Source organism: Lithobates pipiens, unplaced genomic scaffold (genome assembly GCF_037356315.1).
Source record: "Lithobates pipiens isolate NorthernLeopardFrog02 unplaced genomic scaffold, aLitPip1_a1.2 Scaffold_22, whole genome shotgun sequence".
Classification (NCBI taxonomy): domain Eukaryota; kingdom Metazoa; phylum Chordata; class Amphibia; order Anura; family Ranidae; genus Lithobates; species Lithobates pipiens.
This window is the reverse complement of record NW_027507784.1, coordinates 13842246-13986424: the sequence shown is the minus strand read 5'-3', so window position 1 is coordinate 13986424 and position 144179 is coordinate 13842246. Positions and strand designations below refer to the sequence as shown.

Genomic DNA, 144179 nt, shown 5'->3' with positions numbered 1-144179 from the left:
CCCCTGTGGCTCAAGCGAACCCAGTGCTCCTGTGTTTCCAGTAACCTCCGTGCCTCCAGGGACCCCTGTGTCTCAAGTGAACCCAGTGCTCTTGTGTCTCCAGTAACCTCTGTATCTCCAGTGACCCCTGTGTCTCAGGTGAAACCATTACTCCTGTGTCTCCAGTAACCTTTGTACCTCCAGTGATCCCTGTGTCTCAAGTGAACCCAGTGCTTTTGTGTCTCCAGTAACCTCTGTATCTCCAGCAACCCCTGTGTCTCAACTGAACCCAGTTCTCCTGTGCCTCCAGTAACCTCTGTGCCTCCAGTGACCTCATGTTTCAAATGAAACCAGTGCTCTTGTGTCAACCAGTAACCTCTGTGCCTCCAGTGACCCCTGTGTCTCAAGCGAACCCAGTGCTCCTGTTTCTCCAGTATCCTCTGTGCCTCCAGTGACCCCTGTGTCTCCAGTGACCTTTGTACCTCCAGTGACCCCTGCGTCTCAAGTGAACCCAGTGCTCTTGTGTCTCCAGTAACCTCCGTGCCTCCAGTGACCCCTGTGTCTCAAATGAACCCAGTGCTCCTGTGTCTCCAGTACCCTCTGTGTCTCCAGCGACCCCTGTGACTCAAATTAACCCAGTGCTCCTGTGTCTCCAGTAACCTCCGTGCCTCCAGCGACCCCGGTATTTCAAGTGAACCCAGTGCTCTTGTGTCTCCAGTAACCTCCGTGCCTCCAGTGACCCCTGTGTCTCAAATGAACCCAGTGCTCCTGTGTCTCCAGTACCCACTGTGTCTCCAGCGACCCCTGTGACTCAAATTAATCCAGTGCTCCTGTGTCTCCAGTAACCTCTGTGCCTCCAGCAACCCCGGTATTTCAAGTGAACCCAGTGCTCTTGTGTCTTCAGTAACCTCCGTGCCTCCAGTGACCCTTGTGTCTCAAATGAACCCAGTGCTCCTGTGTCTCCAGTACCCTCTGTGTCTCCAGCGACCACTGTGTCTCAAATTAACCCAGTGCTCCTGTGTCTCCAGTAACCTCCGTGTCTCCAGCGACCCCTGTGTCTCAAATTAACCCAGTGCTCCTGTGTCTCCAGTAACCTCCGTGCCTCCAGTGACCCCTGTGTCTCAAATGAACCCAGTGCTCCTGTGTCTTCAGTACCCTCTGTGTCTCCAGCGACCCCTGTGTCTCAAATTAACCCAGTGCTCCTGTGTCTCCAGTAACCTCCATGCCTCCAGCGACCCCTGTGTCTCAAATGAACCCAGAGCTCCTGTTGGAAGTTTTATATAAAGGCAAGGATAGACATAGCCATTGTGAAACGTGTTAAGTATAGGAACAGTTCTGGGTAGGAAGGTGCCTTTTTCTATCTACCTTTTTCTATTGTACTAGCAATTTTTTTATGGAATTTGTGAGGATAAAGGTACGTTTTTCACTTTTATGGCATTAAGGTATTCAACCATTTTTAAGGGTAATAGGAAAAAAATCTTGTAATGTTTTTACTTGTTCACTACCGACAAAAAGTTGCATTTCACTTTAAAATTAGTACTTCATGTAAATACATTATATTGTCTTTTTTTAGCTCAATATAGCTCCTTTTTAGTTCTATTTTTGATACTCATGACACTTGTCTGTTGAAGTAATACTATGGCCTCTTATTAAAATATATGTGCTGCAGCACTTAATGATATGTCTATCTGCACTTAGAGTTTTCCTTTGGACCTCGCCAAGTCCCCCACATACCTGTTGATCCTCCAGTGAAGTCTGCCTAATGCATCTTTCTAATATGGGGGACAACAATGCTGCCTTGTCTCTGGATTGACAGTGGAGCTGACATGCTCATGAAGGCGGTACTTGCTCTACAGTGGGAGGAGAAAACATTGCAGGGGGTGTGGCTAATAATAGTGTTAGTGCTTATCCCCAAGCCTGTAGCTTGTCAATCAGAACCTGGCAACACCTAGCCCTGCCCACTGCTTTTTGGATTGTCAGCGCTGCCTCTGTTGATGGAACCCTCCCACTGTGTGCTGCAGTGTCTGGAAGGGGGAGAATGTGAGACACAAATAAAGGAGGATTTGGTTCCATCAGGGAAGGTAAGGGAAGTTTTTTTGTATAATTTATGAGGCTTGTATACCCCATAGTAACTGGATTTTGGACTTGATTAAAGTGATATTAAAGGCATTTTTTTTTGTGAAAATTAAAAAAGAGGCTATACTTACCTGCTCTGTGCAATGGTCTTATAGCCTCTTACCACCTCTTTGACAATCTCCTGTCTTCTCCTTCTTCCTCCCGGTGACCCATTAGCAGGTGCACTCCTGAGCCGGGCTGTATGCATCTATAGATGAACATAGGACCCGTAAGCCACGCCTCTGCTTCCTCCTCACAAGCGTTTGACTGACGGCAACAGGAGCCTATGGCTCTCGCTGCTCTCAGTATTTCCTGTGAGACCAGAAAGAGAGAGGAGAGTGGTAGGTGGGACAGTGCTGGAACGGTCAGAGGAGGCAGGTACGTGTTTAGGGAGGTGAGACAGTTAGTGGGGTTTTTTTTTACCTAACTGCAAGGAATTAAAGGAGAAGTATAACCAAAGCTTATTTGGCTGTATTTATCTTATGGATCACAGGAGGGTTGAAGTCCGCTCTCTGCTGACTTCACTGCTGTCAGTCCAGGTACCGTGTCATCACCACAATGGAAGTCGGGATCAGCCAGGTGCCTGGACCGAAACCCTGGCTCAGACACTCAGCGAGGCACTGAGAGCGGTGTTTTGCCGGTGGTATTACAGCGCTGCCCCATTGATTTCAATGGGGGAGCAGCGGTGGAGGAGCGGTAAACACACACCGCTCCTTCACCGCTCCAAAGAAGCTGCTGGCAGAACTTTTCCCTGACGTCCTGCCAGCACACCGCTGTAGTGTGAAAGCCCTCGGGGGATCACACTACAGACAATGGTGCAGCTTTTTAGGGCAGATTGCAGGCGCTATTTCTAACGTTATAGTGCCTGCAAAGCGCCCTGGTGTGAAAGGGGTCTTATTTACATATAAATGCCTTGGGCCGCAGCTATTTACTTAGTAATGCCGCTGCTATTTACATATGAATACCTTTTATTTGCATGTAAACACAGGGTCTGCAGGTGAGTCACCTGTACACAACAATAGGGCAGAGCTGGGCAGCATTAGTATCAGCACTTCACACTGAGATATCAGGACACAGCACAGGACTAAAACCTCAAGGGATGATGGAATTTAAACTGGGATAGTTGGCAAGTATGAGGCAGCTTCTTTGGGCAGCACAACAATGACAGGGTCCAGGGCAGCTGCCCCTTTTGCCCTGCCTTAAAGACGGCCCTGGTTGCTAGGACCTTCTAACAACCAATGGCGTGCTTGCCTCAACACTCATGCCGTGTACACATGCACGACGAGCCGAGAAAAATGAAGTTCAATAGGCAGTGCGGCTCTTCTGCTTGATTCCGAGCATGCGTGGACCTTTGTGCGTCGGAAATTGTCTACACACGCTCGGGATTTTCGCCAAAAAAATCTTGTCAAAAAATTTGAGATCCAGCTCTCAAACATTTGTTGTCGGAATTTCCGACAACAAATGTTCGATGGGAGCCTGTTGTCGGAAATTCTGACCGTGTGTAGGCTCCATTGGACATTTGCTGTCGGAATTTCCGACAACAAATGCTTGAGAGCGGGATCTCAAATTTCCCGACAACAAAATTTGTGGGAAATTCCGAGCGTGTGTAGACAATTCCGACGTACCAAGTTCCACGCATGCACGGAGTCAAGCAGAAGAGCTGCACTGGCTATTGAACTTCATTTTTCTAGTCCCGTTGTGCGTGTCGTACGTCACAGCGTTCTTGACGTTTGGATATTCCGACAACATTTGTGTGACCGTGTGTATGCAAGACAAGTTTGAGCCAACATCCGTCGGAAATAAATCCACGGTTTTGTTGTCGGAATGTCCGATCATGTGTACGCGGTATTAGAAGGGGAGGATGCAACTTTCTCCACCTAGTGCTCCCCTCTCAGCTTCCGCCTTGCTGAGAATGGGACTGAGAGTGAGTAATGGAGACACTGATGTAAGGGGGAGTGGGGAAACTGATTCAAGGGGGTCGGGGACACTAAATAGAGGGGGGTGCTCTAATTTAAGGGAGAACCCTGTTGACTCTGATGTAAAGAGGTATGTAAAGGGGAACTCTGATGTAAGAGAGGTGACACTGATGTAAGAGGGGGATCTGATGTGAGGGGGAACACTAGAAACTCTGATGCAAGGGGGGACAATGGGGACCCTGATGTAGGGGGAATGCTGGGGACTCTGATGTAAGTGGGACAATGGGGACCCTGATGTAATGGGGTACTCTGTGGACTCAACTGTAAGGGGGGATTCTTGTAACCCTGATCTAATGGGAAAGCTGGGAACTCTGGTGTAAGGGGTCTCTGGGGACTAACTGCCTGGATATCATGCTGTTCCAGTGGTTTAGGAATAGATCCTTAGGGTTTGTTCACATCTGATTACTGCAAACTGTGGGTGGGAAAGGTTGGACATGGCTTTCAAAGTGCGTGTTCATCGTAATGATAAGGTATGTTGCTGCAAGTAGCAAGTTTGTAGCCATAGTCAACTGCATACAACTGCAGATGATTTAAAGTAGATGTAAACCCAACCCCCCCCCCCCCCCGGCATGGTGGGAAGTGAGGGTAAATCTCATGAGGATAAAAGCCCCATGAAGATACTCAACAGAGTCTCTTTGATTTCCCAACTATATGCAAAATAAAATAGCTGGATTTTCAATCCAATTGTTATCTCACAATTTAGGCAAAACCTATTCTCACTAGTTAAATAGAAGTTTCACCCCCCCCCCAAATCATAAGTCAGCAGCTGCAAATATAGTAGACATTTACTATTAGGACACTTACCTGTCCAGGCACCCAGCGGTGTCCTCACCCAAGGCAATTCTTGAATTGGCTCTCGGGTGCTGGTGGTGCCGCCATCTTGGTGAAGGGACACCAGCAGTGAAGCATTGCCGGTTTCCTACTGTGCATGAGAAAATCGCACTGCACTTTGTTAACGGGCCGACAGCGTGGGGGGGGCAACTTCCGGCTCATTTTGGCACAGAAAACTGAGCAAAAGTAGGAGCGGGTACCTGTCAAAACCAGGTACCCAGCCCCCCACCCTCCCCCCAAAAGGTGAGGCAGCAGAGGGGAGAAGGAAGCAGACATGCAGAGCTTCCCCTTTTGGATGGAGCGCCACTTGAAGGAAACCAAATACTGCAAGCCTGAGCTGCCCCTAGACAAAAGTCTACTGTGACCCGCAGTAAGTGCAGCCTTGCTAAATAATTAACCAAACTCTACTTAAAACCAACCACAAATACTTACAATCTTCCTGGACTTGTCTTTACCTGTGAAGACAAAACACAGAAACATTGAACATTTATTCTTGATATGTGATTTACATACCTTGTCATGAAATCATTTCTCATGCTCGGTGTTCAGGTCTAAGGATCTCTCAGTCCCACACTGTAGTGAAGGGAACACCCATACCAAGTGGGCAACTATTAGATGTTTTTGTGTTTATAAAGTTGTGTCACACAAAGTGAAGTGTATTTTTAGGAATGGTGTCACTGGCAGTAAATCTTGGGTACGGAGTTAGGATTGCCTAGAAAAATTGGCCTTGTAGCTTGGTGATTAATATCAAATGGTTATTGATTAAGAATACCAAATACAGCGGGCGCATGCGCGGCGCGATGGAGAGCGGACATCCTTAGACAGAGCTCCAGAGGTACGGAGACATTTCGCCTTCCTGCAGGGCTATCAACCCACTGAACTTGGCTCTAGTTATCAGGCACCCCTGCGGGAGCTCCAGGTGTATGCCGTCCCGCAAAAAATCGAAAATTAACAAGCCGCAAGGGTCACTTACAACCTACCTCCTCCGCACAACTCCCAGAACAAGCATGGCTAAAGATGGCGCCCAGTCACAGCGGTACACCTCGTCCCCGGAGGTCTGCTCAGGAGTCTCCTTTCCAGCTCAGGACGATGGTGAGTGCCCCGCATATCTCACTAAAGCTGACTTGGAAGATAGCCTGACATCCATGTATGAGAAGCTAGCTGGGACTTTCCAATCAGAATTGCATAAAGCTACGAATACTTTGTCATTGGAAATCACTAATCTAGGCAACCGAACGGATATCCTAGAGACCAAACATGACGAACTAGCACTAGCGCACGCTGATCTTCGTAAGGATTACGAATCCTTGGCCGACAACTTCCAAATGGTTCAATCACAGGTCGAAGACCTTGACAATCGTAACCGCAGAAATAATCTTCGTTTGAGTGGCATTCCCGAATCTGTCACCGACCTCCCTGCGGCGGCCATCAAAATATTTCAAGCACTTCTCCCCACCACCCCCTCCTCATCATTTACTTGTGACAGGATACACAGGGCACTTCGCCCCAAGCCTCCGGCTGATAAACCCCCTCGTGACATCATATTGTGCCTTAAAGACTACTTGACTAAGGAAGAAATCCTGCGCTCAGCAAGAAACTCCGCCAACATTGAATTGGAGGGAGTTAAAATTCAAATCTATCCAGACATCTCCCAGGCTACATTAGACCGTAGACGAAAAATGAAAGAGGTCACTTCTGTGCTACAAGCTGCTCGGATCCGTTACAGATGGGGATTCCCGTTCAAACTCACGGTACCACATAACGGCTCAACTTATACAGCGTACAACGTATCAGAAGGAAAGGAGATACTGATCAAGTTGGGACTTTTGGAACCGGATATCCCGACCCGCCGCCCTTCTACACCGGCACCTAGTCCTATATGGAACACACCTTCTTCTCGCCGTGGTCAAAATAGTTGGCACCAATCTCTCCGTGACAAGCCAGCCTGAATCACCATTTTTTCTACGTTCTCAGTCATCACAGTCTCAAACTCAATTTTAATTTTTATTTTTTCCCCTTAGCTGTTGGCCTATTAGGCCCAATCATTCACTACTCCATCTCTCAACCCAACTTCTACGTCTTGTGCGATATGATGGATTCTCCCCCCTCCACCTTTTTTTTTTTTCTTCTTTTCTTTTCTCTCCACCCTTTGCTGTTTTTACATCCTGCAATATTGGGACGGCTCTCTTTCACCTATGCACTTATTTGTTATACACTTTAAATTCTTCGGGCGACAGGTCTCCCCTCGTCCGCAGTCATCCCCCCCTATCGGCCACTGGTCCCCTCTCTTTTTCTCGGGCCCACTGGTTGATATTGGACTCGTTGTCCATAGTTATTTTTTATTTTTTTTGGTCATTAAGATTTTCTCTCTTGTGACCCCATCGCTCTTAGGATGATGAGGAAAAAACCCGGCTCTTTTTCCCGCCTTTTACTGAGCCACCTCTTTATCCTAGGTTTTTCCTCTTTTCTGATTTTTTCAACGAAACTGTATATTTCTATTGTGTCATCATATAATTTGAACAAATTTTTAAGTTTTCTAAATGTTTTGGTTAGTCAGACAGTTATCTTTACAATACTAAGACATAGATTTCCTCATTGTGTATGTTACTATGCATGCTTTTTGTTTATGGTCTCTCCACGATACGCAAATCCACCCTATCCCTTTGGTAATCCCTCACTTAAAAAATTGATAACTTACCAATGGCTTTAAAAATTATTTCACATAACGTTCAAGGCTTTAATCTCCCGCAAAAAAGCAAAAAAGCCTTTTTTCAATACAAAAGCATTGGCGCAGATATCCTTCTGCTTCAAGAAACCCATTTTTCTACTGATAACCACCCACAATACTTTGACAAATCATATAAACAACTCTTCTTAACTACCTATGCTTCCAAATCCTGTGGAGTGGCCATATTCATTAAAAATTCATTATTTTTTTACCCCGAACATGTTTATAGAGACCCTAGTAGCAGATTTATAATCTTGCAAGGTAAACTTCAAGGCCGTACAACCACAATTGCCTCGGTTTACGCCCCAAATGCTGCACAAGCAACTTTTTTCCAACAATTTTTCACCATCCTAGATAGATATATTTCTCCCCATATGATAGTAGGCGGCGACTTTAATCTCACAGCACACCCAACCCTTGACAGAAGTAACATTACCCCCTCCTCCAAGGCCTTCCCTAAATCTCTCACACGCGTTTTGAACACTCATCAACTCTTAGACGTTTGGCAAGCACATAATATCGGCTGCAAATCATATACTTTTTATTCACACCCGCACAATACCTCAGTCCGTATAGACTACATTTTTTGCACCCTCACAGTGCTAGCGAACTCCTCCAACACAGTTATACACGTCTGCCCATGGTCAGATCACCAGATCGTGGCTTTTAGCATCTCTAGATTAGGCCTTAAACCCACCACTTACTCCTGGAGACTAAACGACTCTTTGTTAACTGACTCATCAACTATAGACTCTCTTACATCTCATCTTAACGACTAGTGATGGACGAACGTTTCGCCCGGCGGTCGTTTCGCGGCGAATTTCCGACTTTCGCCGTCCGCGGGTTCGAACGCCTTTTTCCGTCGTTCGCCCCGGCGGACTTACGTGTTTAATGTATACAAGAACTTTAACCTTTCGTGACACGTTTATCATGTGTTACAGGACAACCAATTGAGACATGACAGCTCATGGACACTTGGACATTCCCCCTAACCTATAAATACACCCGATCCGGTGGCCATTTTACATTCTTTCTTCTGTCACTGTAGGGAAAGGTTCCTGTGTGGAGTAGGGACAGAGAAAACGCTAGCTATTTGGTACACAAAAGTTCTTTTCAGGACTGGTATAGGTGTTAGGTCAGCAGCCTGAGTTTCTTTTGTCAGTTTAGATAAAGGGACAGAGCGCTGTATGCTGCTATTTTAGGGACAGCTCAGCCAGATTAGTCTTTCTTCATCATCATCATCATCATCATCATTAGCTGTTACTATCAGGTCCACAAAAGAGCTATTCCAGCTAATCGTTCCAGCCTACTCTTTTTTGCCAATTTGTATAGGGACAGGCAGGAAGCAGTGTGTCAGGCAGTGAGGATAATTTTAAAGACTTGCTGTTACTATTAGTTCCACAAAGGTTCTTTTCAGGACTGGTATCAGTGGTACGGTAATAGGCTTGTACACGTATAATATTCTTTCTTCCAAATATAGAAAGAATATTATACTTGACTGCTGCCCTTCTGCTGCAGTCTGCTAATCATTCACAACTCACTTGTTCCACAAAGCTCTTTATCAGGACTGGTAACTTGGTCTGTCTAGGGTGCTACGGTACATAGGCTTGGGTGCGGTACAGTCTGCTGTTCTGTAAGGACCGCTATCGGTCCACAATACATAGGGTTGCCGTGCACTACTGCTGACCGCTGCCCTATACTGCAGCAGTCCTTCATTGGTATAGGGACTGACGTACAGTCTGCTAATCACTAACACACAACCTGCTTGGTCCACAAAAGTTCTTATAAGGACTGGTAACTTGGTATAGGGTGCTACGGTACATAGGCCTGAGTGCAGTACAGTCTGCTGTTCTGTAAGGACCGCTATCGGTCCACAATACATAGGGTTGACGTGCACTACTGCTGACCGCTGCCCTATACTGCAGCAGTCCTTCATTGGTATAGGGACTGACGTACAGTCTGCTAATCACTAACACACAACCTGCTTGGTCCACAAAAGTTCTTATAAGGACTGGTAACTTGGTATAGGGTGCTACGGTACATAGGCCTGAGTGCAGTACAGTCTGCTGTTCTGTAAGGACCGCTATCGGTCCACAATACATAGGGTTGCCGTGCACTACTGCTGACCGCTGCCCTATACTGCAGCAGTCCTTCAGCGGTATAGGGACTGACGCACAGTCTGCTAAACACTAACACACAACCTGCTTGGTCCACAAAAGTTTTTATAAGGACTGGTAACTTGGTATAGGGTGCTACGGTACATAGGCCTGAGTGCAGTACAGTCTGCTGTTCTGTAAGGACCGCTATCGGTCCACAATACATAGGGTTGACGTGCACTACTGCTGACCGCTGCCCTATACTGCAGCAGTCCTTCAGCGGTATAGGGACTGACGCACAGTCTGCTAAACACTAATACACAACCTGCTTGGTCCACAAAAGTTTTTATAAGGACTGGTAACTTGGTATAGGGTGCTACGGTACATAGGCCTGAGTGCAGTACAGTCTGCTGTTCTGTAAGGACCGCTATCGGTCCACAATACATAGGGTTGCCGTGCACTACTGCTGACCGCTGCCCTATACTGCAGCAGTCCTTCATTGGTATAGGGACTGACGTACAGTCTGCTAATCACTAACACACAACCTGCTTGGTCCACAAAAGTTCTTATAAGGACTGGTAACTTGGTATAGGGTGCTACGGTACATAGGCCTGAGTGCGGTACAGTCTGCTGTTCTGTAAGGACCGCTATCGGTCCACAATACATAGGGTTGACGTGCACTACTGCTGACCGCTGCCCTATACTGCAGCAGTCCTTCATTGGTATAGGGACTGACGTACAGTCTGCTAATCACTAACACACAACCTGCTTGGTCCACAAAAGTTCTTATAAGGACTGGTAACTTGGTATAGGGTGCTACGGTACATAGGCCTGAGTGCAGTACAGTCTGCTGTTCTGTAAGGACCGCTATCGGTCCACAATACATAGGGTTGCCGTGCACTACTGCTGACCGCTGCCCTATACTGCAGCAGTCCTTCAGCGGTATAGGGACTGACGCACAGTCTGCTAAACACTAACACACAACCTGCTTGGTCCACAAAAGTTTTTATAAGGACTGGTAACTTGGTATAGGGTGCTACGGTACATAGGCCTGAGTGCAGTACAGTCTGCTGTTCTGTAAGGACCGCTATCGGTCCACAATACATAGGGTTGACGTGCACTACTGCTGACCGCTGCCCTATACTGCAGCAGTCCTTCAGCGGTATAGGGACTGACGCACAGTCTGCTAAACACTAATACACAGCCTGCTTGGTCCACAAAAGTTTTTATAAGGACTGGTAACTTGGTATAGGGTGCTACGGTACATAGGCCTGAGTGCAGTACAGTCTGCTGTTCTGTAAGGACCGCTATCGGTCCACAATACATAGGGTTGCCGTGCACTACTGCTGACCGCTGCCCTATACTGCAGCAGTCCTTCATTGGTATAGGGACTGACGTACAGTCTGCTAATCACTAACACACAACCTGCTTGGTCCACAAAAGTTCTTATAAGGACTGGTAACTTGGTATAGGGTGCTACGGTACATAGGCCTGAGTGCAGTACAGTCTGCTGTTCTGTAAGGACCGCTATCGGTCCACAATACATAGGGTTGCCGTGCACTACTGCTGACCGCTGCCCTATACTGCAGCAGTCCTTCATTGGTATAGGGACTGACGTACAGTCTGCTAATCACTAACACACAACCTGCTTGGTCCACAAAAGTTCTTATAAGGACTGGTAACTTGGTATAGGGTGCTACGGTACATAGGCCTGAGTGCAGTACAGTCTGCTGTTCTGTAAGGACCGCTATCGGTCCACAATACATAGGGTTGCCGTGCACTACTGCTGACCGCTGCCCTATACTGCAGCAGTCCTTCAGCGGTATAGGGACTGACGCACAGTCTGCTAAACACTAACACACAACCTGCTTGGTCCACAAAAGTTTTTATAAGGACTGGTAACTTGGTATAGGGTGCTACGGTACATAGGCCTGAGTGCAGTACAGTCTGCTGTTCTGTAAGGACCGCTATCGGTCCACAATACATAGGGTTGACGTGCACTACTGCTGACCGCTGCCCTATACTGCAGCAGTCCTTCAGCGGTATAGGGACTGACGCACAGTCTGCTAAACACTAATACACAGCCTGCTTGGTCCACAAAAGTTTTTATAAGGACTGGTAACTTGGTATAGGGTGCTACGGTACATAGGCCTGAGTGCAGTACAGTCTGCTGTTCTGTAAGGACCGCTATCGGTCCACAATACATAGGGTTGCCGTGCACTACTGCTGACCGCTGCCCTATACTGCAGCAGTCCTTCATTGGTATAGGGACTGACGTACAGTCTGCTAATCACTAACACACAACCTGCTTGGTCCACAAAAGTTCTTATAAGGACTGGTAACTTGGTATAGGGTGCTACGGTACATAGGCCTGAGTGCAGTACAGTCTGCTGTTCTGTAAGGACCGCTATCGGTCCACAATACATAGGGTTGACGTGCACTACTGCTGACCGCTGCCCTATACTGCAGCAGTCCTTCATTGGTATAGGGACTGACGTACAGTCTGCTAATCACTAACACACAACCTGCTTGGTCCACAAAAGTTCTTATAAGGACTGGTAACTTGGTATAGGGTGCTACGGTACATAGGCCTGAGTGCAGTACAGTCTGCTGTTCTGTAAGGACCGCTATCGGTCCACAATACATAGGGTTGACGTGCACTACTGCTGACCGCTGCCCTATACTGCAGCAGTCCTTCAGCGGTATAGGGACTGACGCACAGTCTGCTAAACACTAATACACAACCTGCTTGGTCCACAAAAGTTTTTATAAGGACTGGTAAGTTGGTATAGGGTGCTACGGTACATAGGCCTGAGTGCAGTACAGTCTGCTGTTCTGTAAGGACCGCTATCGGTCCACAATACATAGGGTTGCCGTGCACTACTGCTGACCGCTGCCCTATACTGCAGCAGTCCTTCATTGGTATAGGGACTGACGTACAGTCTGCTAATCACTAACACACAACCTGCTTGGTCCACAAAAGTTCTTATAAGGACTGGTAACTTGGTATAGGGTGCTACGGTACATAGGCCTGAGTGCAGTACAGTCTGCTGTTCTGTAAGGACCGCTATCGGTCCACAATACATAGGGTTGCCGTGCACTACTGCTGACCGCTGCCCTATACTGCAGCAGTCCTTCAGCGGTATAGGGACTGACGCACAGTCTGCTAAACACTAATACACAACCTGCTTGGTCCACAAAAGTTCTTATAAGGACTGGTAACTTGGTATAGGGTGCTACGGTACATAGGCCTGAGTGCGTTACAGTCTGCTGTTCTGTAAGGACCGCTATCGGTCCACAATACATAGGGTTGACGTGCACTACTGCTGACCGCTGCCCTATACTGCAGCAGTCCTTCAGCGGTATAGGGACTAAGAGTTTTGTCACAGGGTGATTTAAAAAATGACAGGCAGAGGAAGAGGCAGGCCCTTCCGCAGGGGTGGTAGGGGTAGGGCAGGAGCAACAGCCTTGAGCCAAAGTGGGAAGTTGCAGAAGGTGCGTTCAATTACTTTAAAGGACGCACCAGACTTGGTTGAGTGGCTCACTCTGCCTTATTCTTCTGCACCCTCCTCATCCTCTCGATCTGCACCCTCTTCTTCACTCTCTGCTATGTGCACCCCCAAAGACACTACCACCAACAACACCACCACCACCACATACCTTCCGCTTGAGTCACAGGAATTATTTTCCGATCCATATCAAGAGGACATTTCTGATGCGCAGCCACTCTTGGTATTGGATCAGGAAGAGGAGGTAGCAACAAGCGCTGCTCAGCAGTCTGACGACAGTACCCAGATCAGCCCAAGGAGGAGGTTGGTCCCCGGTGTTGCTGCCTACTCCGAGATCTCTACTTATAGCGGTGGGGAAGGTGACGTTGATGATGACGTGTCTAGTGATGTCACGTGGGTGCCCACAAGAGAGGAAGAGGAGGGGAGTTCAGAGGGAGATATGGACCAGCAGATAGGGAGGAGAAGCAGCAATGACTTACATTGCACAGCAGGGACAACGCAGACTGCAAATGTATCAGGAGCGAGTCATCGACCATGTACGGTCACATCTGGCGCTCCCAGGACACCGGCACATGGCTCCGCAGTGTGGGCTTTTTTTAACGTGTCCGCTGCTGACAATAGCGTTGCCATCTGCAATCTTTGCAGTCAACGCGTTAGTCGCGGTAAGCCCAATACTCACCTAGGGACGACCGCCTTAAGAAGACACATGAGCAGCCATCACCGAGCCGAGTGGGAGCAACGGAACGCACAAAGCCACACTGCAGGCTCTCACCGTCCAGCCTCGTCTTCTACTTCTCCTTCTCCTCTCTCCTCACAATTGTCCTCCACTCCACCTTCCATCACGCCAAGCTCACGTTTTTCTGCAAAAAGGCAGGCTTCCGTGGGCCTAATGTTTGAGCGTAAAAAAATGATGACGCCGGATAACCCTCTTGCCCAACGGTTGACGGCTGGCTTGTCAGAACTCATAGCCCGCCAACTACTGCCATATAAACTGGTGGACTCGGAGGCCTTTCGCAAATTTGTGGCCATTGGAACACCACAATGGAAGGTCCCAGGAAGGAAGTATTTCTCAGAGAAGGGCATCCCAGAGCTATATGGCCATGTTCAGCGGCAAGTGAATGTATCTCTGGCACACAGTGTCGGTGCCAAGATACATCTGACCACAGACACGTGGTCTAGCAAACACGGGCAGGGAAGGTATATCAGTTTTACTGCCCACTGGGTGAACCTTCTGACGGCCGTCAAGCATGTAACCCGTGGCACCCGTGTAGATTTGGTTTTACCGCCACGGATTGCATGCAGGCCTGACTCTTCTTCTCCTCCTCCTCCTACTCCATCCTCCTCCCTCTCCTCCTCAGCTGCCTCCTCCTTTTCCGCTGCTAGCGTCTCATCCGCTGCACCGCCCAAGCTCCCCAGAACCTATTCCACATGCCAGGTGAGACGTTGCCATGCCGTGCTGCGTCTGTTGTGCCTGGAAGCCAAGAGCCACACTGGCCCGGCACTCCTTTCAGCTTTGCGTTCACAGGCAGATGAGTGGCTAACACCGCTCAATTTGACAGTTGGTAAAGTGGTGTGTGACAACGGTGCCAATCTGCTTAGCGCATTGAAACAGGGCAAAATCACGCACGTGCCGTGCATGGCACACGTCTTAAACTTGGTCGTGCAGCGATTCCTTGTCAAATACCCTGGGGTCCAGGACATCTTGCGGCAGGCAAGGAAAATCTCGGCCCATTTCAGAAGATCTTACACGGCCATGGCTCGCCTTGCTGACATTCAGCGGCGACACCACCTGCCGGTCAGACGTCTTATTTGCGATTGCCCGACGCGATGGAACTCAACCTTCTATATGCTTGATAGGCTGCTCCAGCAGAAACGTGCAGTTAACGTCTACCTGTATGAACTCTGCGAAAGAAACGGTTCTGGGGAGCTGGGGTTTTTTTCACCGCGCCAGTGGCTGCTCATGCGCGACACATGCAGACTTCTGCGGCCATTTGAGGAGATCACCAAAATGGTCAGTCGCAGCCATGGCGCCATCAGTGACATGGTACCTTATGCCTTCTTTATGGAGCGTGCATTACGTCGTGTTATTGATCAAGCTGTGGAGGAGCAGGAGTGGGAAGATGAGGAAGTCGCAATGCTGGATGAATTCCCAGGGGGGGCTACTCTATCTGAGACAAGTCAACAACAGGAGTCTGATGAGGAGTCAGAGGATGATGGTGCCGGGGCGGATGAGGAGGAGCAAGAAGAGCATGCTTTAAACCTTTCTGGGATCCCTGTTGTGCGAGGATGGGGAGAGGAGAATGAAGAGGACGACATTATCCTGGATGATGAGCAGGAGCCAGGCCACCACACCACTTCCACTTTAGTGCAAATGGGGGCCTTCATGCTCCAGTGTTTTAATAGGGACCCCCGTATAAAAAGCATGAGGGTCAAGGACCAGTACTGGGTGGCAACGTACTTAGATCCCCGGTACAAACACAAAATGGCGGAAATGTTACCGCCGTCGCAGAGGGCTGTCAGAATGCAGCACTTCCAGGCCTTGCTTCGAGAAATGCTGCATTCTGCTTTTGCGTGCGCTGGCAGAGGAGCAATTCCCACTCCCAGAGAAGGATTTGCGGGTACCAATCCAACAGCGCCTGCAAGAAGAGGCCGCTCTGAGGAGTGATGAACCCCTAGACTACTGGGTGGGCAGGCTTGACCTCTGGCCAGAGCTTGCCCAATTTGCAATGGAACTGTTGGCTTGCCCCTCATCCAGTGTCCTGTCCGAAAGGACGTTCAGCGCAGCAGGGGGGATTGTGACCGATAAGCGTACTCGCCTAGCTCACGACAGTGTTAACTACCTCACATTTCTAAAAATGAATGAGGCATGGATCTCGGAGGAATTCAACACATGTGACCAGTAGACCATGTATATGTCTATAAACAATTTTTGGAATCAAGCACACAGACCTTCTTAATTCATTTGGCTCACTTCCCTGACCCAAAAAAGCACACCGTACTATATGCCCCTACCCTCCTCTTTGAAGAGGTTGAGCGGTGTCATATTTCTACTGGGGCTGCTTATTATGAGGGGTTCCCACCATCCCTGTGCTGTGCTGACTTCCTCCTGGGGGTTCTTATTATGAGGGGCTCCCACCATCCCTGTGCTGTGCTGACTTCCTCCTGGGGGTTCTTATTATGAGGGGATCACACCATCCCTGTGCTGTGCTGACTTCCTCCTGGGGCTGCTTACGGTGCTGCTGTCAGTGCTGTATGTCACGGTGCTGCTGTCAGCGCTGTATGTCACGGAGCTGCTGTCAGCGCTGTATGTCACGGAGCTGCTGTCAGCGCTGTATGTCACGGAGCTGCTGTCAGCGCTGTATGTCACGGTGCTGCTGTCAGCGCTGTATGTCACGGAGCTGCTGTCAGCGCTGTATGTCACGGAGCTGCTGTCAGCGCTGTATGTCACGGAGCTGCTGTCAGCGCTGTATGTCACGGAGCTGCTGTCAGCGCTGTATGTCACGGAGCTGCTGTCAGCGCTGTATGTCACGGAGCTGCTGTCAGCGCTGTATGTCACGGAGCTGCTGTCAGCGCTGTATGTCACGGTGCTGCTGTCAGCGCTGTATGTCACGGAGCTGCTGTCAGCGCTGTATGTCACGGAGCTGCTGTCAGCGCTGTATGTCACGGAGCTGCTGTCAGCGCTGTATGTCACGGAGCTGCTGTCAGCGCTGTATGTCACGGAGCTGCTGTCAGCGCTGTATGTCACGGAGCTGCTGTCAGCGCTGTATGTCACGGAGCTGCTGTCAGCGCTGTATGTCACGGAGCTGCTGTCAGCGCTGTATGTCACGGTGCTGCTGTCAGCGCTGTATGTCACGGAGCTGCTGTCAGCGCTGTATGTCACGGAGCTGCTGTCAGCGCTGTATGTCACGGTGCTGCTGTCAGCGCTGTATGTCACGGTGCTGCTGTCAGCGCTGTATGTCACGGAGCTGCTGTCAGCGCTGTATGTCACGGAGCTGCTGTCAGCGCTGTATGTCACGGAGCTGCTGTCAGCGCTGTATGTCACGGAGCTGCTGTCAGCGCTGTATGTCACGGAGCTGCTGTCAGCGCTGTATGTCACGGTGCTGCTGTCAGCGCTGTATGTCACGGAGCTGCTGTCAGCGCTGTATGTCACGGAGCTGCTGTCAGCGCTGTATGTCACGGAGCTGCTGTCAGCGCTGTATGTCACGGAGCTGCTGTCAGCGCTGTATGTCACGGAGCTGCTGTCAGCGCTGTATGTCACGGAGCTGCTGTCAGCGCTGTATGTCACGGAGCTGCTGTCAGCGCTGTATGTCACGGAGCTGCTGTCAGCGCTGTATGTCACGGAGCTGCTGTCAGCGCTGTATGTCACGGAGCTGCTGTCAGCGCTGTATGTCACGGTGCTGATGTCAGTGCTCTGTATTACGGTGCTGCTGTCAGTGCTCTGTATTACGGTGCTGCTGTCAGATGCCTCTATCACGGTGCAGGTGTCATTCCGGTATGTCACGCTGCTGGTGATCATCTCCTGCACCCTCTTGTTTGCCTACCCTGGTCCCTGACCTTCCCTCTCCTCCATTGCCTTCATTAGCTCCATAGTCCTGAATTGTCAGAACAATTTCCCAAATAAAAAAAAAATGCTTGTAGTTATCGATCCCAAATTCACCTCATACATGTATTATCCTATTGTCCAGGTGGTGGGACTACGTGCTACCCCCTAATAATTACCCCGTGGCCGCAAATTCGACCTAAAGGTTTGCGAAATTCGCCTCCCATTGAAGTCAATGGAGCCCGCGGCGAACGGTCGTTTTCGCGAACGTTTGGGTCCGTTCGCGTTTCGCGTTCGCGAAACGTCCCGTCGGAAGTTCGTCCATCACTATTAACGACTATTTCACTGAGAATCAGCTCCCAGACACCCAACCATGTACTCTATGGACTGCCCACAAAGCATTGATGCGTGGTCATCTCATCAACATAGCCTCCGGGAAGAATAAAGCAAAATTATTGGAACTTAGAACACTTACAAAAACACTTGATAAATTATACAATTGTTATAATCAATCTCCTACCCCCGAATTATTACAGCAGATAACTAACAAAAAACAAACCTTAGACCTGTTGCTATCTGATAAAACAGAAAAATCTCTGCGATGGGCAAAAGCTAAATTTCTCCTTTACAGTAACTCAGCCTCTACAATGTTTGCTCGCAAACTCAACCAAACTATTAAACCGACCCACAACTACAAACTCCGGAACTCGGCAGGTGCTTTGGTTTCACACCCAAGTGACATAGTGAAAATTTTTACAGAATACTATGAAAAGCTATATGCAGCTCCCCATCCCACCAAGGACCCTTCCTCCCAATCTTGGTTCTCAAACCTCTCATTACCATCTTTATCACCCCAACAGATGGAATTATTAAACGCCCCATGCTCAGAGTTAGAGATCTCGATGCTCATCAAGTCACTTAAAACCTCTACTGCTTCAGGTCCTGACGGATACTCAGCCTCCTACTATAAGAAATTCGCACACATTTTAACACCCAAACTGACTTCTCTTTACAACCACATATTGAAAGGCAATAACTTCCCCGCAGAAATGTTATTAGCCAACATGTCCCTCATCCCTAAACCTCACAAAGACCATTCTCTCCCCCAAAATTTTCGCCCTATCTCAGTTATAAATAATGATTTAAAAATCTTTGGCAAATTGTTAGCCAACAGGTTGGCCTCTGTTATATCCTCTTTAATCTCACCGGATCAAACTGGGTTCATCCCAAGCCGACAAATTACCGACAATATTTGCCTGGTCACCAACATAATTCAAGACGCCAATCTCCACTCTAGTCAAATGCTCTTGCTTAGCCTTGATGTTCACAAGGCGTTTGACAGCGTTAGCTGGTCTTACTTAGACCACCTATTACCTAAATTCGGAATCACTGGTGAATTCTTACACGGTTTTCACGCCTTATACAGAGACCCCCAAACCAGAATTAAATTACCAGGTAATAACTCCCAATTTTTCCCACTACAGAGAGGCATGAGGCAGGGGTGTCCTTTATCCCCCCTTCTATTTGCTCTTGCAATAGAGCCCCTTGCCCGCGCCATTAAAGAAAACACTAACATTCAAGGTTATCGCAAAGGCCCCGACGAATTTAAAATAAGCCTATATGCTGACGATGTACTTCTATTTATCACCAACCCCTTAATTGCGCTACCCAACTTAATCACATTATTAGACTCTTTTCACACTATCTCAGGCTTAGGAGTTAACTTGGCTAAATGCTCGGCTATGCCCATTAATATCGACGATTCCAATCAGAATTGCATAAAGCTACGACTTAGCTGTATCACTACAACGCCACTTCCCCTTTGCTTGGTGCACCCAAACATTCCGCTACTTAGGCATACAACTTACCCCTGAATTTAAAACTTTGTTCCAAACAAATTATCACCCTGTAGTTTCAAACATCCGATCTCTCCTACTTACTTGGGATAAATATCATATCTCATTCCTTGGCAGGGTTACGGCCATAAAGATGGCTATATTACCAAAACTACTATTTTTTTTCAGATCCCTACCTATTTATATCACAAAAATCTACATAGACTCCATTCAAAGAGATATTAACAAATTTATTTGGCACCATAAAAAACCCAGATTTCATAAATCCCTGTTATATAGACCTTTACCCTTGGGTGGTCTAGGCCTCCCAAATCTTTGGCTTTACTATTTATCCGCCAGACTAGCACAATCAGCTCAATGGCATAGTCCTCCAGCCAACATTCCATGGCTCAAATTCGAAAGCCACTCCATCTATCCCTTTCTACCCTCGGGATTACTATGGTCAAATTCATTTAAACCCAATTGGTTTTCCTCTCACAATACAATTGTATATCAATCTATGTATTTATGGTCACTCTATAGAAAGAAATTCCATCTAGCCTCCTCTATCTCTTCTCTACTCTCCTACTTAGGAGACCCCGAGTTTCCCCAAGCGACCCATGACTCCTCACAGTTCTCTCTATGGCACAAAGCCAACATAACCACATTCCGTGACTTTAAGTCAGGAACCGTCTTTAAGACTTTCCCTCAATTACAAACACAATACAAGCTCCCCTCCACAGAACTTCATAATTACACACTGATTAAACACTTTTTCCAGCTTAGAGGCTCCTTGGACACGCGTCTGCAAAGCACTCATTTTGAACGTATATGCTCTCATTCCCCTAGAGATAGAGGTATTATCTCTATCATTTATCGCTCACTTATGGAGACCACACTAGAGGATAAAACCAAACCAATGCTTAAATGGGAAACCGATATAGGCTTATCATTCGATCCAACTGAATGGCAGGAAATGCTGACTAACATGTTTAAAAGCACTAGATCATATTCAATACGTGAAACTGCTGTTAAACTGCATACGAGATGGTACATGACCCCTGCAAAAATCCACTCGATATATCCTGCAGTTTCCCCACTGCTTTCGTGGCTGCAATCAAACAGGCACGCTACCACATATCTTTTGGAGCTGTAGTCACCTTAACCCAATTTGGCAGAAGTCCTCCACCATAGTTGCCTCAATAGTAGGTCATCCTATCACTTTCACAATGCAAATCTGCCTATGTTTTTCTTCCATCCCCGATATACCGACACACTGTAGAAAGCTTATTTATACACTTTTTGTAGCGATCCACTGGGTCATTGCTCTTAACTGGCGTTCTTCATCTCTTCCTTGGGCTCAGGTCGTAGCTAGGATGGAAACTATTAAATTATCTGAACGTATCCACCACATTTTATTTGATACAATGCAAATATTTGAAGATAAATGGAAACACTGGAACACATCACTATTGGAATTATAGGATACTCTCATTAGACATCTGTATGTCTTTCTAACTTTCGCCCTCTATCATTTACTGTACTTTATATTCCCTCAGGTCGATTTTTGTACTTACTAATGCATTGTCTCCCACCTTGTATATGTATATCTTGTCTCGCTTTATACAGTTAATCTGGTCTGACACCATTGTTGTACTCTTTTTTGTATTCATCGAATAAAACTTTTTGTAAACAAAAAAGAATACCAAATACAGCCAACAGATTTTGGGACAAAAGCCTCTTTTCTTCAGGGATTAAGCATATGATTTGTAAGTAAAACTCATCATTTTATACTCAAGAACAGATTATCTGCTAAACAATTCATTTATTGTGATCACAGAGGAGCCAGCCTAAGACCACAACTAGAACACTGCGCTTTTACTACAGGTCAGACTCCAATGATAATTCTTGCTCTCTCTCTTCTCCCCCTCCCCCTCCCTCTCTCTCTTCTCCCCCTAACCCCCCTTCTCTCTCTTCTCCCCTCTTTCACTCCCCCCTCTCTCCCTCTACCCTCTCTCTATCTCTCCTACCTCCCCCCTCTCCCTCTCTGTCTCCCATTCTCACCCTCTCTCGCCCTCCCTCTATTTCCCCTCTCTCTCCCCCCTTTATCTCCCCCCCTCTCTCTCCCTCTCTTTCCCTCCCTCTCTCCCCCTTCACCTCCTCCCCTCCTCTCTCTCTCTCTTCCTCCCTCTCTCCCCCTTCCCACATCTCTCTCTCTCTCTCACCCCTCTCCACCATCTCTCTCTCTCTCCCCTCTCTCGTCCCCATTCTCACCCTCTCTCTCTCCCTTTCTCTCTCATCCCTCTCTCCCTCCCTCTCTTCACCTTCACCCCTCCCCTCCTCTTCCCTCCTCTCTCTCCCCTCCTCTCTCCCTCTTCTCCCCCTCTCTCACCCTCTCTCTCTTCCATTTTCATTCCCCCTCCCCTTCTCTCTTTCTCCTTCTCTCTCTCCCTTCCTCCCTCTCTCTACCTTCTCATACCTCTCTCTCTCTCCCCTCTCTCACCCCCGTTCTCACCCTCTCTCTCTTTCTCTCTCACCCTCCCCCTTCTCTCTCTCTCTCCTCCTCTCTCCCCATTCTCACACACCTCTCTCTCTACCCCCTCTCCGCCATCTCTCTCTTTCCCCTCTCTCACCCCCGTTCTCACCCTCTCTCTCTCCCCCTCCCCCTCCTCCTTACTCTATTCCCCTCTCTCCTTCTTCTCTCTCTCTCCCTCTCTCCCCCAACTCTCCCTCTCTCTCTCCCCTCTCTTCCCCCATCTCTCCCTCCCCCTTGCTTTCTCTCTCTCTCCCTTGTTCTCACCCCCCTCTCTCTCTCCCCTCCTCTCTCTCTCCCTCTCTCTTCTCTACTCCCCCCCCTTCTCTCTCTTCTCCCACTCTCTCGCTCTCTCTCTCTCCCCTCTCTCCCCCCCTCTCTCTGTCGCTATATATATATATATATATATATATATATATATATATATATATATTATGGTACCACAATGCATGCTGTATTCATAGGGAAGACTTTTTACAGCTTTGGAGAGTGGAGGAGGGGCATTAAAACCCCTTCCAAATAATTTTGAAGGAGTACCCAACTAAAGGGCATATCACTCCAACAATTCTGGTTAGGAAGCTCATAACACATCAAGGCTACCCTCCAGTGAGTAGCCAGCAAATCATCCAACACAAACATCAAACTGAAGGAGCGTAGGACAAAAGGGTTCACAGATAAAAAAAAAACACAACCAATACATTTGGGGTAAAGAATACGCAATTTTATCAGGGCTTGAGATACAAACAGGAACTTGAATGGATTGGACTCAAGGCAAAATGTTTCTTTTGTTAATCCTTATAGAAGAGGTGATAATGAACTAGGGGAATTAATAACCGATGGCGCCACCATTGCTGGCAACTGTAAAGCATTTGGTAATATCTTAGCTATTCGTCCCATTGTGCCAATAATGCTGACACCGCTGCTTACTGATTCCCCTAATTCATTAACACCTTTCATAGAAGCATTCAGTGGCGTAACTTGAACCTTCAGGGCCCCCGATGCAAGAAACCATGAAGGGCCCCCCTGAACCCCAGCCAGGGCCCTTCCCTCCGAGTCCGGCGGTGGAACTCCAGGGCGTGGTCACAGGTATGATCTTTGTGAGCCCTGTAGTTCCACCACTGGTATCAGTAGTATCAGTAGTTTTTTTTTATTATTGCAGGATGGGGCCCCCGTCCCCAGAAGAGATGAGGTCCTTTTCTCCAGGGCAAATGAAGTTACTGCCCCCAGGTGAGAAGGGGTCCCTGTCCCCAGGGGAGGTGGGGGTCCCTGTCCCCATGTGAGAAGGGGTCCCTGTTCCCAGGGGGAGATGGAGGGGGTATGTAATGGTGTGTGGGCGATGGGGTCCTCTCACTCACCATGACCAAGCTGTAGGCCGCGCACTCATCCATGTTGGCCTGGGCTCCATCCAGTGTGCTGGATGGGTGATCAGCATATCAGCATGGAGCTCTGCTAGTCACCCTCCACCTTCAGCCATCCGTGTGCATGGTGCACTGGTACCCCTAGCTGCCTATGCTGCTGCCGGCCATATGTAGAGGGGGCTGCATGGGCCCCCTGCATCACAGGGCCCGGTTGCGGTCGCGACTGCTGCACCCCCTATAGTTACGCCCCTGGAAGCATTAACATAAGAAAACTATTCCCTGCCCGTTTCGTTGGGAGGAAAGGGCGCTAAAATACCTAGGTGTGTGGGTGGCCCCGAACGTTGATACAATTTTTGACTTCAATTTCCCCCCATTGTTGAGAAGGATCGAAGAGGATTTGCGCAAGTGGGGTGCGGGATGGTTCTCCTGGTTTGGGCGCGCAGCAATTCTGAAAATGTCAATCTTACCTAGACTAATATACTTATTTAGGGCGCTACCAGTCAGGATCCCGAGAATTTTTTTCAATAAATTAAATTCGCTGGCGTTAAATTTCTTGTGGAACAAAAAAACGGCAAGGATTAAATTTGCACTATTAACGAAACCAAAAGATAAGGGAGGGATGGGTCTACCAAATTTCAAGAACTATCAGATAGCAGCGCACCTGACCAGAATAGTTGATTGGCACTGCCACAGGGATGACAAGGACTGGGTACGATTAGAAGAAAAGCTGACTGAGAATAGGTTACACTTCTCTCCATGGATCCCCTTGACCAAACTCAGAGAGGGGATTAGCTTAAACCCCCTAACTGAGACTACACTCGCATTACTTCATGCAACTACTAAACACTCAGCAGTGACGACCCTGTATAGCCCTCTGACTCCGTTAAGGGATAACCCTGACTTGCTACCAGGAATGGATAATGTTATTTTCACTGATAAGACATTGGACTCCCCGAGAGTAGTAAAGAATTGCTTCTTCAGGGGAAGACTAAAAGACCTATCTGTTCTTAGGAGGGATTGGGAAGTGCCCACCCTTCCTCTTTGGACATACTTCCAACTCAGGAGTTATGTTAATTCCTCACGTCATAGGGGAGAATTTACAAGACCTTTGACAGACCTTGAGACGGTGTGTGCGTCTGGCGAGAGACAGATTAAGACTACCTCGATGGCCTATTCCTGGTTGCAAAACTTAACCAAACACTCTGAGGACAACTTTAGGAGTAAGTGGTCTCGTGAGCTCGGCAGAAAGCTTACGGACTCACAATGGGGGAGCGCCTGCGCATTGGCACACCGATGCTCGATTAATACCAACACACAAGAGTTATGTTATAAATTATTGATTAAGTGGTACCACACACCAGACAGGCTTCATAGGTGGTTTCCTCAGGTGTCGGAGCTTTGCTGGAGGTGCCAAAGCGAGGTGGGGACACTTACGCATATTTGGTGGAGTTGCCCAAAACTGACACCTTTTTGGGATGCGGTAAGGGCCATAATCAAGCAAATCACACATACCTCTACCTCACTTGATGCAGCTTGCTGCCTCCTACATATTACTGACACACCACGGAAGAGCTATAAAAATTCTTTACTCAAGCATCTTTTGAATGCAGCAAAAGCACTAGTGCCTCTGCATTGGCGTTCTCCCAGAGTCCCCACAGTGACAGATTGGCTGAACAAAGTGGCAGATACCTATATAATGGAAGAAACGGTAGCACAGGCTCATGAGACAGTGGATCTATTTCATGTTACCTGGACACCTTGGATTGTGTTCAGACATTCCAGGAGGCATGCCGAGATTCTCCAGGTTAACTAAGATGTTCCTTTCTTAAGCAGACTACCCCTCCTTCTTTTCATTTCACTCTCCCTTTCTTTCTATACTGTTTTTTCTATCTCCTATTCATGCTATTCTCCTTTTGATCTTGCTACATTTCTTTCCTACAGAAGTTGCCAGATCTCTTCTGGCTATATAGTTTGTTTGACCGCATGGTACAATTGACTCGGATCTCTCCAAGGCAAGTTTTTGTTACTGGAGAGGGGTTTTGTTTGCACCGCACACTTCAATTATCAACGTAATAAATCTGAGGCGGACCGGTTGCTTTCCAACTGAGGGATCCCAGGCGAAGGTGGAATCTCATTGTTTATCATAAGTGCTGCTCTGTAGAGATGAAGTCAACCATGCTGTTGTAATTTTGATTTTTGTACCATTCATACTTTATTATCGCAATAAAAGCTATTGATGTGAAAAAAAAGAAAACTATTCCCTCAATCCATTCAAGCTTTTTTTTGTATCTCAAGCTCTGATGAACGGGGTATTCTTGACCCCAAATGTGTTGGCTGCTTTTTTTATCTGCAAACCATTGAAGAGATTTGTACCATTTTGTCCTATGCTCCTTCAATCTGACGTTCATGTTGGACGATTTGCTGGGTACTCACTAGAGGATATCCATGTTGTGTTATGAGCTTCCTAACCAAAATCAGTGGGCTGTTTGAATGACTGTTCTCATATAGTCCTATATGTATAAAACCTGGAGGGAAGGATGGTGTATAGTTCTACTTTAACCACTTCAATACCAGGCCGGCACTCCCGTCCCACCCCCTGTGCTGTCATAGTTTGAATGACAAATGCACAGCCTTGCAACACTGTACCTGTATGAAATTTCAGTGTGTTTTGTTGTGATTAGCGGTGATTGGCCACAACGAATCACGTGGTACAGTACCATGTACCATGTGATCACTGTAACCAATCACAGCTAGCAACACAATTGTACACAATAGATGGCATGAAAGGAAGCCATCCATTGTTTACAATTGTCATGTGACCTGCTGTGATTGGTCACAGTGATCACATGGTACTTGCAGAGGGCCGGTAAAGTGATCAGTCATCGGCGGACACAGCTGGTGATAGATCGCAACACAGATTGGCATGTGCTGGGAGGACATTATATGACATCCACCCAGAACTACGAAGGTCTGGCCTGGCCGTCATTTGACTATAGGCCAGGCAGGAACTGATTGAGACCTACTAATATCCATTGAAGTGCAACTTTTACAAATGTGGCCGTACTCTGCAAAAACGAGTATGTTTGTGAATTTGTGGTGCCTTGTTTAAATTCATGGCTGAAGTTAGACTTTTTCAGTGTGTTTTGAAGCCTTGCACCTACCCCCTTGGATCGCATCAATTATAGGCTGTATTTTTCCTCTTAATATTTGCACGTCTTGCTTCTCACGTTTGGTGAACAGGAAAATGTTGTGAACCTTGGTGCGAAGGGTGGGCTGACTGCTCAGGATTCTTTGCTTAGCCTCCTCACTGCTGTCCTCCAGATCATCAATGACTACTAGGACTTGACTTTTCCCTGTGATACAAAGGAGAGGGGTCAGATGCATCATTTATTTACTTCCATACTGCCCACAATACATATACAGCATGAAAGGACATTGATGTTTCTGCCATGATGTGGGTCAATGCCACTGCATTGAGCATTTCTGCATTTGTGGCTTATGATCACAGTGGAGAGTGTTTGGTCCACGTGGCCAGGACCAATGAGTGCACTTCCTGGCCATGTGACCATTGTGACATTCAGGGACCTTTTGCCTTATGGGCAAACACAAGCAAGTGGTGGAGGTCATGTTAAGTGTCCCAATAAACAAATGCTATATTTTTTTCCAAAGAATACTGCTTTAACCTTGTTTCCTCTTTTTTTATGTAGCACCCTCTACCAATAGGTAAGTGCTAGTAAGGGTTATTTTACTAGAATTTTCAGCACAGGAAAATTTAGGCAGGCATATGCTGCAAGCTAGGCCTGTCTGGTTTGATCTGGGGGCTGGGAGTGGTCAGAGTAGCAGTGGGTGTGACCACCTGTGCTCTAGTTCTGGGGCGCCTCCCCTGCTTCCAGGGAGAAGATTCTGGAAGAGGGGCTGGGCCTGTCTGTTGTGATCTGGGGGCTGGGAGTGGTCAGAGTAGCAGTGGGTGTGACCACCTGTGCACTAGTTCTGGGGCGCCTCCCCTTCTTCCAGGGAGAGGATTCTGGAAGAGGGGCTGGGCCTGGAACTGGAGTGGCAGGCAGCTCATGTGGGAGCCTTGACCAATCCTCAATCGGTATTGGCAGGGGGCGGACCTCCTAACTAAGCTGAGGTGATATGCCACTGGGGGGAGAAGTCGGCTGAGTGAAGCAAGGAATGGAATGCTAGACAGCAGCAGGAGGCCATCCCCATCTGGGGGAGGGGTGCGCCGATCACAGGAGAGGGCCGGGGAGAACTGTGAGGGAACATTGCCTCTACACGGTCATTGGCAATGTCTCTGTCACCACACGGTCACTGGCAGGGAACTCCTAGAGCAGAGGGGCAGGTGAAGCTGTCGGAACGCATGGTCCGGTCACGTTCCTCATCAAGGACTCAGGGCTGAGGAAAGTTGGTGAGTGTTACCACAGTGGGGGGCTGGAGGTGCCAAGGAGTCTGTGAGGGAACTCTTCTTTTACATGGTCATTAGCAGAGTCTTCATCAAACACACGGTGGATGACAGGGAGTCCTGGATCTTAGTTAAGAGACTGTGGGGATCTGTGTGAAGTCGATGTGGTCTGAGGGCACATGATTTGCAAGTTGGGCTGGCTGGGAACAGTAGTCCACCACCTAAATTAATGCTTTTAAACTACTAGGCCTCCGGGGAGAGGTTCTGCAGGCCTCAGGCCTAGTAGCAGAAAAGGTGCTTTTGGGTGTAGGGGGCATAGCCTACTTGCTTCAAAGCACCCACCTTCTCATGCTGAGGGCATGTAGCCTGATATGGTCGGGGGGAGGGCCGCTCGCTCGTCCCCCCTTTCCTGACCTGCCAGACTTCATGTTTGGATAAGGGTCTGGTATGAATGTTGGGGGGGACCAACACTGCTTATTTAATTTTGGCATCAGGCATTAAAATTAGACGAAATGGAAAATAGAAGTCGCAGAAATAACGTTCGCCTGATTGGTCTTCCAGAGGGGAGTGAGGGCCCCAACCCTATAATTTTTCTGGAAAAATGGTTCAAAGAACTTCTGGGTGATACCCCTTTTACTCCACTTTTTGCCATAGAAAGGGCTCATAGAGTCCCCTCAAGACCTCGGGCATCAGAGGAACGCATCAGGCCATTGATTTTGAAATTCGTGAACTATAATGATCGCACTATTTTGATGCGTAGGATTAGGGAATTGAGGGACATCTTTTATAAGGGGACCAGAGTGTCGTTTTACCCAGACTTTTCTCCAGACCTACAGAAGCAGAGAGCTGAGTTTATCCCTATTAAGCGAACTCTTCAAAAACATAAGCTAAGCTACGCATTGTTGTATCCTGCTCGGTTACGCATAACTGCTCTGGGTTCAACCTTTTTTTTTGGCACTCCACATGAGGTGGAAAAGTGGTTGGAGGAACATAAAAAAGAGCTTTAGCTCTTCCTAGGATTATCATGCTTGGAAAACTCGTTTTTGGAGAGGTCTCTCCTCTCCCCCTTGTTTCCCCCCCCCCCCCCCCCCCTTTAATTTCATATATTTTTTTTTTTTTTTTTTTTCCTCTATGGGGTCTTTGTCTTTCAAAATGAGAACTGCACAATATTCGCACGTGGAACATTTCATTAATTAGCAATATTGAATGTATAAATGGATGTAATAGTTTCAAGGAGTGTTGAGTCACTAAAGGGTCACTTATTAGCAGGGAGGGGGGTGGAAGGGTTACGGAATGAACAGAATTATATAGGATAAATTTCACCATAAATGTTCAATAGGAAGGTATTGGTGGAGTAGTACTGAGCAAAAAAGAAAAAAGAGAGAAATTTTTTTTTTTTTTTTTTTTTTTTTCTTTTTTCTTTTTTTTTTAAGGAAGAGAAGAGGGTAAAGGGATAAGGGGCGTAGGAGGAAGCAAGGGAAGGGAAGGGAAAAAGTAATAAGAAACTAAATAGCTGTGGGAGGGGAGGTATTTAGATTTCCTCTCCATGAGACTGGCACATGACTTGGGTATTCACTGGGGGGGGGGGGGGAGGGAGGCGAGGAAATACGGGCACTTATATTACACAAAGGATAATGTATAAGTTTATATAAGTTTATTGGTAAGGCACTCCCTTTTTTTTTGGGAAAGTAGTTAAGTAGCTTGTATATTTATTGAGAGGAGAGGCGTTTTGAATTCCTCTCTATGAGATTAAACAATATTTGAACACCCATTGGGGGAGGGGAGGTTATGAAATACGCGAACGGGCGCATTGCACAAAATACAATATATAAGTTCATTAGCAGAGCACTATCTGGGGGTTCTCCCCCCCCCTCCCCCCCTTTTTTTTTTTTTTTTTTCTTTCCCTCTTTTCCTCTCTTCTGGAAAAGTTGGTTGTAACGGAAGGGTAGGTTAAGTTTATGTTATTCAAATGTTACTTAAAGAGGAGGGAGAGAGTGAGGATGAGGGAGGGAAGGCTAAGGGGCTTTTGAGTTTCTAGGCAAATCGGGGGAGAGGGGGGGGCGGGGTTGGGCGCTTTGGGTTCTGAGTGTATGGAAAGTCGGGCCACAACAGTGACCCCTAGGGGATGCCCTGATGGGCATGGGGGGGTGGGGGGAAGGGAGGGGAGGGAGAGTGGGAGGGCGGGGGGCGAGTGGGAGGGAAGCGGGGACGGAGGGGTACTTCGAGCACACACTGAGGGTATGGGAGGTTCAGGTGGAGGTGGGTGGGGGGCAGGGACCCGTCGAGGGAGGACGGGTCCCCTTCCCCCCCTCCCCCCTTCCCTGGCCGATTTAGCAACTATCGACGATCATGGGTAGTGTACATATTACTTCATGGAATGTGAGGGGGCTGGGGGATTCAAAAAAGAGAGCAGCGGTCATGTTGGAAACAGAGAGGGGAGTTCCTGGTTTCCTCTTTCTCCAAGAGACGCATTTAACCCCCAGTACAGCCCCACTGTTAAATAACCGGAAATTTCTGACATACTATCATTCCTTCCATACATCATATTCTAGGGGTGTGAGCGTCTTGGTCAGAAGGGGTACACATTTCCTGTGTAAGGAGTCCTCTATTGACGAGGAGGGGAGATTTGTTTTCTTATATGGACTGTTGGGCGGGCAGCAATATGTCCTAGCCAATATTTACATACCTCCCCCCTTCAAGTTGGAGGTTATGTATAAATTATTGGGGTTTTGCTTAGACAAACCAGGCGTTCCGTGGATAGTTTTAGGGGACTTTAACGAAACGTTGGACGGGCGCTTGGATAGGTTTCCTAAACCAGATGGGGTCAGAATAGGGCGTCTACAAGGTTTCTTATCCGAAATAGGATTAAACGATCTGTGGCGAATACGACATCCTCAGGAAAGGCAGTATTCTTGTTTTTCTAGGACCTACCACACATTATCAAGAATCGATATGGTTTTTGGGAATAAAGAGGCGGCGGAGGTGGTACAGGACATAGAATACGGGGCAAGGGGGATTTCAGATCATTCCCCCCTGTCCATGATAGTGTCTTTGGGAGCTAGACCAGGCTTAGGGGAATGGAGGATAGTGATGGACGAACTTCCGACGGGACGTTTCGCGAACGCGAAACGCGAACGGACACAAACGTTCGCGAAAACGACCGTTCGCCGCGGGCTCCATTGACTTCAATGGGAGGCGAATTTCGCAAACCTTTAGGTCGAATTTGCGGCCACGGGGTAATTATTAGGGGGTAGCACGTAGTCCCACCACCTGGACAATAGCATAATACATGTATGAGGTGAATTTGGGATCGATAACTACAAGCATTTTTTTTTTATTTGGGAAATTGTTCTGACAATTCAGGACTATGGAGCTAATGAAGGCAATGGAGGAGAGGGAAGGTCAGGGACCAGGGTAGGCAAACAAGAGGGTGCAGGAGATACAGAGCACTGACAGCAGCACCGTAATACAGAGCACTGACATCAGCACCGTGACATACAGCGCTGACAGCAGCTCCGTGACATACAGCGCTGACAGCAGCTCCGTGACATACAGCGCTGACAGCAGCTCCGTGACATACAGCGCTGACAGCAGCTCCGTGACATACAGCGCTGACAGCAGCTCCGTGACATACAGCGCTGACAGCAGCACCGTGACATACAGCGCTGACAGCAGCACCGTGACATACAGCGCTGACAGCAGCTCCGTGACATACAGCGCTGACAGCAGCTCCGTGACATACAGCGCTGACAGCAGCTCCGTGACATACAGCACTGACAGCAGCTCCGTGACATACAGCGCTGACAGCAGCTCCGTGACATACAGCGCTGACAGCAGCACCGTGACATACAGCGCTGACAGCAGCTCCGTGACATACAGCGCTGACAGCAGCTCCGTGACATACAGCGCTGACAGCAGCTCCGTGACATACAGCGCTGACAGCAGCTCCGTGACATACAGCGCTGACAGCAGCTCCGTGACATACAGCGCTGACAGCAGCTCCGTGACATACAGCGCTGACAGCAGCTCCGTGACATACAGCGCTGACAGCAGCTCCGTGACATACAGCGCTGACAGCAGCTCCGTGACATACAGCGCTGACAGCAGCTCCGTGACATACAGCGCTGACAGCAGCTCCGTGACATACAGCGCTGACAGCAGCTCCGTGACATACAGCGCTGACAGCAGCACCGTGACATACAGCGCTGACAGCAGCTCCGTGACATACAGCGCTGACAGCAGCTCCGTGACATACAGCGCTGACAGCAGCTCCGTGACATACAGCACTGACAGCAGCTCCGTGACATACAGCGCTGACAGCAGCTCCGTGACATACAGCGCTGACAGCAGCACCGTGACATACAGCGCTGACAGCAGCTCCGTGACATACAGCGCTGACAGCAGCTCCGTGACATACAGCGCTGACAGCAGCTCCGTGACATACAGCGCTGACAGCAGCTCCGTGACATACAGCGCTGACAGCAGCTCCGTGACATACAGCGCTGACAGCAGCTCCGTGACATACAGCGCTGACAGCAGCTCCGTGACATACAGCGCTGACAGCAGCTCCGTGACATACAGCGCTGACAGCAGCTCCGTGACATACAGCGCTGACAGCAGCACCGTAAGCAGCCCCAGGAGGAAGTCAGCACAGCACAGGGATGGTGTGATCCCCTCATAATAAGAACCCCCAGGAGGAAGTCAGCACAGCACAGGGATGGTGGGAGCCCCTCATAATAAGAACACCCAGGAGGAAGTCAGCACAGCACAGGGATGGTGGGAACCCCTCATAATAAGCAGCCCCAGTAGAAATATGACACCGCTCAACCTCTTCAAAGAGGAGGGTAGGGGCATATAGTACGGTGTGCTTTTTTGGGTCAGGGAAGTGAGCCAAATGAATTAAGAAGGTCTGTGTGCTTGATTCCAAAAATTGTTTATAGACATATACATGGTCTACTGATCACATGTGTTGAATTCCTCCGAGATCCATGCCTCATTCATTTTTAGAAATGTGAGGTAGTTAACACTGTGGTGAGCTAGGCGAGTACGCTTATCGGTCACAATCCCCCCTGCTGCGCTGAACGTCCTTTCGGACAGGACACTGGATGAGGGGCAAGCCAACAGTTCGATTGCAAATTGGGCAAGCTCTGGCCAGAGGTCAAGCCTGCCCACCCAGTAGTCTAGGGGTTCATCACTCCTCAGAGCGTCCACATCGGCCGTTAACCCAATGTAGTCGGACACCTGACGGTCTAGGCGTTCCCTGATGCTGGATCCGGATGACACCTGTCGATGGGTCGGCTGAAAGAATGACCTCATATCCGAAGTCACCAACACATCTTCAAACCGGCCTCTTCTTGCAGGCGCTGTTGGATTGGTACCCGCAAATCCTTCTCTGGGAGTGGGAATTGCTCCTCTGCCAGCGCACGCAAAAGCAGAATGCAGCATTTCTCGAAGCAAGGCCTGGAAGTGCTGCATTCTGACAGCCCTCTGCGACGGCGGTAACATTTCCGCCATTTTGTGTTTGTACCGGGGGTCTAAGTACGTTGCCACCCAGTACTGGTCCTTGACCCTCATGCTTTTTATACGGGGGTCCCTATTAAAACACTGGAGCATGAAGGCCCCCATTTGCACTAAAGTGGAAGCGGTGTGGTGGCCTGGCTCCTGCTCATCATCCAGGATAATGTCGTCCTCTTCATTCTCCTCTCCCCATCCTCGCACAACAGGGATCCCAGAAAGGTTTAAAGCATGCTCTTCTTGCTCCTGCTCATCCGCCCCGGCACCATCCTCCTCTGACTCCTCATCAGACTCCTGTTGTTGACTTGTCTCAGATAGAGTAGCCCCCCCTGGGAATTCATCCAGCATTGCGACTTCCTCATCTTCCCGCTCCTGCTCCTCCACAGCCTGATCAATGACACGACGCAATGCACGCTCCAGAAAGAAGGCATAAGGTACCATGTCACTGATGGCGCCATGGCTGCGACTGACCAGTTTGGTGATCTCCTCAAATGGCCGCAGAAGTCTGCATGTGTCGCGCATGAGCAGCCACTGGCGCGGTGAAAAAAAACCCAGCTCCCCAGAACCGTTTCTTTCGCAGAGTTCATACAGGTAGACGTTAACTGCACGTTTCTGCTGGAGCAGCCTATCAAGCATATAGAAGGTTGAGTTCCATCGCGTCGGGCAATCGCAAATAAGACGTCTGACCGGCAGATGGTGTCGCCGCTGAATGTCAGCAAGGCGAGCCATGGCCGTGTAAGATCTTCTGAAATGGGCCGAGATTTTCCTTGCCTGCCGCAAGATGTCCTGGACCCCAGGGTATTTGACAAGGAATCGCTGCACGACCAAGTTTAAGACGTGTGCCATGCACGGCACGTGCGTGATTTTGCCCTGTTTCAATGCGCTAAGCAGATTGGCACCGTTGTCACACACCACTTTACCAACTGTCAAATTGAGCGGTGTTAGCCACTCATCTGCCTGTGAACGCAAAGCTGAAAGGAGTGCCGGGCCAGTGTGGCTCTTTGCTTCCAGGCACAACAGACGCAGCACGGCATGGCAACGTCTCACCTGGCATGTGGAATAGGTTCTGGGGAGCTTGGGCGGTGCAGTGGAAGAGACGCTAGCAGCGGAAAAGGAGGAGGCAGCTGAGGAGGAGAGGGAGGAGGATGGAGTAGGAGGAGGAGAAGAAGAGTCAGGCCTGCATGCAATCCGTGGCGGTAAAACCAAATCTACACGGGTGCCACGGGTTACATGCTTGACGGCCGTCAGAAGGTTCACCCAGTGGGCAGTAAAACTGATATACCTTCCCTGCCCGTGTTTGCTAGACCACGTGTCTGTGGTCAGATGTATCTTGGCACCGACACTGTGTGCCAGAGATACATTCACTTGCCGCTGAACATGGCCATATAGCTCTGGGATGCCCTTCTCTGAGAAATACTTCCTTCCTGGGACCTTCCATTGTGGTGTTCCAATGGCCACAAATTTGCGAAAGGCCTCCGAGTCCACCAGTTTATATGGCAGTAGTTGGCGGGCTATGAGTTCTGACAAGCCAGCCGCCAACCGTTGGGCAAGAGGGTTATCCGGCGTCATCATTTTTTTACGCTCAAACATTAGGCCCACGGAAGCCTGCCTTTTTGCAGAAAAATGTGAGCTTGGCGTGATGGAAGGTGGAGTGGAGGACAATTGTGAGGAGAGAGGAGAAGGAGAAGTAGAAGACGAGGCTGGACGGTGAGAGCCTGCAGTGTGGCTTTGTGTGTTCCGTTGCTCCCACTGGGCTCGGTGATGGCTGCTCATGTGCCTTCTTAAGGCGGTCGTCCCTAGGTGAGTATTGGGCTTACCGCGACTAACGCGTTGACTGCAAAGATTGCAGATGGCAACGCTATTGTCAGCAGCGGACACGTTAAAAAAAGCCCACACTGCGGAGCCATGTGCCGGTGTCCTGGGAGCGCCAGATGTGACCGTACATGGTCGATGACTCGCTCCTGATACATTTGCAGTCTGCTTTGTCCCTGCTGTGCAATGTAAGTCATTGCTGCTTCTCCTCCCTATCTGCTGGTCCATATCTCCCTCTGAACTCCCCTCCTCTTCCTCTCTTGTGGGCACCCACGTGACATCACTAGACACGTCATCATCAACGTCACCTTCCCCACCGCTATAAGTAGAGTAGGCAGCAACACCGGGGACCAACCTCCTCCTTGGGCTGATCTGGGTACTGGCGTCAGACTGCTGAGTAGCGCTTGTTGCTACCTCCTCTTCCTGATCCAATACCAAGAGTGGCTGCGCATCAGAAATGTCCTCTTGATATGGATCGGAAAATAATTCCAGTGACTCAAGCGGAAGGTATGTGGTGGTGGTGGTGGTGGTCGTGTTGTTGGTGGTAGTGTCTTTGGGGGTGCACATAGCAGAGAGTGAAGAAGAGGGTGCAGATCGAGAGGATGAGGAGGGTGCAGAAGAGTAAGGCTGAGCGAGCCACTCAACCAAGTCTGGTGCATCCTTTAAAGTAATTGAACGCACCTTCTGCAACTTCCCACTTTGGCTCAAGCCTGTTGCTCCTGCCCTACCCCTACCACCCCTGCGGAAGGGCCTGCCTCTTCCTCTGCATGTCATTTTTTAAATGACCCTGTGACAAAACTCTTAGTCCCTATACCGCTGAAGGACTGCTGCAGTATAGGTGAGCGGTCAGCAGTGGTGCACGTCAACCCTATCTATTGTGGACCTATAGCGGTCCTTACAGAACAGCAGACTGTACCGCACTCAAGCCTATGTACCGTAGCACCCTATACCAAGTTACCAGTCCTTATAAGAACTTTTGTGGACCAAGCAGGTTGTGTATTAGTGTTTAGCAGACTGTACGTCAGTCCCTATACCGCTGAAGGACTGCTGCAGTATAGGGCAGCGGTCAGCAGTGGTGCACGTCAACCCTATCTATTGTGGACCGATAGCGGTCCTTACAGAACAGCAGACTGTACCGCACTCAAGCCTATGTACCGTAGCACCCTATACCAAGTTACCAGTCCTTATAAGAACTTTTGTGGACCAAGCAGGTTGTGTATTAGTGTTTAGCAGACTGTACGTCAGTCCCTATACCGCTGAAGGACTGCTGCAGTATAGGGCAGCGGTCAGCAGTGGTGCACGTCAACCCTATCTATTGTGGACCGATAGCGGTCCTTACAGAACAGCAGACTGTACCGCACTCAAGCCTATGTACCGTAGCACCCTATACCAAGTTACCAGTCCTTATAAGAACTTTTGTGGAACAAGCAGGTTGTGTGTTAGTGATTAGCAGACTGTACGTCAGTCCCTATACCAATGAAGGACTGCTGCAGTATAGGGCAGCGGTCAGCAGTAGTGCACGGCAACCCTATGTATTGTGGACCGATAGCGGTCCTTACAGAACAGCAGACTGTACTGCACTCAGGCCTATGTACCGTAGCACCCTATACCAAGTTACCAGTCCTTATAAGAACTTTTGTGGACCAAGCAGGTTGTGTGTTAGTGTTTAGCAGACTGTGCGTCAGTCCCTATACCGCTGAAGGACTGCTGCAGTATAGGGCAGCGGTCAGCAGTAGTGCACGGCAACCCTATGTATTGTGGACCGATAGCGGTCCTTACAGAACAGCAGACTGTAACGCACTCAGGCCTATGTACCGTAGCACCCTATACCAAGTTACCAGTCCTTATAAGAACTTTTGTGGACCAAGCAGGTTGTGTGTTAGTGATTAGCAGACTGTACGTCAGTCCCTATACCAATGAAGGACTGCTGCAGTATAGGGCAGCGGTCAGCAGTAGTGCACGGCAACCCTATGTATTGTGGACCGATAGCGGTCCTTACAGAACAGCAGACTGTAACGCACTCAGGCCTATGTACCGTAGCACCCTATACCAAGTTACCAGTCCTTATAAAAACTTTTGTGGACCAAGCAGGTTGTGTGTTAGTGTTTAGCAGACTGTGCGTCAGTCCCTATACCGCTGAAGGACTGCTGCAGTATAGGGCAGCGGTCAGCAGTGGTGCACGTCAACCCTATCTATTGTGGACCGATAGCGGTCCTTACAGAACAGCAGACTGTACCGCACTCAAGCCTATGTACCGTAGCACCCTATACCAAGTTACCAGTCCTTATAAGAACTTTTGTGGACCAAGCAGGTTGTGTATTAGTGTTTAGCAGACTGTACGTCAGTCCCTATACCGCTGAAGGACTGCTGCAGTATAGGGCAGCGGTCAGCAGTGGTGCACGTCAACCCTATCTATTGTGGACCGATAGCGGTCCTTACAGAACAGCAGACTGTACCGCACTCAAGCCTATGTACCGTAGCACCCTATACCAAGTTACCAGTCCTTATAAGAACTTTTGTGGAACAAGCAGGTTGTGTGTTAGTGATTAGCAGACTGTACGTCAGTCCCTATACCAATGAAGGACTGCTGCAGTATAGGGCAGCGGTCAGCAGTAGTGCACGGCAACCCTATGTATTGTGGACCGATAGCGGTCCTTACAGAACAGCAGACTGTAACGCACTCAGGCCTATGTACCGTAGCACCCTATACCAAGTTACCAGTCCTTATAAGAACTTTTGTGGACCAAGCAGGTTGTGTGTTAGTGATTAGCAGACTGTACGTCAGTCCCTATACCAATGAAGGACTGCTGCAGTATAGGGCAGCGGTCAGCAGTAGTGCACGGCAACCCTATGTATTGTGGACCGATAGCGGTCCTTACAGAACAGCAGACTGTACTGCACTCAGGCCTATGTACCGTAGCACCCTATACCAAGTTACCAGTCCTTATAAAAACTTTTGTGGACCAAGCAGGTTGTGTGTTAGTGTTTAGCAGACTGTGCGTCAGTCCCTATACCGCTGAAGGACTGCTGCAGTATAGGGCAGCGGTCAGCAGTAGTGCACGGCAACCCTATGTATTGTGGACCGATAGCGGTCCTTACAGAACAGCAGACTGTAACGCACTCAGGCCTATGTACCGTAGCACCCTATACCAAGTTACCAGTCCTTATAAGAACTTTTGTGGACCAAGCAGGTTGTGTGTTAGTGATTAGCAGACTGTACGTCAGTCCCTATACCAATGAAGGACTGCTGCAGTATAGGGCAGCGGTCAGCAGTAGTGCACGGCAACCCTATGTATTGTGGACCGATAGCGGTCCTTACAGAACAGCAGACTGTACCGCACCCAAGCCTATGTACCGTAGCACCCTAGACAGACCAAGTTACCAGTCCTGATAAAGAGCTTTGTGGAACAAGTGAGTTGTGAATGATTAGCAGACTGCAGCAGAAGGGCAGCAGTCAAGTATAATATTCTTTCTATATTTGGAAGAAAGAATATTATACGTGTACAAGCCTATTACCGTACCACTGATACCAGTCCTGAAAAGAACCTTTGTGGAACTAATAGTAACAGCAAGTCTTTAAAATTATCCTCACTGCCTGACACACTGCTTCCTGCCTGTCCCTATACAAATTGGCAAAAAAGAGTAGGCTGGAACGATTAGCTGGAACAGCTCTTTTGTGGACCTGATAGTAACAGCTAATGATGATGATGATGATGATGATGAAGAAAGACTAATCTGGCTGAGCTGTCCCTAAAATAGCAGCATACAGCGCTCTGTCCCTTTATCTAAACTGACAAAAGAAACTCAGGCTGCTGACCTAACACCTATACCAGTCCTGAAAAGAACTTTTGTGTACCAAATAGCTAGCGTTTTCTCTGTCCCTACTCCACACAGGATCCTTTCCCTACAGTGACAGAAGAAAGAATGTAAAATGGCCACCGGATCGGGTGTATTTATAGGTTAGGGGGAATGTCCAAGTGTCCATGAGCTGTCATGTCTCAATTGGTTGTCCTGTAACACATGATAAACGTGTCACGAAAGGTTAAAGTTCTTGTATACATTAAACACGTAAGTCCGCCGGGGCGAACGACGGAAAAAGGCGTTCGAACCCGCGGACGGCGAAAGTCGGAAATTCGCCGCGAAACGACCGCCGGGCGAACCGTTCGGCCATCACTAATGGAGGATAAACCCAGGCTGGTTGGAATTAATGGGCAGCACAAGTCTCCTCCTGGATAAGATAAGGGAATTTCTCCAAATAAATAAGGGCACAGCTCCACCTGGTATAGTCTGGGATTCCCTAAAAGCTTACATCAGAGGCACACTAATACAGCAAGTAGCAATAATTAAGAGAAAAGACCGTGAACAGGAGCTAGTTATAAAAAATGAAGTCATTTTGGCGGAGAAATCATACATAGAAGCCCCATCGCCCGTTAGCCAGAAAGTATGGCTTGATAGCCAACAAGTGTACAAAATGGCTCTTTTAAAAAAGGCAGAGAACAGGCGTATATTTCAAAGCCAGCATTATTTTGGCGAAGGGGAGAGGGTGGGTAGAGCCCTCTCCCTTTTGGTCCAAACTAATGGCTCCCCAACAGTAGCTCAGGTGATTAAGTCGCCAAATGGCGATCTTGTTTCTAGTCCCCCTGCGATCATGAGGGTACTTCATGATTATTATAAAAACTTATACAAATCAGCTACGCAGGGTCAAGGCAGCCCCGTTCCTGATTTCTTACTCCAACCAGCAATTCCAACACTACCAGAACAGGACAAATTGTCCCTTGAATTACCTCTTACACTGGAGGAGTTAAAAAATGCAGTAGCTGAAATGTCCAACTACAAATCCCCAGGCCCAGACGGGTTACCATCAGAAATTTACAAGCGTTATGGGGAAGTGCTATTGCCGGAACTCCTGGAGACATTGAACCAGGCATTAGAGGTGGGTGAACTACCCGCCTCGATGCTAGAGGCCAATATTATCTTAACACTTAAGGAGGGGAAGGATCAACAGGAAGTCTCATCATACCGGCCAATATCTCTGTTGTGCTCGGATGTTAAAATACTAGCCAAGGCCCTAGCAATCCGCCTAAACAAATACATCCATAAACTAGTACATCCAGACCAGTCGGGCTTCATCCCGGGTAGGGCAACCAGCACTAACATCAGAAGAGTTTTCCTCAATGTTCAAATACCCAGGGATAATGCCGGGTTGGGAGCTATTCTAGCTCTGGATGCTACTAAGGCCTTTGACAGCCTGGAATGGGGTTATCTGTGGAGAGTGTTGGAGAGGTTTGGTTTTGGCCCCACATTTATCCAATGGATAAAATTGCTGTACAACAAACCTAGGGCCAAAATCAAGATGGCATCTGAATTTTCTGAAGCATTTCAGTTGGAGAGGGGAACAAGACAGGGGTGCCCGTTGTCCCCCCTTTTATTTGTATTAGCTATGGAGCCCCTGGCGGTCCTGGCAAGATCCCGCCCGGACATCCAGGGATTCCGACGTGGAACAGTAGAAGATAAAATTGCCCTATTTGTGGACGATGTCCTGTTTTTTATTGGAGATACAGACTCTACCCTGAATAGAGTTGTGCAGTTGATGAGGGAGTTTGGGCAACAATCCGGTCTAGAAATCAACTGGAGTAAATCAGCCCTCCTGCCATTGCCCAGACCCGGTGATCAAATGGTGTTGCCAACGATAGCGGGCCTGGAGACGGTGGCTAGGCTGAAGTACTTGGGCATTTGGATCTCTGGGGAAGTAGACCAATATGTTAACGAGAATCTAGCACCACTATTGGCGAAAATGAAGCTGAAACTTAACAGATGGTGTGGCCTCCCTCTCTCCGTGGCGGGCCGCTCCAACCTAGTAAAAATGCTTTGGCAGCCACAAATATTATATATTCTACATAATTCCCCAATTTGGATTAACCAGAAATGGTTCCAAAGAATGGATTCACTTATCCGTGATTTAATTTGGAAAAAGGGACATGCTCGGATAGGGTTACATACGTTGCAGCTCCCCGCCACGGAGGGAGGACTGGCCATACCTCATCTGGCTGCATATTTCTTGGCTGCCCAACTCCAGCATTTAGCAGGGGCGGGGCTCCAAGAGGGAGGGTCCCCAAACCATAAACTGATGATGGTGGGGGTACCCCATAAGTTACTACCTGAAGTTTTGGAGGCTAATTCATTCGCCCATAGATGCCCCACCAACGTTTTAATGAGGAAGGTATGGCAGAAAGCAAAGCAAAAGTTGGGTTATGTGGGAGTAACCGACTACACCCCCTTATGGCATAACCGCCATCTGAGTGAAGTAAACAAGATAGATAGATCTCTAGAATGGGACAGACAGGGGATCAATAGACTGGTGCACTTATATGAAGGTAATGAACTGAAATCTTTTGAAGATATTAGACAGGAATTTAATATTTCAAACAGGACGTTTTATAAATATCTACAGTTGAGACATGGAATTCAAGCCCAATATGGGTCACTCGCCATTGAGCGAACTGAAATTCCCCTGCTTCAGGGTCTTATGGTCCGAAGTCAAGCAAAAGGCCAGATTTCTCGGTTATATACGAAGATCAGAGGAAGGATCTTGAAAGGTGAGGGCCCAGCTAAGAGCAGACAGGGCTGGATAGGGAATGTAGGCCCGATAACCCAAGAACAATGGGGTGAGACGCTGGAGCAGGGGAACTTGGTCTCTATATCCCCATCCCAGCGTGTGTCCCATTTGTTCCTAATATATAGGGTATATTATACCCCCTATAAGCTGTGGAAAATGGGTAGGAAACCTAGGGATGAATGCCCCAGATGTGGGGCATCGGGAGATCTCTTCCATATGGTATGGAAATGTCCAAAATTGTATAGCTACTGGTTAGAAATAGTTCTTAAAATAAACAGGGCTTTTAAGACCACCCTGAAACCTGAGGCTAGGATTTGTCTATTGGGGATATTTGAGGAGGATAGAATTTCCCCTCTAACTAAACAGTCCGTCCTGAGGTGTTTGTACCAGGCCAGACGGCTGATAGCAATAAATTGGCAAGCCAAAAATCCCCCGTTATTTAGACAATGGGTCAACGCAATCAATTCTACAGTATGGTGTGAAAGAGCAATGTTTGTAAAACAAAACAACATAAAAAAATTTGAGATATTATGGAACCCCTGGCTGACCAGCATGGGCTACCCCCTGGATAGGTCTACTGAGAAGGCGGACTAGCACCTGCTTGGTGGGCAGGAGGCGGGGGGTCCTTTTTCCTCTCCCCCCGAACGGGCTCTCTTGTGGGAAGCCCTAGGGAGGGGGGGGGGGTCTCTTAGCCTGCTTGTTCTCTTTATATTTTTTATTTTTTTCCCCTCCATGTTGTTTGGTGCCCATCACTATCCAGTCGTGACCGGTATGACAGGTGCCAACAGTGTGTGCTCGAAGAGAGGTGGGGGGGTGGGTGGGTGGGACGGGGGGGGGGGGGTTGAAAAGGAGCATGGCGCGTTTATGGTAACGGGTGTGTTGGACGCAGCTTCGCCACTGTATTACCTTGTATGCAACGAAGTTCTTTTTGTATTGTATATAATAATAATAATATTGTTACATTGTTACTTTGTACCTGAAAAATCTTTAATAAAGTAGTACCAAGTTAAAAAAAAAAATTTTTGGCATGGGCTTCACCTTAATACACATACCAGACCCAGCCCCCACACCGTTCTTTTTATAAATTTTACAGGCAAATGTTTTTTTTTTTTCTTCAGCTGACAGTGGGGAAGTTGGAGACTTTAGTTGCTAATCAGCACCACCTGGATATGTGCTGGCTAGCGTTTGCTCAGTCTATGGAGCTGTGAATGAGAATTAAGTGAACTCTTATCGGTGAGAGAGCAGGGAGCCCGAGAGAGAGGAACCTATGGTGTTATGATAAGACGATTTTCCGGAGGGACACTAGTGGGACTACTTCTGCAGCCGTAGTGAAGTGCCTGTTAACCCTTTGGGTTCTGGTGAGTGAATTACCATAAGGGGTGTCACCGGCCGTCAGACCCTTCGCACACTGGTGTTCTCTTCTTCGGAGATGGATCTGCTTATCTGAACTTTTTTCCAAAGTGTGATAGCTCAATTGAATATTGAGTCATATATGTTTGGAGATATTATGGACACTTGCTAGTGACTTTTTTTAGACACTGAGTTATTATCCTCCATGTATTTATTATATTTTATCCTCTATATATTTATTATATTTTATTTTTTGATTATTTCCCCTTTTTTGTTTTAGCGCTGTCAATATAGTATATGCGGGGTAATTAGGGTACGGATACGGTATACTATATATTTTTGTGATTTTGTCCTTCTGTATGATAGCAGCTTGTTAGGGTGAGTTTTGACTTACTGCATAGGGCGCTGGGATCATTGGCTGTCACTTTCAATATTTTGTGTGCACATTCCAGTGATACTAGTACTAAGCCCATTGACAGCTGATGATTCATAATTTGTTAAGGACACCATGGCACGCCTTCCCGGCTCAGCTCCTTAACAACCAGCTTTTATTGTTCACTGATTGGGCAAAGCTTTGCCCAATCAGGGAGCAGAATGCACTGTGCATTGCAGTGCATTTGGCGGGGCAAACAACCAAAAAACACCCTGCAAATTCGGGTGTTCCCTTAATGGGGTGAACAGCCAATGTTCGGCCTGAACTCATGCTTAGGCTAAACTGTTCGCCCAGCACTAATTGTAAATCTTATATGAGATATAAGTGTTTGGGTTTAAAAGGAATTACAAGTGTGCTGGACAGTTGAGGTTGAAGACGGCCTTTTTACTCACCATGTCTTTCAAACAGCAGGTCTATCTCACCATCATAGAGGGAATCAGTAACATCAGTGATATTAATTCGGCCTCGATTTTTGGTGTGATGCACTATGGTGCTTTGGCATTGGTTGGAGCATTGTATCAGTTCATGGCGATTGTTGTTAGTGATGCAGAATGTAAGAACCTCACAGTATTCTCCTAGCTGATCCGTTAACCAGTCATAGTCAGTTTTATCAGACCTGGAGAATATTCCAACGATTAGTACCATCAATAGATCTTCTACCAAACACATCTGGATAAAAAAATAGAAAAGTACAAACTGATTAATTATATAAAATAAACCATTTGCAGACTTCCTGACCTCTACCTAAGGTGCCTTCTGAGGAACTCGAGCTTTTTTCTCAGCAGGATGTCATGAATTAAAATGGAACCCTGGGCAAAAGCAAAAATGAGATATATAACGCCGTCTACCACTTGTGAAAACATAACATTTTTTTGCTTTTCTAAGCCCCCACCCAGTAGTTTTGTTACTCATTGATCCTGCCAGTTTATTTTTTTTATTTTTTTTAGGTAATAGGGTGGTAGTGCTGTTTATTATGCCTATTACCCTTTGGACGGGGTGATCTTACAAGGATATGAAGTTTTAAAACCCAACTGAAAAAATACCTTGCAATACCTGTAGTGAGGCCTGCAAAGGCTATTCTATGCTCTAGCAGGCTTCCTCCATGCTGTGCTTCGGGTCCCTAGGTACCTCTTCTCGAAGTCCTGCATTGTAAGTGAGGACCCGCCCACAACCCAGAGCATTGAGGGAGGAGAAGAGTGATGATGGCCGGGATGATGAGGAATAAGATTAGTATTACATTATATGTATTTAAACCTTGCAGTACAAAAATGCCCAAATATATCAGTACAGAATTCCTTCATCAGATACAGATATGAATAATCCCCAGGAAAGCCCATTATCACTGGAATTGATAGTTAACCAGCAAAATTGTTTGCTACTTTGACTTTTTTTTTTTTGCAGGAACTTGTGATGCAGCTGACTTCTTATGTGAGAGGTTCTGGGCATATGCTCAACACTGTGCCTAATTATACGTGGCAGCTAGATTATAGATGGGTGTCCCTAGATGTTGCATAATTATACACTTCAATTAAACACCAATTTGTTCTTCAAACAATACAGTATTACCTAGCCAATGATACATATATTTATCATGCACAGGCCGGGTTCACATAGGACTGTATAGATTTCACCCTGAATCATAATTACTTCACGTTTCTGGGTGATTATTACAGGAAAATCAGCGGTACTGCGATGGGATCCAGGTTCACCCCAAGTTATGCCTACCTCTGCATGGGATACTGGGAGGAGACTTACATATGGGGCAGCCTGGTTCATGAATGATATCCTTATCATCTGGGGTGGTTCTGATTCAGCTTTTGATGGTTTCACATCGCACACTGTCAAAATAGCCCATTCAGCATGGAATTTACTCATGTGGTAGATAAGTCCTGTCTACTGTTTCTTGATCTCAGGCTGAGTTTCAACATGGATAAGAACATCATGTCGAGGACAAGCTGGCAGCAGGCAATTTTTACTTGCATGCACAAAGTGGCCACTATCCTAGATGAATTTGTAATGTCCCATTTGAGAAATTCAATTCCCATCCACCGAAAGACAGTATAGTCATCAGAAAAAGACAGCTGGCAACTTCATAATCCTCAAGCATTTTATTTTGCCATATCAGTGAGTACATCTGCCCACCGTCGGTGTACTCACTGGCATGGCAAAATAAAATACTTGAGGCTTAAAGCGGAGGGCCGTTTAAAAAAAAAAGTCAGCAGCTGCAAACACTGCAGCTGCTGACTTAATAAGCCCACTTACCTGTCCAGGGCGCCCGCGATGTCGGCCGCCCGAGGCCGACCCGTCACTCGGCTCTCGGGTCCCGGCGCCGCCATTCCTTGTAAGGGAAACAGGCAGTGGAGCCTTACGGCTTCACTGCCCGTTTCCTACTGCGCATGCGCGAGTCACGCAGCGCTTTGTGAATGGGACGCGCTGTGTTCTGGAACACGCAGTTCCCAGAACACAACGCGACTCATTACCCAGAAGACAACGCGACGAGGAGAGAAAACCAGAAGATCTCCGTGGAGGAGGAAGAGGAAGATTAGGATTATGTGCCTAGCAACAGCCATTTCTGGTAAGTAAAAAAAAAAAATTGTTTTAATTTTCTTTTTTTTAGATTTTTTTTGTCATTTTTAATATTTTTTTTTTTCAGGGTGGCCCTCCACTTTATGCAGTTGCCTGATGGATAGTGTTCCATATCGGAAATCTTTACTCTTAAGATATGGGGATTTCAGACCAATACTATTATTCCTATAGATGATATTTTTAATAATATTATTATTAAAATTATCATTTTTAAAAGGTTTTTTTTCTAAGTACTTGTCTGCAATTAATTTTAATTTCAAGTAATGGATTATTTATGCATTTAGTATATGAGAAACTCTCTGGCTAACTGTATTTGGCTGAGGGATGCTGCTTGTTGATGGAATCGATCCAACATTCGTTTTTTTTATTTTGAGTGTGGTCTGACGTGACCACGCTCAAACCCTGAGAGGTCCTTATCGTGCTTCTCAGAAAAATGTGATACTCTGTGGGAGCAGATGGAGTCTCAGCAGTGGGTAGGCAGTTTGACAGGTTGCCCCGCCCTCGTATCACAGGGCAGTGCAGTCCTTGAGTCCTTTCCTTTCTATCCAGAGATTGTGCTGCCACCTTTGTAGGTGGGGCTTATCTCTGGCATATCCAGTGTGAGGGCTCTGTTGACATGCTTATGTCCCTAGTATATGGTGCGTGTTCCATGGGCACTGGTGGACATCTTTGGATATCTACATTGATTTTGGGGGACACCGATTATTAAAGGTACACTGCCTCTCTCTCACCCCTGCTACCAGCGGTTGGTAAAGCCACTCTCTATATCCCCATTAATATTATGATTCTCATTTTTATTTGTATCCTCATTCTATCTGCGGGTAGAAAGGACTACCATGTACGGTATATTATATATTTTCCACTTTAAGTTGTACACAGTTACTCTTTTCACATAGTGTCTGTATTTCGTCTGTAAGATTTTGCTTGGTGACATGGCCTACCACTTTATTCAATCAGCGCACTTACCGCTCGCAGTTTTTTGCATGTTTGCATCCTTAGCCCTTGTACACACGGTCAGACATTCCGACAGAAAATGTCCGATCGGACCGGGTTGTCGGATAATCCGACCGTGTGTGGGCTTCAGCTGACTTTTTCCGTCGGAATGTCCGACCAACAAAGTTTGAGAGCTGGATATAAAAATTTTCCGACAACACGATCCGATTTGACTTTGTCCCATCGTTTATAGAGATTTCCGATCGGACAAAGTGCCACGCATGCTCAGATCAAATTCCTAGACCAAAGCTATTGGCTACTGGCCTGAACGTAGTCCCGTCGTAACTGAATAACGTCATCACGTTACGAACGATCGGATTTTCCGACAACTTTGTCCGACCGTGTGTATGCAACACCAGTTTCAGACAAAATCCGACGGATTTTGTTGTCGGAATGTCCGACCGCGTGTACAAGGGCTAACACATATAAAATATATTTTATTGTCTGTTTTTGATTTTTTTATGATGGTGTTTTTGCATGTCTGAATAACCTTTACTGTAATGTTCTCTGTATCTTTTTTTTTTTTCTTCCACAAATATTTTATTAGAATCAATAAAAGCCGTACAAACAATACAGAGCTCACATTTGGTCTGCACAAAACCATACCCTTCATGAACATTATATAGGACAGGTTGCCATCGAGTCATGCAATTTATTAACCAAAAACAGCAGAGTACGTCTAACTGAGGCTAATGTGAACTTTTGTACATAACTCAATATACCAACAGAGAAGAGAAATAAAGGTGCAGGTTTGTTTCAGTATCAGGTAGTATTAACCCCACTGTTTGTGCTTTTATCAAGAGTTTTGTCTTTCACGTTAATGGGGCATATATGATAAAGAAAACCTGCGAGGAAGAGTAAGAGGGGCAGAAGAAAGAAGAAAAATGGGGGGGGGAGAAAAAAGAGGGGGGGAGGGTAAAGTAGAGGGGAGGGGTGGGGTAGGACAGAAGGGAATATAAATGGCTTGGAATAGACCTACCTTCTGTTTCCATCTCTTCGTCTAGAATTAATGGCACTTACCTTCCACGCCCTAAAGTGGGTTCTTACTGTGTTTAGGAAGGGTAAGCCCCTATACACACGGTCCGAGATTCTGCAAACCAAATCCGTCGGATTTTGTCCATCGGATCTTGTCCGAAACTGTTGCATACACACGGTCGGACTAAGTTGTCGAAAAATCCGATCTTTCAGAACGTGATGACGTAATTTCGTTACGATGGGACTACGTTCAGGCTAGTAGCCAATAGCTTTGATGTAGGAATTTGATCTGAGCATGCGTGGCACTTTGTCCAATCAAAATTCTCTACACATGATCGGAGTATGTCCGATCGGACCAGTTGGCCGGGAAATATTTCCAACATGTTGGAAAATTGGGTCCGACGGATATTCCGACGGAAACAGTCCGATGCAGACCACACACAGTCGGATTATCTGACAACACGGTCCGATAGGACACATTCCGACGGATTCTCCGACCGTGTGTACAAGGGCTTAGAATGAAACTGACGGTAAGAATGAAACCTTTTAGTGGTTTTGAAATGAATCCAACATGCCCAATAGTGTTTGTATATTTTTGTAGCCACAGTAACAGACACCTTTCCTACTGGGGCGTTTTTTTTAGGCGCTTTTGGGCTAAAAATAGCGCCTGTAAAGTGCCTGCAAAACGGCTCCCCTGCAGTCTGTGTGAAAGACAGAGCACTTTCACACGGAGGCGTTGCGCTGGCAGGATGTTAAAAAAAAAGTCCTGCAAGCAGCACGTTCAGAGTGGTGTATACCGCTCCTCCACCACTCCTGCCCATTGATATTAATGGGCACCACTGCCGAAGCGCATGCAATGCGCTTTGGCAGCGGTGCTTCACGGGCGCATTTAACCTCTTCTTCGGCCGCTAGCTGGGTTATATGTGCCCCACTAGCAGCCGAATAGCACCACTAAAATTATGGTAAAGCGCTGCTAAAACTAGTAGCATTTTACCATCAACGCCTGCCCGCTCCAGTGTGAAAGCAGCCTATAAAATAAAAACAGGTAGTCAAAACTTTTGGACAAAAAAAAAAAAAATGGGCTAACTTTACTGTTTTAGTTTTTTTTTTAAAAATCATTTAGTGTATTTTTTTCCCCCCAAAAAAATGCATTTGAAAGACCTCTGCGCAAATGCCGTGTGACATAAAATATTGCAACAACCGCTATTTTATTCCCTAGGATCTCTGCTAAAAAAAATATATAATTTTTTGGGGGTCTAAGTGATTTTCTGGCAGAAAATACAGGATTTTTACTTGTAAGCAACAAGCGTCAGAAAAGATTTAGTCTTTAAATGGTTAAACTGAGAACTTTACACACTGAGATGAGTTCATTCATTCAGAAGTGTAAACATTGTATCTTGTATTCAATGTCATTGTATCGTTTCTATGAAGACTCAGGCAACTTACACTAACTTCTATTACAGAAGTCATTTCCAAGTCACGCTGTTCTAAATCGGCCTTTTTATCAGCTCAATCGGCCGATGCCGATTAATTAAAAAACGGCAAATATCGGCCGATATATCGGTCGACCTCTAATACATATTATATATATATTCTTTATAATACATTATAATTGGTTACTGGAGTGTGAATCTTCCACCCCATAATCCAGTGTTTCTCAATTCCAGTCCTCATGGCCCACTAACAGGTCATGTTTTCAGGCTTTCCATTATTTTGCACAGGTGATTTGATCAGTTTCACTGCCTTAGTAATTACCCCAGCTGTTTCATCTGAGGGAAATCCTGAAAACATGACCTGTTAGTGGGCCATGAGGACTGGAATTGAGAAACACTGTCATAATCTATCCATACTATTATTTAAACAGTTCTCAGGTGGCAGTCAGGTAGCTCTGATGAAGAGGGTTTAGCCCTTGAAACATGTTAGCTTTTGTCTCTACATACAATGGGGAATTACTTGTGTCTGCCCAAAGGCATTGATCGAGTTTATAGCTGAAGCTGGTTTCTGTTTTTTTTTACGTATGAGTGCTTACTCAATTTGGTTTGTGAGATATAGATATAGATATAGATATATAATATCCAATGGTTGCCACTGAACACATATCAGAGATAGAAAACGTGCCTGGGTGTGCAGCAAAGACTGTAGTACATATAATCAAAAAGAGAGAGCGCCACTCAGGGGTCTTCAAAGGTGAACTCACAATGAAGGTGTGTTGATGAGGCATAAGCTCCTGAGGAAGACGAGCCGGTACCTTGTCGAAATAAAACCTTCGCTGTGCGTTCACCTTTGAAGACCCCGTGAGTGGCGCTCTCTCTTTTGGATTTTCTATATATAGTCATATACCCAAGCAAACAGGGGGACATCAGAAGAGGGACATAAGGATTTGGTTGATAAAGAGGGACAGTCAATGAGAAATTTATAATAGGATAATCAAAGGAGTGAAATAAAAAATAAAAAAACAGGGAAGGACATATGGACATATAGTGCTTTCACTAAAAGCTAATGTGAGGAGCTCCCTGCACAGTGCCGATTACAGTTCGTAATCGGCTGACGATCGGGGAGCTCCTCTCAGCCACCCCTCCTATCGAAGAGTACAGGGGGCCCTCAAGGGCCCCCTGCAGGAAGGGGCCCAGTCGCCATGGCAATCTCGGCGACCCTTATAATTCCGCCACTGGGCTTTATAATGTATGTATTGTGTATTTTTGTACGCAGGGCTTTTTTTCAGTGGGAACATGGCGGAACGTAGTTCCAGCACCTCCAGCACTGAATGTACTGTGTGTATTGGCAAGGGGTGCCGGGGTGAGCTGAAGGGTCTATTAATGCTGGCTGCTGGGCGATCTATTGTTGCTGGAGCTGATCTATTTTTGAGTGGTGGTCTAGTGTTGCTGGGAGGTCTATTGTTGCTGGTGGGGGATCTATTGTTGCTGGGGGTCAATTATTGCTGGAAGAGATCTAATTTTGACAAGGGGGGTCTATTGTTGCTGGTGGGGGATCTATTGTTGCTGGAAGAGATCTACCTTTGACAAAGGGGGGTCTAATGTTGGAGAGTCTATTTGTGCTGGCAGCATCTGTTGTTACTGCTGGGGTGGTATTTTGTTGTAGGGCTCCATTGTTGCTGGGGTATCTATTGTTTTTGATCAAATCTATTGTTACGGGGGGGGGGGGGCTATTGCTGCTGGCTGTGGGGGATTTATTTTACTACTTTTCTTGCTATCATTAACAAATTCCATACAAATTATTTAGCACTACAAAATGATACTTGGCTCTGTATTTTCTAACCGGTTCCCGACCAGCGCATGCTGATGTACGTCGGCAGAATGGCACGGGTAGGCAAATGGGCGTACCTGTACGTCCCTTTAAATTTGCCGCCCTGCCATCGTGAGCTGGTCGGGGCCCCCATGAGTCCGGTCGCGGGTCCCGCGTACTCGATCACCGCGGGCATACCCGCGATTGTCTCACGGGCCGGCTGAACAAGGAAATGCCATTGTAAACAGCATCTCCCCATTCTGCCTAGCAACAAGTGACAGTGATCTCTGCTCCCTGTGATTGGAGCAGAGATCAGTGTTCACTAACACAAAGCCCAGCCCCCCACAGTTATTAACACACCCCTAGGAACACTTAACCCCTACACTGCCACCCACTGGTTAACCCCTTCACTGCTAGTGTCATTTACACAGGAATCACTGCATTTGTATAGCACTGATTGCTGTATAAATGACAATGGTCCCAAAAATGTGTCAAAAATGTCTGATGTGTCCCCCACAATGTCGCAGTCACAATAAAAATTGCTGATCACCACCATAACTAGTAAAAAAAAATATTAATAAAAATGCCATAAAACTATCCCCTATTTTGTAAACGCTATAACTTTAGCGCAAACCAATCAACAATCGCTTATTGCGTTTTTTTTTACCAAAAATATGTAGAAGAATACGTATCGGCCTAAACTGAGGGAAAAAATGTTTTTTATATATTTTTGGGGATATTTATTATAACAAAAAGTAAAAAAATTGTCGCTCTATTTTTGTTTATAGCGCAAAAAATAAAAAACGCACGTCAATTTTGTTTGGGAGCCACGTCGCACAACCGCGCAATTGTCAGTTAAAGCGACGCAGTGCCGAATCGCAAAAAGTGGTCTGGTCCTTGACCAGCAAAATGGTCCGGGGCTGAAAGTGGGTAAAAGGGGCAGTACTGGGAGGTGGGTGGGGGATGAAACCAAGGAATGTTGCTCAGTTGGTGAGACGAGAAGTGACTCAGAAGGGGGGGAGTTCCTACACCTATTCTCTGAGAAAAAAAGCCCTGGTTGTACGTTTTGTAATATGATGTATCTATTGTATGATAATGTATCTTATGTATATTGTATCTATTGTATAATGATCTTTTTTGTCGTATATTGTATCTATCGTATGATAATGTATATGTTGTATATTGTATGTATTGTATAGTGATATATTTGTTGTGTATTGGGGGGTTATTTACTAAAGGCAAATCCACTTTGCACTGCAAGTGCACTTGGAAGTGCAGTCTCTGTAGATCCGAGGGGGACATGCAAGGAAAATAAAAAACAGCATTTTAGCTTGCACATGATTGGATGATAAAATCAGCAGAGCTTCCCCTCATTTCAGATCTACCCCTTAGATTTCGAGCGACTGCACTTTCAAGTGCACTTTCAGTGCAAAGTGGATTTGCCTTTCATAAATAACCCCCATTGCATCTATTGTATGATAATGTATATGTTATATAATGATGTATTTGTTGTATAATGTATCTTATGTATAATAAGTTATCTGTTGTATAATGTATATGTTGAATATTGTATCTTTTGTATATTGTTGTATATGTTTTATACTGTATGTGTTGTATGATGATATATCTGTTGTATATTGTTGTATATGTTTTATACTGTGTGTGTTGTATGATGATATATCTGTTGTACATTGTTGTATATGTTTTATACTGTATGTGTTGTATGATGATATATCTGTTGTACATTGTTGTATATGTTTAATACTGTGTGTGTTGTATGATGATACATCTGTTGTACATTGTTGTATATGTTTTATACTGTATGTGTTGTATGATGATATATCTGTTGTACATTGTTGTATATGTTTTATACTGTATGTGTTGTATGATGGTATATCTGTTGTATATTGTTGTATATGTTTTATACTGTGTGTGTTGTATGATGATATATCTGTTGTATATTGTTGTATATGTTTTATACTGTGTGTGTTGTATGATGATATATCTGTTGTACATTGTTGTATATAATGTATACTGTATGTGTTGTATGATGATATATCTGTTGTATATTGTTGTATCTTTGGTATAATGTATCTGATCTGTTGTATAACAAGGTAGCTGTTGTATAATGTGTATGTTGAATATTGTTGTTGTATAATGTATTGTATATGGCTGTATATGTCGTGTAGTTGTATCTAATGTATAACAATGTATCTATTGTTTTCTCCCAGACTCCCCCACCTGTTTCTCTGCTCTCTCTTGTCAGTTTTCATATCTAACCCCCTCCCCTCCCCCCTCATTTACCCCCTTTGCAGGATCTCTGCCCTTACTGTATGTTGGGGTTCCGTCTAGTCTTGATATAGAAAGGACAAGGTTCCAGTGAAAGTGAAACTAACTTCAAGAGGAGGAAGAGGAGGAGGGGGAGGGGGAGGAGGAGGATGGTTTTATAAAGACTCACAGTAAGGCGTATACAACAGAAAAGTATGAGAAATGTTCTGTTCTTTTAGAATAGTGTAAGTTGTCATTTGCGCTTGAACTCAGTGTCGTTTTTTGTTTATTTTTTAGCAATTTTGCTGCCCTTTTTGTACATTTTTGCATGTTTTCAGGAGGTCACTTTGAAGTCTATTAACCACTTCAGCCCCGGAAGATTTTACTCCCTTCCTGACCAGAGCACTTTTTTGAAATTCGGCACCGTGTCGCTTTAACTGACAATTGCGCGGGTCATGCGACGCTACACCTGAACAAAATTGACGTCCTTTTTTCCCCACATATAGAGCCAGGGTTGGACTGACCATTGGGCCACTCGGGCACTGCCCGAGGGCCCCATGCCACTAGGAGGCCCCATCAGGGTTGCCAGCCTCAGTATAACCAGGGAAATTATGTAAAAATCTGTGTTTTTTTTTTACATCTGTCTCTGAAATGTCCCTTACCGACATCCCTTTGGTCTAAAAATCCTGAGATTATAGCTGCCCCGCCTCTCCAGTACCTTCTCAGCCAATAGAAACATGTCTGTGTATACTGTGTGATTGTATACTGTGTGTGTGTGTTTGTGTATATTGTGTGGCCCCATAATGTCTGATTGCCTGGGGGCCCCATAATCTCCTATTGCCCGGGGGCCCCATGAGTTGTCAGTCCCCCCCTGTATAGAGCTTTCTTTTGGTGGTATTTTATCACCTCTGCGTTTTGTTTTTTTGCGCTCTGGTCACACAAAGGTTGAAAGAGAGTAAATCCCCAGGGCTACTACTGTCAATAGACGCCCCAAAAAGTGTTTTGACAGAGTAGACTGGGGATTTATGCAAAACACTTTGGAGGCATTTGGAGTAGGCCCTAAGCTGACAAGGTGGATAAACACCTTATATAAGCACCCTACAGCGAGGGTCAAAATAAATGGGACATTATCGGGGTCTTTCGAAACGGGACTCGGCAGGGTTGCCCCCTGTCCCCTCTACTGTTTGTTCTATCAGTAGAACCATTGTTGGCTAGGGTAAGACTAAATCCTGACATTAAGGGGTTACAGAACGAGGCACATAAAATAGCGGCACACGCCAACGACGTTCTGTTCTATATTACCAGTCCTAGGACAACCCTCCCCAATCTACTGAAAACCCTAAAAACGTACGGCGAAGTATCAAACTTTAAAATGAACCCTTCAAAATCAGAAAATACTAAAAATAAGCGTTACGCCACAGGAAAAAACACATTTATAAACAGGATTTTCCATTCATATGGAGGGACACCGAGATAAAGAGTATTTGGGAGTCAAAATAACACCTGAATATGAAACTATGTACCAACAAATAGTGATGGCCCGAACCTCCGACGGGACGTTTCGCGAACGCGGACCGCGAACGAGGCCGACCGTTCGCGAAACCGAACATTCGCGGCGGGCCCCATTGACTTCAATGGGAGGCGAACGTTTCAAACCTTTGGGTCGAATTTGCAGCCACGAGGTAATTATTAGCTGGGCAAACATAGTCCCACCACATGGCCAATGACATAACACATGTATGAGGTGAATTTGGGATCGATAACTACAAGCATTCTTTTTTTATATGGAAAATTGTTCTGACAATTCAGGACTGTGGAGCGCATGAAGGCAATGGAGGAGAGGGAAGGTCAGGGACCACGGTAGGCAAAGAAGAGGGTGCAGGAGATGATCACCAGCAGCGTGACATACAGCAATGACACCTGCACCGTGATAGAGTCATCTGACAGCAGCACCGTGATAGAGAGCACTGACATCAGCAGCGTGACATAAAGCATTAACACCAGCACCGTGACATACAGCATTAACACCAGCACCGTGATAGAGAGCACTGACATCAGAAGCATGACATACAGCACTGACATCAGCACAGTGATATACAGCACTGACATCAGCAGCGTGACATAAATCACTCACACCAGCACCATGATATACAGCACTGACATCAGCACCGTGATATACAGCACTGACAGCAGCACCGTGATAGAGAGTACTGACATCAGAAGCGTGACATTAAGCACTGACATCAGCACCGTGATATACAGCACTGACAGCAGCACCGTGACATTAAGCACTCACACCAGCACCGTGATATATAGCACTGACAGCAGCACCATAAGCAGCCCCAGGAGTAAGTCAGCACAGCACAGGGATGGTGTGATCCCCTCATAATAAGAACCCCCAGGAGGAAGTCAGCACAGCACAGGGATGGTGTGATCCCCTCATAAGCAGCCCCAGTAGAAATATGACACCGCTCAACCTCTTCAAAGAGGAGGGTAGGGGCATATATACACTTTTGTGGACCAAGCAGGTTGTGTGTTAGTGATTAGCAGACTGTACGTCAGTCCCTATACCAATGAAGGACTGCTGCAGTATAGGGCAGCGGTCAGCAGTGGTGCACCTCAACCCTATCTATTGTGGACCGATAGCGGTCCTTACAGAACAGCAGACTGTACCTCACTCAACCCTATGTACTGTAGCACCCTAGACCAAGTTACCAGTCCTTATAAGAACTTTTGTGGACCAAGCAGGTTGTGTGTGACTGATTAGAAGACTTTACGTCAGTCCCTATACCGATGAAGGACTGCTGCAGTATAGGGCAGCGGTCAGCAGTAGTGCACCTCAACCCTATGTATTGTGGACCGATAGCGGTCCTTACAGAACAGCAGACTGTACCGCACTCAACCCTATGTACTGTAGCACCCTAGACCAAGTTACCAGTCCTCATAGGAACTTTTGTGGACCAAGCAGGTTGTGTGTTAGTGATTAGCAGACTGTACGTCAGTCCCTATACCAATGAAGGACTGCTGCAGTATAGGGCAGCAGTCAGCAGTAGTGCACCTCAACCCTATCTATTGTGGACCGATAGCGGTCCTTACAGAACAGCAGACTGTACCGCACTCAACCCTATGTACTGTAGCACTCTACACAGACCAAGTTACCAGTCCTGATAAAGAGCTTTGTGGAACAAGTGGGTTGTGAATGATTAGCAGACTGCAGCAGAAGGGCAGCAGTCAAGTATAATATTCTTTCTATATTTGGAAGAAAGAATATTATACGTGTACAAGCCTATTACCATACCACTGATACCAGTCCTGAAAAGAACCTTTGTGGAACTAATAGTAACAGCAAGTCTTTAAACTGACCCTCACTGCCTGACACACTGCTTCCTTCCTGTCCCTATACAAAGTGGCAAAAAAGAGGAGACTGGAACGATTAGTGGTTACTGGAATAGCTCTTTTGTGGACCTGATAGTAACAGCTAATGATGATGATGATGACTAAACTGACTCTCCCTGCAGCACACACCGTCCTGTCCCTTTCTCTAAACTGACAAAAGACACTCAGGCTGCTGCAACAATCAGTAGCACAGCAAACCTATATACACCTAACACCTATACCAGTCCTGAAAAGAACTTTTGTGTACCAAATAGCTAGCGATTTATCTCTCCCTACTCCACACAGCAACCTCTCCCTATAGTGACAGAAGAAAGAATGTAAAATGGCCGCCGGATCGGTGTATTTATAAGTTAGGGGGAATGTCCAAGTGTCCATGTGCTGTCATGTCTCAATTGGCTGTCCTGTACCCCATGATAGACGTGTCATCATAGGTCAAAGTTCTTTTACACATTAAACACGTAAGTCCGCCGGGGTGAACAACGGCAAAAGGCGAGCGAACGAGCGGACCGCGAACAACCGAAATTCGCCGCGAAACGACCGCCGGGCGAACCGTTCGGCCATCACTACCAACGAAACGTTATTCTGCTGTTGAATGATATCAAAACCGGCTTAAACATCATAGCCTCCAGACAAAGGTCCTGGATTGGTCGGATAAACTGTTTCAAGATGATAATCCTCCTTAAAATATTATATAAAATGCAAATGATACCAATCTCAATCTCAGATATATACTTTAAAAAACTAAATATTTTACTGCTCAGGCGTGGGCATCCGCAGGAAGGGGCAAGGGGGGTCAAGTGCCCCCCCCCCCCCCCCGGGAATCAGATCTTAAATTCAACACAGTTCCATCGCTATCGGGGTGCGGGCAGCCCACACCCATGTGCAACCTGCCAATGGGGTGACACCAGGGGTCAAGTCCTGGGGAAAAAAGTGTGGGAACCACCACCCAAGATCCACTCCCCCACCTAAAAAAAAATAAAAAATGATACGCTCATATGCACGAACGCTTCAAAATTTCCACATAAACTTCCCTCCTGGCATTAAACTTTGCCAGGTATTGTGCTCAGCTTAGCACCCCAAACTGATGTTCCTCCCTCAGCTCACCTCTCTCCCTGCATGTCCTGTGAGCAGAATAGCTGATTTACCCATCCGCTATACCTAGACCTGATCTATCCGTCAGCTAGACCTAGACCTGATCTATCCGTCAGCTAGACCTAGACCTGATCTACCCGTCAGCTAGACCTAGACCTGATCTACCCATCAGCTAGACCTAGACCTGATCTACCCGTCAGCTAGACCTAGACCTGATCTACCCGTCAGCTAGACCTAGACCTGATCTACCCGTCAGCTAGACCTGATCTACCCGTCAGCTAGACCTAGACCTGATCTACTCGTCAGCTAGACCTGATCTACCCGTCAGCTAGACCTAGACCTGATCTACCCGTCAGCTAGACCTGATCTACCCGTCAGCTAGACCTAGATCTGATCTAGCCATCAGCTAGACCTAGACCTTATCTACCCTTCAACTAGACCTGATCTACCCATCAGCTAGACCTAGACCTGATCTACCTGTCAGCTAGACCTAGACCTGATATACCCGTCAGCTAGACCTAGACCTGATCTATCCGTCAGCTAGACCTAGACCTGATCTACCCGTCAGCTAGACCTAGACCTGATCTACCCGTCAGCTAGACCTAGACCTGATCTACCCGTCAGCTAGACCTAGACCTGATCTATCCGTCAGCTAGACCTAGACCTGATCTACCCGTCAGCTAGACCTAGACCTGATCTACCCGTCAGCTAGACCTAGACCTGATCTACCCGTCAGCTAGACCTAGACCTGATCTACCCGTCAGCCAGACCTAGACCTGATCTACCCGTCAGCTAAACCTGATCTACCCGTCAGCTAGACCTAGACCTGATCTACTCGTCAGCTAGACCTGATCTACCCGTCAGCTAGACCTAGACCTGATCTACCCGTCAGCTAGACCTGATCTACCCATCAGCTAGACCTAGATCTGATCTAGCCATCAGCTAGAACTAGACCTTATCTACCGTTCAACTAGACCTGATCTACCCATCAGCTAGACCTAGACCTGATCTACCCATCAGCTAGACCTAGACCTGATCTATCCATCAGCTAGACCTAGACCTGATCTACCCGTCAGCCAGACCTAGACCTGATCTACCCATCAGCTAGACCTGATCTACCCGTCAGCTAGACCTAGACCTGATCTACTCGTCAGCTAGACCTGATCTACCCGTCAGCTAGACCGAGACCTGATCTACCCGTCAGCTAGACCTGATCTACCCGTCAGCTAGACCTAGATCTGATCTAGCCATCAGCTAGACCTAGACCTAATCTACCCTTCAACTAGACCTGATCTACCCATCAGCTAGACCTAGACCTGATCTACCTGTCAGCTAGACCTAGACCTGATCTATCCGTCAGCTAGACCTAGACCTGATCTACCCGTCAGCTGGCAATGCCTGAATGGTCAGGTGTGCGGCACTCACTATTGCGAGCTGTGTCGGCGGCTGCTGGTGTAGCACCTGCCACACAGCTCACATACTTCAAAATCTTGCAGGACGGGGCTGCTAACGGGAACTGAGTTCCTGTTGTGGAAAAAGTACAGGGACTCCGTTCCCAATGCGTTCCCACAGGACTTGAGCCCTGGGTGACACCATCAAGGTTCTGTCAAGCGCCCCTATCAGTGTAGTGCGACTGCGGGCACTTTTCCCTGCTCAGCCCAGCAGAGAACTCGGCGGCGCTGTGACAGGAGAAAGGCGAGCTGCGGGCTATCCCCCTCTTTGAAGGGTTAGTTTCGTAAAACTAATAATATGTATAACCCGGAGCTCTTAAAGTTTAGCGGTGAAACAGGAGAAGTAGGGTTTGTAAAGAGATGGAAAGACTGGGTAAAATATAAGCCAGGGGTGCCCAACCTTTTGAAGAGCGAGGGCCACTTAAGAAAATTGGTAACTGGTCGTGGGCCACAATGAGGGGAGCGGGAGGATGACAGGTCCGTGTCCACAGACACAGCTCACTCTACTCTATGGGCCCTCTGATCCAATCCGATTTGCCCAGACGGAAGGGACAGATCCCTTTCTATTTTTTTTAGGTAGGCGGGTGTAAACACACAAGTCCGTTTTACATCTGCTGCTCCATAGAGGTGAATAGTAAGTCCGATTGGGTCGGACCAATCATGTGAAAGGGACCTAAGGCTGCTTTCACACTGATGCGCTGCGATTTGCCCAAACCACCAGTCCAGCGCAATGAACCTGTGGATTTTCTGCAGGTTAGCTGCACTTTGCCGTAAACTTCTATTATATCCTGCAGGTTTGGCGCACTTTCTGAAGATGCAACAAACCCGCAGGTAATAACAGAAGTCTATGGCTCAATGCAGGTAACCCGCAGCTGCGCTGCACCTGCGGATCAGTTTGAAAGCAGCCCAGTAACCACTGAAAAACAGATATATCCATATCTACTGTGAATTTAGTAGTAAACGTACCTATAAGCAATCACCCAAATACGCCAAAAGGATGGCAGAAGGAAGGTAGTACGAGTGAAGGTTGAGGGGGCAGGACTGTAGACATACGGAGAGATTTAAGGGTGGGTTGTGGGGGGAGGGAGTATTGGGGTAGGGGGTGATAATATTTTGTGAACGCATGTATAACGCGAACGGTTTGGTACGAAATCAAAGGACTTAAAAAAAAAAAAAAAATCATATAAAGAAATAAAATATTTCATAAAAAAAAAAAAAAAGCACACGAGTAAAGAGTAAAAAAGTAAAAGTAAAAGACAATGCTACAATGATGGGGGAACGAGATGGGACAAAAATGAACGTCAGAGTTGATTCAAGTCTCTCCAAAGAGTCTATCCAAAGATATAAGTATAGTCATATTAGTACAAATATATCAAGATCAATACATGTACTAATATGACTATACTTATATCCAGGGCCGTCTTTAATATTGATTGGACCCAGGAAAAAAACTTTTCTTGCCCCCCCCCCCCCCCCCCCATGCAGTTTTGCTCTCCACCTGCTCTGAGACATACAATAAATAGCAGCCAGACTCAAAATCAGTTTACTGAATCAGATCAGGCAGCTATTGCAATTGGTGTGAGGCCGCGTACACACGCGCGGACTGTTCGCCCAACCTTGTTCGGCAAACAGTTTGTCAAACAGTCCGCTCAAAATTTGCATGAGCGGACTTGCCCACACACGAGCGGACTGTTTGACGAACAAGGTTGGGCAAACAGTTCGCTCAACTTTTGAAATGAACGGACTCGCCCACGTAAGGAGGAGGCAAATCCGCCCATTTCGAGCGCGTGTACAGGTAGGCGGGGCCCGCGAAGGAGACGTCGCGGGCTCCGCCGCCTGGAATGGGCTTAAAGGGGAACCCCAACGCCGAAAAAAATCGGCGTGGGGGTTCCCCCCAAGTCCACACCAGACCCTTGTCCGAGCACGCTACCCGGCCGGCCAGGAAAGGGGGGCGAGCGAGCGCGCCCCCCCTCCTGAGCCGTACCAGGCCGCGTGCCCTCAACATGGGGGGTGCCTTGTGGAAGGGGGGGCCGCGCGGCCCCCCCACCCCAAAGCACCTTGTCCCCATGTTGATGAGGACAAGGGCCTCTTCCCGACAACCCTGGCCGTTGGTTGTCGGGGTCTGCGGGCGGGGGGCTTATCGGAATCCGGGAGCCCCCTTTAAGAAGGGGGCCCCCGGATACCGGCCCCCCACCCTATGTGAATGAGTATGGGGTACAATGTACCCCTACCCATTCACCTGTGAAATAAAGTACAAATAAAAACACAACACAGGGGGAAAAAATATTTTATTGCACAGCCGGGGGTCTTCCGTCTTCGGGGGTCTTCTCGCCGGACTCCTCCGCTATGTGTGTGTAGCTCTTTTGCCAGCGGAGGAGTCCGGCTTTCTTCCTCCCCGCCGCCGGCCTCTTCTCCCGACTTCGGGGGTCTTGTCCCCCTCTTCGGTTCTTCTGCCGGGCCACCGCGCCTGGTCCGGTGGCCCGGTCTTCTGTCGCCGTCTTCCGTTCTTCTGTCGCCGCCTTCGGTTCTTCTGCCGGGCCACCGCGCCTTCTTGTAGCTCTTTTACAGGCGGTGGCCCGGTCTTCTGTCGCCGTCGCCGCCTTCCGTTCGTGTTCTTCTTCTTGTTCTTCTTGTTCTTCTCCAGGCGATGTTGACACGTCGCTCCCTCCGGCCGGAATGCCAGAGCCGCCCTGCGCTGTGACTTATATAGTGACAATGGGGCGGGGTCACATGGTATATGTCACATGGGTTGATGTCACATGATGACCCCGCCCCCTTACGATGTCATAGTCCCCATGTGACATCAACCCATGTGACCAACCCATGTGACATATACCATGTGACCCCGCCCCATTGTCACTATATAAGTGACCGCACAGCGCGTCCCCGGCATTCCGGCCGGAGAGCTCGTCGAGTCAACATCGCCTGGAGAAGAAGAACAAGAAGAACAAGAAGAAGAACAAGAACGGAAGGCGGCGACGGCGACAGAAGACCGGGCCACCGCCTGTAAAAGAGCTACAAGAAGGCGCGGTGGCCCGGCAGAAGAACCGAAGGCGGCGACAGAAGAACGGAAGACGGCGACAGAAGACCGGGCCACCGGACCAGGCGCGGTGGCCCGGCAGAAGAACCGAAGAGGGGGACAAGACCCCCGAAGTCGGGAGAAGAGGCCGGCGGCGGGGAGGAAGAAAGCCGGACTCCTCCGCTGGCAAAAGAGCTACACACACATAGCGGAGGAGTCCGGCGAGAAGACCCCCGAAGACGGAAGACCCCCGGCTGTGCAATAAAATATTTTTTCCCCCTGTGTTGTGTTTTTATTTGTACTTTATTTCACAGGTGAATGGGTAGGGGTACATTGTACCCCATACTCATTCACATAGGGTGGGGGGCCGGTATCCGGGGGCCCCCTTCTTAAAGGGGGCTCCCGGATTCCGATAAGCCCCCCGCCCGCAGACCCCGACAACCAACGGCCAGGGTTGTCGGGAAGAGGCCCTTGTCCTCATCAACATGGGGACAAGGTGCTTTGGGGTGGGGGGGCCGCGCGGCCCCCCCCTTCCCCAAGGCACCCCCCATGTTGAGGGCACGCGGCCTGGTACGGCTCAGGAGGGGGGGCGCGCTCGCTCGCCCCCCTTTCCTGGCCGGCCGGGTAGCGTGCTCGGACAAGGGTCTGGTGTGGACTTGGGGGGAACCCCCACGCCGATTTTTTTCGGCGTTGGGGTTCCCCTTTAAGCCCATTCCAGGCGGCGGAGCCCGCGACGTCTCCTTCGCGGGCCCCGCCTACCTGTACACGCGCTCGAAATGGGCGGACTTTTCGAGCGGGAACAGTCCGCTCATTTCGAAAGTACAGCGGACAGGCCCACACACGGGCGGACTGTTCGCTCAAACACAGTTTCAGCGGACAGTTTTTCGGAATTTCCGAAAGACTTTGTCCGTCCAACTGTCCGCTGAAACAGTCCGCTGAAAGCCCACACACGAGCGGACTGTCCGCCCAAACACTGTTCAGCGGACAAGGTTGGGCGAACAGTCCGCCCGTGTGTACGCGGCCTTACAGTATCATTACCGCTCACTGACTGGTTGCTAGAGGTTACAGCACACATTATGGTTCACTGATTAGTTGCTAGAGGTTACAGCACATGATTTCTGCTTGTTGATTGGTTGCTAGAGATTACTGTGGATATGACCTCAGGGAGGCCATGATATACATATCAATGCGGCTGGCTGACCCTATTTACATATGAATGCTGGTAATTTACATGTAAACACAGGGTCTGCAGGTGAGTCATCTGTACACAATAGGGCAGAGCTGGGCAGCATTAGTAGCGGCACTTCACACTGAGATATTGGGACACAGCACAGGACCAAAACCTCAAGGGATGAGGGAATTTAAACTGGGATAGTTGGCAAGTATGAGGCAGCAGCTTTGGGCCCCACAACAATGACAGGGCCCAGGGCAGCTGCCCCTTTTGCCCTGCCTTAAAAAACGGCCCTGCTTATATCCTAGACTATGTACATACGAGATATATTATATACCTAGGAAAAAGGACGGACGGTCCGAAACATGTCGGCATTTTTCTCAAGTTTACATATGTCGCAAGCCAACTGTTAACCAAAGTTTTGTCAAGTAACCCTTTATTCACACATGTTGATAAAAACGCTTTTTATATATACATGCATTTAAGATGTACTATGAATAAATTACTGCGTTACGCTTTATCTACGGTGCTTTTTGCACTAGGCCACTTTTCTAGTATTGTTTCATTGGGATGTGATTGACCAGCCATATGTTGACCGCCACCCTGCACGAAATACACTGGTTTTGATTACTGTGTAAATGAAACTGGCAGGGAAGGGGTTAAACACTAGGGGGCGATCAAGGGGTAAAGTGTGTCCTAGGGAGTGATTCTAACTGCTCTCGGTGACAGGGAGAGGTGATCTCTGTCATGTCACTAGGCAGAACAGGGAGATGCCTTGTTTACATAGGTACTCCCCGTTCTGCGGCTCCGTGACACGATCGCCGGGACACCGGCGGACATCGAGTCCGCTGGTCCCACGGTCATGGTCACGCTGTATGTGTTGGGCACGCGCGCTAGCCCCACCAATTAAAGGGGACGTACAGGTACGCCCATTTGCCCACCGCTGCCATTGTGCCGACGTATATCGGCGTGCAGCAGTCGGCAAGTGGTTAAAGAAACAATTCACTTTTACAAATAAATAAATAAATTGCAGGCAAAAAATAAATAAAAATGTACACTTAAAGCATTGTACCCGCGATCAGCAGATTATGGGTGTCATGCCAGGCTCCTGCAGACTGTCTGTGTATCTGTCTGCCTGTACCTCCAATACCGGCAGGCAGTTACACTATGACAGGAAGCATCACCATCATAAACAGCACAGCCACAAAGGCTATGGGGACTTGTAGTTTTCCCATTCACAGATGCTGTAAATGAATGACACAACCTAACATTGGGGCCCCACAAAGCTGCATACTCTTTAGATCGTGACAGCAAGCAGGGGGAGAAAATCCCCCCCCCCCCCCCGCTAGCTGTCAAAACAAGGACTCTGGGGGGGGGGGGGGGGGGCAACATGAGCCGGTGCATTTGTGTCTAAAAAGCATAACTCTGCCTGAAAGAAGCGCATGTACTTTTTCAAACTTCAAGTGACATGACACTCGTGGGGGAAGGGCACCATTGAATATAATGAAAATCCAGACATCAAACATTAAAGTGCTTCTGGTGAAGTTCGAAATCCCACTTCAAAATACTCTGATGGGAATGTTGCTTTTATGAACATCGCAAAGTGAATGTTAGCAAATAAGATGAAGCCGTGATCGCTTTGATCACCCATTCAGGAGAAAGAAAGTTTAAAAAAATAGAGGATTTTAGCTGGGACATGACAGGGCCGTATTTAAGACAGGGCAAAAGGGGCAGCTGCCCTGGGCCCTCTCATTGCTGTGGGGCCCAAAGCAGCTGCCAACTATCCTGGTGTAAATTCCCTTGTCCCTTTAGTTTTAGTCCCGTGCTGTGTCCCGATATCTCAGTGTGGAGTGCTGCTACTAATGCTGCCCAGCTCTGCCCTATTGTTGTGGATGGATGACTCACCTGCAGACCCTGTGCTTACATGTAAATTACCGGCATTCATATGTAAATAGTGGTGTCCGGCCTCATTGATATGTAAATAGTGGTGGCTGTTGGCATTCATATGTAAATAAATGTGGCATTCATATGTATATCATAACCCCCTGAGGTCATACCCACCATTACCTATACTGAATGCTGCCCACATGCTTGAAAGTCTTGCTTGCAACTGTGGTCATTAAGCCTAACATCAGCCTTTTCTGCAAAGGTAAGAAAATTAGAGGTGGGAGGGTAGTGTGGGGTGCGCAGAGGTAGGCAGAGAAGGAATTTGTTTGGGTACACAGGTGAGCAAGGAGGGGGTGTATGGAGGTAAGGAAGGTGAGTGCAAAGATGAGCAGAGGAGGCAGGTAGAGTTAAAGGGGTGGAGTGGAGAGGATGGGGGAGGTTTGGGGTGCAGTGGTTAGCAGGGGTTTTAGGATGCAAAGGTGTACTGATAGGGTGGATAAAAGATGTAGGTAGCGTGTAGGTCAGCCCATTCATTTCAATGGGCTAGAAATGCTGAAGCAAGTTCCTAACCCTTTTGCAAATTCACATGGTGCAACAGCACATGTCAGCAGATGCGTGGGGGTGTCATTAACAATTGATGGCACTGCTGTGGTGTCAGGAAAGCGATTTTGCATGCGTTCCCGAAACATAAATGTGAAGGCAGGGTAAATGTCTCAGTTACATTAGTGGTCAGTGTAAATCTTCTCATTACATTGGGGCTTATTTAGTCCCCTTACATTGGTGGTTACTGTGAATGCTTCTATTACATTAGTGGTCCTTGTAAATCCCTATTACATTAGTGGTCAGTGTAAATCCCTATTATATTAGTTGTCAGTGTAAACCCCTATTATATTAGTGGTCAGTGTAAACCCCTATTACATTAGTGGTCAGTGTAAACCCCTATTACATTAGTGGTCAGTGTAAACCCCTATTATATTAGTGGTCAGTGTAAACCCCTATTACATTAGTGGTCAGTGTAAACCCCTATTACATTAGTGGTCAGTGTAAACCCCTATTATATTAGTGGTCAGTGTAAACCCCTATTACATTAGTGGTCAGTGTAAATCCCTATTATATTAGTTGTCAGTGTAAACCCCTATTGTATTAGTGGTCAGTGTAAACCCCTATTACATTAGTGGTTAGTGTAAACCCCTATTATATTAGTGATCAGTGTAAACCCCTATTACATTAGTGGTCAGTGTAAATCCCTATTACATTAGTGGTCAGTGTAAACCCCTATTACATTAGTGGTCAGTGTAAATCCCTATTACATTAGTGGTCAGTGTAAACCCCTATTACATTAGTGGTCAGTGTAAACCCCTATTACATTGGTGGTCAGTGTAAACCCCTATTACATTGGTAGCCAGTGTTGAAACTCCTCTTTATATTGGTAGTCGGTAAAAAAATCAGCATTGCCATTGATCACAAAATCCCCCCCCCCCCCCGGCACTGCCGCTGATCCCAGGAGTTCTAGGATCCCTAGGAGTTTTCTGTCTATTGATGGGTCGCTCACCACCCCAGTCCATGGTTTGCAGGCAGTGAGGAAATGATGTGCTGTAACCTCTAGCAACCAATCAGTGAGCAGTATTACTGTACAGTAATCTCTAGCAACCAATCAACAAGCGGAAATCATGTGCTGTAACCTCTAGCAACTAATCAGTGAGCCATAAAGTGTGCTGTAACCTCTAGCAACCAGTCAGTAAGCGGTAATGATATGCTGTTACCTCTGGCAACAATCGCAAATCTCTGCCTGATCTGATTCAGTAAACTGATTTTGAGCCTAGCTGCTATTTATTGTATGTCTCAGAGCAGGTGGAGAGCGAAATTATGTGGGGGGTGGGGGGGCCCAAGAACATTTTTGCCCAGGGTCCAATCAGTATTAAAGACGGCCCTGGTTGAGTGACCTCAGCTTTACCTTAAAGTGTTTGTTACCCCAACACTTCCTATTGCTGATATTTGGCTGGTCACCAGTACTTGTATGGGAACATCTCCTGTTCTTTACTTATCACTTCCTTTCTGTGAAATTCCCGGAGTTCCTGCCAATCCCTCTGCTTTCCTGTTAACTACTTGCTTCCTGGGAAGGCCGTCCACAAGGTTTAGGAGATGTGTCTATGGGAATGTTTAACCATTCTTCCAGAAGCGCATTAGAGAGGTCAGGCACGGATGTTGGACGAGAAGGCCTGGCTCACAGTCTCTGCTAGAATTCATCCCAAAGATGTTCTCCCGGGTTGAGGTAAGGACTCTGTGCAGGCCAGTCAAGTTCCTCCAGCCCAAACTCGCTCATCCATGTGTTTATGCACCTTGTTTTTTGCACTGGTGCGGAGTCATGTTGGAATAGGAAGGGGCCGTCCCCAACCCATGAAAACAACACCGCACCAGAACACCTGACCTTTGGGATGAATTAGAGTGGAGACTGCCAGCCATTTTTATCTTTCCTATTTTTATCCCCAGATAGGTGATGTGATTTTTTAACAATTGTTAAGACCGAGTTAGCAGCCCGATGGGGAAGGGGGGGGAGGGGGGGTCATGTTTGGAAGAGGGGTAGGATCTCACTTTTAGAGAAATTGATTCTCAGGTCTGAACAAGCCCTGAATGTTCAAAATATCTCTTAAATGTGTGTCATGTCTGCCTCTGGAGTCTGAAAGTTAGAATATCATCCACAAAGAGTGCGGTGCATGTCGATTTTAACTCCGACGAGGTTTGAGTGAAAGAGCAAGAAACGGGGGAGGGGTTCTAGGGCTAAATTAAACAGAAGAGGGGATAGGGGGCACCCTTGCCTAGTGCCTTTGTGCAGGTGGGTACTGTTGGAGATGTGACCTGCAGCAACCACATTGGCAGCTGGGGCAGAGTACATAGCATGTATGATATGGAGAATGGGCCAAGCGGCCAATATAAAGTGCTCAATAAGGATTGAATTAATATACAGATCATATTGTGAGTAAGTGATCCGTGCTGCAAACTCATTTACCATTGCAGTACATGAACCTTCACTGAATGTGGACGGTGTAATGAGTTTGTATTGATTTCAGCATGCATGGAGCACTTTGCAGTACATGAACTTTCACTGAATCAGGGGCGGATCCAGAGTCTAGTCTCGGGAAGGGCACTACCAGAAAATATGTTTTTTCACTTGCCACGTCGCCTGCCACCAGATGCGGATTGTCACTTGCCACGTCTCCTGCCACCAGATGCGGATTGTCACTTGCCACGTCACCTGCCACCAGATGCAGATTGTCACTTGCCACGTCGCCTGCCACCAGATGCAGATTGTCACTTGCCACGTCGCCTGCCACCAGATGCAGATTGTCACTAGCCACGACGCCTGCCACCAGATGCGGATTGTCACTTGCCACGTCTCCTGCCACCAGATGCGGATTGTCACTTGCCACGTCGCCTGTCACCAGATGCGGATTGTCACTTGCCACGTCGCCTGCCACCAGATGCAGATTGTCACTAGCCACGACGCCTGCCACCAGATGCGGATTGTCACTTGCCACGTCTCCTGCCACCAGATGCGGATTGTCACTTGCCACGTCTCCTGCCACCAGATGCAGATTGTCACTTGCCACGTCGCCTGCCACCAGATGTGGATTGCCACTTGCCACGTCGCCTGCCACCAGATGTGGATTGCCACTTGCCATGTCACCTGCCACACGTTACAGATTATCACTTGCCATGTCACCTGCCACACGTTACAGATTATCACTTGCCACGATGCCTGCTACATGTTGCGGATTGTCTCTTGCTGTGTCACTTTCCTACTAAGGTGGTCTCTTGCTGCGATCCAGAGTCAGGCAGCAGAGAGATGATGTCATCTTCCTGCTTCCCACGGCTGCCTGCACAGTGAGGGCAGAACTGTACTGCAGGGCGGGAACCAGGCGGTGAGAGATGATGTCATCACCCTGCTTCCCCACCCGCCTGCTCCCTGATTGGCCAGCTGTCCGCTCACCCACCGAGCCGCTCAGCTGCTCGCCCGCACTCTCACCCGCCCGCCGAGCCTCAAGCCTTCTCACCAACCGTGCCGGCCGACAGCCCGGCCGGCCCAAGGAGCCGCCCACTCACACCCATGAAGCAGCCCGCCTGCCCACGCACTCACCCGAATTCTCGGGGGGCAATCACCCCGTTGCCCCCCCTCGAATACACCCCTGCGCTGACTGTGGACTGTTTGCATTGATTTCATTTTATACTAAGTGCGCCATGCATGCTGAAATGAAAGTTCATTACTGCAAAGTGCTCCATGAATGCTGAAATCAATGCAAACTCCTTAAACAGTCCACATTCAGTGCAAACGGATGTACTGCAAAGTGCTCTGTGCTCTAATCCATACACGATTCATATAAACCAATAAGCTGTGATATTATAAAACTGATGAGGCTGCACTGATTGCCACTGATGAGGTGGCACTCTTAAGCTGCACTGATGTGAACTGATAAGCTGCACTGATGGGTACTAATAAGGCAGCCCTGATAGGGCTGCACTGGTTGCCGCTGATAAGCTGCACTGATGTGAACTGATGAGGCTGCACTGATTGCCACTGATGAGCTCCACTGATAAAGCAGCACTGATGGGCATGGAAAGGCCGCACTGCTGGCCCCTGATGAGGCCGCACTGATGGACACTGATGGGCACTGATAAGGCAGCACTGATAGGGCTGCACTGGTGGCCCCTGATAAGCTGCACTGATGTGAACTGATGAGGCTGCACTGATTGCCACTGATGAGCTCCACTGATAAAGCAGCACTGATGGTCATAGAAAGGCCGCACTGCTGGCCCCTGATGAGGCCGCACTGATGGACACTGATGGGCACTGATAAGGCGGCACTGATAGGGCTGCATTAATAGGCCACTTTGGTGGCCCCTGATGAGGCCGCAACTGATGGGCACTGATAGACTGCACTGGTGGCCCCTGATGAGGCTGCACTGATGGGCACCGATAAGCTGCACTGATGGGCACTAATAAGGCGGCACTGATGGGGCTGCGCTGGTGACCCCTGATAAGCTGCACTGATGTGTGCTGATGAGGCTGCACTGATGGGAACTGATGAGGTTGCACTGATATGCTGCACTGATGGGCACTGATAAGGCTGCAATGATGGGCACAGACGAGGTTGCACTTTCCATTATTTTATTTGATGATGACTATCTCATAAAATAATAAATACAACATTTGAAATGGTATACAAAACAACAAAATATACAAGTATGCACTTGGTATCCACTTTTAATGTATAGAGAGGAAGCGGTGGAGATTTAAGAGGAAAAGGTGGAGCCTAATGAGGAAGGGGTGTGGTTTACAGATGACAGGGTGTGTCTTAAACAGGAAGGGGTGGGGCCTTGACAGGAAGGGGTGGGTCATATTTAAATGAGAGGGAGTACGAGTTTAGTTAGGCCTAGGGCAGCACAAAATCGAAATACACCACTGCTCCCTGGCAGGTTCCCCTCTACCCTTCCTGACTGTCACCCATCTACTCTGCTTTGGTGCCTGCCTCTCGTCTCCACCCGCCTCTGTGCCGGGCCCGAGTATGATCCCAACTCTTCTTTGGTATACAGAGTCTTCTCAGTGCTGACAGTCACTTCCATAAATTCAGAACCTGGGCTTCTGGGGGAAACAATGTGCTTATATTTTGCACAGCAGAATTCGCCCTCGATCGGATGATCAAGGAATGCATACATGCTGCAAGGTGTACACCGAGTCGCATCTCCACACCCACCGGGCATCGTACCTACTAATTTGATGGGGATTGGGGGTTATACCCTGTCCAAATGAACTAGCTTCCTGACACAAATACTCAACAATACACTGGTTCTCAACAAGGCAATACACAGGTACTCACAGTCCACATGCACTCACAGCACTCGTGCACTCACAGTCCACATGCACTCACAGCACTTGTGTACTCACAGTCCACATGCACTCACAGCACTCGTGTACTCACAGCACTCGGGTACTCACAGTCCACATGCACTCACAGCACTCGTGTACTCACAGCACTCATGCACTCACAGCACTCGTGTACTCACAGTCCACGTGCACTCACAGCACTCGTGTACTCACAGTCCACGTGCACTCACAGCACTCGTGTACTCACAGTCCACGTGCACTCACAGCACTCGTGTACTCACAGCACTCATGCACTCACAGCACTCGTGTACTCACAGTCCACGTGCACTCACAGCACTCGTGTACTCACAGCACTCGTGTACTCACAGCACTCGTGTACTCACAGTCCACATGCACTCACAGCACTCGTGTACTCACAGCACTCATGCACTCACAGCACTCGTGTACTCACAGTCCACGTGCACTCACAGCACTCGTGTACTCACAGTCCACGTGCACTCACAGCACTCGTGTACTCACAGTCCACGTGCACTCACAGCACTCGTGTTATTGCATGCTAGGTATATGGGGAAGCACCACATACCTTCCCCGCATACCTAAAAATGTAATAAACATATAATAATAAAGTGCAGTTTCCCTTTAACACAGAAGTGCAAAGTGAAACTATGTGGAAAGGGTAAAATGAAAACTAAGCAGAGCTGTTTTTCATTTGATAGTCACTGGGAAGAAAGGGATAAGCAGGGCAGCGCACATTGCTGTGAAGACCCAGAAATGGACTATAAGGAACTGAGAAGGAAGATTAAGGCCTTCAGCCTGGATGATGGAGATCTGGGCAGTCAGGGCTATAAGCAGGTCCTCCTACAACTGTTTGGCCTTACTGGTCATGGTAAATCCTCCTTTATTAACTCCTGTAAGTACATCCTGAATGACGGAGAACCGTTTAAAGAATATGCTCCGACTGGACAGACTTCAGATGGAGGCAGCATAACTATGAGAAGAAATACCTATGAGCTCACCCCCAATATCACCATCGTGGACAACAGAGGATGTAATACGATCACTCACTTTGAACGTGCAGAAGTCTATGCCCAGCTCGGTGAGTAGGCGTAACCGCGAGTATTGTATTAAATATGTCTTGTTACTGGTATGCCAAGGAAACCCCACCTTTTCCCTTAGTGACCACACCACACAAAATTGGAGTTAAATTGGCCATAGTAGCCTTTTAATTAAACAAATATAAATAACCATTCATTAACATTAATAACATAAAAACCAGACCAGACTTTTTATTAACCACTTGCTTACTGGGCACTTAAACCCCCCTCAGTCCCAGACCAATTTTCAGCTTTCAGCGCTGATGCACTTTGAATGACAATTGCGCGGGCATACAACACTGTACCCAAATGAAATTTTTATCATTTTTTTCCCACAAATAGAGCTTTCTTTTGGTGGTATTTAGTTACAGCTCGGAGTTTTATTTTTTGCTAAACAAACAAAAAAAGATGCAAAAAAAAAAAAAAAAAATCATGTTTTAATAGTTTGTTATAAAATTTTGCAAACGGGTCATTTTTCTCCTTCATTGAAGTGCGCTGATAAGGCGGCACTGATAGGCTGCATTGGTGGGCACTGATGGGCTGCATTGGTGGGCACTGATAGGCTGCATTGGTGGGCACTGATAGGCTGCACTGGTGGGCACTGATAGGCTGCACTGGTGGGCACTGATAGGCATAGTTAAGGCGGCACTAATAGGCACAGATAAGGCGGCACCGATGGGCACAGATAAGGCGGCACTGATGGGCAAAGATGGGCACAGATAAGATGGCACGGATGGGTGGCACGGATAAGTGGCACGGATGGGTGGCACGGATGGGCACTGATAGGTACCACAGATAGATGGGACTGATGGGCACTGATAGGTGGCACTGATAGGTGGCTCTGATAGGTGGCACTGCTGGGCACTGATGGGCGGCACTGCTGGGCACTGATGGGCGGCACTGCTGGGCACTGATGGGCGGCACTGGGGTGCAGCACCTTTGAGGCAGATTGGGTGGCACTGTGGGTGGCACTGTGGGTGGCACTGTGGGTGGCACTGTGGGTGGCACTGTGGGTGGCACTGTGGGCACAGACGGGGGGCACTTACTTTTACTTTTATTTATCCTTCAGGATGGCACTGCGGGAGGCAGGTGGGCACTGGCAGGTGGCATGTGGTGCCTTGCATTGCTGGCCGTGATCGGGACTGATGTCCCGATCACGGCCGCCGGTGATCGGCTTTTTTATTTTCTCCTCGCGCTGTCAGCGCGAGGAGGAATAATAGCCGATTACCGGCTCCGTTCTATCACATGATCAGCTGTCATTGGCTGACAGCTGATCACGTGATAAGGGGTCGGGATCGACCCCTTGCACGGATCGGTGATCAGGCGAGTCTCACGGACTCGCCGATCACAGAGCGCGCCGCGCGCGCCCCTCAGGGGGCGCGCAGGCCGCTCGTAACCGGGACGACATCAATAGACGTAGTCCCGGAAATCTAGGTCCGCGCTAATGCCATCATTCGGCAATAGCGCGGTACCCAAGTGGTTAAAGAGAAAGGGCTACAAGGTCCTAATAGGCATAAAACCCAGGACAGTACCTGCTTGTCACTTCACCGACCTGGGAGCCGTACCTCAGATGGGTCCCTACACCATACCTTTGGTGCCCATATGAACCTAAAAAAAAGGACCCTGCACCCCGTCACCAACACATCTGATTCTCTAAGCCCCTGTACACACGGTCGGAAATTCCGACGGAAAAGGCCCGATCGGACCGTGTTGTCGCATAATCCGACCGTGTGTGGGTTACATTGGACTTTTTCCGTCAGAATGTCCGACCAACAAAGTTTGAGAGCTGGATATTACATTTTCCGACAACATGATCCGATCTGACTTTGTCCGATCGTTTGTAGAGAATTACGATCGGACAAAGTGCCGCGCATGCTCAGATCAAATGACGAGACCAAAGCTATTGGCTACTAGCCGCAACGTAGTCCCGTCGTAACGAACCAACGTCATCATGTTCAGAACGATCAGATTTTCCGACAACTTTGTCCGACCGTGTGTATGCAACACCAGTTTAGGACAAAATCCGTTGGAAAAAATCAGACGGATCTTGTTGTCGGAATGTCCGACCCGTGTGTACAAGGGCTTATATTATAACAGTAGTAAGACATCCCATAACTTTGTATATTTAGTGAGGGGGCAATGCAAAGTATACATCCAGCTGAACTACATTAACTGTTCTTGACTCCAACCATGACTTAGCCCCTGTACACACGGTCGGAGATTTCCACAACCAAATCCGTCGGATCTTGCCCGTCAGATTTTGTCCGTCGGATCTTGTCCGAAACTGTTGCATACACACGGTCGGACAAAGTTGGTGAAAAATCCGATCTTTCAGAACGTGATGATGTAATTTCGTTACGATGGGACTACGTTCAGGCTAGTAGCCAATAGCTTTGATGTAGGAATTTGATCTGAGCATGCGTGGCACTTGGTCCGATCGGAATTCTCTACACATGATCGGAGTATGTCCGATCGAACCAGTTGGTCGGGAAATATTTCCAACATGTTGGAAAATTGGGTCCAACGGATATTCCGACGGAATCAGTCCGATGCATACCACACACAGTCGGATTATCCGACGACACGGTCCGATAGGACACATTCCAACGGATTCTCCGACCGTGTGTACAAGGGCTAAGCCTATGTCCATCACATTCATCCCCTAAAGCGGAGCTCCACCCAAAAGGAGAAGTTCCGCTTTAAGGACTCGTTCCCTGCTCCTCTTGAACAATTGGCACTGTTGAGGAGTGGGGGGGGGGAGAAGGCATTTTGACAGGTACCCGCTTCCCACTTTTGTTCCGAAGTTCTCCTCCTTCCCTCCCCCCTGACATCTTCTGGGACACTGACAGGTCCCAGAAAACTGCATCCACCACTAGCGCATGCGCAGGGGGAACCCGACTGTGAAGCTGCAAGCTGTCACAGCCGGGTGCCCGTAGTGCAGATGCTGGCACCGGGGACCGAAGACAGCGGGTGAGACCGACTGGGGTGAGCTCACTGCTGGACAGGTGAGTGTCCATTTTTTTAAAAGTCGGCAGCTACACTTTTTGTAGCCGCTGACTTATTTTTTCCACAGGTGATTGGAACTCCTCTTTGAGAACCATCTGCAGGTCATAGAAGTAAATAAGAAACAAAGAAAGGAACTTTTAGAGGAGGAAGCGAAAATAAAAAGAGCACCCTATTCAGCTGAGGCAAGAGCCATGACTGCTGAAGCGCAATGGGCCTAGGTACAAACCCCCCACCCTTGCCCTTTTACCCCATTCAATAAAACACTTACAACCATTAGGTTCGGAACGGGCAAGGCCACAGCTTTATTCAATTCCAACACGTAACATGTAAACACATTTAACCAGTGCCAGTCACAGCACTCAATACCAAAAGGGAGTAGTGGGACCTGTCCTTACCATAAGTGCTGGACAGACAGCCTACTTCCAATTTTTTCATCAAGGGCATAGCCCATTACAGTAACTTTAAATGCTTGGCAAGGTCAAGAAACCGCAGCAAGCTGTGACATACCATAACCGAGGGAAAAAAGGGGCGGGAGGGTGGACAGCTCTACCATCCAATTCTTCCGAAAGACCCATAATTCCCCCGGGGGCACAGGTTCCCTGAACTCAGGCCCATCCCCCATGTTTCCACCAATCATCTCCTTTGTCCGGCACCCGGCCATGCCCCAATCAGTCAAGGCTCTCTTTACCGGGGGGGTAAAGAGGCCTTCATCCGATTCATCCAAGAGGAATCTGAAAGATATTTAACCCAGATTTTTCCAAAGAAGCTCAATTTATCATTTAGGATTAGTGATGGATGAACAACGGTTCAGGCCAAGCATCGGTCTGGCCCCGAACAGCGCCTGTTCAGGTGTTTGTGGAACACCCAAATTTGCGGGGCGCTCGGTTAGATGTTCCCCCACCGAGCGCCTCACAATAGACTGCGCACTGCACAGTGTATTCTAAGCCCTGATTGGCTGAAGAAATTCACCTGACTGCTGATCACTAACAACGGATAAGTCATCAGCTGTACCCCTGCAGATACCCAGGTGAACCTCATTAAGTCTCCACAACAGGCTCTGTTGGGTCGTCCAGTGGAGGGAACACCAGAAGACTAATAGCGTTCATATTTGTAGCAACCAGAATCTCCTAGGTCTTGGAAATCTTCCACGATTCTATTTAGCCTACTGAAGGCCAAGCTATAATGAATAATGATAAATTAACGCTTTTTTGGCAATCCTACCATTCAACTATTCCTCCTGAGTATGGCGATACCACATGTGTGAGACTTTTACACATCCTGTCCACATACAGAGGCCCAACATCCAAGTAGTACCATCAGGCGTTCTAGGAGCATAAATTGCACATCTCATTTCTCAACCACCTATTATATTTTTGAAGGCCCTGGAGCACCAGGACAATGGAATTGCCCACAAAATGACCCCATTTTGGAAAGAAAACACCCCAATGCATAATCTACGAGACATAAGAAGTCTTTTGAACGTTCATTTTTTTCCAGAAGTTTTTGGAAAATTTGGAAAATAATGAAATGCTTTTTTTTTTACACAAAGTTGTCCATTTATAAGATATTTCTAACACATAGCATGTACATAGCAAAAATGACACCTCAAAATACATTCCACTACTCCTCCTGAGTATGTGTCACGTACCTGGTTGGAGAGCCCAAGTGTGCAGGGAGCGGCGCCTCGTAAGCCTCCGGCTCGAGAGCCCCTGGAGGGGGGAACAGGGTTTCAGGAGTCCGGAGGACACAAGTGCCAGGCTTGATAGCAGGTAGTAGGCAAGCCGGAACAGGTGGTAGACTGGAACGGCAGGTGCAACCAGCGCTGGGTGCTGAACTGGAACTGCAGGACAGCTGGCACAGGTGAACAGGCAGGAACCGCAGAAGTAGTCGGTGCTGAACTTCAGGTAGATAGGCAGGCGTGGTCAGGGACGAGCAGGGTCGGCAACAATCGGGCAGCAGAGGTACAGAGCAGAAGGCAGAAGCGAGGTCAATCAGGCAAAGGGTCGGAGGCAGGCGGCAAACAGGCAAGGTCCAGGAACAGGCCGGGTACAGGATCAGGAGCACACACACAGGAACGGATAGCAGGAGTCTCGGGAACGCTGTAGACAGGACAGCACTGAGGAGCAGGAGCAGGTCCCTTAAATAGGCAATTGGGCGCCACGAACGGTCGCACGGTACGTTTGCGTACCCCCGCGGGTAGCCGTGCTCCCGTTCGTGACCCCGCGTACCCACGTACGCCCGTTCGGCTCGTCGCGCACCCGCGTGCGCCCGCTCGTGTCAACGCGCACCCGCGTGCGCCTGTTGGGGACTACGTGCACTCGCGTGCGTTCGTTAGCGCCGACCCGCGTCCGAAGGCGCCGACGATCCCCTTGTACGGGGAACCTGCGGGTAAGTCTTCCTTGAACGACCGGGATAGTGGCACGACCGTGACAGTATGGCAATACCACATGTGTGAGACTTTTACACATCCTGGCCACATATAGAGGCCCAACATTAAAGTAACACCTTCAAGTATTCTACGAGCATAAATTACACATATAATTTTCTGACTACCGATCACATTTTTGAAGTCCCTTCATATTTCTAACAAATAGCAGGTACATACCAAATAATAAAAGATTTCCTGTGGTTTTAGAAGTGCAGGGGTCCACAGAGGAGAGCATCGGTCCAGGCAGCAGGCAGGGATGTGGTCAGCGACAGCAAAAGCAATCATCCAGGCAGCAGGCAGGAATACTGTCCATAGTTCGTACAGGCAGAGATACTGTCAGCACAGCCAAAGCATTGGTCCAGGTAGCAGGCAGGGGTGTCCAGGCAGAAATACTGTACATAGTCAGTTGAGGCAGCACGCAGATATATGGTCAACACAGCCAAAGTATTGTTCCAAGCAGCAGGAAGAAACATGGTCCATAATGTCCTGGGTCATTACAGGCAGCAATATGGTCAGCACTGCCAAAGTATTGGTCCAGGCAGCAGGAAGGACCCTCAAGCTTAGGGACAGGGGTAGAGGATTCTCCCACCCAAATCTCTTTTAAGCCTCCGGGCAACCAGACCCTGTTTTGGGAGCACAGAAAACGGAAAACAGTGTTTCTCTACTCAGAACGCTATTCTCAAGGCCCTCACATATCTGATCCCATGAACCGTCGCAGCTGTATGTCGCACCGTGGGATTGGGATAGCGGGCACGTTCCCACGCCCGCTGCACAGCGCAGGGGGTGCCGGTGTTTGTGGCCGAGGGTCGCGATGATCGCGGACCTCGAGCCAACGCAAGCACGAGGGACAGAACAGGGAAGTGTGTGTGCAAACACACACTTCCCTGTTCTTTTCTGAGATGAGTGACAGATTATGTGTTCCTATTAGCTAAGAACCACGATCCGTCACTTCCTCTAGTCAGCCCCCTCCCCCTTCAGTTAGAACCACCTCCCAGGGAACGCGTTTAACCCCTTGATCACCCCCTAGTGTTAACCCCTTGATCACCCCCTAGTGTTAACCCCTTCACTGCCAGTGACATTTTTCCGGTAATCAATGCATTTTTTTTTAGCACTGATCTCTGTATAAATGCCAAATGGTCCCAAAAATGTGTCAAAATTGTCCGATGTGTCCGCCACAATTCACAGTCCTGATATAAATCGCAGATCACCGCCAAAAAAAATAAATAATAAAAATGCTATAAATCTATCCAATATTTTGTAGACGCTACAACTTTTGCGCTTATTGCGATTTTTTTTTTTTTACCAAAAATATGTAGAAGAATACATATCGGCCTAAACTGAGAAAAAATTAGCTTTTTTAAAAAAAAAAAAAAAAATGGTGATATTTATTATAGCAAAAAAGTACAAAATATTGTGGTTTTTTTTTTCAAAATTGTCGCTCTTTTTTTTTTGTTTACCGCGCAAAAAATATAAAACGCAGAGGTGATACCACCAAAAGAAATCACTATTTGTGGGGGAAAAAAGGACGTCAATTTTGTTTGGGTACAACATGGCACGAGCGCGCCCGGTCATTCAACAGCCAAATCTTCCGGGGGATGAGGTGGTTGAAAAACTCCATCATTTAGAGGGGGGGGGGAGGGGGGGTCCACATGTGTAAAGCGTGAGGTTCTCCAAATCCAAGAGAACTGTGGAGATTAAACTAACTGCCAGATTTAAAACAGCTGCTTTGGGATGTTCGTTAGCGCCCAGAAAAATTCCATAGGGAAGTGGTATTGTATTGCTTTACAGCTGCTGCAAATAATCTGTTTTCTGTATATACTTATTGCTTCTCCAGTAATGTGGGGAATATATGAGTCAACTGATTGCTAGCTCTTGTTTCATCTTTCCTTTCCCAACTTACACCATTATTATTTTCCAGGAAATTTTCATCCATTGGATCAGCCTGTGGAGTGGAAAGAGGACTTTAAAGACAGAATGTCGATCCTGGTAGATGAAGACTTGAGCAAAAACACCACTGACTTACTTGTTCCCATATTTATCTACAGGTGAAACATCTTATCAGGGCTGTTTAACCAAAATAATGTCTTTACTTCTAGGTTGCAACTTTTTTTTTTCCTTTGTGACTGAATGGGGGTACTTATTCACATGGGGGGGCTGCATCTGTAGCCCCCTTATTATTAAAGGGGGGATTTTCAGACTTCAGTAAGCATCCTTCCCAAAGACCCCCCCCCAACCGCAGGCCAGGGTTGTTTGGATGAGGCCCTTGTCCTCGCCTTTGCCCAACAACATAGCAACAAGGTTCTTTGCCAAGGAGGTCCCCCCCTGGCAAGGCACCCCCCCCCATGTTGAAGGAATGTAGCCTGGTATGGTTTAGGAGAGCGACGTGGACTCATCTCCTCTTTCTGCAGGCCAGCCAGGCTGTAGGCTCATACTATTGTATTTTTAGGAGAATCTCAGCTTTTTTTTTTTTGTTTTTAAGTGGGACCTCAAGCGTTTTTTTTTTTTTGTTTTTGTGTGAAGCCCCCCTTTTAAAATCCATTCTGGACCCCATCAACCCTGGACCTATCGAGTGACTACTCTCACGGTGTGATATATTAATACACTCAGTCTGCCCACTCTTTGGGCCCTTCCCCCACTCCTCCTTTCCCTTGTAGCCTCCTCTCCGCGATTTCTACAAGTATTAAAGTGTCATTTTTGTACAACTGATGACACTGTAACCTGAACTTTACTGGCCTTGGCCTCTATTTTTATTTCCTGTGATTGATTATTTTCTCCTGTTCTTTTTTTACATCTTATGATACTGACAATTATTTGAACAAAAAGAAGGGAAAAAGGGACAACGAGGGGGCAGCAGCGAGACTTTATATGAAACAAGACATTGAGGGTCAATTAAACCAATCAATAAAATAATAATTTAAAGGCAATGCAGGGGGAGATAGTACAATAAAGTAAGTTAATAATAAATCAATGTTATAATACATAAAATAAATAATATGATAATAACATAATCACATTCATATTATATTAACATTATTATATATAATTTGTATTATAATAGCATAATTACACATAGTTAGTAAAAGACCAATAGTACATCCCAAAATGCAAATACAGTAAAAACCAATGAAATGAGTTGATGATTTAAATAGATCAAACCCATGGGGAAATCTTGGTTATTGGGGCAAAATATCCACTGGTAAAAAGCTTGACGCGTTTCGTGGACTGTTTCCACTCATCAGGAGCTGCTATAAAAATTAGGGGGTACCTGTGACAAATAATACAATTAAATATTAATAATTAATAATCAATGGTAATTGATTATACAGGAAGAGAGGGAGCATATATAATGGTCCTACCAACTCTTACCTAAAGGATAACAAAAATACACATAGAAATTATGGTAATGATGATTTACATTAGAGGCAATGGGAGGGGAAAACTGACAATTATTTGATGTTACATTTTTCTATGTATCTTAGAAATCTTTCAATAAAACATACAATTAAACAAAAAAAAAAATCCATTCTGGAGCCTAAGGGTCTGGTATGGATTTCCCGGGGGACTTCACACTCTTTTTCTTTTGTGTGAGGCACCCCCTTAGAATCCATACTAGACTCAAAGGTGGTGGAGACTCTTTTTGAATTCCTCCTTGTTGTATCGGGTGCTATAAAAAGTGACATTTACAAAGAACAAAATGATATGGTTTAAATTGCCGGCAAATTACATTCATGGCCAGCTTACGTGAAAAAAAAAAAAAAAAAAAAAAAAAGGACACATATCTCTCCAAAGGCCCCCAAAATACTAAGCAGATCCTTGGAGGGGTCTGTGTGTTTGTTTGTTTTTTAAGCAAGGCAAGGAAGCCGGCAATGAAATGTCATTTGCTGGTGGTCTTAAACACTCAAGATCTCCTTTACAGGCAGGATTAGGACAATCCCCCCCCCCATATATTGTTTAAAGCAATTGGACATTTTTAATTTGACCATGGTAAAGTGAATGTTCTAATTTTTTTTTAATTCTTATTTTTCTCAGCGTGTCATATGACCTTCAACCACATGTACAGAAAGATCTGGAAGTTTTTCTTAAGAATTGTGAAGCCATGACAGGTAATTAGCCTCTTAACCAGTGGCGGCTGGTGCACAACATTTTTTTTTTTGGGGGGGGGGGGGCGCAAACAAACTGAAAAATTCTGAAAAAAATCCCCCATCAATTGCAGCCTCACTGTGCCCATCAAACAGTCACTGTACCAAACGCAGCCACTTTGTACATCAAACGCTGCCACTTTGCCCCAAATGCTGCCACTTTGCCCCAAATACTGCCACTGTGCCCATCAAACCCTGCCACTGTGCCCCAAATGCTGCCACTGTGCCCATCAAACATTGCCACTGTGCCCCAAATGCTGCCACTGTGCCCATCAAACCCTGACACTGTGCCCCAAATGCTGCCATTGTGCTCATTAAATGCTGCCACTGTGCCCAAAGTGTTGCCACTGTGCCCCAAATGCTGCCACTGTGTCCCAAGTGCTGCCACTGTGCCCTAAATGTTGCCTCTGTGCCCCAAGTGCTGCCACTGTGCCCCAAATATTGCCACTGTGCCCTAAGTGTTGCCACTGTGCCCCAAATGTTGCTACTGAGCCCCAAGTGCTGCCACTTTGCCGCCCGCCCACCATCTGCCCGGCACTTACCTTGTCTCGGGTGGGCAGCGGGTGACGGCGGCAAGTGGCGAGTAGTGTCTGGTGTCCTCCATTTCTTCCCCGACCCCGATGTCTTCTCCCGCTCACTCCTCCTCTCATCCTCTGCTATGATTGGACACCTGATCGATGCGTTCAATCATAGCGCCTGTCATTTCAGCCAATCAGGTGACAGGCAACACAGATCCAGCAACCTGATTGGCTGAGAGGCGGTTCAATGTTAGCAAAGCAAATTCCTTCGCTTTGCTAAAATACAGCTGAGTGAGAAGCAAACGCACAGCGTTGTGCCCACTTCTCACATCATCTAATCAAGTGCTTCCAAAAAACGACTCCGCCGGTGTAATTCAGGCACCCGGTGCCCGAAAATGGGTCGGGCACCTGAATAGGGGGTCTCAGCAGCGACAATAGATATTGTAGATTCATGCAATGCATGAATCTATCTATGTTGATTAGAGTGGTGCAGGAGAGAGGGGGGTGCTCCTGCGCCCTTTATGGACGCACCGCCACTGCTCTTAACTAATGTAAATGAGCTGCTTAAAGGAATGGTAAACCTTCCTACCTGCACCTTGTTTTTTTTTCAGAAGGGGGGGCTATAGCCCTAAATGGGCCCCCAAAAATCCCCAAGTTTCAGTCTTTATAATGGCAATTATTAACCCCGAGTCCCAAGGCCTGGGTTTGTCCGGGAACTCTGGGCTATTGGACGCCTGCTGCCTCCTCTGAAAGGAAGGGGGTGGTGGCGAGCACCGCTGGTTAACAGAGCAGGGATCTCCATCTCCTGCTTACCCGGTGCAGAATAGTGACACATGAGGTCCCCCCTCCTGGACTGGCTGAGCCATCCATTAGAGGAGCCGACACTGAATTTGCCGGGTAAGTGGAAGAACCCCGGGGCCCACTCTGTATAAACCGGCTGTGGTGGCTCTCCTCTCCAGATGCCTGGGCACAGCCAGGTAAGGCTGAGCTGATGGGATTGGGCCAGGCACTGATGGGCACTGGTCATGAAGCTGCATTAATGGGCACTGATGGCTGGGTATTTTTGAGGCTGCATTGATGGGAACTGATGGTTGGGTATTGTTGGGGCTGCACTGATGGGTACAGATGGCTGGGCACTGATGAGGCTGCATTGATGGGCCAGGTGAGGCTGCATTGATGGGCATTGCCAATGCCCTTATGCTCTTCTGAACCCAGCACTCAGTGTATTACACTCTCCTGAACCTAACACTCTGTGTATCATGCTGTCCTGAACCTAGTGCTCTGTGTATTACTCTCTTCTGAACCCGGCACTCTGTGTATTACGGTCTCCTGAACCCAGCGCTCTGTGTATTACACTCTCCCCAAAAAGAACAGGCCGCACACGAAAAGCAATTGGCCGACAGGAAGAGATCTCCCCTGGCCTGACCAGTCCTGCATTCCACACGCCACCTGGGCTTGGTGACAGGATTAATAACAAGCAACATGGGTAGTCCTAATGAAAGCCCGGTATTCAGCTTCTGTAGTGTTATGTTAGGTCTGCACAGCTGTGCTCTTCAACCTCACCTCAGGGCGCTCCACGCGTGCTGATGCAGAGATCTTATGGAAGCCTGGGACTTCCATAGCATTGGGCCAGTGCCGCTGCACCCTTTCACATCAGGTTGCACGCTGATGCACGGCCCTTAAGTCCCACCAAAATCCTCAGCACCAGGCCCATAATGCTCTTAATCCGGCCCAGTAAAAGGTGGGGATTATTCATGATGTCAGTAGTTCCCAGGGACGCCATGGGTGCAAGCAACTGGGCTCCCTTAGGATCCAGTGACGGCAGGCAGCTGTCATATATAGTAGCGGTAGAAATTCTGCTTCTATAGATGATCTATTACCCATTAGAACTCCAAGGAATTGTCCATGTACAGTACCCAACCTTAAACCACCATTTGTGGATCAAGAAGATTCTCAAAATATGCCGGGAACAAGGAAAAATAAAGGAAAGAGGGGAGAAACGAAAAGCAGTAGAGGCAAGCACCATCACCAAACCCAGTAGAGATGTTTCTAATGCAGTGTACACAAGACCGGACTTTCCGGCAGAAAAGGTCAGACGGAATAATTTCACTGGATAGTCCGATCGTATGTGGGCTTCATCTGAGCACAGGGATGGTGGGATCCCCTCATAATATGCACAGCAGAGGTACAGCCCCAGGAGGAAGTCAGCACAGCACAGGGATGGTGGTTGCCCCTCATAATAAGCAGCCCCAGGAGAAAGTCAGCACAGCACAGGGATGGAGGGAGCCCCTCGTAATATGCACAGCAGAGGTACAGCACCCGGAAGAAATCAGCATAGCACAGGGATGGTGGGAGCCCCTCATAATAAGCATCTCCAGGAGGAAGTCAGCACAGCACAGGGATGGTGGGAGCCCCTCATAATAAGCAGCCCCAGGAGGAAGTCAGCACAGCACAGGGATGGTGGGAGCCCCTCATAATAAGCAGCCCCAGGAGGAGCAGGCCCAAACTGGACCAGCGGTGCATGGCAGACAATCCGCTTCTCTCTTTCTCATCTAATGAAACTTCGTATTTCGGATAGGAAATTCTTCAACGGAATTTCAGATTTCGGATAAAAACCAAACTTCCATCAGCATCCACTGTCATATTGAGGTATATTTTTGCCTTTAAATTCATCGTTAAGAACGTTCGTACACGTTAACGAACCTAACGACAATTCATATTTCGTACGAAACAGAACGGAATTTCGGATACGAAATACGAAGTACAAATTAATTTTAAGACGAATCGAAACGGAACAGAACGAAACGAATTTATTCACGGCGGCCATGTCTACCAGCTATTGGCTTCTGGCTATTGAGCTTCCTTCTCTAGTCCCGTCATATGTCACCGCGTTCTAAACAAATGGACTTTGGTGTGATCGTGTGTAGGCAAGTCTGTTTCAGCGGAAATGGGAAAAAGTCCGGTCGTGGGTACGCGGCATAGTTCAGCATCAAACAAAGGCACCTTATCATGAAATAGCAGGGAAAGAGTTTTATTGATCATAATCCAAGATATCTTGGCCTTTAACCACTTGGAATCCGCGCTATTGCCAAATGACGGCATTAGCGTGGACCTACATTTCCGGGACTACGTCTATTGACGTCGTCCCGTGTACGAGCGGCCTGCGCGCCCCCTGAGGGGCGCGCGCGGCGCGCTCTGTGATCGGCGAGTCCATGAGACTCGCCTGATCACCGATCCGTGCAAGGGGTCGATCCCGACCCCTTATCACGTGATCAGCTGTCAGCCAATGACAGCTGATCATGTGATAGAACGGAGCCGGTAATCGGCTATTATTCCTCCTCGCGCTGACAGCGCGAGGAGAAAAAAAAAAAGGCGATCACCGGCGGCCGTGATCGGGACATCAGTCCCGATCACGGCCATCAATACAAGGGACCACCTGCCACCTGCCAGTGCCCACCTGCCTCCCGCAGTGCCATTCTGAAGTAAAAGTAAAAGTAAAAGTAAGTGCCCCCCGTCAGTGCCCCCCGTCAGTGCCCATAGTGCCCACAGTGCCACCCACAGTGCCCACAATCTGCCTCAAAGGTGCTGCACCCCAGTGCCGCCCATCAGTGCCCAGCAGTGCCGCCCATCAGTGCCACCTATCAGAGCCACCTATCAGTGCCACCTATCAGTGCCCATCAGTCCCATCTATCTGTGGTACCTATCAGTGCCCATCCGTGCCACCCATCCCTGCCACTTATCCGTGCCACCCATCCGTGCCATCTTATCTGTGCCCATCTTTGCCCATCAGTGCCGCCTTATCTGTGCCCATCGGTGCTGCCTTATCTGTGCCTATTAGTGCCGCCTTAACTATGCCTATCAGTGCCCACCAGTGCAGCCTATCAGTGCCCACCAATGCAGCCTATCAGTGCCGCCTAATCAGCGCACTTCAATGAAGGAGAAAAATGACCCGTTTGCAAAATTTTATAACAAACTATTTTTTGCATTTTTTTTTGTTTGTTTAGCAAAAAATAAAACTCCGAGCTGTAACTAAATACCACCAAAAGAAAGCTCTATTTGTGGGAAAAAAATTATAAAAATTTCATTTGGGTACAGTGTTGTATGACCGCGCAATTGTCATTCAAAGTGCATCAGCGCTGAAAGCTGAAAATTGGTCTGGGACTGAGGGGGGTTTAAGTGCCCAGTAAGCAAGTGGTTAATAATTGCAGCTGGACGGCGGGGGATTTCCACAATCTAGCTTTAGTGAGTCTTGCAGCTCTAAAAACAAATGTTATCAATCTTTTTGTGAGTTTCGGGACTCCCCCTACTAGAGTAATGCCTGTTGTGGGGATTTAATGAGGTTGCATCTGGAGTGAGTGTATATGAGATATAGGTTATAGGCGTGGATCCAAAATCTTTTGACTTTTGGACAGGGGAGGCTCCCAGGACCCACGGGGCTATCTTAGCTGGAACCATATACCACCTCAGAAACACTTTGTAATTAGTCTCTATTAATGAGGTATTGATTATAGATTTAAAGGAATGCTGTACCAAACTATTCCATCCCATCAAGTCAAGTGTTTCTCCAATGTCTTACTCCCATTTTTCCATATAGGACAGCTTGATGTCCAGGGAGGTTTGTCAATTGTACATTTTCCATATGCGGCCCAAGTGTTTGTCAATGCATTTGCATAAATACTCAATAGGTGGTAGAATAGAGATAGGATATCCATGGGCGTAGCATAAGGGGTTGCGGGGGTGACAATCGCAACCCTGCCCCTAGCTCCAGGGGGCCCCTGCAGCCTAACTGTCATATTATCATATCCTCCACAAAATCCAGCTCCGATCTGCCCTAGGGCCCTACAGCCGCGCTCCAGTACTGGGCTTCCACTTTGCCTTCCACAGTCCACATCCCTCTGTTCCCATTGGCTGGGGAGAAGCTGTGAGCCATTTCCTGAATGGAGAGGAGCACGAGGTGAGAAGAGCCCAGGGTGGGGAAGTGTCTGTGCTGTGTGCTGGCCACATGGAATGGTAACTGAGCTCAGCGAGGCAAGAGGAGGAGAGTGCCGTCCTGTAGCCACGATGGGACCGATGTCACTGGTGAGGTATGACACCGCTCAGTGTCTCCTAGCCACCAGCTGGGATTCTCTGTACTCCCCCACCCGGGGATGTCTACTTACCTCACTTTCCTGACAACTGGGGAAAAGACACGCACCTCCGGGAGGTGACCTTCCCCCAACACCTGCCAACACTTACAGAGAAACCTTCAGAAATTGCTAAAACAAATCCCCTAACATCTCCTGGGGGGGCCCTGAAGGGCTGCAGGCTCCAGATTTTGTTTTACATGGCTTTGCCACCCAGATCTAAGTTGCACCCCCCCCCCCAAAGCCCACTGACTACCCCCTCCACCCTGCATGCTATACCCTGCTGCTCCTTTCCCATTACAGCACTCTATAAGCACTCTATACTGTTCCTTCTCCGCAGGGCTGAATTTACATTCCTTTACAACACAGCCAGTCAGCCATCATCTGCACAGGGTGTATCTACAACTGCACTGACGTCCCGACCAGAGAATTTCACGGGTCAGAAGGGCAACATAAAACCCAGATACACCCCGTGAAGACTGACAGACTGTGTGTAAAGGAATGTGATTTCAGCTCTGTGTTTTGTTGGCGGGGGGAGCTGTATACAGTTCTGGGATGGGAAAGGAGCTCTACCAAGTGACCTGCCAGGGGTCCCTGTCCTCTAATTCTCCAGTGGTAATCCCTGTCCTCTGCATCTCCTGCGGTAATCCCTGTCCTCTGCATCTCCTGCGGTAATCCCTGTCCTCTGCATCTCCTGCGGTAATCCCTGTCCTCTGCATCTCCTGCGGTAATCCCTGTCCTCTGCATCTCCTGCGGTAATCCCTGTCCTCTGCATCTCCTGCGGTAATCCCTGTCCTCTGCATCTCCTGCGGTAATCCCTGTCCTCTGCATCTCCTGCGGTAATCCCTGTCCTCTGCATCTCCTGCGGTAATCCCTGTCCTCTGCATCTCCTGCGGTAATCCCTGTCCTCTGCATCTCCTGCGGTAATCCCTGTCCTCTGCATCTCCTGCGGTAATCCCTGTCCTCTGCATCTCCTGCGGTAATCCCTGTCCTCTGCATCTCCTGCGGTAATCCCTGTCCTCTGCATCTCCTGCGGTAATCCCTGTCCTCTGCATCTCCTGCGGTAATCCCTGTCCTCTGCATCTCCTGCGGTAATCCCTGTCCTCTGCATCTCCTGCGGTAATCCCTGTCCTCTGATTCTCCAGCGGTGATCCCTGTCCTTTGATTCTCCAGCGGTGATCCCTGTCCTTTGATTCTCCAGCGGTGATCCCTGTCCTTTGATTCTCCAGCGGTGATCCCTGTCCTCTGATTCTCCAGCAGTGATCCCTGTCCTCTGATTCTCCAGCAGTGATCCCTGTCCTCTGATTCTCCAGCAGTGATCCCTGTCCTCTGATTATCCAGTGGAGATCCCTGTCCTCTGATTATCCAGCAGTGATCCCTGTTCTCTGATTATCCAGCGGTGATCCCTGTCCTCTGATTATCCAGTGGAGATCCCTGTCCTCTGATTCTCCAGCGGTAATCCCTGTCCCCTGATTATCCAGTGGAGATCCCTGTCCTCTGATTATCCAGCAGTGATCCCTGTCCCCTGATTATCCAGTGGAGATCCCTGTCCTCTGATTATCCAGCAGTGATCCCTGTCCTCTGATTCTCCAGCGGTGATCCCTGTCCTCTGATTCTCCAGCGGTGATCCCTGTCCTCTGATTCTCCAGCGGTGATCCCTGTCCTCTGATTCTCCAGCGGTGATCCCTGTCCTCTGATTCTCCAGCGGTGATCCCTGTCCTCTGATTCTCCAGCGGTGATCCCTGTCCTCTGATTCTCCAGCGGTGATCCCTGTCCTCTGATTCTCCAGCGGTGATCCCTGTCCTCTGATTCTCCAGCGGTGATCCCTGTCCTCTGATTCTCCAGCGGTGATCCCTGTCCTCTGATTCTCCAGCGGTGATCCCTGTCCTCTGATTCTCCAGCGGTGATCCCTGTCCTCTGATTCTCCAGCGGTGATCCCTGTCCTTTGATTCTCCAGCGGTGATCCCTGTCCTCTGATTATCCAGTGGAGATCCCTGTCCTCTGATTATCCAGCAGTGATCCCTGTTCTCTGATTATCCAACGGTGATCCCTGTCCTCTGATTATCCAGCGGTAATCCCTGTCCCCTGATTATCCAGTGGAGATCCCTGTCCTCTGATTATCCAGCAGTGATCCCTGTCCTCTGATTCTCAAGCGGTGATCCCTGTCCTCTGATTCTCCAGCGGTGATCCCTGTCCTCTGATTCTCCAGCGGTGATCCCTGTCCTCTGATTCTCCAGTGGTGATCCCTGTTCTCTGATTCTCCAGCGGTGATCCCTGTCCTCTGATTATCCAGTGGAGATCCCTGTCCTCTGATGTAAGGAGGAACTCTGGGAACTCTGAACTCTTGAGCCACTTTGAGTATGTTGGCATGTGGTAGATGTATCTACAAGCACGTTGGAAGTAGTGGTGGGGCCCAGGTCAACTTTGGCATTGGGGCCCACAAGCTTCAAGCTACGCCTCTGAGGATATCCATCTTAGGGAAGTTAGAGACTAGACTATTTGAGTATAATGGTAGAACTCTGGAAGCTGCTTTTTTAGTTTTTTAGGGCAAGTACACACAACGTCAGAGAGTGGGATGGATTTGTTGCACACGTCATTGAACTGGATTATACTGTATGTGTTGTGATGTAGTGATATTCATTCCGAATAACACCCCCCCAATGTACATATACAATAAATGAGAACTCACCCGTGCCATAGTGCACAACAATGCACAGATGTGAATTGGTTGCAAAAATGGGGACGCCTGTTCTGAGGAAAAACTGTCGAAGCCAGGGATATGCAATTAGCGGATCTCCAGCTGTTGCAGAACTACAACTCCCATGAGGCATAGCAAGACCCTGACAGTCACAAGCATGACACCTGGAGGCAGAGGCATGATGGGACTTGTAGTTTTGCAACAGCTGGAGGTCCGCTAATTGCATATCCCTGGTCTAAGCCCTTGTACACACGGTCGGACATTCCGACAACCAAATCTGTTGGATTTTGTCCAAAACTGGTGTTGCATACACACGGTCGGACAAAGTTGTCCGAAAATCCGATCGTTCGGAACGTGATGACGTTATTTCGTTACAACGGGACTACGTTCAGGCTAGTAGTCAATAGCTTTGGTCTAGGAATTTGATCTGAGCATGCGTGGCACTTTGTCCGATCGGAATTCTCTACACATGATCGGACAAAGTCCGATCGGATCATGTTGTCGGAAAATTTTATAGCCCAGCTCTAAAACTTTGTCGGTCGGATATTCAGACGGAAACATTCCGATGGAGCCCAAACACGGTCGGATTAACCGACCACACGGTCCAATCGGACATTTTCCATCGGACCGTGTGTACAAGGGCTAAAAGAGGGTTTCTCCTTCTCCAGAAAGATTTCCTACACAGGGAATGAAGGAAAATCTCCCCAATGGTAGACAAAAAAAAAAGAAAAAATCCTTGATAAGGATTTTGACCCCCAGAACCAACCAAAATACACCAAAATTAATTTCTTTTTCAGGAGTTGCCGCCATCATTGTTCTCACCAACAAAACCAGTAAAGATTTCTCTGAGGTAGAGAAAAAATTCAGACTTATGGGAATGAAGATCGTGATCGCGATTGAGAATTACACGAAGGATGGAGATGTGAAAACTCTGCGTAAAACCACTGACATCCTGGGGATCTTGCAAATCGCCCTGGAAAATGTTACATTCCGTCTGAGTCTACCAAGCGACCCAGAGAAAGACCGGAGACAGAGGAAGAAATTCCTGCTCAACTACATCCACGAGGCCGTGGTTGAATCTGAGATAGGAAAAATCAAAGAGGCCTCCATGCCCCAGAAAATGAAGGAAAAGAAGGAAAAGCCCAGCTCAAACAATGGTTGTGTGTTACTGTAACATATTGATAAGTACAGATCAGTGGATTGATTCCCCCAAACCCAGAGGCCATCTGAGACCAAGGAACCTTCACATCCTTTACCAGTTGATCTCCAACCCTCTATTTACAAGAATCGCACGCTCCATCCGAGGGGTTTGGCATCTTTTACGGAGGTGCCAAACCTTTCGAAGAGAGAGGGTCGCTTAAGCGACTTCAAAACCGGTGGAATGGGCGGAGGACGGGTCCGTGTCCATACAGAGCGGACGTGTACACGGCCCACTCTACTCTATGGGCCCTCTGATCCGATTCGCCCACACAGGTTTGGTTTTAGCAGATCAGATTGGAGGTAGGCGAGTGTAGGCGGACACGCGTCCGTTTAAATCTGCCGCTCCATAGAGGTGAATGGAGGGACTGTATGGGTCCACCTGAAAAAAACAGACAGGCGTACCCAATCATACCGATTGTGTGAGATGGGCCTGAGGCCGCTTTCACACTGATGTGCCCGTGGTCTACCCACACCGGAGGTGTAGTGCAGGGCACCCCTAGCTCTTCTGCGGGTTAGCTGCACTTTGCCATAGACTTAGATTTGGCTGCTGAATGACCGCGCCATATCTTGTGATTCGGCGCTGTGTCGCTTTAACTGGCGTGCGACACTGCACCCAAACAAAATTGTCGTCCTTTTTTTCCCAAAATTAGAGATTTCTTTTGGTGGTATTTGATAGACTCTGCGGGGTTTTTTTGTTTTGTTTTTTTGCGCTATAAACAAAAAAAGATCGACAATTTTGAAAAAAATACAATATTTTGTACTTTTTGCTATAATAAATATCCCCCCCTTTTTTTTTTTAAGTAATTTTTTTTCTCAGTTTAGGCCAATATGTATTCTTAATCTTAATTCTCAATATGTACTGTATTCTGCTACATATTTTTGGTAAAAAAAAAAAAAAAAAAATCACAATAAGGCCCCTTTCACACTGTGGCGGTGCGGCCGTCGGCGGTAAAGTGCCACTATTTTTAGCGGCACTTTACTGTCGTTTTAGGGCACTAGCGGGGTGGTTTTAACCCCCGCTAGCGGCCGAAAAAGGGTTAAAACCGCCTGCAGCGGCGCTTTGCCGGCGGTATTGCCGCGCTGTCCCATTGATTTCAATGGATAGGAGCGGTTTAGGAGCGGTGAATATGCCGCTCCTTCACCGCTCCAAAGATGCGGCTAGCAGGACTTTTTTCACTGTCCTGCCAGCGCACCGCTCCAGTGTGAAAGCCCTCTGGCTTTCACACTGGAGTGAAAGGGGCCAGTTTTTTCAGGCGCTATTTTTAGCGCTGTAACGCCTGAAAACCGCCCCAGTGTGAAAGGGGCCTTCGCGTATATTGATTGGTTTGTGCAAAAGTTATAGCGTCTACAAAATAGGGGATAGATTTATAGCATTTTCATTATTATTCTTTTTTTTTTTTTTACTAAGTAGTGATGGCCAAACGGTTCGCCTGACGGTCGTTTCGCGGCAAATTTCGGCCGTTCGCGGTCCGCTCGTTCGCTCGCCTATTGGCGTCGTTCGCCCCGGCGGACTTACGTGTTTAATGTGTAAAAGAACTTTTGACCTATGATGACACATCCATCATGGGGTACAGGACAGCCAATTGAGACATGACAGCACATGGACACTTGGACATTCCCCCTAACCTATAAATACACCCGATCCGGCGGCCATTTTACATTCTTTCTTCTGTCACTATAGGGAAAGGTTGCTGTGTGGCGTAGGGAGAGATAAATCGCTAGCTATTTGGTACACAAAAGTTATTTTCAGGACTGGTATAGGTGTTAGGTGTATATAGGTTTGCTGTGCTACTGATTGTTGCAGCAGCCTGAGTGTCTTTTGTCAGTTTAGAGAGGGACAGGACGGTGTGTGCTACAGGGAGAGTCAATTTAGTCGTCATCATCATCATCATCATTAGCTGTTACTATCAGGTCCACAAAAGATCTATTCCAGTAACCACTAATAGTTCCAGTCTCCTCTTTTTTGCCACTTTGTATAGGGACAGGAAGGAAGCAGTATGTCAGGCAGTGAGGGTCAGTTTAAAGAGTTGCTGTTACTATTAGTTCCACAAAGGTTCTTTTCAGGACTGGTATCAGTGGTATGGTAATAGGCTTGTACACGTATAATATTCTTTCTTCCAAATATAGAAAGAATATTATACTTGACTGCTGCCCTTCTGCTGCAGTCTGCTAATCATTCACAACTCGCTTGTTCCACAAAGCTCTTTATCAGGACTGGTAACTTGGTCTGTGTAGGGTGCTACAGTACATAGGGTTGAGTGAGGTACAGTCTGCTGTTCTGTAAGGACCGCTATCGGTCCACAATAGATAGGGTTGAGGTGCACCACTGCTGACCGCTGCCCTATACTGCAGCAGTCCTTCATTGGTATAGGGACTGACGTACAGTCTGCTAATCACTAACACACAACCTGCTTGGTCCACAAAAGTTCTTATAAGGACTGGTAACTTGGTCTAGGGTGCTACAGTACATAGGGTTGAGTGAGGTACAGTCTGCTATACTATAAGGACTGTTATCGGTCCACAATACATAGGGTTGAGGTGCACTACCTTCTTTCTTCATTTGGCTCACTTCCTTGTCCCAAAAAAGCACACCGTACTATATGCCCCTACCCTCCTCTTTGAAGAGGTTGAGCGGTGTCATATTTCTACTGGGGCTGCTTATGATATCCCTGTGCTGTGCTGACTTCCTCCTGGGGGTTCTTATTATGAGGGGATCACACCATCCCTGTGCTGTGCTGACTTCCTCCTGGGGGTCCTTATTATGAGGGGATCACACCATCCCTGTGCTGTGCTGACTTCCTCCTGGGGTTTCTATTAATGAGGGGATCACACCATACCTGTGCTGTGCTGAGTTTCTCCTGGGCCTGCTTATTATGAGGGGATCACACCATCCCTGTGCTGTGCTGACTTCCTCCTGGGGGTTCTTATGAGGGGATCACACCATCCCTGTGCTGTGCTGAGTTTCTCCTGGGCCTGCTTATTATGAGGGGATCACACCATCCCTGTGCTGTGCTGACTTCCTCCTGGGGGTTCTTATGAGGGGATCACACCATCCCTGTGCTGTGCTGACTTACTCCTGGGGGTTCTTATTATGAGGGGATCACACCATCCCTGTGCTGTGCTGAGTTTCTCCTGGGCCTGCTTATTATGAGGGGATCACACCATCCCTGTGCTGTGCTGACTTCCTCCTGGGGGTTCTTATTATGAGGGGATCACACCATCCCTGTGCTGTGCTGACTTCCTCCTGGGGGTTCTTATTATGAGGGGATCACACCATCCCTGTGCTGTGCTGACTTACTCCTGGGGGTTCTTATTATGAGGGGATCACACCATCCCTGTGCTGTGCTGAGTTTCTCCTGGGCCTGCTTATTATGAGGGGATCACACCATCCCCGTGCTGTGCTGACTTCCTCCTGGGGGTTCTTATTATGAGAGGATCACACCATCCCTGTGCTGTGCTAAGTTTCTCCTGGGCCTGCTTATTATGAGGGGATCACACCATCCCTGTGCTGTGCTGACTTCCTCCTGGGGGTTCTTATTATGAGGGGATAACACCATCCCTGTGCTGTGCTGACTTACTCCTGGGGGTTCTTATTATGAGGGGATCACACCATCCCTGTGCTGTGCTGACTTACTCCTGGGGGTTCTTATTATGAGGGGATCACACCATCCCTGTGCTGTGCTGAGTTTCTCCTGGGCCTGCTTATTATGAGGGGATCACACCATCCCTGTGCTGTGCTGACTTACTCCTGGGGGTTCTTATTATGAGGGGATCACTCCATCCCTGTGCTGTGCTGAGTTTCTCCTGGGCCTGCTTATTATGAGGGGATCACACCATCCCTGTGCTGTGCTGACTTCCTCCTGGGGGTTCTTATTATGAGGGGATCACACCATCCCTGTGCTGTGCTGTATATCACGGTGCTGGTGTGAGTGCTTAATGTCACGGTGCTGCTGTCAGTGCTGTATATCACGGTGCTGATGTCAGTGCTTAATGTCACGCTTCTGATGTCAGTACTCTCTATCACGGTGCTGCTGTCAGTGCTGTATATCACTGTGCTGTATGTCACGCTTCTGATGTCAGTGCTCTCTATCACGGTGCTGCTGTCAGTGCTGTATATCACGGTGCTGATGTCAGTGCTGTATGTCACGCTGCTGATGTCAGTGCTGTATGTCACGCTGCTGATGTCAGTGCTCTCTATCACGGTGCTGCTGTCAGTGCTGTATATCACGGTGCTGATGTCAGTGCTTAATGTCACGCTTCTGATTTCAGTACTCTCTATCACGGTGCTGCTGTCAGTGCTGTATATCACGGTGCTGATGTCAGTGCTTTATGTCACGCTGCTGATGTCAGTGCTCTCTATCACGGTGCTGCTGTCAGATGACTCTATCACGGTGCAGATGTCATTGCTGTATATCACGCTGCTGGTGATCATCTTCTGCACCCTCTTCTTTGCCTACCCTGGTCCCTGACCTTCCCTCTCCTCCATTGCCTTCATGGGCTCCACAGTCCTGAATTGTCAGAACAATTTCCCATATAAAAAAAGAATGCTTGTAGTTATCGATCCCAAATTCACCTCATACATGTGTTATGTCATTGGCCATGTGGTGGGACTATGTTTGCCCAGCTAATAATTATCTTGTGGCTGCAAATTTGACCTAAAGGTTTGCGAAGTTCGCCTCCCATTGAAGTCAATGGGGCCCGCGGCGAACGTTCGGTTTCGCGAACGGTCGGCCTCGTCCGCGTTCGCGAAACATCCCGTCGGAAGTTCGTCCATCACTAGTAATGAGTAATGGTGGCGAGCTGCAATTTTTTTTTTTTTTTTTTTTTATCGGGACTGCGGCATTATGGCGGACACGTCGGACAACTTTGACACATTTTTGGGACCATTGCCATTTATACAGAGATCAGTGCTACAAAAATGCACTGATTACTGGTAAAATTTCACTGGCGGGGAAGGAGCTAAAAGAAGGGGGCGATTAAGGGGTTAAATGTGTTCCCTTGTGTGTGTTTCTAACTGTAGGGGGAGGGGACTGACATTGAGGAAGTGACAGATCGTAGTTCCTAGCTATTAGGAACTCACTATCTGTCACTCCTCACAGAACAGAACAGGGATTGGTGTGTTTACACACACACACACACACACACACACGTCCCTGTTCTGCCTCTCGCGCAAGCGATCGCACGTGCAGCGGGCGCGTGCGCGCGATCCCGATCCCTCGAGCCAATGTATAGCTACAATGGCTCGTGGGATCGTGCCGACCTGCCGCGGTATAATGGCGGTGGCTGGTCAGCAAGCGGTTAGGAGCCTTTAGGAGTTTTGGTGGGCTTTCAGAAAGCACAACAGAACCCGCAAGTAATAACAGTAGTGTATGGCTCAGTGCAAGTAACCCGCAGTTTAGACATGTGCGCTGCTGAAAAATATGTTCGTTTTTTTATTTTGTTGTTTTGTTTTTTTTTTAGTTTTTTGAGTCATTTGTTATGATTTGTTATGAAATTCGTTATTTCTAATAAATTTGTAAACTTCGGGGGACAATTCCTAATCCCACATTTGGATTCGGATTTTTTTGATTTTTTAATTTCAGTTTTTCTTCCCTTTCGAATTTTTGTATTTTAGATTTTGGGATTTTCGTTCTTTCAAATTTTCGAATTTCCCGGAAAAATTTGTTAAACGGGGGTTCACGTTAATTTGAATATTTCCGAACTTCCCGAATTTGTTGAATTTCGTCCAAAAAAAAAAAGAATACGGAACGAAACGAATTGCACGTGTCTGCCGCAGTTGCGCCGCGCTGCACAAGCTGATCAGTTTGAAGGCAGCCCAGTAGCCACTGCAGAAGAGATTTGCCCAAATATACTGTGATTTTAGTAATAAACTGACCTTTAACCACTTCAGCCCTGGAAGATTAAAGGTAAAAAGGTAGTGGTGCGCGGTACTATGGTGAAGAATCTAGTTAAAACAGGTTTAATATATTCAATAGGTCCTCAAAAGATTAGAAGATAAATGTAATATCGTCTCCACTACAGGTAATAAATGGAACGTAGAAAAAAAAAAAAGACAATATATGTATATAAAAAATAAACAAAATATATATATATGTATATATAGTGAGGGACCCTCACTCCTATGCGTAGTAGTATTTTGAGTGGTAGACAAATGGATAAGAAAAACAATTAATGATAAATAAGACTGGTGGTCCCAATGCGATTTTTATAGGTAGCAGAGTTGCATAAAGTGGCAGTGCTGAATATAAAGAAGGTCCGTGAAAATAACTACTACTGTATTTGTTTCAGTGACTAAAGTACTATACATAAAATAGTGGACGAAAAAAAAAAAAAAAATATATAAAGTGAATCACCATGCGATTTGTTAAAAATGACAAAAAACGCATACAAAGTGCTAGTGCTGAACAATGAATAGATCTGAAAAGAGAATCTGCTAAGTCAAAGTATATGTGTAACAGTGTACAAAAGTAATCATTAGCTAGATAAGGCAAAAGATGTAAGTAATGCTTGCCTTGTGACTAAAGAAATCGCATATGGTGTTAAAGCCAAGGGAGGGTTAAGCAAAGTGACTCTGTGCGGGTGTCTTTATACCATAGACTTAAATATTGGTGCAGTGCACTAAATTGAATCATACAATCAAAGAAAATAAATCAAATTGTTGAATCAAAACAAAAACGCATAAACGATCCAAGTGTTGGTGAGAGGGAAACAACCCTCTGGGAATAATCCAAAACAGAAGGAAAAAGGTGCACAGTGTTTGAAGCTATAAAAAATATAAAAAACAACAATGGAACACTAATCCTAGTTAAAATTGTCCATTCAGCTGGTGCAACAACAAGTGGCGATTAGCCCAAAATCGCATGTAACAAGACAGTCGCCTGCAGTGCTGGTGCTTAAAATATATGTGCACTATAAGGTAGAGATTTAAACAGTAATAATGGTGATGGTGGATATCTCCCACGTGGTCCTGTGTAATCAGAATATGGGTGTCCCCTTACCTTACAGCTGTAAGGTAACAGCATATGGTATATGTATCCTCAGGGTTCCTGGTGGTCCTTATCCCTCGAGGTCCTATTCGTGTGTCCCCGGGTCCTGGCGTCTCCTGCCTACTGTGCCGTATAGGGCTCTGTAAGTGGTCCCTCAGCGGTACTTCAGCGTGGGGGGGGGGGAATTGGTGGTATACCTCGGCGGTTTTATGCAAGGGGTTAAACAGATAAAAAGGAAGGGAGCCCCATAGTATAGTATTTTTCAACAGTATTGAAATTTATTTATAAAAACAGCTTTGGTACTCACAAACAGACAGAGTTTTTGTATGGTGTATAAACGAGCCTCGAGCTCGATTGCGTCACTTCCGGTAGCGTCCCGACTAGTGTTCGTCACGGTCACGTGACTTCATCAGGGGATGTCTAGTGCTCAGGGAAGTGTCTTTAAATAGAGCCATTAATTGCTTATTTGGCGGCCATTTTGGGGAAGACCCGGAAATATCCCGGTGGCCATTTTGCGGTGTATCAGGTCGCCGGAAGTGTGCGGACGGCCATTTTTTTGGTGGTCACACCGGGTTTGTTGTATTGTTAGCCGGAAATAAACAAGTGGCCATTTTTTTGGAGGTATCTCAGACGGATTTGCATATGGATATCCCCGCCCGACTTAAGCAGCATATTCACTCGTAGAGAAGGGAGAGGCAGGCGGAGTTAATCAGAATATGCAAACCAGGTGAGTTATATGGCCTTGTGGTGGAGATACTTAATCCTCTGTTTAAAAATAAAACTAATTAACGAAGATCTGAATAAATTGAATAATGATAACCATAATAATAAGTCTAGGACTCTGTAAAACGGGGCACTCATGGTTAATTGTATATGCAGTGGAAAATGGGGAAATATCCAACTGATGTATAAAATAGTATACTGGAATAATCTATCTAAAAAGATTACTATTTAATTATATATTAATTTACATATTAAAATTTACTATTTAATTATATATTTAATTCATATGGAGAGGAAAATGACAATAGTAAAATAAATTTGAATAATAAGTGGTAAGATCTTACTGATGAGGAAAGTTAATATAGCAAGATCCAAGAAAATTAAAAATTAAAAATAATTAGAATAATCTAAAATTCATTAGTATAAAAAATCAGTATAAAAAAATTATATCGGGTACAATATATTAAAAATAGGAGAAAAGAGGGGGAGAGCGAAAAAAACGAGGGGAAAAAACGTCCCCATTACTCCCGGAAATGACGTTTAGAGCGGGGTTATTCAAACATATTCAAACATATTCCAAGTATTTTTAAACACAAATACCAAAAATCCATAAAACGGTGCATACATATGTGTGAGCCCATCCATATATAAATGTGTCGTATAAACATGCGACTAATGCGATTTGGTGACTCAGGTGATCATATTGCATGCAGATAGTCAGAGTATATGGTGTTTGGCTATTCTGAAAGAGTGGTTATAGTGCACCAAGGATCTAGTATATGGACTATAAAATATATGTATATAAAATGGTCTAAAAATTATATGTAAAGAGGAGTTGACAGAGGTTTTGCAAAAAGGTTAAAAGTCGCTAATGAAACAATTCAAGTCAAATTCCACGTTAAGTCCCTTTGGCGAGAAAGTGTCTAATGTAAAAATCCATTTGGACTCGATTTGGCTGAGGGTTCTTACTCTATGACCCCCTCTCCAATGTTTAACATAGGGCTCGATTCCCCAGAATTTAAGTTGGGAGGGGTCTTTCTTGTGGTGTAGCGCGAAATGCCTAGATACGCTGTGCTTGTCGAATCCCTTCAGTATGTTCTTTACGTGTTCTTTTATGCGTACCTTGAGTGGTCTCTTGGTACGGCCTATGTACTGAAGGCCACAGCTGCATTCCAATGCGTATACCACTCCAATCGTATTGCAGCAAATGAACTCTTTGATGCCATAGCTATTTCCTGTGCTGGTTGAGGTAAACTCATTTCTCTTTTCATTAGGACGCTTTGTCTTAGTGCATGCGTAGCATCGTTTGCAGGGGAAGAATCCTTTCCCTGTAAAAAAGGAAAAACCCCTACTTGGTGGATCTGGTATATTCTTTACCAGTTTATCCCTGATGGTTGGGGCTCGCCTGTACACAAATTTTGGGCGAGTAGGCAAAATATCTTTGAGGCATGTATCTGCGCGTAATATCTCCCAATTGCGTTTGATAATTTTTTCAACTTGTTTGAACTGCACATTAAAGTCTAAAATAATGGGAATGTTGTCCTGTGTAGTCACGTTGTGGGGTTTATTTTTTATAAGGTCTTTGCGATTTAAATTGGCGACTTCTGATATTTTCTTATTGATAAATCCTTCATCGTAGCCTTTTTCTATAAATTTTAATTTCATATTGCTAGCTTGGTCAAGGAAATGCTCTTCTTGTGTACAATTGCGCCTCAGGCGCATGAGTTGGCCTTTTGGTATATTGTACAGCCAATTCCTGTGATGACAGCTTTCCAATGGTAAGTAGCTATTACGGTCTACGCTCTTAAAATGTGTTTTAGAAAGAAGTTTATTGTTGTCCTGTATTATTTCAAGATCCAGGAAAGTGATGGCTTCATTACTTATCTCCCATGATAGTTTAATGTTTCTGTTGTTTTTGTTCAATTTTTCTAGAAAAGTCGTCAGACTTGATTGTTCCTATGTTAAACATTGGAGAGGGGGTCATAGAGTAAGAACCCTCAGCCAAATCGAGTCCAAATGGATTTTTACATTAGACACTTTCTCGCCAAAGGGACTTAACGTGGAATTTGACTTGAATTGTTTCATTAGCGACTTTTAACCTTTTTGCAAAACCTCTGTCAACTCCTCTTTACATATAATTTTTAGACCATTTTATATACATATATTTTATAGTCCATATACTAGATCCTTGGTGCACTATAACCACTCTTTCAGAATAGCCAAACACCATATACTCTGACTATCTGCATGCAATATGATCACCTGAGTCACCAAATCGCATTAGTCGCATGTTTATACGACACATTTATATATGGATGGGCTCACACATATGTATGCACCGTTTTATGGATTTTTGGTATTTGTGTTTAAAAATACTTGGAATATGTTTGAATAACCCCGCTCTAAACGTCATTTCCGGGAGTAATGGGGACGTTTTTTCCCCTCGTTTTTTTCGCTCTCCCCCTCTTTTCTCCTATTTTTAATATATTGTACCCGATATAATTTTTTTATACTGATTTTTTATACTAATGAATTTTAGATTATTCTAATTATTTTTAATTTTTAATTTTCTTGGATCTTGCTATATTAACTTTCCTCATCAGTAAGATCTTACCACTTATTATTCAAATTTATTTTACTATTGTCATTTTCCTCTCCATATGAATTAAATATATAATTAAATAGTAAATTTTAATATGTAAATTAATATATAATTAAATAGTAATCTTTTTAGATAGATTATTCCAGTATACTATTTTATACATCAGTTGGATATTTCCCCATTTTCCACTGCATATACAATTAACCATGAGTGCCCCGTTTTACAGAGTCCTAGACTTATTATTATGGTTATCATTATTCAATTTATTCAGATCTTCGTTAATTAGTTTTATTTTTAAACAGAGGATTAAGTATCTCCACCACAAGGCCATATAACTCACCTGGTTTGCATATTCTGATTAACTCCGCCTGCCTCTCCCTTCTCTACGAGTGAATATGCTGCTTAAGTCGGGCGGGGATATCCATATGCAAATCCGTCTGAGATACCTCCAAAAAAATGGCCACTTGTTTATTTCCGGCTAACAATACAACAAACCCGGTGTGACCACCAAAAAAATGGCCGTCCGCACACTTCCGGCGACCTGATACACCGCAAAATGGCCACCGGGATACTTCCGGGTCTTCCCCAAAATGGCCGCCAAATAAGCAATTAATGGCTCTATTTAAAGACACTTCCCTGAGCACTAGACATCCCCTGATGAAGTCACGTGACCGTGACGAACACTAGTCGGGACGCTACCGGAAGTGACGCAATCGAGCTCGAGGCTCGTTTATACACCATACAAAAACTCTGTCTGTTTGTGAGTACCAAAGCTGTTTTTATAAATAAATTTCAATACTGTTGAAAAATACTATACTATGGGGCTCCCTTCCTTTTTATCTGTTTAACCCCTTGCATAAAACCGCCGAGGTATACCACCAATTCCCCCCCCCCACGCTGAAGTACCGCTGAGGGACCACTTACAGAGCCCAATACGGCACAGTAGGCAGGAGACGCCAGGACCCGGGGACACACGAATAGGACCTCGAGGGATAAGGACCACCAGGAACCCTGAGGATACATATACCATATGCTGTTACCTTACAGCTGTAAGGTAAGGGGACACCCATATTCTGATTACACAGGACCACGTGGGAGATATCCACCATCACCATTATTACTGTTTAAATCTCTACCTTATAGTGCACATATATTTTAAGCACCAGCACTGCAGGCGACTGTCTTGTTACATGCGATTTTGGGCTAATCGCCACTTGTTGCTGCACCAGCTGAATGGACAATTTTAACTAGGATTAGTGTTCCATTGTTGTTTTTTATATTTTTTATAGCTTCAAACACTGTGCACCTTTTTCCTTCTGTTTTGGATTATTCCCAGAGGGTTGTTTCCCTCTCACCAACACTTGGATCGTTTATGCGTTTTTGTTTTGATTCAACAATTTGATTTATTTTCTTTGATTGTATGATTCAATTTAGTGCACTGCACCGATATTTAAGTCTATGGTATAAAGACACCCGCACAGAGTCACTTTGCTTAACCCTCCCTTGGCTTTAACACCATATGCGATTTCTTTAGTCACAAGGCAAGCATTACTTACATCTTTTGCCTTATCTAGCTAATGATTACTTTTGTACACTGTTACACATATACTTTGACTTAGCAGATTCTCTTTTCAGATCTATTTATTGTTCAGCACTAGCACTTTGTATGCGTTTTTTGTCATTTTTAACAAATCGCATGGTGATTCACTTTATATATTTTTTTTTTTTTTTTTTTTTTTTTTTTTTTTTTCGTCCACTATTTTATGTATAGTACTTTAGTCACTGAAACAAATACAGTAGTAGTTATTTTCACGGACCTTCTTTATATTCAGCACTGCCACTTTATGCAACTCTGCTACCTATAAAAATCGCATTGGGACCACCAGTCTTATTTATCATTAATTGTTTTTCTTATCCATTTGTCTACCACTCAAAATACTACTACGCATAGGAGTGAGGGTCCCTCACTATATATACATATATATATATTTTGTTTATTTTTTATATACATATATTGTCTTTTTTTTTTTTCTACGTTCCATTTATTACCTGTAGTGGAGACGATATTACATTTATCTTCTAATCTTTTGAGGACCTATTGAATATATTAAACCTGTTTTAACTAGATTCTTCACCATAGTACCGCGCACCACTACCTTTTTACCTTTTGTCTTCTCCAATTGGGGTTCAAGTACCCCATTTCAGTGTGTGCAGCCGTGCAACAATTAGATTACTCTTTGATTAGGCGCATGAATATTCTCTTTTATACTTAGCTTGATACCCATCTTGACCCATTCCTGCAGCCATCATGGACGTGTTTGCATTTTTAGATAAAAGACAGGTTAATTTGGGAGAGGTTTTTAACACAACCACAGCCACCCATAAAAGCAGTGATCTCGAAAGCCTAATGAGGAAACTCGGGCACAATATGGAAAAGAAGGTCAGTCTATGGTGGGACATCACCACTTTTGAACAATATCTCAAAGACGGGATTGTCCCCAGACGCCTGAGATGGGATGTCATACCAAACGATGGATTGACAGATCAAGCATCAATCGATGATTGGTTTAAATTTTTTAACGGGAAAGGTCTAGAACTCCTTATGTTTCTACTAGATAGAAAGAAGAAAAAACAAAAAATGGTAGAGGAAATCATTATGGGAATAAAAGAGGAATTGGAAGTATACAAGGACACAGCGGAATTTGTAGCCCTAACAGCACAACTAAACAAAGATCTCACAAAAAAGGATAGAGAAGTCCAACAAAGGAAAAGCAAGAAATACAATAGAGACATGAACGATTTCAAAACCGATCGAGCTTTCAAATGGCAAAGCCAAGTGGGACATTTAGACCCAATCTCAACCTATTCCACTCCAGAAAAACTAGTAAGAGTTCAGCCGGAACACACTAATATGCGAGTAATCCAAGAGAACCAAAGAGAGAACGAACCAGCAAGGAGGAACGAAAACCCAAGGAATATGAGAAGAACACCAGAAAGAGAGGATGCAGAGGGGGGAAGAGATCACAAAAGAAAAAGAGAGTGAAGGGAGAGGGAATTTTTAACCTCAGTGGACAACCACTCTCTCACGAAGAAATAGGGGTTCTGGATAAGGGTCTTAAATACGCACCTACAAAAAATCTCGATAAATTTCAAACCTATATCGGAATCCAGAAATTCGTGAGGAAATTGAACATTAAAAAGTACCTGATTAGCAACCCATGTAAACCCAAGTCCACAAGATCCACTAATGAAATTATGCATAGTACCCTGAGAAACAAATCTACTTTTAATCCAGTAACAAAAGACAACAAACATATTGAAGTATTCAAACGGATTGTCCTAGAGGAGGTGAAAGGACTAAAGATAAAGAAGCGCGATGAACCGAAACACATTAAAAGCGGTATTCGTAAACTAATAAAAAGAAAAGATCTGGTCATACGACCAGCAGATAAAGGAGGTGGCATTGTAATACTATCCAAAGATCAATATAATGCAAGCATGAACTCCCTACTTGAAGATAAAGACACTTATGTCCAACTGTTGAGTAACCCAGTTTTCAAATGCAGGAAAGCACTTGAACAAGTGGTACATTTAGGCCTGAAGAAGGATATCCTTAACAAAAAAGAAGCTAAATATTTAATACCTGAGGCATGTCGAACACCAATTATTTATTCACTCCCAAAAATCCATAAAGATAGGGATAATCCACCTCCCAGACCAATAGTCAATGGGACTGACTCTCTGACAGCGAGGATGGGACAATATATAGATTATTATCTTCAGCCGGCAGTACAGAAGACACGAGCATACCTGAGAGACACCAAGCACATATTACAAATTATAGAGGAAATACCAACAGAAGAAGGATCCTGGTGGCTCGCTACAGCAGATGTAGCCTCACTATACACAATCATCTTACACCACCAAGCCTGCGAGGCAACAAAATGGGGACTACGGAAGTACTCAGATCTCCCCTGCCCCCAGAGAAAATTCCTTATAAAGTGTCTCGACTTCTGTCTGAAAAACAGTTACTTTTGGTATAATAAGAACTATTATCACCAAAAGACGGGCGTAGCTATGGGAGCGAAATTCGCCCCCAGCGTCGCAGGCCTTTTTATGGCCCAATGGGAGGAGGAAGAAGTATTCGCCAACCCCCCCAAACGAACTGCACACATATCGGAGATACATTGATGATGTCATCATACTGTGGAAGGGGGAACAATCAAGTCTGACGACTTTTCTAGAAAAATTGAACAAAAACAACAGAAACATTAAACTATCATGGGAGATAAGTAATGAAGCCATCACTTTCCTGGATCTTGAAATAATACAGGACAACAATAAACTTCTTTCTAAAACACATTTTAAGAGCGTAGACCGTAATAGCTACTTACCATTGGAAAGCTGTCATCACAGGAATTGGCTGTACAATATACCAAAAGGCCAACTCATGCGCCTGAGGCGCAATTGTACACAAGAAGAGCATTTCCTTGACCAAGCTAGCAATATGAAATTAAAATTTATAGAAAAAGGCTACGATGAAGGATTTATCAATAAGAAAATATCAGAAGTCGCCAATTTAAATCGCAAAGACCTTATAAAAAATAAACCCCACAACGTGACTACACAGGACAACATTCCCATTATTTTAGACTTTAATGTGCAGTTCAAACAAGTTGAAAAAATTATCAAACGCAATTGGGAGATATTACGCGCAGATACATGCCTCAAAGATATTTTGCCTACTCGCCCAAAATTTGTGTACAGGCGAGCCCCAACCATTAGGGATAAACTGGTAAAGAATATACCAGATCCACCAAGTAGGGGTTTTTCCTTTTTTACAGGGAAAGGATTCTTCCCCTGCAAACGATGCTACGCATGCACTAAGACAAAGCGTCCTAATGAAAAGAGAAATGAGTTTACCTCAACCAGCACAGGAAATAGCTATGGCATCAAAGAGTTCATTTGCTGCAATACGATTGGAGTGGTATACGCATTGGAATGCAGCTGTGGCCTTCAGTACATAGGCCGTACCAAGAGACCACTCAAGGTACGCATAAAAGAACACGTAAAGAACATACTGAAGGGATTCGACAAGCACAGCGTATCTAGGCATTTCGCGCTACACCACAAGAAAGACCCCTCCCAACTTAAATTCTGGGGAATCGAGCCCTATGTTAAACATTGGAGAGGGGGTCATAGAGTAAGAACCCTCAGCCAAATCGAGTCCAAATGGATTTTTACATTAGACACTTTCTCGCCAAAGGGACTTAACGTGGAATTTGACTTGAATTGTTTCATTAGCGACTTTTAACCTTTTTGCAAAACCTCTGTCAACTCCTCTTTACATATAATTTTTAGACCATTTTATATACATATATTTTATAGTCCATATACTAGATCCTTGGTGCACTATAACCACTCTTTCAGAATAGCCAAACACCATATACTCTGACTATCTGCATGCAATATGATCACCTGAGTCACCAAATCGCATTAGTCGCATGTTTATACGACACATTTATATATGGATGGGCTCACACATATGTATGCACCGTTTTATGGATTTTTGGTATTTGTGTTTAAAAATACTTGGAATATGTTTGAATATGTTTGAATAACCCCGCTCTAAACGTCATTTCCGGGAGTAATGGGGACGTTTTTTCCCCTCGTTTTTTTCGCTCTCCCCCTCTTTTCTCCTATTTTTAATATATTGTACCCGATATAATTTTTTTATACTGATTTTTTATACTAATGAATTTTAGATTATTCTAATTATTTTTAATTTTTAATTTTCTTGGATCTTGCTATATTAACTTTCCTCATCAGTAAGATCTTACCACTTATTATTCAAATTTATTTTACTATTGTCATTTTCCTCTCCATATGAATTAAATATATAATTAAATAGTAAATTTTAATATGTAAATTAATATATAATTAAATAGTAATCTTTTTAGATAGATTATTCCAGTATACTATTTTATACATCAGTTGGATATTTCCCCATTTTCCACTGCATATACAATTAACCATGAGTGCCCCGTTTTACAGAGTCCTAGACTTATTATTATGGTTATCATTATTCAATTTATTCAGATCTTCGTTAATTAGTTTTATTTTTAAACAGAGGATTAAGTATCTCCACCACAAGGCCATATAACTCACCTGGTTTGCATATTCTGATTAACTCCGCCTGCCTCTCCCTTCTCTACGAGTGAATATGCTGCTTAAGTCGGGCGGGGATATCCATATGCAAATCCGTCTGAGATACCTCCAAAAAAATGGCCACTTGTTTATTTCCGGCTAACAATACAACAAACCCGGTGTGACCACCAAAAAAATGGCCGTCCGCACACTTCCGGCGACCTGATACACCGCAAAATGGCCACCGGGATACTTCCGGGTCTTCCCCAAAATGGCCGCCAAATAAGCAATTAATGGCTCTATTTAAAGACACTTCCCTGAGCACTAGACATCCCCTGATGAAGTCACGTGACCGTGACGAACACTAGTCGGGACGCTACCGGAAGTGACGCAATCGAGCTCGAGGCTCGTTTATACACCATACAAAAACTCTGTCTGTTTGTGAGTACCAAAGCTGTTTTTATAAATAAATTTCAATACTGTTGAAAAATACTATACTATGGGGCTCCCTTCCTTTTTATCTGTTTAACCCCTTGCATAAAACCGCCGAGGTATACCACCAATTCCCCCCCCCCCACGCTGAAGTACCGCTGAGGGACCACTTACAGAGCCCTATACGGCACAGTAGGCAGGAGACGCCAGGACCCGGGGACACACGAATAGGACCTCGAGGGATAAGGACCACCAGGAACCCTGAGGATACATATACCATATGCTGTTACCTTACAGCTGTAAGGTAAGGGGACACCCATATTCTGATTACACAGGACCACGTGGGAGATATCCACCATCACCATTATTACTGTTTAAATCTCTACCTTATAGTGCACATATATTTTAAGCACCAGCACTGCAGGCGACTGTCTTGTTACATGCGATTTTGGGCTAATCGCCACTTGTTGCTGCACCAGCTGAATGGACAATTTTAACTAGGATTAGTGTTCCATTGTTGTTTTTTATATTTTTTATAGCTTCAAATACTGTGCACCTTTTTCCTTCTGTTTTGGATTATTCCCAGAGGGTTGTTTCCCTCTCACCAACACTTGGATCGTTTATGCGTTTTTGTTTTGATTCAACAATTTGATTTATTTTCTTTGATTGTATGATTCAATTTAGTGCACTGCACCGATATTTAAGTCTATGGTATAAAGACACCCGCACAGAGTCACTTTGCTTAACCCTCCCTTGGCTTTAACACCATATGCGATTTCTTTAGTCACAAGGCAAGCATTACTTACATCTTTTGCCTTATCTAGCTAATGATTACTTTTGTACACTGTTACACATATACTTTGACTTAGCAGATTCTCTTTTCAGATCTATTCATTGTTCAGCACTAGCACTTTGTATGCGTTTTTTGTCATTTTTAACAAATCGCATGGTGATTCACTTTATATATATTTTTTTTTTTTTTTTTTTTTTTTTTTTTTTTCGTCCACTATTTTATGTATAGTACTTTAGTCACTGAAACAAATACAGTAGTAGTTATTTTCACGGACCTTCTTTATATTCAGCACTGCCACTTTATGCAACTCTGCTACCTATAAAAATCGCATTGGGACCACCAGTCTTATTTATCATTAATTGTTTTTCTTATCCATTTGTCTACCACTCAAAATACTACTACGCATAGGAGTGAGGGTCCCTCACTATATATACATATATATATATTTTGTTTATTTTTTATATACATATATTGTCTTTTTTTTTTTTCTACGTTCCATTTATTACCTGTAGTGGAGACGATATTACATTTATCTTCTAATCTTTTGAGGACCTATTGAATATATTAAACCTGTTTTAACTAGATTCTTCACCATAGTACCGCGCACCACTACCTTTTTACCTTTTGTCTTCTCCAATTGGGGTTCAAGTACCCCATTTCAGTGTGTGCAGCCGTGCAACAATTAGATTACTCTTTGATTAGGCGCAGGAATATTCTCTTTTATACTTAGCCCTGGAAGATTTATCCCCCCTTCATGACTGGGCCATTTTTTTTTTGCGATACGGCACTGTTACTTTAACCTACAATGGCGCGGTCATGCGACTTTTTACCCAAATAAAATTGATGTCCTTTTTTTTCCCACGAATAGAGCTTTCTTTTGGGGGTATTTTATCACTTGCGCTAAAAAAAAAAAAAGTCCATAAATTAAACAAAAAAACTAAAAAATATATATTTTTTACTTTCTGCTATAAAACATACAATACATTTAAAAAATAAAAAATAAATAAAAAAAACAATATTTTTTACTTTTTGCTATAAAACATACAATACATAAAAAAAAAAAAAAAAAAAAAAAAAAAATCATATTTCTTTATCAATTTAGGCCAATATGTATTTTGGCAAAAAAAAATACCAATAAGTGTATATTGATTGCTGTGCGTAAAAGTTATAGCTTCTTCTGTATACTGGAATTTTTTTTTTTTATTAGTAATGGCAGCAATCAGCCGGGATTGGAAAATGTGGGGTCCCCCCCAAAATTTATACCAGACCCTTATCCGAGCATGCAGCCTGGCAGGTCAGGAAAGGGGGGGGGGGTGGATCAAGCACCCCCCTCCTGAACCATATCAGGCCATATGCCCTCAACATGGGGGGGTGGGTGCTCTGCCCACCCCACCCCCCGCCCCAAAGCACCTTCACTCCATGTTGATGGGAACAAGGGCCTCATCCCTACGGTTGTGGGGGTCTGTGGCTGGGGGGGGGGGCTTATCAGAATCTTTGGCTGTTCTTAAAGCCCACTCTGCTCTCCCAGCCTTTTTTGCGGCCGCCCAGCAGGGCTGTCCCTGGAGCCCACGGCCGCCCACTCACCCTCTTAGCAATGGCCCATTCAGTTCACGGCATGGCTAGGGGGAAGAGACTAGAGGTCAGCTGACTGGGGAGTATTGTGAAGTGGGAGGGGCTGGAGGAGAACCTACCTCCTGATTTCGGCATAGGTGATAGATACTGCTACCCCAAAGTCTGAGACACAGTGAAGCCGGAGACACAGTGAGTAACACTACCTGTGTTTAGAGTTGCCATGAAAAGTCCTCAGTTCTACTTTTGAAAATTCAATAAAAATCTTTATTGAGTGAAAAAAAGTGGAAGGGACTCGGAGAACGCTAAATGTCCATGAGTTAGGGGAGAAAATCACTTTTCTTGCCTTGATTGCTGGCAACCCACGCTATGAAAATAATTTTATGGTTGGGGTCCCCACAACTTGGTACTAGAGAGGTTGAGAACCACTGCTCTAGAGGAACCCTAGGAATCCCAATCAACCTCTAGAGGAACCCATAGCAACCTCTAGAGGAACCCCTAGCAACCTCTAGAGGAACCCTAGGAACCCCTAGCAACCTCAGGATAAAACCTAGCATTGGGGGCTCATCCATTAGGGGTGCGCCCCCCCCCCAATCCATGCGTCTGGCCCCTAATCTACATGTAGGACTCTGGATGCATGGATTCCAATTTTTTTTACTTTTTTTTTTAGAAGCACGTGATTAGAGCCTGAGTCTCTAATAGGCTTCAAAAGGGGTCGGTTCTGGGTGCAGAGCAATGCGCCCTAAGCCCACCCAGTTGTGGGACAATAGCAAATTAATGTGCGCTATTGTCTTCCAGCTTCTCCTCCCGGCCAATCAGGAAATTGGTCAACCCGATTGGCTGAGAGAAGAAGCAATCATATTGGCCGCCAAGGGAAAGAGGAGGGAAGCCACTGAGGATGAAGCCATGGAGGAGGAAGAGATGGGGTAAGTGCAGGGCTGGTGGGGGGATAGAAACCGACAGATGGACACCAACTGGGGGGGGGAGTGGCGAAAGGTGTCTTGTTTGCCACCCCACAAAATATACAGCACCAGCCGCCACGGAACCCCAGGAACCCCTAGAAACCTTGGGGGGTACCCTAGGAACCCCTAGCAACCTTGGGAGGTACCCTAGGAACTCCTAGCAACCTCTGGAGGACCTCTAGGGACCCATAGTAACCTCTGGAGGAACCCTAGGCTTCCATGGAACCCTGGTTAAGAAAGCCCTGGTATAGCTGGTCATCTTTATTTTTTTCTTACTATATATGCAAATCATGCATCTCTGTATATAGGGAAACGTTTGTCAGTAATATATACAGGGTTCAGTTAGAACCTACAGAGTGACTGAAACCGCAGTGCTGAGGAGTGACCAGCAAACGCAGATTGGGAAGCGCTCCTTATCTTTGAAATGCAGCACACAAAGATCCCTCCCTTTTAGATTGTAAGCTCTAACGAGCGCGGCCCTCCGATTCCTCCTGCATTGAATTGTATTGTGACTGTAATGTCTGCCCTCATGTTGGTCACATAAAATAAATTGTGTATATTAATAATAGTATTAAAATAACTCTTTACCTTCATTACATGGATACGTTGTTTTTTGTTTGTTTTTTATTTGTTTCTTTATTGGAGTTACTATTTTAGAGGCTATAAACCTATTTATTAAAGTGACACTTTCATGAAACGACAAGCGTCAAAGGAGCCTCCAAACATTTTGCAGCCAGCGTCGTGAATCGTGTCCTCGTTTATTGTAGACTTTCTTTTTTAATACTTCATTTTTACAAAATAATTGAAAATAAAAGTCAAAAACAAATTTTAGTTTGTAAACATTGAACATTAAAAACAGAACTATTTTTGTCAAACTTTATTAGTAAGTATTTGGTTACAAGGGTGGAAGTGAAGGTTGTTGGGGGTGACCTAAAAGGAGAAGGTTTCTTTTTTTATATCTTCAGTGTATCATGGCGTCCCCGGTGATCTGTCCGTTGGTGGTAAAATCATAGAGCCACCAGGGTGTATGGAGAACACAGGACTATCTGGACTAACAACTCCGATACCTAGAAAAAAGAACAACAGGAAGTCATCCAGAATTCATTTGGGTTCCTCCATGTGAGGAGCTTTCATATAAGCTAATTAAAGAGAACTGTTATTGAGACTAGGGTTGTCACCTTTTCTTCAAGCCAAGGGGAACTCTAATGTAAGGGAGTTTCTGCTCACCAAACCTACCCCTTACATCAGAGTTCCCAGGATTCCCCCTTAAATTAGGGTTCTCAAAGCCCCCCTACATCAGAGTTCCCAGCATTTCCCTTTAAATTAGGGTTCTCAAAGCCCCCCTTACATCAGAGTTCCCAGCATTTCCCCTTAACCGCTTCCCACCCGCCCTATAGCCGAATGACGGCCTTAGAGTGGGCGGCTTCCTTCGCCTGGCCATCCCTGGACGGCCTGGTGTTTACTTCCGCAATGCGCGCCGCCGGGGGCGCGCATCGCGGAAGTATTGTATTTGCCGTGTCTCCCGGAGACAGGCAAATACAGATCGCCGTGAACGGCCAATCAAAGCGGCCGTTCACAGCGCAATCGCAGCTGCCAATGGGAGATGATCTCATATGTAAACATATGAGATCATCTCCCATTGCCGTGTCTCTCCCTCCTCACACAGAGACAGCGCGTGAGGAGGGAGAGCGATCTATGTGTCAGCCCCAGTGCCAGTGTCAGCCCCAGTGCCATCTGTCAGTGCCAGTGCCATCTGTCAGCCCAGTGCCATCTGTCAGCCCAGTGCCATCTGCCAGTAGTGCCAGTGCCACCTGCCAGCGCCTGCCGTCAGCCCCAGTGCCGTCAGCGCCAGTGCCACCTGCCAGCGCCGCCTGCCAGCGCCAGTGCCGCCCGTCAGCCCCAGTGCCGTCCGTCAGCCCCAGTGCTGTCAGTGCCGTCAGCCCCAGTGCCGTCAGCCCCAGTGCCACCTGCAAGTGCCACCTGCCAGCACCAGTGCCACCTGCCAGTGCCATCCGTCAGCCCCAGTGCCATCTGTCAGTGCCAGTGCCATCTGTCAGCCCAGTGCCATCTGCCAGTAGTGCCAGTGCCACCTGCCAGCGCCTGCCGTCAGCCCCAGTGCCGTCAGCCCCAGTGCCGTCAGCGCCAGTGCCGCCCGTCAGCCCCAGTGCCGCCCGTCAGCCCCAGTGTCGTCCGTCAGCCCCAGTGCCGTCAGCCCCAGTGCCACCTGCCAGTGCCACCTGCCAGTGCCATCCGTCAGCCCCAGTGCCGTCAGCCCCAGTGCCACCTGCCAGTGCCACCTGCCAGCGCCAGTGCCATCCGTCAGCCCCAGTGCCAGTGCCACCTGCCAGTGCCACCTGCCACCACCAGTGCCACCAGTGCCAGTGCCGCCAGTGCCACTTGCTAGTGCCAAATGCCAGTGCCACCTGCCAGCGCCAGTGCCACCTGCCAGCGCCAGTGCCATCCGTCAGCCCCAGTGCCGCCAGCCCCAGTGCCACGTGCCAGTGCCACCTGCCAGCGCCAGTGCCACCTGCCAGCGCCATCCGTCAGCCCCAGTGCTGCCAGCCCCAGTGCCACCTGCCAGTGCCACCTGCCAACACCACCTGCCAGTGCCATCTGCCAGCCGCAGTGCCATCTGCCAGCCCCATTTGCCAGAGCAATTAGCCAGAGCAAATAGCCAGCACCATCTGCCAGTGCCAGCCCCAGCCCCATCTGCCAGCCCCATCTGCCAGCCCCATCTGTCAGCCCCATCTGCCTCCAGTGCCATCTGCCTCCAGTGCCATCTGTCAGTGCCACGTGTCGTCAGTGCCACGTGGGGTCACTTTGTGGGCATTTCCATTGTCCTGGTGCTCCAGGGCCTTCAAAACTGTAATAGGTGTTGAGAAATAAGATGTGTAATTTATGCTCCTAGAACGCCTGATGGTGCTATTTCAATATTGGGCCTCTGTATGTGGCCAGGCTGTGTAAAAGTCTCACACATTTGGTATCGTAATACTCAGAAGGAGTAGCAGAACGTATTTTGGGGTGTCATTTGTGGTATACACATGCCATGTGAGAGAAATAACCTATTACATTGAAAATTTTGTGAGGAAAAAAAAAAAAAATCTTCATTTTGCAAAGAATTGTGGGAAAAAGATGACAACATCAAAAACCTCACCATGCCTCTTACTAAATACCTTGGAATGTCTACTTTCAAAAAAGGGGTCATTTGGGGGGTATTTGTACTTTCCTGACTTGTTCGGGTCACAAGAAGCGAGATAGGCCACCAGTACATCAGATGTGATCAATTTTGTGCGATTCGCACCACAGATTGTAGACTCTCTAACTTTCACAAAGACCAAATAATATCCACTAATTTGGGTTATTTTTACCAAAGATATGTAGCAGTATAAATTGTGGCCAAAATTTATGGAAAAAAAAATTATAATTTGCAAAATTTTATCACAGAAACAAAGAAATATGCGTTTTTTTTCAAAATTTTTGGTCTTTTTTCATTTATAGCGCAAAAAATAAAAACCCAGGAGGTGATCAAATACCACCAAAAGAAAGCTCTATTTGTGGGAAAAAAAGGACACAAAAATCATTTGGGTACAGTGTTGCATGACTGAGTAATTGTCATTCAAATTGTGAGAGCACCAAAAGCTGAAAATTGGTCTGGTCAGGAAGGGTGTTTAAGTGCCCAGTAAGCAAGTGGTTAAATCAGGGCTCTCAAAGCATCAGCGTTCCCAGCATCCCCCCTTAAATTGGGGTTCTCAAAGCCCCCCTTACATCAGAGTTCCCAGCATTTCCCCTTAATTTAGGGTTCTCAAAGCCTCCCTTAAATCAGAGTTACCAGCATTTCCCTTTAAATTAGGGTTCACAAAGCCCCCTACATCAGAGTTCCCAGCATTTCCCTTTAAATTTGGATTCTCAAAGCCCTCCTTGATCAGAGTTCCCAGCATTTCCCCTTACATTAGGGTTCTCAAAGCTCTCTTCCATCAGAGTTCCCAGCATCCCCTCTTAAATTAGGGTTCTCAAAGCCCCCCTTACATCAGAGTTCCCAGCATTTCCCCTTAATTTAGGGTTCTCAAAGCCCCCCTTACATCAGAGTTCCCAGCATTTCCCCTTAAATTAGGGCTCTCAAAGCATCAGAGTTCCCAGCATCCCCCCTTAAATTGGGGTTCTCAAAGCCCCCCTTACATCAGAGTTCCCAGCATTCCCACTTAAATTAGGGTTCTCAAAGCCTCCCTTAAATCAGAGTTCCCAGCATTTCCCCTTAAATTAGGGCTCTCAAAGCATCAGAGTTCCCAGCATCCCCCCCTTAAATTAGGGTTCTCAAAGCCCCCTTACATCAGAGTTCCCAGCATCCCCACTTAAATTAGGGTTCTCAAAGCCTCCCTTAAATCAGAGTTCCCAGCATTTCCCCTTAAATTAGGGCTCTCAACGCATCAGAGTTCCCAACATCCCCCCTTAAATTGGGGTTCTCAAAGCCCCCTTACATCAGAGTTCCCAGCATCCCCCCTTAAATTGGGGTTCTCAAAGCCCCCCTTACATTAGAGTTCCCAGCATTTCCCCTTAATTTAGGGTTCTCAAAGCCTCCCTTAAATCAGAGTTCCCAGCATTTCCCCTTAAATTAGGGCTCTCAAAGCATCAGAGTTCCCAGCATCCCCCCTTAAATTGGGGTTCTCAAAGCCCCCTTACATCAGAGTTCCCAGCATTCCCCCTTAAACTGGGATTCTCAAAGCCCCCTTACATCAGAGTTCCCAGTATTCCCCCTTAAATTAGGGCTCTCAAAGCATCAGAGTTCCCAGCATCCTCCCTTAAATTAGGGTTCTCAAAGCCCCCCTTACATCAGAGTTCCCAGGATTCCCCCTTAAATTAGGGTTCTCAAAGCCCCCCTTACATCAGAGTTCCCAGGATTCCCCCCTAAATTAGGGTTCTCAAAGCCCCGCTACATCCGAGTCCCAGGGCACCCCTTACATCTGAGTCCAACTTACCTTAGTGTACTCACTCAAGAAGAGGCAGGAGATAGAAGGGAGGGAAGGGGGGGGACTTCAGTCACAGACAGTGGATGGGGAGCTCACTCACCCGAGGATGGAGGCCCAAGCCTAGACACCTTTCATTCACAATGTATGTGCTGGTTGCTGAGCTTCAAACTTCCATCCCAAAAAACCCTTTCCTAAGGCATAGAATGACGGGAATCGGTGTGTGGGTGGGCGGACAGAGGGGTAAGGGAGGGAGGGGGAGAAGCAGATCAAGCCCTCTCTCCTCTCCTGTCTGTGTATGGGGGTGGGGCCCGTGTGCACACCTATGCACTCAGCGGTTGTGGTACTCGGTTACTCGGGGAGCCACAGTCCATTCTAAATATTGTGTCCGGGTTTCAGGTGGTCTGAAACCCGGACACACGATTGCAAAGCCGAACACACAAATTCAAAACCTGGACTGTCTGGGTGAATCCCCAACGGGTGGCAGCTCTGAGACAAGGCTGAAGGCTGCCATTGGTGCTCATATTTCCACTTATGGACATTTATTTATTTTTGTACATTTTATTCAAAAGAATTGTACTCATTGTACTGTACTTTAACATTCAGACCCAAATCCCATTGAGAATCTGTGGCAAGACTTGAAAATTGCTGTTCACAGACGCTCTCCATGCAATCTGACAGAGCTTGAGATATTTTACAAAGAAGAAGAATGGGCAGAAATGTCCTCTCTAGATGTGCAAAGCTGGTAGAGAAATCCCCAAAAAGACTTGTAGAGAAAGGGGGTTCTACAAAGTATTGACTCCGGGGGGCGCCATACAAATGCCCCTCCCCCCACACCTTTCACATATTTATTTGTAAAAAATGTTGAAAACCATTTATCATTTTCCTTTTACTTCACAGTTACGTGCCACTTTGTGTTGGTCTATCACATTAAATCCCAATAAAATACATTTATTGGTTTTTTTTTTTATATGTTATACATTTAAGCTTTGCGTAAACTGTTGGCGCTATATAAATCTTGTATAATAATGGAAAAATTCAAGGGGTATGAATACTTTTTCAAGGCACTGTATACCTGATAGGTAAGTACGGCCACCCTCCATCCAGGGGCATACCGCAAGCATTTGGCACTAGGGGCAGATCTGGCACCCCCTCTACACCCCCACCAGGCACCCACCCCCCCATCTGGGAATAAGCTAAGTAATATACCGTTGTGCCCACACTTACCACAGTGGTGCATGTTTGCAGGACAAGAAGCAGTGGTGTGATGCGCTTTGTGACGGTGGAACCAGGATGTAAACGTTTCTGGGGGGGGGGGTTCCCTGGGGTGGAAAGCATGAAGAAAAGCGTGGTTTTGCAATGTGGAACGCACGCCAACCACAGGGACCAGGCAATGGTGCCAGAAACGCGTTCCAGCAGGGCACTTCCTGCTGCCGTATGCGACATTTCCCCTCCTCGGGCTGACGCCATCTTTGTGGAGACCGCTACCAGAGGTCAAAGCTTCCTATGCTCGAAAAGGAAAGCAGAACTGCTGAATAAGCGGCACCCGTCTGATACCCCGAAGCGGTGCCGGCCTGACACACCCCCCCCCCCCAACCTGGGGAGGACCACTCCCAGTTGGTACCCCACTGCCTCCATTACACCGGAGCTACCACAATATGGCAAGTTCAAAAGCCTGCTCGGTATACTGGAGTAGTTCTTGACCATAAGGTTCCTGATGGTCCCTACCATTGCTTCCAGGTCCTGTTTTTCATATCCTGACTCCTACTATGGCTACCTCTCTCGGTTGTCCTCTGTTTTCTGTAACATGACTCTGTCTGTCCACTACCTTCCCCAGCTTGTGATTGGATCCCATATATCTTCTGCTAGCACTGGACGCTGTCATATCAGACTCTGTTTGCCGGATACTTGTTCAACCTTCTGTCAGTACCATGACCTCTACTCTGACCTTGTGACTATTTGATGACCTCCTGCCCTGATCCTCGTCCGTTTATAAATGTCTCCCATCAGCTGTGGCCAATGGGGCAAATCCCAACCCTTTCACCCTTTACATTGGATTGATAGGAAACTGATAAAGCGCAACACAACCCTGTTGACTCACGTTGGTGGTATCACGCATCTCCCAACCTTTCCAAAAGGTGTACAGCACCAGACCATAACCCATCATCTCCAAGACCGATTGATTCTAAATGAAATGAAAGTAAACACAGTTAAATTTAAATAAGATATGGAACAAAGGAAAAATAATATTACGGTTGAACACAAATTTGGAACAGGCGCGATTGATTAGGAATTTACTTACCAAATGGGATTGGCGCCTATTATTACGAAGGAGGCCTAAACTGGCTGGAAGCCAAAGGGCAGGAAGGACAGCCTAGAGAAACAAAAACAAGGACAAAACATTATAATACAAATCATTTTATTTTACAGTGTATATATACAGTGCCTTGCGAATGTATTCGGCCCCCTTGAACTTTTCAACCTTTTGCCACATTTCAGGCTTCAAACATAAAGATATAAAATTTTATTTTTTTGTGAAGAATCACCAACAAGTGGGACACAATTGTGAAGTGGAACGAAATCTATTGGATATTTTCAACTTTTTTAGCAAATAAAAAACTAAAAAGTGGTGCGTGCAAAATTATTCGGCCCCTTTACTTTCAGTGCAGCAAACTCACTCCAGAAGTTCAGCGAGGATCTCTGAATGATCCAATGTTGTCCTAAATGACTGATGGTGATAAATAGAATCCACCTGTGTGTAATCAAGTCTTTTATGAAGACCAAGGAACACACCAGGCAGGTCCGTAATACTGTTGTGGAGAAGTTTAAAGAAAGCCATTTCTCAAAGATATCCATAAAAAGTCTCGTCTAAAGTTTGCCACAAGCCACCTGGGAGACACACCAAACATGTGGAAGAAGGTGCTCTGGTCAGATGAAACCAAAATCCAACTTTTTGCCCACAATGCAAAACGATATGTTTGGCGTAAAAGCAACACAGCTCATCACCCTCAACACACCATCCCCACTGTCACACATGGTGGTGGCAGCATCATGGTTTGGGCCTGCTTTTCTTCAGCAGGGACAGGGAAGATGGTTAAAATTGAGGGGAAGATGGATGCAGCCAAATACAGGACCATTCTGGATGAAAACCTGTTGGAGTCTGCAAAAGACCTGAAACTGGGACGGAGATTTAGACAAGACAATGATCCCAAACATACAGCAAAATCTACAAAGGAATGGTTCATAAATAAACGTATCCAGGTGTTAGAATGGCCAAGTCAAAGTCCAGACCTGAATCCAATCGAGAATCTGTGGAAAGAGTTGAAAACTGCTGTTCACAAACGATCTCCATCCAACCTCACTGAGCTCGAGCTGTTTTGCAAGGAAGAATGGGCAAGAATTTCAGTCTCTCGATGTGCAAAACTGATAGAGACACCCCAAGCGACTTGCAGCTGTAATTGCAGCAAAAGGTGGCTCTACAAAGTATTAACGCAAGGGGGCCGAAACACGCCCCACTTTTCATTTTTTTATTAGTTAAAAAAGTTTAAAATATCCAATAGATTTGATTCCACTTCACAATTGTGTCCCACTTGTTGGTGATTCTTCACACATTTATAAAAGAAGAGAGCAACGAGCGGGACTTTGCGTGAGGCACGCGGGAGCAGAATAGATGTAAGTCTGTGGATCTAATGTACACCTATGGGAGGCTCTCCATGTCTGTACATCTGTATATATTAATTTTATTTCTATTTCATATTTTTTATTTTTTATTTTTTATTTCTTTTTCCTTTTTTTTCCCTCTATACAATGGTTGTCTACTTTTGTTTTATCTATAGGCTACCACTACGGTGTTGCTCCTGATGAGTGGCTATAAGGTCACGAAACGCGTAGAGCTTTCAACTGCCGTTTTGTGTATACAATTGTCACCAAAGCATGAACGTTCCATTTTGATTCTTGTCCTTTTAAGTTTATGGTTTTTCTCTAAATGACGCTTTAATGTGTCATGTATTTATATATAATCTGTGCTTATTGAATACTCAGCTCTTCACATGTCTACTACTAAGTCCATGCTGGAATGTGTATACATTGATGAAATAGAAAATACTAATTTATGATTGTGCAATAACATGTAAATATATGATTGCTTGTACTCATTAAAAACTTGTTTTTTACCAAATTTGATGCTTTCTGCTCCCGCGTGCCTCACGCAAAGTCCCGCTCGTTGCTCTCTTCTTTTTTAAATACTAAATCGGGATGGAGGAGGGGATATGAACGGCCCCTACTACCTCATTTAAAGTCCCAAACAATTCCCTTTCTTCTTTTTGTTTAACTTCACAAATTTATGTTTGAAGCCTGAAATGTGGCAAAAGGTTGAAAAGTTCAAGGGGGCCGAATACTTTCGCAAGGCACTGTATGTGATTATTTTGACGTTAAATACCGTTATTATGGCACCAGATAGCTGCCATAACCCCGGTATTTATTTATTTTTTTCAAGCTGTGGGATGATTCTGGATCTGATAAAAATGGTCCCGGCTGCGGATCACTTTCATAGGCTGCCTTCCCGCCGCTTCCGGGTCATCTCCGGACTTACCGGACCTGTCGGTTAGCCCGCAGCCGATCCGCTCCATTTTGCACCTGGGCAGGAAGCCGAGTGAGGGCAAGATGGCCCCCGCCCACCCCGGCTCTATGCCCTTGGAGGACCGGAAGCGACATCCGCCTTTCTGGCCTTAAAGGGATGATTTATTTTTTTGGTTCTAATGCCGCGTACACACGATCAAATTGTCCGGCGTACTTAGTCCGCCGAAAAGCATTTCACCGGACAATACGATCGTGTGTGGGCTTCAGTGGACTTTTCCAGCGTAAAGTCCGGCGGACTTAGAAATTAGTTTTGCACTCCAATCTTTCCGCCAGACTTGGGTTTCAGCGGACTACATACGTTCGTCGGTATGCTAGTCCGGCGGACTAAGAATGACGCATGCTCAGAAGCAAGTACGAAAGGGAAGCTATTGGCTACTGGCTATTGCACTTCCTTTTTCTAGTCCCGTCGTACGTGCTGTACGTCATCGCGCTAGCAAACGCCGGACTTTCTGTGTGTCCGTGTGTGGCCAAGTCCGTTCGGTAGAAAGTCCGCCAGACTATCCGCCGGATTGTTTGCCGGACTAAGTACGCCGGACAATTCGATCGTGTGTACGCGGCATTAGTGTCACTGTGAGATCTGAGGTCTTTTTGACCCCACAATAGAGAGATCTGGGGGTCCAAATCTCTCCAAAAAGAGGACCTGTCGCAGCCCATGCTATCATTCCTGTGATAGCAATAAAGTTGATAAAACAAAAGTAGAGGTACAATGTAAATAATTAAATAAATAAACCAAAAAATTAAAACAAAGTTTAAAGCACCCTGTACCCCCCCCCCCCACGCTTAAGTGCAAATACGAACACGCAAGTAGGTCTCGCGCATAAATGCAAACAGTAATGACACCATACATGTAAGGGAATCGCCCCGAGCATCAGAGCGAGAGCAATAATTCTAGCACCAGACCTCCTGTTTAACTCTAAACTTGTAACTGGTAAAAGGCTTTAAAGGGTCGCCCATAGACATTTTTAGGTACCACACTTTGGGGGCCATTTCACAGGAGAACGTGTGACATGTTAGGTATCTATTTACACTTTATAACATCATATTTTGTGTTCACAAAAAATCATTAAAGTTTATTTTTTTCCTAAAAATTTGCGTTTAAAAAAAATTCTTGTGAAATAAAACATTTCAACAAAAAAACATTTTATCCTCCAGGGTCTCTGCTTAAAAAAATATAATAAAATATAAATAAAATATAAAACAAAAAATATAGATGTTTGGAGGTTCTAAGCCATTTTCTAGCAAAACAAATGCTGATTTTTTTTTTAACATGTATGACAGAAATGTCATAGTCACATAGTTAGTCAGGTTGAAAAAAGAAAAAGACACACGTCCATCAAGTTCAACCAAAGAAAAAAAAAGCAATACAAAAAATATAAAAGAAATGTCAGAATTGGCCCAGACTGGAAGTGGTTAATAGAACGACGACGTGATGCACCAAAGAGTTACATGTATTGTGTGTAGACGTGCAAAAGGAAAAAAAATTGTTTAGTTTTGTTTCGTTTTAATTTGTTAATTAATTAATTTCGTTTAGTTATATTCGTTAAATTTGTTTTTGGATTTCGTTTTGTTTTCTACTGAATTCGAAAAATCGGTCGCATTCGAAAATATTTCAACCAAATTCAAAAATATTTCTACCGGATTGGAAATTATTTCAACCGCATTGGAAACTATTTCAACTGGATTCGAAAATATTTTGCGACCCGACTTTAGGGCCATGTATCTCGGGGTCACTTGGTGCTAGAAACCCCAAATGCACCTACAAGTAAGACTTAATATAGGCTTACCTGTAGGTAAAAGTGGTTGTATGGGGTGTACAGGGTGTATAATAACCACTTTAAAGTGATTGTGAAGTTTTTTTTTTTTGTTTTTTTTTTGTTTTTGTTTGGGCTGAAACAGCAATGGGCACCATTGGCTCCCTCTGCTGTCAATTAAAGTCAGTGAGCCAATGAGGAGAGAGAGGGGGCGGGGCTGAGCAATGGCTCTGTGTCTGAATGGACAAACAGAGCAGCGCCTTGGATCAGGTGCCCCCATTGCATGCTGCTAGGTGTGGGGGCACTCGGCAGGAGGGAGGGGCTAGGAGCATCAGTAAGGAACCTGAGAAGAGGAGGATCTGGGCTGTGTTTGTTATTTTTAGGCAAAAAAAAAAGACTATAGCCGAATGATGGGTACAGGGCGGACCTACTTTACCAGGAGTATGTCAATAGACGTCCTTCTGTGCCCGAGTGGCCTGCACGCCCCCTGCAGGGCACGAACGGCACGCTGTGTGATCAGCAAGTCTATGAGACTCGGCTGATCACCGATCGGAGTAAGGGCTCGATCCCGACCCCTTACCACGTGATCAGCTGTCAGGCAATGACAGCTGATCATGTGATATAATGGAGCCGGTAATCGGCTATTATTCCTCCTCGTGCTGAAAGCACGAGGAGACAAAAAAAAAGCCGATCACCGGCGGCCGTGATCGGGACATCAGTCCCGATCACGGCCAGCTCTGCCAGTGCCCACCTGCGCCCTGCCAGTGCCCACCTGCCCCCTCATAACTATAAATAATAAAAATTAGTGCCCCCCGTCAGTGCCACACAGCAGTGCCCATAGTGCCACCCAGCAGTGCCCACAGTGCCACCCAGCAGTGCCCACAGTGCCACCCAGCAGTGCCCACAATCTGCCTCAACAAAGGTGCTGCACCCCAGTGCCACATATCCATGCCCATCAGTGTCATCTACCAGTGCCCATCAGTGCCGCCCATCAGTGCCCAGCAGTGCCACCTATCAGAGCCACCTATCAGTGCCACCTATCAGTGCCCATCAGTCCCATCTATCAGTGGTACCTATCAGTGCCCATCCGTGCCGCCCATCCGTGCCACCCATCTGTGCCACCCATCCGTGCCATCTTATCTGTGCCCATCTTTGCCCATCAGTGCCGCCTTATCTGTGCCCACCAGTGCAGCCTATCAGTGCCCACCAATGCAGCCTATCACTGCCCACCAATGCAGCCCATCAGTGCCCACCAGTGCAGCCTATCAGTGCCGCCTCATCAGCGCACTTCAATGAAAGAGAAAAATGACCTGTTTGCAAAATTTTATAACAAACTATTAAACATGATTTTTTATTTTTGCATCTTTTTTTGTTTGTTTAGCAAAAAATAAAACTCCGAGCTGTAATTAAATACCACCAAAAGAAAGCTCTATTTGTGGGAAAAAAATGATAAAAATGTCATTTGGATACAGTGTTGTATGCCCGCGCAATTGTCATTCAAAGTGCATCAGCGCTGAAAGCTGAAAATTGGTCTGGGCAGGAGGGGGGTTTAAGTGCCCAGTAAGCAAGTGGTTAATAGACACGCTAACCCCATGGAGCAAGCAGACCCCTTGGCTCCTCTGGTATTTTAAAACCCGCGATTTCTTCAATTGTTACTATTACTTCTTTCCGATATATTTTTATTTTAGGACACGTCCACCAGATATGAAACATGGATCCGATTTCTGCGCATCCCCTCCAGCATAGGTTAGAGGCCTCTCTTTGAAACTGACGTCATCTATCAGGGGTTATGTACCATCGTGCTAAAAACACTTATAATTCATTTCCAGCGAACTGCAATCCGGTGATATCGCGTGCGTCATCCTTAGTATTTTATGAACCTCGGCCTCCGTGCCTCCTGTCCCCATCTCTTCATCCCATTTTTTAACCACTTAAGCCCCCGGACCAATTTGCAGCCAAAGGACCAGGACCCTTTTTTTACGATTCGGCACTGCGTCGCTTTAACTGACAATTGCGCGGTCGCGCAACGTGGCTCCCAAACAAAATTGGCGTCCTTTTTTTTCCCACAAATAGAGCTTTCTTTTGGTGGTATTCGATCACCTCTGCGGTTTTTATTTTTTTGCGCTATAAACAAAAATAGAGCGACAATTTTGAAAAAAATTCAATATTTTTTACTTTTTGCTATAATAAATATCCCCAAAATATATATATAAAAAAAAACATTTTTTTCCCTCAGTTTAGGCCGATACGTATTCTTCTACATATTTTTGGTAAAAAAAATCGCAATTAGCGATAGTTTTATGGCATTTTTATTAATATATATTTTTTTTTTTACTAGTAATGGCGGCGATCAGCGATTTTTATTGTGGCTGCGACATTATGGCGGACACATCGGACATTTTTGACACATTTTTGGGACCATTGTCATTTATACAGCAATCAGTGCTATTTAAATGCACTGATTCCTGTGTAAATTACACTGGCAGTGAAGGAGTTAACCACTAGGGGGCAGTGTAGTGTTATGTATAACGTTATGTGTTTTTTTATTGTAGGGGGGTGTGGCCTGGCATGTGACGTCACTGATCGTCTTTCCCTATAAAAGGGAAGAGACGATCGGTGACAGCCACAGTAGGAAGCACGGGGAGAGGTTTGTTTACACAGAGCTCTCCTCGTTCTTCAGCTCTGTGACCCGATCGCAGGACACCTGCGGCGATCGGGCCCGATGGTCCCGCGGCCACGGACCTCAGGACCGAGTTGGGAGCGTGCCGCTGGCGGCACGCTCCCGACCCATGGCTGGGCACTTAAAGTGGTTGTAAACCCTTACAAACCACTTTGACCTACAGGTAAGCCTAGGTTAAGGCTTGCCTGTAGGTCCAAGCAATATCTCCTAAACTTATATGGTTTAGGAGATATTTGCCCGAAAACGGGCACCGCTGTCTACGGCGCATGCGTCGTAGTCAGCGGCACGCAGGCGCACTGAGCGCGGCATTTCCAAGAATGGAGCTGCCGCGCGTGTCGACTCCCGTGCGAATGATAGCGGCGGAGCAGCGAGACCTCACCAACAGGATGGATGCGGCGGACTATTGGGGACAGCGGCAACTTTGCTGGCTCCTGTGTCAGGTAAGTGACACATAATGGATTACTATGCTATGCGATGCGATGCGATGCGATGCGATGCATAGTAGTCCATTATGCTTTACCTTTGCAGGGAATGAAAGAGGAAGTAAACTCATCAGGGTTTACTTCCTCTTTAAAGAGCAACGTACAGGTACGTGATTGTGCCCAGCTGTGCCAATTCTCCGACGTATGAGGCGGTCGTTAAGTGGTTAATAAATGACGGGGGGCTCCAGTATTTTTAATCCGTTCAAAATTTTATAAATCCTCGCAATCCCTCTCCTACCGTCAGTCGCCAAGCACAGCCGCTCTAATGGAAGCAAGCAGTCTTCCGACCTGATCAGCTGGGGGAGGGACTCCACAAAGTGCTTAGACTGTGCGTACCTCCACCAATTTATATCTAAAACCTCTTTTTTATTAGTTAGTTCCTGTAAGGTGCATATTTTATCGTTACTTATAATGTCTTTTAATTGTGCATCTTTTTTTTTTAATCCACCTACCAAAAGACCTTTCTTTCCCGGTAGCAAAATATCGAGTGTCGCATAGTGGTATCAATGGGGAATTATATTATATTAAATATTCTATTATATTATATACACTTTTCCCTTTTGTGTTCCCTATCCCAGGCGGAGATAACAAAGCGGGAATTTTAAAGTTATACTCACTACCGCAATTTTAAACATCTCGTTTGTAAGTAGTTTTAATCTATTTTCTGCAATAAAACAATGTTTTAAACAATATCACGCTATGGATGTGCCTCTTCTTCACTTTATATAAACGTGGCACATTGCACTCACGGAGGAACGAGGGATCCCTATCTCTTACATCTGAAGGAAACCAGAGAGCGACACAATAGCTAATATTGTGAAGGTGGATCCACCCCGGATGGGGTCTTTTTTCCGGTGAGAGCATAATAATATAACACACCAGTAGCCACCGAATGCGAAGAACACAACAGGAAACCATCACCTCCCCCCTTCACTTACGGAAGATTCCGTCACTCACTAGAGACTTGTTTCACTACGTTTAGTGTTCACTATTCACTTGCATTTTTGCACATTTTTATTTCTATTTTTATTTGCATTTTTACTTGCTTCACCATTTTTTCGTATATATATTTTTTCATTATTGCATTTAAATTTTATTGTATTCAGGTTTTATGGTATTTCCATGTTCTCTGTAAAAAAACAGTCTTTCTTTCATCTTATATAGCATCACAATTGGACTAAATATTAGATTGTGCCACCACTGTGATATTCACTTTTATTTTATTTATTCTAATTTCACTTTCATACATTAATAGCACACTCACGGTCATTTCACTAATTATCACATCCAGTCCTTTTTTCCATTTTTTCTATTTTTCATTATTGTAAGGCACATATGGATCTATTTGCACTTGCACCTTATTGATATAGAGATAAGTATTTCATAATATGGTCACAAGATTTTCTGACTTTTATTTTATGATTTTCTGGGGTTTTGGGTTTTATTAGCCAGCACGCTGAGAAATATATGCAATACGTGTCTTTGTGCCAAAATAACCAGCACGCTGAGAATTATATGTGCTCCCACCCATGTGATGCTCACTAACAAAACATAGCACATTTATGTCCACACTTTATTTGCCAGCATACTGAGAATTATATACAATAGAGTCCTCACACAGAGGTCCGTAACTGGTATTACCGGTATAGCGCCACATCTATTACCTCTCCTTGTTTTAGCATCTTTCCAACCACTCAGGTGGAAATTAATAGAGGCTGCTCTTACCCTAACATATTTATTCATTTTCATTTTTATTCACTTTTTATTTATCCTCAATTCTAAGGTTCCATAGCGCAACCTGTACTCCACCCAATCAACCTTCTATATGCTTGATAGGCTGCTCCAGCAGAAACGTGCAGTTAACATCTACCTGTATGAACTCTGCGGCAGAAACGGTTCTGGGCAGCTGGGGTATTTTTCACCGCGCCAGTGGCTGCTCATGCGCGACGCATGCAGACTTCTGCGCCCATTTGAGGAGATCACCAAACTGGTCAGTCGCAGCCATGGCGCCATCAGTGACATGGTTCCTTATGCCTTCTTTATGGAGCGTGCATTGCGTCGTGTCATTGATCAGGCTGTGGAGGAGCAGGAGCGGGAAGATGAGGAAGTCACAATGCTGGATGAATTCCCAGGGGGGGCTACTCTATCTGAGACAAGTCAACAACAGGAGTCTGAAGAGGAGTCAGAGGAGGATGGTGCTGGGGCAGATGAGAAGGAGCAAGAAGAGCGTGCTTTAAACCTTTCTGGGATCCCTGTTGTGCGTGGATGGGGAGAGGAGAATGAAGAGGACGACATTATCCTGGATGATGAGCAGGAGCCAGGCCACCACACCGCTTCCACTTTAGTGCAAATGGGGGCCTTCATGCTCCAGTGTTTTAATAGGGACCCCCGTATAAAAAGCATAAGGGTCAAGGACCAGTACTGGGTGGCAACGTACTTGGACCCCCGGTACAAACACAAAATGGCGGAAATGTTACCGCCGTCGCAGAGGGCTGTCAGAATGCAGCACTTCCAGGCCTTGCTTCGAGAAATGCTGCATTCTGCTTTTGCGTGCGCTGGCAGAGGAGCAATTCCCACTCCCAGAGAAGGAGTTGCGGGTACCAATCCAACTGTGCCTGCAAGAAGAGGCCGGTTTGAAGATGTGTTGGTGACTTCGGATATGAGTTCATTCTTTCAGCCGACCCATCGACAGGTGTCATCCGGATCCAGCATCAGGGAACGCCTAGACGGTCAGGTGTCCGACTACATCGGGTTAACGGCCGATGTGGACGCTCTGAGGAGTGATGAACCCCTGGACTACTGGGTGGGCAGGCTTGACCTCTGGCCAGAGCTTGCCCAATTTGCAATGGAACTGTTGGCTTGCCCCTCATCCAGTGTCCTGTCCGAAAGGACGTTCAGCGCAGCAGGGGGGATCGTGACAGATAAGCGTACTCGCCTAGCTCACGACAGTGTTAACTACTTCACATTTCTAAAAATGAATGAGGCATGGATCTCGGAGGAATTCAACACATGTGACCAGTAGACCATGTATGTGTCTATAAACAATTTTTTTAATCAAGCACACAGACCTTCTTTCTTCATTTGGCTCACTTCCTTGTCCAAAAAAAGCACACCGTACTATATGCCCCTACCCTCCTCTTTGAAGAGGTTGAGCGGTGTCATATTTCTACTGGGGCTGCTTATTATGAGGGGCTCACACCATCCCTGTGCTATGCTGACATCCTCCTGGGGCTGCTTATTATGAGGGGCTCACACCATCCCTGTGCTGTGCTGACTTACTCCTGGGGCTGTTTATTATGAGGGGCTCACACCATCCCTTTGCTGTGCTGACTTACTCCTGGGGCTGCTTATTATGAGGGGCTCACACCATCCCTGTGCTGTGCTGACTTCCTCCTGGGGCTGCTTATTATGAGGGGCTCACACCATCCCTGTGCTGTGCTGACTTACTCCTGGGGCTGCTTATTATGAGGGGCTCACACCATCCCTGTGCTGTTCTGTCTTACTCCTGGGGCTGCTTATTATGAGGGGCTCCCACCATCCCTGTGCTGTGCTGACTTACTCCTGGGGCTGCTTATTATGAGGGGCTCCCACCATCCCTGTGCTGTGCTGACTTACTCCTGGGGCTGCTTATTATGAGGGGCTCACACCATCCCTGTGCTGTGCTGACTTACTCCTGGGGCTGCTTATTATGAGGGGCTCACACCATCCCTGTGCTTTGCTGACATCCTCCTGGGGCTGCTTATTATGTGGGGCTCACACCATCCCTGTCCTGTGGTGACTTACTCCTGGGGCTGCTTATTATGAGGGGCTCCCACCATCCCTGTGCTGTGCTGACTTACTCCTGGGGCTGCTTATTATGAGGGGCTCCCACCATCCCTGTGCTGTGCTGACTTACTCCTGGGGCTGCTTATTATGAGGGGCTCCCACCATCTCTGTGCTATGCTGACTTCCTCCTGGGGCTGCTTACGGTGCAGGTGTCAGTGTTGTATATCACGGTGCTGATGTCAGTGCTCTCTGTCACGGTGCTGCTGTCAGTGCTGTATATCACGGTGCTGGTGTGAGTGCTTTATGTCACGCTGCTGATGTCAGTGCTCTCTATCACGGTGCTGGTGTCAGATCACTCTATCACGGTGCAGGTGTCATTGCTGTATGTCACGCTGCTGGTGATCATCTCCTGCACCCTCTTCTTTGCCTACCCTGACCTTCCGTCTCCTCCATTGCCTTCATGCGCTCCACAGTCCTGAATTGTCAGAACAATTTCCCATATAAAAAAAGAATGCTTGTAGTTGTTGATCCCAGATTCACCTCATACATGTGTTATGTCATTGGCCATGTGGTGGGACTATGTTTGCACAGCTAGTAATTATCTTGTGGCTGCAAATTTGACCTGTAGGTTTGCGAAGTTCGCCTCCCATTGAAGTCAATGGGGCCCGCCGCGAACGTTATGGTTCGCGAACTATCGTCCGCGTTCGCGAAACATCCAGTCGGAAGTTCGTCCATCACTACTGGAGAGGTGGGCTAGCTATAATCTAAGGATTTTTAGACCAAAAGGATGTCGGTAAGGGACATTTCAGAGACAGATGTAAAAAAAAACCCACAGATTTTTACATACTTTCCCTGGTTTTACTGAGGCTGGCAACCCTGATAGGGCCCCCTAGTGGCACGGGGCCGAGTGGCCCAATGGTCAGTCCGCCCCTGGCTCTATATGTGGGGAAAAAAGGACGTAAATTTTGTTCGGGTGTAGCGTCGCATGACCGCACAATTGTCAGTTAAAGCGACGCAGTGCCGAATCGCAAAATAAGTGCTCTGGTCAGGAAGGAGATAAAATCTTCCGGGGCTGAAGCGGTTAAAAATAGGGTAATATAATTTTTGTTTATTTTCTCGTCCAGTAACTAGTTTTCCACTAAAGCCTAAAACATGCAAAAATGTACAAAAAGGGCAGTAAAATTGCTAAAAAAATAAATAAATAAACACGACACTGAGTTCAAGTGTAAATGACGACTTGCACTATACTAAGAGAACAGAATCAATTCCTCAATAAATCAACAACATTATATTAAAAGCCATAAAAAAAAAAAACACGAAAAACAAGGTTTATAGAACATTTCTCAGATTTTCCTGTGGTATACGCCTAACTGTGAGTCTTTATAAAACCATCCTCCTCCTCCCTCTCCTCCCCCCCTCTTCCTCTTCCTCCTCCTCTTCCTCCTCTTGAAGTTAGTTTCACATTCACTGGAACCTTGTTCTTTCTCTATCAGGAGGAGACGGAACCCCAACATACAGTAAGGGCAGAGATTCTGCAAAGGGGGTAAATGAGGGGGGAGGGGAGGGGGTTAGATATGAGAACTGACAAGAGAGAGCAGAGACACAGGCGGGGGAGTCTGGGAGAAAATAATAGATACATTGTTATACATAAGATCAGTGGCGTAACTAGAACCTTCAGGGCCCCGATGCAGGAAACCACGGCGGGCCCCTCCCCCCCCGACTTCCGGACAGGGCTCTTTTCTCCGAGCCCGATGGTGGAACACCAGGGCCCAGTCCCAAGTGGGTGGCCGCATATAAAGGAACCGATTTAAAAAACATCAATTACAGTCACTGTGCCCATCAAACGCCACCACTGTACCATCTAATGCCACCACTGTACCATCAAATGTCACTACTGTGCCCATCAAACTCTGCCGCTGTGCCCATCAAATGCCACCGCTGTGCCCATCAAATGCCACCACTGTGCCCATCAAATGCTGTTGATGTGCCCATCAAATGCTGCCACTGTGAATCCCCACCACCCGCTCACTGTCTGCCCGCCACTTACCCTGTCTTGGTGGGGCAGCGGGTAACGGCCATGAGCGGGGTCCTCCATGCAGCTACTGCCATCCTCATCTCCCGTCCTCTCCTCCTGATGGGCGTCCAATAGCTGTGTCTATCGTTTCAGCCAATCGGGTGATGGGTAAAAGACCCGCACACCTGATTGGTGGAGAGGCGGTTTAGTGTTAGGAAAGTGAATATTAATTCACTTTTCTAACACACCTGGGTAGACTGTGAGCGTCAAGCATGGTGCTCACAGTTCACCTATTTTAGCCCATGGCTCTAATCAGGTGCTGTAAAACCACCCCCCCCCCACGCCGCTGTAATTCAGGCACCCCAAAAGGGACCAGACACCTAAATATGGGGGTGGCAGCGGTGGCCATGGATAGATTCATGCTATGCTATGCATGAGTCTATCCTTTGGTCATAGAGGGGGTGGAACCTGTGCACCCTTTTGGATGCACCGCCACTGATAAACACATGCACACACACATGCATACATACACATACATATATGAACACACGCATGCATACATACACATACATATATGAACACACACATGCATACATACATGCATGCTCTCACACACACACACATACAAGCATGCTCACACACACTCACACACATACAAGCATGCTCACACACACAACATACATTAATGCTCACACACACACATTAATGCTCACACACACACATACATGCATGCTCACACACATACATACAAGCATGCTCACACACACAACATACATTAATGCTCACACACACACATTAATGCTCACACACACACATACATGCATGCTCACACACATACATACAAGCATGCTCGCACACACACACATACAAGCATGCTTGCACACACACACATGCATGCTCACACACACATACATGCTCACACACACACACACATACATGCATGCTCACACACACGCACACACACATACTCACACACGCACACACACATACATGCATTCTCACACACACACACACACGCACATACAAGCATGCTCACGCACAACCAAGCATGCTCACACACACATGCACATACAAGCATGCTCACACGCACACACACACAAGCATGCTCACACACACATAAATACAAGCATGTTCACACACACATACATACAAGCATGTTCACTCATACAAGCATGCTCACACACACACACACACACAAACACACAAATACAGTAGATAGTCTTATTAAAAAAAAAGGCAGACATTTACGTTCCTGCCTCTTCCTGCCGGATACTGCACTTTAGTGCCGCATACACACTATGCGGCTTAAGGGATTAAGTCTGACAGACTTCCAACGGAGTTCTGCCGGAGTTCCGACGGAGTTCCGACAGAGTTCTGGCGGACTTTTCGACCGAGCGGACTTGGCCACACACAATCACACTAAACTCCGACGGAGTCGAACGTGATGACGTACGACTGGATTGGACTAAGGAAGTTCATAGCCAGTAGCCAATAGCTGCCCTAGCGTCGGTTTTAGTCCATCGGAGTAGCACACACACGAGCGAATTTTTCGAAGGGACCGGGTCCGGCGGAGTTCCGTGGGGAAAATTTGAAGCATGCTTCATTTCTAAAGTCCGTCAGACTTTAGCGAAGCTAAAGTCCGTTGCAGCCCACACACGATCGGATAGTCTGACGGACTCGGTCCCTCGGACTTTGGATGTTGAAAAGTCCGCTCGTGTGTACGGGGCTTAGGGGGAGACAAAGAGCACACACTGCTTTCACTACTAAGCCTAATGTGAGGAGCTCCCGCACAGTGCCGATTTCAGTTCGGCTGATGATCGGGGAGCTCCTCTCAGCCTCCCCTCCTATCGAAGAGTGCAGGGGGCCCTTGGGCCCCCCCTGCAGCAAGGGGCCCGGTCGCCATGGCGATCTTGGCGACCCCCTATAATTCCGCCACTGCATAAGATACAACTACACGACAGATACAGCCATATACAATACATTATGCAACAACAATATTCAACATACACATTATACAACAGCTACCTTGTTATACATCAGATCAGATACATTATACAAAAGATACAACAATATACAACAGATGTATCATCATACAACACATACAGTATAAAACATATACAACAATGTACAACAGATATACCATCATACAACACATACAGTATAAAACATATACAACAATGTACAACAGATATATCATCATACAACACATACAGTATAAAACATATACAACAATATACAACAGATGTATCATCATACAACACATACAGTATAAAACATATACAACAATGTACAAAAGATACAATATTCAACATATACATTATACAACAGATAACTTATTATACATAAGATACATTATACAACAAATACATCATTATATAACATATACATTATCATACAATAGATGCAATGGGGAGTTAATTACGAAAGGCAAATCCACTTTGCACTGAAAGTGCACTTGGAAGTGCAGTCGCTCTAAAGCTAAGGGGTAGATCTGAAATGAGTGGAAGCTCTGCTGATTTTATCATCCAATCATGTGCAAGCTAAAATGCTGTTTTTTATTTTCCTTGCATGTCCCCCTCGGATCTACAGAGACGGCACTTCCAAGTGCACTTGCAGTGCAAAGTGGATTTGCCTTTAGTAAATAACCCCCCAATACACAACAAATATATCTCTATACAATACATGCAATATACAACATATACATTATCACACAATACATACAATATACAACATATACATTATCATACAATAGATACATCATATTATAAAACATACAACAATGGCTTTTTTTCTCAGAGAATAGGTGTAGGAACCCCCCCCCCCCCCCTTCTGAGTCACGTCTCGTCTCCACCCCCTACCCACCCCTGAGCAACATTCCTTGGTTTCATCCCCCACCCACCTCCCAGTACTGCCCCTTTTAGAAAATACAGAGCCAAGTATAATTTTGTGATGCTAAGTAATTTGTATGGAATTTGTTATTGATAGCAAGAAAAGTAGTAAAATAAATCCCCCACAGCCAGCAGAAATAGCCCCCCCCCTCCCAGCAACAATAGATTTGATCAAAAACAATAGATAGCCCAGCAACAATGGACCTCCACAACAAAATACCACCCCAGTAGTAACAACAGATGCCGCCAGCATCAGTAGACTCTCCAGCAGCAAGCAACAATAGACCCCCCTTTGTCAAAGGTAGATCTCTTCCAGCAACAATAGATCCCCCACCAGCAACAATAGACCCCCCTTTGTCAAAGGTAGATCTCTTCCAGCAACAATAGATCCCCCACCAGCAACAATAGACCCCCCTTTGTCAAACGTAGATCTCTTCCAGCAACAATAGATCCCCCACCAGCAACAATAGACCCCCCTTTGTTAAAAGTAGATATGTTCCAGCAACAATAGATCCCCCACCAGCAACAAAAGACCCCCTTTGTCCATAGTAGATCTCTTCCAGCAATAATTGACCCCCAGCAACATTAGATCCCCCACCAGCAACAATAGACCTCCCAGCAACACCTGACCACCACTCAAAAATAGATCCGCTCCAGCAACAATAGATCGCCCAGTAGCCAGCATTAATAGACCCTTCAGCTCACCCCAGCACCCCTTGCCAATACACACAGTACATTCAGAGCTGGAGGTGCCGGAACTGCGTTCCCCCGCGTTCCCCCTGAAAAAAAGCCCTGCGTACAAAAATACACAATACATACATTATAAAGCCCAGTGGCGGAATTATAGGGGTCGCCGAGATTGCCATGGCGACTGGGCCCCTTCCTGCAGGGGGCCCTTGAGGGCCCCCTGTACTCTTTGATAGGAGGGGTGGCTGAGAGGAGCTCTCCGATCGTCAACTGATTACGAACTGTAATCGGCACTGTGCAGGGAGCTCCTCACATTAGCCTTTAGTGAAAGCACTATATGTCCATATGTCCTTCCCTGTTTTTTTATTTTTTATTTCACTCCTTTGATTATCCTATTATAAATTTCTCATTGACTGTCCCTCTTTATCAACCAAATCCTTATGTCCCTCTTCTGATGTCCCCCTGTTTGCTTGGGTATATGACTATATATAAAAAATCCAAAAGAGAGAGCGCCACTCACGGGGTCTTCAAAGGTGAACGCACAGTGAAGGTTTTATTTTTCGACAAGGTACCGGCTCGTCTTCCTCAGGAGCTTATGCCTCATCAACTTTTCATCACCTTCATTGTGCGTTCACCTTTGAAGACCCCTGAGTGGCGCTCTCTCTTTTTGATTATATGTACTACAGTCTTTGCTGCACACCCAGGCACGTTTTCTATCTCTGATATGTGTTCAGTGGCAACCATTGGATATTATATATCTATATCTCAGAAACCAAATTGAGTAAGCACTCATACGTAAAAAAAAACAGAAACCAGCTTCAGCTATAAACTCGATCAATGCCTTTGGGCAGACACAAGTAATACCCCATTGTATGTAGAGACAAAAGCTAACATGTTTCAAGGGCTAAACCCTCTTCATCAGAGCTACCTGACTGCCACCTGAGAACTGTTTAACCACTTGCTTACTGGGCACTTAAACCCCCCTCAGTCCCAGACCAATTTTCAGCTTTCAGCGCTGTCGCACTTTGAATGACAATTGCGCGGTCATACAACACTGTACCCAAATGACATTTTTATCATTTTTTTCCCACAAATAGAGCTTTCTTTTGGTGGTATTTAGTCACAGTTGGGAGTTTTATTTTTTGCTAAACAAACAAACAAAGATGCAAAAGAAAAATCATGTTTAATAGTTTGTTATAAAATTTTGCAAACGGGTCATTTTTCTCCTTCATTGAAGTGCGCTGATGAGGCGGCACTGATAGGCTGCACTGGTGGGCACTGATGGGCTGCATTGGTGGGCACTGATAGGCTGCACTGGTAGGCACTGATAGGCATAGTTAAGGCGGCACAGATAAGGCGGCACTGATGGGCAAAGATGGGCACAGATAAGGCGGCATGGATGGGTGGCACGGATGGGTGGCACGGATGGGTGGCACGGATGGGCACTGATAGGTACCACTGATAGATGGGACTGATGGGCACTGATAGGTGGCACTGATAGGTGGCTCTGATAGGTGGCACTGCTGGGCGACACTGCTGGGCACTGGTAGATGACACTGATGGGCACGGATATGTGGCACTGGGGTGCAGCACCTTTGTTAAGGCAGATTGTGGGCACTGCTGGGTGGCACTGTGGGCACTGCTGGGTGGCACTATGGGCACTGCTGGGTGGCACTTATTTTTTTTAATGTGGCACTGGCAGGGGGCAGGTGGGCACTGGCAGGGGGCAGGTGGGCACTAGCAGGCTGGCCATGATCGGGACTAATGTCCCGATCATGGCCGCCGGTGATCGGCTTTTTTTTTTTTTTTTGCTGTCAGCGTGAGGAGGAATAATAGCCGATTACCGGCTCCGTTATATCACATGATCAGCTGTCATTGGCTGACAGCTGATCACATGATAAGGGGTCGGGATCGACCCCTTGCACGGATTGGTGATCAGGCGAGTCTCGTAGACTCGCCGATCACAGAGCGCGCCGTGCGCGCCCCTCAGCAGGCCGCTCGTGCACGGGATGACGTCAATAGACGTAGTCCTGGAAAAGGAGATCCGCGCTGTAGCCGTCATTTGGCTATAGCGCGGATCTCAAGTGGTTAAATAATAGTATGGATAGATTATGGGGTGGAAGATCCACACTCCAGTAACCAATAATAATGTATTATAAAGAATATATATTTAATATGCATTAGAGGTCGACCGATAAATCGGCCGGCTGATATATTGGCCAATATTTGCCGTTTTTTAATTCAGCATCGGCCGATTGAGCTGATAAAAAGGCCGATTTAGAACAGTGTGACTTGGAAATGACTTCTGTAATAGAAGTTAGTGTAAGGCCGCGTACACACGGGCGGATTGTCTGCCCAACTAAGTTCGTCAGACAATCCGACGGACAGTCTGTCCAACTTTTGAATGAACGGACTTGACCACACACGATGAAGAGACAGTCCGCTGAAAACTTGCGCGATGACGTGTACAGCACGTACGACGGGACTAGAAAAATGACGTCCAATACACTGCAATGCAACCTTCGGCCGTGTAAACCCTTTCTGAGCATGCGCCATACTTAGTCCGTCCAACTTGCCTACACACGAGCGGACTGTCCGCTGAAACCAAGTTTGGACGGACAAAATTACGGAAATTCCGTAAGACTTTGTTCATCAGATTGTCCGCTGAAAAAGTCCGCTGAAGCCCACACACGAGCGGATTGTCCGCTGAAACAGCGGACTAAGTTGGGCAGACAATCCGCCCGTGTGTACGCGGCCTAAGTTGTCTGAGTCTTCATAGAAACGACTTTCCTCCTCTCTGGGCTCTGCCAAGAAAAGAGCAAAATGATACAATGTTTCCACTTCTGAATGAATGAAGTGATCTCTGTGTGTAAAGTTCTCAGTTTAACCATTTAAAGACTAAATCTTTTCTGACACTTGTTGCTTACAAGTAAAAATCCTGTATTTTCTGCCAGAAAATCACTTAGACCCCCCAAAAAATTATATATATATTTTTTAGCAGAGATCCTAGGGAATAAAATAGCGGTTGTTGCAATATTTTATGTCACACGGCATTTGCGCAGAGGTCTTTCAAATGCATTTTTTCGTGGGGAAAAAAATACACTAAATGATTTAAAAAAAAAAAAAAACTAAAACAGTAAAGTTAGCCCATTTATTTTTTTTTTCGTACAAAAGTTTTGACTACCTGTTTTTATTTTATATGCTGCTTTGACACTGGAGCCGGCAGGCGTTGATGGTAAAATGCTGCTAGTTTTAGCAGCGCTTTACCATAATTTTAGTGGTGCTATTCGGCTGCTAGTGGGGCGCATATAACCCAGCTAGCGGCCGAAGAAGAGGTTAAATGCGCCCGTGAAGCACCGCTGCCAAAGCGCATTGCATGCGCTTCAAGAGTGGTGCCCATTAATATCAATGGGCAGGAGTGGTGGAGGAGCGGTATACACCACTCTGAACGTGCTGCTTGCAGGACTTTTTTTTTTTTTTAACATCCTGCCAGCGCATCGCCTCCGTGTGAAAGCGCTCTGTCTTTCACACAGACTGCAGGGGAGCCGTTTTGCAGGCACTTTACAGGCGCTATTTTTAACCCAAAAGCACCTAAAAAAACGCCCCAGTGGGAAAGGTGTCTGTTACTGTGGCTACAAAAATATACAAACACATGGGCATGTTGGATTCATTTCAAAACCACTAAAACGTTTCATTCTTACCCTCAGTTTCATTCTAAGCCCTTGTACACACGGTCGGAGAATCCGTCAGAATGTGTCCTATCGGACCGTGTCGTCAGATAATCCGACTGTGTGTGGTCTGCATCGGACTGATTCCGTCGGAATATCCGTCGGACCCAATTTTCCAACATGTTGGAAATATTTCCCGACCAACTGGTCCGATCGGACATACTCCGATCATGTGTAGCGAATTTTGATTGGACAAAGTGCCACGCATGCTCAGATCAAATTCCTACATCAAAGCTATTGGCTACTAGCCTGAATGTAGTCCCATCGTAACGAAATTACGTCATCACGTTCTGAAAGATCGGATTTTTCGACAACTTTGTCCGACCGTGTGTATGCAACAGTTTCGGACAAGATCCGACGGACAAAATCCGACAGACAAAATCCGACGGATTTGGTTGGCAGAATCTCGGACCGTGTGTATAGGGGCTTACCCTTCCTAAACACAGTAAGAACCCACTTTAGGGCGTGGAAGGTAAGTGCCATTAATTCTAGACGAAGAGATGGAAACAGTTCGTCAGACTGTTTGACAAACAGTCCGTCCAAACTTTTGAATGAACGAACTTGCCCACATACGGCACTTTTTGAGCGGACTGTTTCAGCGGACTAAGTTTGCCAAACAGTCCGCTCAACTTTTGAAATGAACGGACTCGCCCACAAAAGGCGGAGGAAAGTCCGCTCATTTCGAGCGCGTGTCCAGGTAGGCGGGGCCCGCGAAGGAGGCGTCGCTGGACCCGCCGCCTGGAATGAACTTAAAGGGACACCCAACGCCGAAAAAAATCGGCGTGGGGGTTCCCCCTAAGTTCACAAAAGACCCTTGTTCGAGCACGCTACCCGGCCGGCCAGGAAAGGGGGGGCGAGCGAGCGCTCCCCCTTCTGAGCCGTACCGGGCCGCGTGCCCTCAACATGGGGGGTGCCTTGGGGAAGGGGGGGCCACGCGGCCCCCCCACCCCAAAGCACCTTGTCCCCATGTTGATGAGGACAAGGGCCTCTTCCCGACAACCCTGGCCGTTGGTTGTCGGGGTCTGCGGGCGGGGGGCTTATCGGAATCCAGGAGCCCCCTTTAAGAAGGGGGCCCCCGGATACCGGCCCCCCACCCTATGTGAATGAGTATGGGGTACAATGTACCCCTACCCATTCACCTGTGAAAAAAAGTACAAAAAAAACACAACACAGGGTTAAAATATTTTATTGCACAGCTCCGGGGGTCTTCCGTCTTCGGGGGTCTTCTCCGGGCTCCTCCGCTATCTTCTTGTAGCTCTTTTACTAGCGGAGGAGTCCGGCTTTCTTCCACCCCGCCGCCGGCCTCTTCTCCCGACTTCGGGGGTCTTGTCCCCCTCTTCGATTCTTCTGCCGGGCCACCGCGCCTTCTTATAGCTCTTTTAGAGGCGGTGGCCCGGTCTTCTGTCGCCGCTGTCGCCGCCTTCCGTTCTTCTTCTTCTTCTTCTTCTTCTTCTTCTTCTTCTTCTTCTTCTCCAGGAGATGTTGACACGACGATCTCTTCGGCCGGAATGCCAGAGCCGCGCTGCGCTGCCACTTATATACTGACAATGGGGCGGTGTCACATGGTATATGTCACATGGGTTGGTCACATGGGTTGATGTCACATGGGGACTATGACATCGTAAGGGGGCGGGGTCACCATGTGACATCAACCCATGTGACCAACCCATGTGACATATACCATGTGACACCGCCCCATTGTCACTATATAAGTGGCAGCGCAGCGCGGCTCTGGCATTCCGGCCGGAGAGATCGTCGTGTCAACATCTCCTGGAGAAGAAGAAGAACGGAAGGCGGCGGCGGCGACAGCGGCGACAGAAGACCGGGCCACCGCCTCTAAAAGAGCTATAAGAAGGCGCGGTGGCCCGGCAGAAGAACCGAAGAGGGGGACAAGACCTGGCCGGCTGGGTAGCGTGCTCGGACAAGGGTCTTTTGTGAACTTAGGGGGAACCCCCACGCCGATTTTTTTCGGCGTTGGGTGTCCCTTTAAGTTCATTCCAGGCGGTGGGTCCAGCGACGTCTCCTTCGCGGGCCCCGCCTACCTGGACACGCGCTCGAAATGGGCGGACTTTTCTCCGGGCGGGAAAAGTCTGCTCATTTCAAAAGTTGAGCGAACAAGCCTACACATGGGCGGACTGTCCGCTCAAACCAAGTTTCAGTGGACAGTTTTTCGGAAATTCCGAAAAACTTTGTTCGTCAGACTGTCCGCTGAAACTGTCCGCTGAAGCCCCACACACGAGCGGACTGTCCGCTGAAACACTGTTCAGCGGACAAAGTTGGGCGAACAGTCCCCGCGTCTGTACGCGGCCTTACTCTTCCTCGCAGGTTTTCTTTATCATATATGCCCCATTAACGTGAAAGACAAAACTCTTGATAAAAGCACAAACAGTGGGGTTAATACTACCTGATACTGAAACAAACCTGCACCTTTATTTCTCTTCTCTGTTGGTATATTGAGTTATGTACAAAAGTTCACATTAGCCTCAGTTAGACGTACTCTGCTGTTTTTGGTTAATAAATTGCATGACTCGATGGCAACCTGTCCTATATAATGTTCATGAAGGGTATGGTTTTGTGCAGACCAAATGTGAGCTCTGTATTGTTTGTACCGCTTTTATTGATTCTAATAAAATATTTGTGGAAGAAAAAAAAAAGATACAGAGAACATTACAGTAAAGGTTACTCAAACATGCAAAAACACCATCATAAAAAAATCAAAAACAGACAATAAAATATATTTTATATGTGTTAGCCCTTGTACACACGGGTCAGACATTCCGACAACAAAATCCGTCGGATTTTGTCCGACGGATTTTGTCTGAAACTGGTGTTGCATACACACGGTCGGACAAAGTTGTCGGAAAATCCGATTGTTCGTAACGTGATGACGTTATTCAGTTACGACGGGACTACGTTCAGGCTAGTAGCCGATAGCTTTGGTCTAGGAATTTGATCTGAGCATGCGTGGCACTTTGTCCGATCGGAATTGTTTACAAACGATCGGACAAAGTCCGATCGGATCATGTTATTGGAAAATTTTTATATCCAGCTCTCAAACTTTGTTGGTCGGACATTCCGACGGAAAAAGTCCAATGAAGCCCACACACGGTCGGATTATCCGACAACGCGGTCCGATTGGACATTTTCTGTCGGAATGTCCGACCGTGTGTACAAGGGCTAAGGATGCAAACATGCAAAAAACTGCGAGCGGTAAGTGCGCTGATTGAATAAAGTGGTAGGCCATGTCACCAAGCAAAATCTTACAGACGAAATACAGACACTATGCGAAAAGAGTAACTGTGTACAACTTAAACTGGAGAATATAATATACCGTACATGGTAGTCCTTTCTACCCGCAGATAGAATGAGGATACAAATAAAAATGAGAATCATAATATTAATGGGGATATAGAGAGTGGCTTTACCAACCGCTGGTAGCAGGGGTGAGAGAGAGGCAGTGTACCTTTAATAATAGGTGTCCCCCAAAATCAATGTAGATATCCAAAGATGTCCACCAGTGCCCATGGAACACACACCATATACTAGGGACATAAGCACGTCAACAGAGCCCTCACACTGGATATGCCAGAGATAAGCCCCACCTACAAAGGTGGCAGCACAATCTCTGGATAGAAAGGAAAGGGCTCAAGGACTGCACTGCCCTGTGATACGAGGGCGGGCAACCTGTCAAACTGCCTACACACTGCTGAGACTCCATCTGCTCCCACAGAGTATTGGCACGTCACATTTTTCTGAGAAGCACGATAAGGACCTCTCAGGGTTTGAGCGTGGTCACGTCAGACCACACTCAAAATTAAAAAAACGAATGTCGGATCGATTCCATCAACAAGCAGCATCCCTCAGCCAAATACAGTTAGCCAGAGAGTTTCTCATATACTAAATGCATAAATAATCCATTTTTTGAAATTGAAATTAATTGCAGACAAGTACTTAGAAAAAAACCTTTTAAAAATGATAATTTTAATAATAATATTATTAAAAATATAATCTATAGGAATAATAGTATTGGTCTGAAATCCCCATATCTTAAGAGTAAAGATTTCCGATATGGAACACTATCCATCAGGCAACTGCATAAGCCTGAAGTATTTTATTTTGCCATGCCAGTGAGTACACCGACGGTGGGCAGATGTACTCACTGGTATGGCAAAATAAAATACTTGAGGATTATGAAGTTGCCAGCTGTCTTTTTCTGATGACTATACTGTCTTTCGGTGGATGGGAATTTAATTTCTCAAATGGGACATTACAAATCCATCTAGGATAGTGGCCACTTTGTGCATGCAAGTAAAAATTGCCTGCTGCCAGCTTGAAATGAGTCCTCGACATGATGTTCCTATCCATGTTGAAACTCAGCCTGAGATCAAGAAACAGTAGACAGGACTTATCTACCAAAAAAATAAGGCTGCGCTAAAACTTATACATTACAGCATTAACAATGTGACGTGTTAATTCAAGTGTTAAAACAATATCTACTGTCAAGAAAAATTGTGTATAAAAACATCAAACTTGAAGCACATAAAAAGTCCAAAGAGGGGGAAGAACGAAGGTA

At 46.6% G+C, this 144179-nt stretch overlaps 2 protein-coding genes and 1 long non-coding RNA gene across 3 annotated transcripts in view; 1 reads left to right on the top strand and 2 right to left on the bottom strand.

Moving 5' to 3' along the window:
* Positions 1-26630: 26630 nt before the first annotated feature.
* Positions 26631-53774, bottom strand: LOC144000409 (uncharacterized). Its single transcript, XR_013278224.1, has 3 exons — positions 53758-53774; positions 44023-44299; positions 26631-26853 (listed from the first exon to the last, which is right to left on the bottom strand). It is a non-coding gene; the product is annotated as an uncharacterized LOC144000409 (long non-coding RNA).
* A 14074-nt stretch (positions 53775-67848) lies between these two features.
* LOC144000407 (uncharacterized) lies at positions 67849-92486 on the top strand. Its single transcript, XM_077494222.1, has 5 exons — positions 67849-67983; positions 72309-72688; positions 80039-80165; positions 82150-82223; positions 91396-92486. The coding sequence occupies exons 2-5, from the start codon at positions 72364-72366 to the stop codon at positions 91770-91772; spliced, it is 903 nt and encodes a 300-aa protein (XP_077350348.1). The 5' UTR covers positions 67849-67983; positions 72309-72363; the 3' UTR covers positions 91773-92486.
* A 20263-nt stretch (positions 92487-112749) lies between these two features.
* LOC144000406 (uncharacterized) overlaps positions 112750-144179 on the bottom strand; it is a 114453-nt gene continuing 83023 nt past the window's right edge. Inside the window, exons 8-10 of the mRNA XM_077494221.1 lie at positions 119276-119347; positions 119075-119158; positions 112750-113079 (exon numbers count right to left, since the gene is read on the bottom strand). Of these exons, the coding sequence (XP_077350347.1) occupies positions 113020-113079; positions 119075-119158; positions 119276-119347 (216 nt within the window). The 3' untranslated portion in view covers positions 112750-113019. The remainder of the gene's footprint in view (positions 113080-119074; positions 119159-119275; positions 119348-144179) is intronic.

Coding starts and splice junctions, on each gene's coding strand:
- LOC144000407 (XM_077494222.1), top strand. CDS start 72,364: ATGGACTATAAGGAACTGAGAAGGAAGATTAAGGCCTTCAGCCTGGAT. Junction 72,689..80,038: donor AGAAGTCTATGCCCAGCTCG/GTGAGTAGGCGT, acceptor ATTATTTTCCAG/GAAATTTTCATCCATTGGAT. Junction 80,166..82,149: donor GTTCCCATATTTATCTACAG/GTGAAACATCTT, acceptor TATTTTTCTCAG/CGTGTCATATGACCTTCAAC.